At 32.8% G+C, this 144,179-nt stretch overlaps 3 protein-coding genes across 4 annotated transcripts; 2 read left to right on the top strand and 1 right to left on the bottom strand.

The window, feature by feature from the left end:
• Window positions 1–59,025: 59,025 nt before the first annotated feature.
• Window positions 59,026–77,409, bottom strand: LOC115884495. Its single transcript, XM_030903093.1, has 6 exons — window positions 77,155–77,409; window positions 75,072–75,213; window positions 70,146–70,304; window positions 64,197–64,489; window positions 61,594–61,889; window positions 59,026–59,193 (listed from the first exon to the last, which is right to left on the bottom strand). The coding sequence occupies exons 1-6, from the start codon at window positions 77,278–77,280 to the stop codon at window positions 59,091–59,093; spliced, it is 1,119 nt and encodes a 372-aa protein (XP_030758953.1). The 5' UTR covers window positions 77,281–77,409; the 3' UTR covers window positions 59,026–59,090.
• Window positions 70,689–73,925, top strand: LOC115884494. 2 transcript variants are annotated; one of them, XM_030903092.1, is made up of 3 exons: window positions 70,689–70,889; window positions 71,174–72,154; window positions 72,222–73,925. In XM_030903092.1, exons 2-3 carry the CDS (start codon window positions 71,178–71,180, stop codon window positions 73,393–73,395), a joined length of 2,151 nt encoding a protein of 716 aa, XP_030758952.1. In that variant the 5' UTR covers window positions 70,689–70,889; window positions 71,174–71,177; the 3' UTR covers window positions 73,396–73,925. The 2 variants fall into 2 exon arrangements, with proteins under 2 accessions (XP_030758952.1, XP_030758951.1); XM_030903091.1 differs by having other exon boundaries at window positions 70,689–72,154.
• Window positions 77,410–119,045: 41,636 nt separating the features above from the next.
• LOC115884497 (adult-specific cuticular protein ACP-20-like) lies at window positions 119,046–121,914 on the top strand. The gene is made up of 3 exons (XM_030903096.1): window positions 119,046–119,107; window positions 120,517–120,657; window positions 121,425–121,914. Exons 1-3 carry the CDS (start codon window positions 119,099–119,101, stop codon window positions 121,680–121,682), a joined length of 408 nt encoding a protein of 135 aa, XP_030758956.1. The 5' UTR covers window positions 119,046–119,098; the 3' UTR covers window positions 121,683–121,914.
• Window positions 121,915–144,179: the final 22,265 nt, after the last annotated feature.

Here is a 144,179-nt window from a genome sequence, read left to right as displayed (position 1 = left end):
ATAGAAAAATAATATACAGGGTGTTCCATTTAAAAAAAACAAAAAAAAAATATTTTATATTTTAGAAAGTTTGGCGTAGAATTTTGAACATCCTGTATGATTTAAGATTACGATATTTATAGCAAAGTTAAGTACAGACCATCTAAAGTAAATACCTAATATAGATTTCAGGCCAGTTCTTGTATTTGTAATATTTTTTTTTGATGAAGGTTGAATAATCTAATTTTTTTTAATTATTTATTAGTATTTCTAAAACTATCGACATGTATTTACTGATATCTTAGGATTATGTAAAGTGATCTGAAAAGAAGCCAAAAATGCAATAATATACAGGGTGTTCCATTTAAAAAAAATCATCCCGATCCACTCACACTTTTTTGAGCCACCCTATAGAAGTTAAAATATTTTCCTGGAATACATCCTAGAACATAATTTAGATTTGCACTTAAACAAAATTCTTCAGTTTTTTATTCTAGGAGCTACAGATGCCCGACGCACTATTGCCGGACCCTGTAGATCTTAGCTCTGACACACCCTGTACATTTCAAAATAATTTTAGATTATGCACATTAACCGAGGTGAATAGGGTGCGCCACTCTGTATAATGTTATATACCTAAAATTAACAGTTTTTGTCATTATTCCACCTGTTTAAACGAATGTTTTAGATTTTTGTGTGGGAGAAAATTGTCACTGATACCATTGATTCTGAAGAACTACTAAAGTTTGGTAGGAGAGTTTTATAGAGATGATGAAAAATACGTATGTAAAGATATCCTAGTTCGATGCCACGGGTGTTCAAAATTTATTTATGAATTTCAATTTCTTAAAATTAAGGATTCTTAATTTTTTTAAATGGTACACCCTATCTATCATTTTTTGATAGATTTGACAAAACTTTTGAACTTTGATTAAGTATATCATATACCCAAGTAGCATTTGGACGTTATCTAACGTCGGGTATAACATTATCTAACGTCGGGTATAATAAACCCGACGCGACGTCGGGCACCAACGTCGGTTCGACCGCCTGACGACACTTATTTGCACCTAAATGGTGAATACAGATTCGGGTCGCCTCGACGTCGGTATCTGACCTAATAGGGAATGTAATTCTACCAATTACCAACGTCATATTACGTTGGATTTTAGTCACTTAAAATTCGTCGCTAAGCACTTACGTTACGTTTGGTTTCATATTCGCCACCAAGAATACATAAAAACCTAACCAAACTAGGTACCTAATTACAAATGGATTCATAATCACTCCTCGAATATAACTATAAGTGCCTATCTAGTTTCATATTATAATAATTCTGAATCATTAATCCAGACATCAGTTTTGTCAACGGAAGTCACTTTTTTGATATATCTGATTAAAATACTCCGAAAAACAACGAGCGCCTTCAAAATTAGGTAGATTTATGAAATAAAAATATCTATAAAAAAGTAAATCGGAAAATATTTTTTTAATTTTCTAGCTGGTTTAATCATAAAACTGTACTGTGGTTCCCCCCAAACTCAACCTTATCAATATTATTCTACTAGAAATCGAAATGTGAATATAAATTTTAAAAACAAAAAACGATTTTAAAATGGCTGACAATCGGATACTTGTTAAGAATGGCGGATTTCTGTGTCCGACTTAATATGAACTACCAATATACCAATTCCGACCGGGTCTCCAACATTAGTCGCCTCACACGACCGAAGTCATCAAACCGGACGACCGACAATCGTATTATGACGTATATAATTCCAACGTACGCCACGTAACCTCACTTTGCGTATCAGTGATTTGTGCAACTATATTTTAGTTTTTGTTTTCTCCTTAAAAAAAATGGGCAGCCACTTTTTTAAGCCTAATCTCACATGTGGGAGGAAGATCGGGTCTGCTGGTTTCCTAAGCTAACAAATGAAATTAAGATGCACCAGTGTAATGCAGCATCTCTTCCGGATAAAAAGCATTCGTGGGTGGAGGCAAGACATCACTACTACTATTATTATTTTGCAAAAGCCTCGACCTCTTTCTGTAAAATGTAGATGAATGTCTGAATACCTTTTTAGTGTTTTTTAGGCATAATAAAAAAATTAAGTTTGTTTACAAAAACTTTTTATTAGGTTATGTTCATGATGTTCATTATGTCGCAAACAGTGTTGCCAACTTAGCGGAATATCCGCTAGATTTAGGGGAATTTAATTTGATTTGACGGAAAACTATAAGCAGTTGCGGCCAGCGGATTTTTTAGCGGAAAACGCAAGTCCACTTTGATACAATACTTTCGGTAAGATATGGGCTAAAAAGGTTAGATAAGTGTTGCAATGATTATATCTTACCTCTTGATGTCCTTAACAAAATAGGTACCAAAGAATGTTATGATGATAAGGATGACATGATGATTGATTTTAATATAGATCTCACTATAAATACGTGATTTGAATTTGTTATTTTATTTTTTTGAGTTGTTTTTAGATATTATAGGTAATAATGAGAATACCTAAATTTTATTTTTGTATTTCTCCGTTAATAAAGACTTTCAAAACATATCAAGTAGTACCTTGCGTTTATTTATTCAGTTAAAAATTATTTTAAATGATAGCAATAACAAGCAATTTCATCAATATCATTAATGTATAATGTATTTATAAACCCAGTTATTTAGCGGAAAAATATCAAATTTAGCGGATTTTAAGCATCGATCTAGGGGATTTCATTTTTTAGCAGTTGGCAACACTGGTCGCAAATGCTACTTAATGGGTTGTATTTACGGACGTAAATAGAGATACGTAAATTAGGTTATAAATATGAACATAAAATACAACAAAATATAATTGGACGTTACTTTAGGGATTATCAGTGAGACGTATCCTATTCAGACAACGGGTAGACGTCGGGCTAGTTCAAGTTTATGTACGTCGTACAAGCTAACGTGTAAACGACGTTGGGAAATTAATAAAAATGGTACGTTGTTATTGTGTACGTCGACAGATCGTTGGATTTACCGACTCGGATCCAACGACGTCGCTTTTAATAGGAAAGCGACGTCACCGGTCGTATCACCAGCATCCGACCTAAATTTGCACAAAGTCTGACGTCGCTTCAGGTCAGATTTAGTTCAAAGTCAGATACATGCTACTTGGGTACCTATTTCTGATAATTTGAGATTTATTCCGATTTTTCTATTTTTTTTTCTAACAGACAAAAAGTAATAATTATCAAAGTTTGATAAGTCTGTAAAGCCAGTTAGAGTATATTGAAAACTTAGCATTTCATTATTTAGTTTTTAACAAGAGATGAAAAAAATCCGTAATATAAAACTTCAAGAAGTTCAAATGAAATCAACAAATTCAGCAAGGTCCATTATGAAAAACAGTATGAATGAAATTCCTACGTCGATTTTAGTAACGCCCATTAAAGCAAAGCACTCTCTGCTAGTTGACTACTAAAACCAGTAGAGAAATACAGAGAATAACCGGCATCGGCCTCTTTAACTAAACTTCTTACTTCTAGAATCGACATCGTCCAGTTAAAACATAAACTTAATTAGTCTGCCTCTAACTCTATATAACCGAAATAGTGCTCTGTGGCTTAATAGCGTAACTAACTTGGCGTATTTACAGGCGATGGCTGTGGCGAAAAAGTCAACGTTTACGTACTCTTCTTCCGGGAAGGCAGGTGCCTGTGAGACGTAATCTTCGAGCGTGTGTGAGAGAGAGAGACGAAGAGAGCAAAAATTGGTACAATTAAAACATTCCTGGGCAGATCTCTTTCTCAAAGCGGGATATTAACCGATCAATTTATGTAGTTTTAACGTAATTGAAATATTTATCGAAGGATTTTGATGTTAGGTTATTTTTTTACGCGTTTTAGCTTACAGCGTGTCTTGATTGCTTTGGTTAAGTTTGTATTGGTTTGGTTTGTTGGTTCATTTGTGTTTATTTTCGTTTTTTCTCGGTACGGTCAAAGAGTAGATAAGACAAGAGACAACAGTGAACAAAGAAGTCGAATTTCGCGATAGAGACGCAGATATATTAAAATTTAAAGGTCCCATCAAGTTTGCCATCAAGTCCCATTTTGTCTGTTGCCAAGTATATTTCTTTGAAAAATAAACAAGATTTTCTGAAAATAAATTAATAATATAAGAAGGATATAAGTAACGTATGTTAATACGGAAATATAAATTTTTAGTTTAGGTTGGTTTAGGGTCTTTTTTCGGAATGTACTGATAATATCAAAGAAACAGAATGACTAAGTTGATCGATCTCAAAGATAAACAGATAAAATCTGAAAATCTGACAACTGCGTATTTTATTTATTCTAACCTATGATTTTAGGACTCTAATCAGCTGTGCTAATCAATCAGGCTTAAACATAAACAAATACAAATCTGATTAGTTGTTTTCTTATATTTTTGCCTTTTTAAAGTGTGTTTTCAGAGTTTTTCGATATATTATCGTTTTGAGAGTTTTTAAGGTATAATTTTAGTATCGTTTTTTTGCGTACTAATTTGTAATTATGGTTAAATATGAATACTGAACAGGACACGAGTAGCAGGAAAAGACGAGATGGTGGCAATGTGTGTGCTATAACACAGGCTTATAAAGACTGCAAAAATAGGTCATATTCTTTGACAAACATAATATTTCACTCTTTTCCAAAGGATCCTGAAAAGTATTTTTATAGAAATATACTATATAATTATGTTATTAAACTAAATGTAATCCATAGATCGAAGACATGGTTAGAAGCTTGTAATATATTTTTACAAAAAAAATTGAGCAACTCTATTTTTTTGTACATAAACTCCACATTGTGATATTACACTTGTTCAAGTCGATATGTAAAAAAAAATACACGTAAATAAAACATTTCTTACAAATCGACTTGGTCAACGATATACAAAATATTGCTTTTATTATCTTTATTCCCCGACAAATATGTTTCTAATTATAATTTATTTTATATAATATTTAGAAAACTCATTTTTTTTCATTCCTATTTATTTCTTTACCCATACAGTAACTATTTATAAGCTATACAGGCAAGTTCTTGGGCAAGTTTTAATAATACTCTATTTCAAATTTCCCGCCAAAAAATTACGAAAATTTAAAGAGACAAGCGACACGAGGTCACTCTCCCCACCACTCAAACATGAAAGGTACCGCGCGAACTGTCGTCTCTTGTCTTATCTACTCTTTGGTACGGTATTGATGTTTAAATTACAGTATCTACTAGGTTAAGTTCATACCTACACAAGAAAAATGTTTAGAATGTAAATCAGGAACACGTTCTCATCTAACTGATTTCAGTTATTCTAAAGTCGGAAAAAAGAGAATGTCGCATTTCTGCAGAATTTTTTTTATGATTTTGTGTTTGGGGAGGCTATATACTGGATGTTTTGTTGTTTTTTATCAGTGAGTTCAATTAAAAAAAATCTTTACCCTGAAATTTATCTTGACAGCAGTGGCGCATCTCTTAATTTTTTAAAGTACAATATCAGTGTTAACCCAATAATAGGTGTGACAGATGGCGAGTTACGGGTTAGTTAATAAAAAATGTTAATATTTTATTCACAATCAAATATTTTTTTCGAAAACATTTCTTAGAATCTGCCACTAATAATGCTGTATTTAAATTCTTTATTAATATACTCTCCGGCATATCTAGCTAGAAATATCATTGAAACAGAGTTTCTTTTTCTAATTTGACGGTATGATAGGCACGACGGACGTCTGTTAAAAATCACGTTGCGGTTACTGAAATTCTTAGATCAGGTATTTCTTGCGGCATTCGATTCTCGAGATTGTGAACAGCCGTTGAAAAAATGAAGCGTGTCAAATATTTGGAAAATTTAGAGATCTAAAAACATCGCTTTATATGACGATGTTCCTTTTATGCGATGCGTTCAAATAGTTTGTAGGTTTTTAACCTTACTAACGTTAAAAGTGGTGTTACTCGATACAAATGAGTCTTAAAATAAAAATAAATTGAGAAATTTGACCCCATAAATTTTCAATCGAATATTAGTGCTCCATTGACTGGCACCACAAAAAATAACGATTTTTAATTCAGGTAATTCAATAAAACAAACGCTGAAATTGAAAGCGCTTTTCTTCTGAGGATTTCTTTGGGAAATATCGAGGGAAATACATAAATTATATTGAGTAGGTAGTTTGCTTCTTAAGCGACCAGTATCTTTACGGTTTCGTTCAAAAAACAGGCGCTAACTACGCTACGCTTAACACATGATGCTCTTGAGCTGAGCGAATACACAACTCGAGAGAAGATCCTCAGTGTTTGCCATTCAATACCAGAAGTCGGAGAGAATAATACGTGGAACGCCGATACATCTCAATTAGGAATGGAAGGAAATTAGTTCGAAAAAAGTTTATGAATGAGAAGAAATATAAAAAATGTGAAGAAAATAGATTATAGTTCGTATTAATAATTTAATTACTACATTATTTTCTATGACTGCACCCAATTCCCTATATCTGTGTTCGCACTAGTTTTTACAGGTCTTATAATAATAATAATAAAAAACGCTTTATTGTACAAAAAGCCAAAATAGCTTCATCGACAAAGCATTTACAAAACAAACAAAAGCACAAAAAATATACAAATAATAAAAAAAATCAATTCAAAAAAATTTACGTCATTAAAATTACAAATAAAACATATATGGACATTGCAGAACAGAGGCGTATCAATAAAATTTTACAATAGGAAAATTGTAAATGGATATAATCATGTAAGAGTTATAAAATATTAAATAATAGACCTTTAACTAGTGTGTGAGATGATTTTAAAATTCAAAATTGTTCATGATTAAACATCAACAAAAAATCGTTTACCGCATATAGGGCTCTCTCCAGTAAATATGATTTCAGAGCTTTGCGAAATGCGGGAAAGAATGAAAGTGACTTGATATTGAAAGGCAGATGATTGTACATTTTTTGGCATTGTACAGTATTGCGCCTTTAACTAGTTCTGAGCTCGGGGTTGGCAGATTAAAATCGTGCTCCGCATTCCTAAGTGGATAGTTGTGAGATGACCTTTCGGGAATAGCAGATATGTGCTTGCGGATTAAGCAAACGGATTCAAAAATGGATAAGGAAGGAAGAGTCAGTATTTTGAAATTCTTAAAGAAATTCTGGCAGTGAGTTCTACTGTTCAGTCCCAATAAATATCGAACTGCTCTCTTTTGAAGTTTTGTCGCGCAGCAAAAACCCCAGAATGGAAGGGCATAATGAAGATGCGACTCAAAAAGAGCATAATAGACTATTCTAGAGGTTGATAAGTTAAGTTCCTTAGAAACTGATCTTAGCGCAAAACAGGCAGCGCTTAATTTCTTTGATAAAGCTTCGATGTCCACGTCAATAGTGGTGTTATTAAGTACAAAAGGTTGTATAGTAGTTTTATATGACAAAATAGGATCTTTGATAGGGTGGAAGCTTAGTTCCTCCGATTGTAGTCTTTCTTCCTGAAATAGAAAGTGTCGCTTATGATTCAGAGCCCTGCAGTGACATACTATGTGCTCTACTGTTTCATGGTTTTTATCACAGAGTCTAGAGTAAACATTTTCTTGATTCAGGTTGAGCTTGTTCTGGTGGAACTTGACAGCCATTTGTCCTGTCAAGAGAATATTTCTGTAGCCTCCATATAAATATGTTAGATGATGATATTAAAACTTCAAAAGATAAATTTGAATCACTGAATAAAAAGAATAAGGAAGGAGCATATATCGCGGTTGAGCGCGATGGAGACCAAAAATGGTCGACTTTCCGGTTTATCAGTGCCGTTCTAATTTTATTCAAAACGTGTAAAAATATGATCTAGGTAAGATGGGATAAGGATACTAAACTCAATAATTTGTTATTTTGTTTTACGTTGTTACTAATATAACGCTTCTTCGTAATGTGAAACATGATTTCGTTATAACAAAAAGACGTAGTACTTGCATCATGATAAATTTTTCAATATTTTTGTTTTTGTATAACACGAAAGACTTTGCAAATACAGTTATCCACGATTTTCTAGACATTTCAGTCTCATTATCGGATGCATTTACACACATATTAAAATATTGCATTTACCAAAGATGGCTCGGGGAATATTATCTCAAATATTAATGGATGGCCTTTCGGCTAGTGAAACACGAACCTTTTCATTAACAGAATGTTCCGCCAGAGAAATAAGTAAACACAGAGGCTAACATATAAATACTATTCATACTATTTATACTGGTTCTTTGTCGTTTTTTTCAACACGAAATTAAAAAAAACTACAACAGATTTTTAAGGAAAACATTAACAACAATTCGATATTAAGATAGACTGGATTTTTAATTTGTCCAAATCGAACACAGTCGTACCATTCATTTCTCGAAGCCAGTCAAGGCATTTTTGACCACCCTGTAGCTTCGTTGTGAATAAAGCAAGCATCTCATAGTTATATTTGATATCAATTAAACTTTTAGTTACGTAATCGAGGGCGCGATTTTTAAAGTCATTGTTACCAACCATGGACATATTCGGCGCCGGGCTGACTAACTGGAATTTTAATTTCCCGCTGAGAAATCAGATTGTAGCTCTGCTGTAAAAAATGCCAAGTTGTCACATTTATTTATTTATTTCCTGACATTGTTATTCGTTTGGACACTTTTTCGGTCGATCATAAAATACCATTTTATCGTCTTGTATAAAAAATAACTATTAATTAAGATATAAGCTTATATTAACTCTGTAAGAAAAATAAAATATCTTACAACCCCTCTATGTTAACCTATTTCTCTGACAATTGTTCTTTCTATTTCGCCACGTACACATTCAAGCGCAGTCGTAATTTATGACGTAGTCTCGCTTCGAAACAGTGTACGTCACGGACATTTCTTCGCAATAATCATCTTTATGAAGTGATCAATCAATTTGTCAATGGCGGTACTCTATAGAGTCGTTACTCAACGCGCTGAAGTTTATACGCGGTCGTCAAAATTAACAGATCATTATCGCTAACTTGCTAAATGGTAGTTAAGGCAGGCCCTGTATATTTTACTGTGCGTTATTATGTAGTTGTTAAAAACGGGCATATACGTTTACGAGCTTTCAGAGTAAACAAAGCATGAATGAATTATTAAGACATGTTAAGTATATCTAATTTTCTATCAGTCTAAAATATAAAAATAAAATTGTTAAGGAAGATATTTAATAATTATGTATTCTTTCAACAATTTTTGATCTTTTTTTATAAGTTTTTTAAAGCTTTAAAGTTCTTTAAAGCTTTTAAAATCGATGCAAATGAAAGTATGATAAACTAGGAAAAGAAAATAAAGTCCTCCTATTCTGGTTGCCAGCCCACCAAGGGATAGGAGGTAATGAAAAAGCAAACAATGTAGGAAAAAGTCCATTAACTGGACCACAACACTTCTGCTTCCTAAGAGGAACCCTACTTAAGCAGAACTCAAGAACTTGAAATGGGAATCCTCCAACCGTCTAAGACACCCGAAGAAATTTCCCATGACTTAGGACAGAGAAAAATCAAAGATTTTTCTTGATTTAAATAAGAAAAATCTTCGGATGTTCTCCGGGGTGGCACCGGGGATAGGCACCTCTTCCTACGTGGGGTGCCTATCCCGGGGTGTACGGGGTCTCCTCAATGAACACCTTAGTAGATTGCTGCTAAAAACCAAATAAAGAAATACCAGAACACCTCATTACTGCGTACCCAAGTAGCATCTATCTGACTTCGAACTAAATCTGACCTGAAGCGACGTCAGACTTTGTGCAAATTTAGGTCGGATTCTGGTGATACGACCGGTGACGTCGCTTTCCTATTAAAAGCGACGTCGTTGGATCCGACCCGGTAAATCCAACGATCTGTCGACGTACAAAATAACAACGTACCATTTTTATTAATTTCCCAACGTCGTTGCCGCGTTGGCTTGCACGACGTACATATACTTGAACTAGCCCGACGGCAACGTCTACCCGTTGTCCGAATAGGATACGTCCCACTGATAATCCCTAAAGTAACGTCCTATTATATTTTGTTGTATTTTATGTTCATATTTATAACCTAATTTACGTATCTCTAGTAGCATTTGCGGCCTAATAAACATCATAAACATAACCTAATAAATAGTTTTTGTAAACAAACTTAATTTTTTTTTGCCTAAAATTCCAAAAAAACACCAAAAAAGCGTTTAGACATTGATCTACATTTTACAGAAAGAGGTCGAGGCTTTTGCAAAATAATAATAGTAGTAGTGATGTCTTGCCTCCACCCACGAATGCTTTTTATCCGGAAGAGATGCTGCATTACACTGGTTCTTTTTTTAGCTTAGGAAACCAGCAGACCTCATCTTCTCTCACATGTGAGGTACTGGTTCCAATTCTTTTAAATTTTGTATATATACTATCTTAAAAAAGCGGCTGCCCATTTTTTTAAGGAGAAAACAAAAACTAAAATATAATTGCACAAATCCACAAATCACTGATACGCAAAGTGAGGTTACGCCTACGAAACCGTTGAACCGTCAACCGTCAAACATTTTTTGACAACAAACAATTGACCTATTATAGACCAATAGCAGATAACGTCGGTAATCGTTTACCAGGAATACGAAAAATTATATGATGTGTGGCCGACGACGGATGCTCCGACGTATGCCGGCCGATCGCAAATTTTACGTGGCGTACGTTGGAATTATGTACGTCATAATACGATTGCCGGTCGTTCGGTTTGATGTCTTCGGTCGTGTGAGACGACTAATGTTGGAGACCCGGTCGGAATTGGTATATTGGTAGTTCATATTAAGTAGGACACAGAAATCTGCCATTCTTATCAAGTATCCGATTGTCAGCCATTTTAAAATCGTTTGGTGTTTTTAAAATTTATATTCACATTCCGATTTCTAGTTGAATAATATTGATAAGGATGAGTTTGGGGGGGGAACCACAGTACAGTTTTATGATTAAACCAGCTAGAAAATAAAAAAAAATATTTTGCGAGTTACTTTTTTATAGATATTTTTATTTCATAAATCTACCTAATTTTGAAGGTGCTCGTTGTTTTCCGGAGTATTTTAATCAAATATATAAAAAAAGTGACTTCCGTTGACAAAACTGATGTCTGGATTAATGATTCAGAATTATTATAATATGAAATTAGGTAGGCCCTTATAGTTATATTCGAGGAGTGATTATGAATCCATTTGTAATTAGGTAGTTTTCTTTGGGAAACTTTTTATGTATTCTTGGTAGCGAATTTGAAACCAAACATAACGTAAGTGCTTAGCGACGAATTTTAAGTGACTGAAATCCAACGTAATATGACATTGGTAATTGGTAGATTTACATTCCCTATTAGGGCAGATACCGACGTCGAGGCGACCCGAATCTGTATACCGTCTAAATGCTACTTGGGTATCCAGAGACGACAACCAATCATGCCAGAAACTTTGATACGGCTTATATCTGAGATGGAGAACTAACCTCCTTAAAACCGTCTCAGATACTGGCTTTTGCCAAAGCCCCGAGACTGTAGAATGAGTTATAACTCAAGAAAAGGGGACACAATAGATATATTAAGTGTAGATAGTACTATACAATTCACAATCTAGAAGAATGTAGATTTAGAGCACTCTAGAATTGCAAAATTGAAAAATTGTTGTTGTTTTTTACTTGAAAATGTTTTATAATAGTATCACCTTCAAATCTTTTCATATTAATATTGGTTGTGGGTATACATGGTGTTCCATATATAATTTATCAGTTGATGAATTAATAAATATGATTTATTTTGAAATTGTAGCTACTTTTTTTCTTGTACCTTTTGAAATCGCACACCTAAGCCCAGATAAGTAAATCTTCTACAAAAAGCTAAATGTTAAACTATTTATTTATTACAGTTTGTACCTTATAAAAAAGTTCTTTATAGAAAACCATGAATATTATTTTATAAATCGATAAATTCAAGGTTGTGCTACTACACATTTTACAGGAAATCACTTTTCTTGTACCCATTATTCCTATTATTTTCAATTATTATGGAATTTGTTAATATCTATTATGCATTACGCTAAAATATGCACTGCCACCTTTATAATGCTCTTTTTCAATTAAAATGTATAATGGTACGATTTTCTTAGTGCCTTTTTATTGTTATTGATTATTTGCTTTTATTAATATTTACTTTGTCTCGTAGTTGTAGTGCGACAGCCTGGCCAATGTACAGTTCTTTGTATTAGACAATGATAAGCCACGGAGAATATCTTAACCATCTAACATTCGCTGACGACATTACATGTCCTAATTTTCAATAGATTTGAAGAACTACAAGCACAAATTAATAATCTAAATATAGCCAAAAATCTCAAAATGAATATAGCAAAATCTAAAGTAATGTACAACGAACTAGTGAAAAAAGAGACATTCTAATAAATAAAACAACACTGGAAATAGAAGAAGAATATATTTGGGACAACTATTACACAGCTCGGGATCTCTACTACCAGAACTCAACAGAAGAATTAAGTTAGCATGGAGTACTTATGGAAGAAACTGAATCGTATTTAAATCTAGAATACCACTCTATCTAAAGAAGAAAACATTCGACCAATGTGTACTACCAGTCATGACCTATGCATGGACACTTAAAACAGACATTATAAGGAAACTGCAGGTCGCGCAACGCTCAATGGAACGAAATATGCTGGGAATAACCAAGAGATACTGTAAAAGAATAGAGTGGATAGGACAAAAGACGCAGGTAATAGATGTCATCCACAGAGTCAAATCCCTCAAACGGCAATGGGCAGGACACCTGGCAAGAAGAACGGACAACAGATGGACCACAAAAATTACAGCATGGTACCCACGGGGAATTAAGAGACCTAGAAGAAGACCGAACCTGAGATGGGACCATGATATTAGGAAATTAGCAGGGATAACTTGGGTCCGCATAGCCAATAATGGGCCCAACTACAAAGAGAGTATCTAAATATGTGAGGGAGGCTAAATATTAATTGGAAATGGTTGAATAAACTGAAAATGATGATGATGATGATGATGTTGATGAAGCCATTTACAAAAAGCTATATAAGTTCAGTCTCCATGTTATTATATTTTGGGAATGTAGCTTAGATTAGGGTTGTCAACTTTTCAAACTTTCTGCTTTTCTACAAAACTTTTTATTTCAGAACATAAATTAACAGTAATCATAAAAATGCTTCTACAAATACTTCTTGTTCAGAAATATTTATTTTCTGTACGAACAAGTGGGAGAATTTAATTAAGCATTTTGGCTATAGACGAATATTTTTTTTTCAATTTTGAGATTTGTGTAATAAAGAGGACTTTCTCAATACGTGAGAGAAAAGAGTAAGTACGATCAAAAAGAGGACTGTCCTCTGGGACAGGGGAGCATTAGCAACCCTAGCTTAGATATCAGAAGAGAACCACAATTAAATAGATCTGAAAATGTTGCAGTGGAACACCTCAAAAATCTCATCTGATCTAATCTAATTTTAATAAATCATCTGCTGATAATACTAAATTAGTCATCGTCGTCGTATCCCTTTTCGGTTTAGGTTTAAAAACCTGTTCCGCTTCACCATCTCTGTATTGGCCGTCCAATACTTCTCCTTCCTGGAGGTTGATATCGTAACATTTTTTGTGAAATTCTATCATCTGACATTCTTTCTACATGTTCCCTCCATTTGTTTTTATATACTCGCACTTTTTCTTCTAATGGTTGTATTTTTAGTTCATTTCTTATTGTGTCATTTCTTATTCTGTCTTCTCTACTTATTTTTTTAATTTTTCGTAAGAACGTCATCTCCGTTGTTTTGATTGCGTCCAGGCTTCACTTCCGTATAATACTATCAGTACCGCTAATGTATTATATATAATACAGACTATAGTCTTACTTGCGTTTCTAGCCGTGCTTTGTTTTTAAAAGTTTTTGCGATAGTTCCACACACTGGCTGGAATTTTTGTTTTTCATGTAGTCATTATCTTTATCATATTATGTTATGTGGCTTCCCAAGAAGCTGAAGTGCGATATTTGCTGTAGCGGTTTATTTCTTAAAACCTCTTATAATCTGGTCCACAAATATATTAAAAAGTGTAGGGAAAAGAGAACATCCTTGTCTTGTACCTCTATTAACTTCTATTGAATTATCCCCTTTTACCATCTTAATATAAGTACTGTGATAACAGCTCTTGAGCAATGAAAAAACGTTGTCGTAGAGCGACCTTTTCCAGATCCACTTTGTTCTTCGAGTAATATATTTTCTGATATTATTTGTACTCGTTTACAGATTATCTTTGCATAGATTTTATATTCTGAATTGAGGAGACTGATACCTCTATAATTACTGCAAATTTGTCTGTTTCCTTTTTCAAAGATGGATTGAACGATACTAATTTGCCATTTAGACGATGTTTTAGCATGGCACCAGCAATTATTATATAAGTGTAGTAAACGGTGTTTAAGCCCACCATACTTGTAAAGTTCTATATTTAGACCATCTGAGCGTGTTGCTTTTCTATTTTTGCATCTCTCCAAAGAATCGTTCAGTTTTTCCAAGATGAGGGGATCTACATATTATTATCCTCTGTAATTTTTATCGATATCATTTTCTCCTGTTATATTTTTGTCTGTCCATACTTCTGTAAAGTATCTTATTTAAAATATCTTATTTAAGTATCTTATTTAAAATTATGTCAAATTATGTCAAACCGCCTGCACCCATATATAGAAAAAATCCTTCCAGAATCGCAAACGGGTTTTCGTACCAACCGCCGCACCGTCGATTCCATATTTTCCACCCGTCAACTACAGAAAAAAGTAAAAGAGCAGCAGTCTATACTTTATGTTGCATTCATCGATCTAACAAAAGCCTTCGACTCTGTGAACAGAGATGCGCTTTGGGCAATTATGAAAAAGTTCGGACTACCCAACAAATTTCTTACAGTGTGTAAAAGCCTCCATAACAACAACAAGTCCAGAGTGTCACATCATGGATCACTGAGCGATCCATTCCTAACAAATACAGGAGTTAGGCAGGGATGTGTCTTAGCGCCTCTCCTATTCAATATATTCATGGCAACTACAGGAGAGAGGATTGGGCATTAGATACAGATACGACGGCGGTCTGTTCAACATAAAAAGACTCAGGGCAAAAACACGTACAAAATTCATCACAGAACTCCAATACGCTGACGACTGTGCTCTAGTTGCAAACACGGTACAACAATTACAAGAAATGTTGAACACATATACCTGGGCATACGAGGCTTTGAGCCTTAAGCTAAACATCGACAAAACCAAAATCATGTGCACTCCCCCGGAAGATCACAACAATGCTATAAAAATCGGAGAAGAACTATTGGAATATTCCACATATGTGGCGGAATTCAATTACCTTGGCAGTTTGATTTCGAAAAAGGCCAATATTGACTCTGAAATTCAGCACAGGATTAGTAGCACTTCAAGGGCATTCTGGAAATTAAAAGACAGGGTATTCTACAATCATGACTTGAGTACAAAAACAAAACTTGCAGTGTACAGAGCAATTATAATCCCCACCATGTTATATGGGAGTGAAACCTGGGTGCTGTATCGCCGACACATAAACGCATTAAACAAGTTGCAACAGAGACATCTTAGACAACTCTTAAGAATCCGGTGGTACCATCATGTCTCAAACGTATCGCTCCTTGAAAAAGCTAACTGTGAGAGTATATTATTATTATCATGGTTACAAAATCCCGCTTAAGATGGGCTGGTCACGTATGCAGAATGCAAGAAAATCGTATACCAAAATCTCTGCTTTACGGTGAGCTTGTAGACGGTAAGAGGAGGCCGGGTGGACAACTGAAAAGGTACAAGGACATTTTGCACGAGAACTTAAAGGGGATTAACATGCAGAATGAGTGGGAAACAGCAGCTCACAATAGAACTCAATGGAGAAGGGTTGTAAACTCAGTTAACAGCGATAATCAAAAAGTAAAGAGGCAACAAAGCAATGAGATTTTTAAATGTCCGGAGTGCGGTAGGCAGATAACATCAGGTATCGGGCTTTTCAGTCACAGAAAAGCTCGTGAAAGAAAATACCTTGCGTGACCATCTTCTTTATGTGTGTCGAATACTCGTCAGCGAGTAACGGCTGTATGTATGTAAAGTATCTTAACCATTCATCTTCTGTTATATTATCTATTTTAAGTGTGTCTTTCTTATCTGAATTTAGATGTTTTACTATTTTGAATATACATCTTTGTTGGTTGTATAAATCATGTTCAAGGTCTGTTACAAACTTGTCCCACCTCTGTTGGTGTGCTCCCTGAACAGCGCGTTTAGCTGAATTTCTTTTAATCTTATATTCTTCATATGAATCCTGATCTTTGTTTTGAATCCACCTTAGATAAGCGTCTTTTTTATTCTGTATCACTGTTTTCAGTTCGTCATTCCATAGTGTTCCATAGTGTTAACATTAAATTGTAAAAATAATGGTAATACCATTAAGATTAATCTCCATTCAATTCATGTTGACAAATATAGGAAGTAATCCAGTTAAACGTACCGCAATATCATCGTGTGTGGCGCGAGATACGAAAAAACGATCACCGATAAGCAAAATTAAGCATTAAAGTCTCAGAAAACAACCAGCTCCACTTTTCCCTTAACGATTATGTTTATTACACGCCGATTTCCCACTTTTAAACAAGTCGAAATTCCATCTCACTCCCACCCGGTACAACTAAGTGCACTCCTGATATATTTAATTGATTTGCTTAACAGTTAAGAAAAGATTCCGCCCCGAGTTATTACGCCTCCCAGCCAGGTACAATATCTGTACCAATTTAAACCCACCATTATCTATCTGAAAGTACTGCGTACCTCACTTAGCACCTATTTTACAAGACGTCCCGACAATTTCGCCAACAAAACATGACACAAAACGCGGCCTGTTATCTCCGTCGCTCGTATTGTAGTGGTGCGAGTTGGAGAAAGATAGAGAAAGTAAATGAAGCCGTGCAGAAACATTACCGTGAATTACAGAGGAATAAGTGTCTCTTCTAACGTAGTGACAAGGTCCTATGGCAATCTTTAGTTGTGTGCTGTTCCTTAGTTCTATATCTTTTGCGGTTTATATTATGCTGCTGGGTATACAGTGTGACCAAGAGAAGGAAGGAAATATTTTCGATTGTATTACTTGATGGAAATTAATTCAATAAATTTTAAAAATAATACTCTATTATAAGTGAAAAAATGGAAATATAATAGTATATTATTGAACGAGCAATTTATGCTAGCCATTATTCACGCAGGGTGACGTTTGCGTCACGAGCCGTAGACGAGTCAGAAGTCACCCGAGTGAATAATGGCTATAAATTGCGAGTTGAATACTATACTTTGTCCACGGTCATTATAATAATAATGAGGAGTGTTTGAATTTGTATTTTTAATGTTAATCTTACTATTAATAATTATTGTATTCATGTTTTAGGGAAAAATATCGTCTGTAAAACGAATAACTTTGAATTTGACAGTTTCCGCGGGCTTTTCTAATGTTAATTTTATTAGGTTAGCAACTTGAGGCCATGCTGACGCAATGCCGTCTCTAATAGAACAGCCTCAGAGCGAGATTTATGACATCACGCTAGTTAGATAGTACGGATTAATAAATATATTTGTAGAATACATGGAAAACATAATTATTATATATATATATATATATATATATATATATATATATATATATATATATATATATATATATATATATATATATATATATATATATATATATATATTGTATTTATTAACTGTATATTATGCATATTTCATGTAAACTATATCATTTTTAAAATACAAACCAAAAATACGAGGAATAATTATGTTTTCCATGTATTCTACAACATATTTATTAATCCGTACTATCTAACTAGCGTGATGTCATAAATCTCGCTCTGAGGCTGTTCTATTAGAGACGGCATTGCGTCAGCATGGCCTCAAGTTGCTAACCTAATAAAATTAACATTAGAAAAGCCCGCGGAAACTGTCAAATTCAAAGTTATTCGTTTTACAGACGATATTTTCCCTAAAACATGAATACCATAATTATTAATAGTAAGATTAACATTAAAAATACAAATTCAAACACTCCTCATTATTATTATAATGACCGTGGACAAAGTATAGTATTCAACTCGCAATTTATAGCCATTATTCACTCGGGTGACTTCTGACTCGTCTACGGCTCGTGACGCAAACGCGTCAGAATAATGGCATATAAATAATAATATATATATATATATATATATATATATATATATATATATATATATATATATATATATATATATATATATATATATATATATATATATATATATATATATATATATATATATATATATATATATATATATATATATATATATATATATATATATATATATATATATATATATATACCTATTTATAGTAATAAATACTTTGGCAGATAAACTATAAACCATACAAATGCAGCAAATGTTTTACAATATGGCTGAAATCGTACTCCATACTCAATGTAGATAGTTTTTGTGTTAAGAATAATAATTTAAAAAAATATGTGGTCATCATTTGACAAGTTTATATTAGTTTATTAATTGCAGTAAACATTATAATATATAAATAAATTTTGTGAATGCAAATAATAATACATCACTATTAGTAGATATTGAATGTTTTTTGTTAAATTAGATCGATTTTCAAACTCCAAAATTTAAAATATATTTTTAATTTTACCCATTATCTTGTGTACCACCTATTCATTATTTGTATATTGTAAAACATTTGTTGCATTTGTATGGTTCATAGTTTATTTGCCAAAGTATTTATTACTATAAATAGGTATATATTATATTGTATTTTTCATGTAAACTATATCATTTTTAAAATACAAACCAAAAATACGAGGAATAATTATGTTTTCCATGTATTCTACAACATATTTATTAATCCGTAGTATCTAACTAGCGTGACGTCATAAATCTCGCTCCGTGGCTGTTCTTTAGAGACGGCATTGGTCAAATATTTAGAAATGTCAAAAGCTGATGACATTTTACTTTTGTCAATTATGACATTTCATGTTGATTTTTGCAAGAAGAGGAAGAACTGTAACTTGTTTTATTATTTTCCTTTTCTATTTCACGAAAGTAAAAAGAGTTACCTATCTCATTCGTTCAGGCACTCAATTTAAAGAATATCAGTAACTTTTTTGACAGAGGGATTTTATATTTGCCATGTTGGTAAAAAATAACGGTCAAAATTCAAAGTTATTCATTTTATAGACTATACCTATGGTCACTACCTACTTAAAATTTGGCAATTTCAAACGTCAAAATTAACTAAAAGTTAATAAAAACGTCAATATCATCAGTTGCTATGCATCGAGAGTACATGTATATTAGTACTTTTTTCTACCACCTTTAGTAAAATAAATTTGTTAAAAAGTGATAGATCGTACCACCAGCAGCTGAGTTTTTGTTGTTTTGTGTAACTAAAGTTGGTAATTTATGTTGGATTCGGAAAACGAATTTATGCCTTTAGCAATCCTCCAGTCTAGAAAGTTTTTATAGGCAGACACGTAATGATCCTTAAACTTTTGTGGTAGCAATCCAAGACTTGTTAATTTGGCCGCCTCTGCTATCTTTGGTGGTGTACAGGGCTCATTATTACCCTCATAATTCATTTTTTGATTTTAAACGAGTTCTTGATATGTCACTTAATAATCACTACCTACTTAACATTTGACAATTTTAAACGTCAAAATTAATAAAAAGAAAAGATGAAAAGCCTCAAATCATCCACGCCGCGCATCGGGATGTTGTGAGTGTCACGTTGGCATAACAAAAAATGTAAAAATTCACTGTTATCAGCTGTTATATTACACTCTATTACAAATATGGGCACCTAGGAAGTAGAATATTGATTTATTATTAAGTGGTCGTGGACAAAAATATTTATATGGTGCTAAAATGATTTTTTTATTTTTTTTTCATATTTCCATCAATCATTTATCTAGCTACAAAATAAATAAATGGTTAATGGGTAATGGGTATAGAATGGGGGTAATAATAATAGAAATGGTATAAATGGTTATAGGTAAAAGACCGCACCATAACATGGTATACTGATGCTCTCAAAATCAAAGCAGGAACGAGGAAAGGAGTATGTGGGCCGAAAACTAAATACTTTGAATTCAATGGGCACCTACCCTAGCATCCTTCAAGCAGAATACTATGCTATAAAAAGAGGCGTACACATTGTCTTAGATAGGAACTATCGAAAACAGGAAATAGCCAATTTATCCGATAGTCAAGCAGTATTAAAAGCGATCAACTCATTAACCATCAATTCGAAGTTGGTTAAAGAATACCTAGAGAACCTGAACAAATTATATACATATAATAGCTCTAAAGGCCTAAATTGGTTATTACTAAATTAGGTTAAAAGCTTAAATTGTCTAGATTGGTTATCTTTCTCCATTTGTTTCTGTCTTTCGCCTTTATTCTCCACCCATCCACTCTTATCCTTCTCAAGTGCTCTTCAACATCCTTTTTCCATCTGGTTCTGGGTCTACCCCTCCTTCTCTTTCCACCTATTTCACGTTTCATTATGATACTGGGATCTCTTGCTGCAGCCATTCTTTCAATGTGCTATTTTAGTCTCTGTGCTCTTACTACTCCTGTTATACTCGGTACATTTGTTCTTCTGGTCCATATGTTGTCTATCTTCTTTCCTCCAAAAATCTTCCTCAGTATTTTTCTTTCCCAAATCTCTAGCCTCGAAGTTTCCGTTGCATTGAACGTCCACGTTTCACATGCATACAGCACTATTGGTGGTATCATTGTTTGGTACATTCTGTTTTTTAAACTTCTAGAGATGTTCCTACTCTTAATAACATAGAAGATAAACATAGATAGATAGAAGATAATAAAGTCATCCTACTCTGGATGCGCTAATATCTCACCGACACTTTACTACATCGTTTGTTGATATTGAAAAGGTTTTGCATGCCTTATTGGTGAGAACCAGCCCCTGGACATCCCACCTGATAAAGGGTAGGCCCAGAAACCGGTTGTGGAGCTTGGTTCCCCCCTTTACGACAAGCACAGCAATTTTCTTTTTACTTTTTATTTTTCTCTACTTTCGATCTTTCGAAATTAGAAAAAATACACAGCTAAAGGCAAGAAAATATTATTTAATAATAAAAATATAAATATATTGGAATCGCCCTGTTAAGCGGGCATGTTCCACTCAATAAACCAAAGAAATATCTGCTATTGTGTCTTGTTATCGGAACGGGTTGTGCCGTGGCTGAAATTATGCAGGATAACGAGTACTTGGCTGTTTTGTAAGACGGTATAAGAAAGATATATAGGTTATAATTCGAAAGAACCGTCCGCAGTACCGCGTTAGTACTATTTTTAGCCACGGTGTCGGTACGAGGTGTAAAGGAACAACTGAATATACAATCAGCTGGTGCTTTTGATGTTTTCGATACGCTCTTTGATACAATTCTGATACAATCCTTACTTAGAAATTGTTCGGGTTTTACTTATATTATCAATAAATTGGTTATATTTTGGACAATCAATTAGTATTATAATTAGCGATGGGAACTATCGAATGAATTAGACTATCGAATGGTTAATGAATGAATGATTTCAACTATCGAATGGTTTTATTCGAATAGAATCATTCATTCATTTGTATACTAAAGCATATGTGACAACCTCGCCGTGCGACTAAATGGTTATCGTTGAGCCACGACTATCGAATGCTTTTGATAAATAAAATTTAGTATTCGTTTGATTTTTGTATGCGTCAGTGGCATTATTAGTTCTTCCAAATTTTTATAACTTCGCTGTATAAATACTGTGCTATTTTTGCGTTTATTAAAATAGTTAAAATAAATGAAAAAAAATTTGTGTGGTTTTCCGTAGTCCGATCTATCAATTATTTAATTTTATATGGTATATGGTCTATTTTTTAATGGGAAATTTTGAGAAGTAGCAATTTTTAAGAGAGATGAGATGAACTTACAATTAATTTTAAAAATACATATTTGTATTTTAGATGTTTTAATAATATGAATTAGTTGAACTTAATAATCATATTTATAAGTAATGTGGTTAAGTAAATGCGGTTATCGAACTAAAACTATGGGGTGAGAAAATTAAAATGAAATTTTTACACGTGCCAATTTAATTTGGCTAATCCTTTATGCTAATTCTCTTACATGTAGTTTTTTGCGAAGAAATATTTCATTTATTTTTTAAAGTAAATGCCAGTAAAAGTAAATATAATTTTTAAATAGTAATATAAAGAACCTAATATAAATAATTTTGATTTCTAATTTTTTATTTATATTTTCCTATCATTACACTGCATGCTTAGAAAATTAATAAATGTTTATATTTCATGATTTTAAAATTTGTTGTTAATATAACAAATTAGTTCTGTAATTATTATTATTTAATAAACCAACGTTGCCACACACAAAAAATTTAGAGACTATATTATTTTTAAATAGGATCTAATATAATTAATTTTGACATCTAATTTGTTGTTTATATTTTGCTACTGCTTAAAAAAATATTTATATTAAATGATTTTAAATTTTGTTGTTAATAGGTATAACAAATTATTCCTGTTATTATTATTTATTAAACCAGTCTTTGCTTAAAAACATTAAAAATAATTTTCCTACATCCAAAATAACAAGTATTATTGCAGTGTAACAACAGAATATTAATAAAAAAATGCAGAATATATAGACATACTATCCCTAACTAACTAAAGCCAAACAATAATATTCTTTGCTAATATCAACTAATACCAAAATATGGCAACAGCGCCCTTCATAATGTATTTTCTGTGTAAATACTAGCACCTCAATAAAAAAAAATAATGTGTCCTTATCTATATCTGACTCCGCAAAAAATCAAAGATGCCGGCTTCTTTCATAGCACTGCCGAAACCTACGTCGCCGGGCGACAACTAAAATTCAGTTAATATTTTATTATAATCGATCCTGACGAATAAATGAATTTCATAAATGAATGAATTTTATAAATGAATGGTTTTGCTGCCGAATTACTAGAATACAATATTTCAAGGCAGATGACGGATCTATTCGATAATTTTTATTCGAATAGTTTTCAACGAATGTTTTCTTACTAACTATCGAATTATTCGAATGAATTGCAACTATCGAATGTTTCGATAGTATTCATTCGATAGTTCCCACTACTAATTATAATCTTTAATATGGTCGAATAAATCATTAATATCTCAACAGTTTTCAATACACCAAATTTTTGATGCCTATCCCATTCATATCTGAAGTTGTGGTTATTTCATTCATCCCTTGGTATTTTAACTTCAACTTATTTCGAAGAAAATAATTCTCGGTAAAAAAGTGATCTTAGTTTGTTTGCCAGTCAAATATGTATCCGGTGATTATACATTTAGTTAAATTTATTAAATTCTTGGATATTTTTCGAAGAAAAGTTAAATTTAGTTGTAAAAAATTAATAAAACTAAGTAAGTGTCGCAAAGTACAGGGTGACGCGGATGGTCTATAGAGAACGAAAATTTGTATTGAAATGAAATGATGAGTTGTACAGGGTGTCCGCAAAAATATTTACACATCAAATTTGTCTTTTTTTGTTAAGGAATACTCTATATATTAATTGATTTTCAGATTCTAGGAGAAAAGGTGAGTTTCAGTAAAGAAGTATATGACTAAAATGTAAGGATTTTGACATATTTAATATATTCTAACAACGAACAATAAATTTTAAATTTCAAAAAAGGTACCTAATTGAAATTTGCCCGGCATAGTCTAATATGTAGTTAAAATAACCATTGTACCTTTAAAAAGTTATGCAGGATGAGAAAAAATTAATATTGAGCTCTAAAAGCACGTTACTTTTTTATTTTAAATAGAACACACACTATATTATTGCAATATTTAATGGGGAATTCGTCTCTCCAAAGTATGATTAAGGTTGCCTAACCCTGAAACAAATATTTTCCTAGATACTGTCATTTTTATGATTTAGTGTTGTAACGTTTTTAGTTCGTTGCATGTCTTTTTTATATATGATATATGATGTCTGGCGTATCGTCACCTGATTCCGTATCGTTCAGGCCGGATAATTTATTTGACGCGCTTGGCGTAATTTTTACGTTCCCTAGTCAGCAACCCTGCTATCGTTTCACTGTTCTGTGGAGGCGCGCGCTGTCAAGATACTTTCAAGGCGCCTCTCTGCGTTTTAACCTCACTTTGTTTTTGGCCGGTTTGCGGCACGGTTGCAAATCCTGCTTTTAGAAATGGCAATTTAAATCTTGCTGTAAAATCTGAATCAGCTGCCATTTCGAAGCTACAGGTAAAGATGAGTTATTATCTTTTATAGATTCGATATCATTATTGAATATTTTTAAGGTAGAGTTTTGGATTGGCCCACCTTAACTCATATTTGTATTTTGCTGACACATTGGTGTACTTTTGCTGTTGTCCTCCAGAATGTTAAATGGAAGAAAGGACAGTTCTCTTGTTTATTATTCAGCCCTCGGAAGTGTTTCGAGGTAGGGTTATTTTGTTTATTAGATCTTGTTTGGTTTTAAACAAGAGTTTCGTATTTTTAGGGTCTTATGGACGGACTGTGTCCAAGGTTATAGTCCTAGGTTATGGTCCAAGGTACGGGTAGTGTTCCCTTGTACCATTATCCTATGTACGGATGTCCTGTGGACGAGTGTCCCCAGTAGGAATTATTTTTCTTACATATAAAGTGCCCCAGCGTGGATGTAGCTTGAGCCCCATGCTGCTTCGTTCCCATCTATAAGCTAGTTAGTAGTTACGGCTGTATCAATTCATGGTGTCCTCATTCTGGCCCCTTTTGTTGTATTGGATGGCCGAGTACAGAGATGCGAGACCACCTCACGCTGCTACTGTTTGAAGCAAGATTACATAAAGAACAGCTAAGTGTAGATTTAAGTTCTAGTTTTACATTTAACATTTAAAACATTTTCAGTCTTAAACAATAACGTACATCTTAAGTAATGTCGTACAGACTATGTTTAGTGGTTAGATTGTTAAGAACATTCATGTCGATTTAATATTTAAAATATGATTTAGATCTTAGGTTTCATTACATTACGTCTTGTAATGGTATTACTTTCATAGATATTTAGTACAACTCTTAACACCATTTTTTTTTACATATAACCACTATATATATATTTATTAGAATTCTACAATGTCATGTACCAACAAAGAACATCATGAAATATAGTCATTAGTTTTAAGTAATATACAACTGTGTTTTCTTTCTCTGTACATGCCTGGCGCCCAATATCTGTATTTTTTTGTTTATTGTTATTGATTGGTTTTCTCTCTAGTGAAATACCTTATCCACGACTGCTCTCCGATGAAAAGCTGCCGTTCGCAGTGGTAATGTTTTATAAAAAACGCTACAGTGTCAAAAGATCTTTATTATTTGATGGTCTACATTCTACAGTATATCCCCGGATTGTCTTTACAAGGGGAAACACTTTTTTATTATTGACATTTTGAAAAAATACATTCTTTATAAAAAAAGTTTACTTTTTCTAAAATTGTTAATCCGGTTTTTTTCCAAACTTTCATACCCTTTTAGAGAAAATTAAAAAAATATGAAAATAGTTGAACTTTTACCAAGTCCTAAAAATCAAAACGCGTTTCTGTTGTAGTAATATAATTTCGTTTTCATTCTTTGATTGATTGTTATTAATAAAATTTTAATTAACGTCATATTTTTTTCTGTTTTAAAATGTTAAACAGGCATAAAATATATTTAGTTAAATGCTACTGAAAGGGTGATAATAGTTATCGGAAAATGTGATACTTTAACTACAGCAAAAAGTATGACGTTAATCAAAATTAATAATAACAATTAATAGAGTACAGCTGTCGTGAGTTCTGCAGTGTCTGGTATATGGAGGTAAATTATAAATCTTTTATCTACTATAGCCACCTATCAAAGAATTAATTCTAAATTATATAGCGGACTTTTTTTTGGGAAAATATTCAACCAAAATTTCATCCTTTTTGATATTTTTCTAAAACGGTATGAAAATTTGGAAAAGTATAAACAGGATTAACCATTTTAGAACTAGCAAAAATTTGGGGACATACTATAGAACCATAACAATTAACACAAATAAAGTCAGAATTTAACTACTCAAACTAAAACACAAATGTCATTGAAAACTGATTCAGATCTTCTCAAATGATACGCTTACTAACCAATATTTGTTTTTGATCAATGATACAGAATTAATGCTCCCGAACTGGCAACGCAGCCAACGGATCTTACGGTAATTAGGGCCCTTAATACCAACGACCTTTTTTTTCACCGCGGAATGTCCGCGTCTCGCGTAAAGTTTGATGACTCTTTATGGCATCTGGGATGACCGATGCGGTCAGATATGAAATAAACTAGTTCGTGGACGAAGAAATCTCTCTCGCACTCTCTTTCTCTCTCTCTCTGCTGGTCGCTGGTCTATTTTTCGAACGCCGCGGTCATCGAGCTGCCGCGAAGGGTTTCGATTACGTAACGAAAAACAATCGGCTCGAATTCACACCAAAGGAGGGACAAAGATGGAGGTAGTCTTTCATCTAAAGGAAGTCCGGACGTTAGACAAGAATAATGGGATAACTAGAGTATATTATTACTGCATAGAAACAACTATCGCACAGAGTAAAATCATAAACAGTAGCACTGCTCCACTGCCAGGGGAGTGCCACATTGTGCACATGAACCCTAAATTTAATTCTCCTTTTTGGGAAAAAATATTAACCTGGGTGCGTCTCAAAAGTGGCTCACCAATATAACTTTTTTATTTTTTTCAGATAAAAAAAAACGAGATTTGGTATTTTAGTATATGACATAAATTAGGATTGATTGACGTATTCAATTGTTTTTGGTCACTTCCTGTTTCCCCGGAAATGACTACAACTTTTGATTTTTAAATGGCACTCTCGGTATTTTTTTCTTTATTTGATAGAAAATGACATTCTGAGTAGAACGAGGGGTAAACACCTGACCAAAATGTGTACACCAGAAATCCACTTTTGATAAATAAATCCAAGGAAATCCACAGAAATACACAGAAATACAAAGAAATCTAAAGAAATCCACAGAAATCCAAGGAAATCCACAGAAATTCACAGAAATCCAAAGAAATCTAAAGAAATCCACAGAAATCCAAGGAAATCCAAAAAATATTAGATTGCATTTTAATTAGTAATATAATAATATAAAGTCGATATACTATATTTCAGGAGATTTCTATATGACATATGACCAAAGTAATAAAAAAAATTGAGAGTGAGTTTTTTATGTGAATAAACGTCTATTTCACTTACTATTAATATTATGCGGTGACTAGTACTAGTTTAAACGTCAAAATGAAAAAGTAATAGACTTGGGACCATTTAAGCTGCAGTTTGACAGAATTTGTTATATAGTAAGTCATTAATACAAAGGTCTGTTTGAATGAACAAATAGGCAACTTTAATTGGTCCCAATTATACTTTATACTGTATACTGAAATAGTTTTATTTCATATTTAACATACAAGGATATTTTTATAGTATACTAGGAGGACACAACGAATATAATAACAAAAAAAAGAAGAATAAAAACAACAGGACCTTTGTATTAATGACTTACTTACTATATAACAAATTCCGTCAAACTGCAGCTTAAATGGTTTCAAGAATATTACTTTTTATTTCATTTTGACGTTTAAACTAATACTAATCACCGCATAATATTTATAGTAAGTGAAATAGACGTTAATTCACATAAAAAACTCACTCTCAATTTTTTTTATTACTTTGGTCATATATCATATAGAAATCTCCTGAAATATACTATATCGACTTTATATTAATATATTACTATTTAAAATGCAATCTAATATTTTTTGGATTTCGGTGGATTTCTGTGGATTTCTTTAGATTTCTTTGGATTTCTGTGTATTTCCTTGGGTTTCTGTGGATTTCTTTGGATTTCTGTGGAATTCCTTGGATTTCTGTGTATTTCTTTAGATTTCTTTGGATTTCTGTGTATTTCCTTGGATGTCTGTGGATTTCTTTGGATTTCTGTGGAATTCCTTGGATTTCTGTGGATTTCCTTAGATTTATTTATCAAAAGTGGATTTCTGGTATACAAATTTTGGTCAGGAAATCTACTAACGACATCTAGAGAAATCCACAGATATCTAATAGACATCCACAGAAATCCACGTAAATCCATTGAAATCCACAGAAATCTATGGAAATCCACAGACATCCATGGAAATCCACAGAAATCCACAGACATCCATGGAAATACACGGAAATCCATATAGGTGTACACCAGAAATACACAGGTGTTTACCCCTCGGAGTAGAATGACATATCATATGTCAACTTTTGACATTCTTGCTTAATAAAGAAATCGAATTTTAAAAATTTAATCCGGAATGCCATGGCTATGTTAAAAACACTAATTCTTAATCAAGGAGCTTTGGAAAAATAGATTTGACTGTCTAATGTTTTTAGTGTCTCTTGTCCTGGTCAGTTGCTCAAATCGTATTTTTAATCATATCTCAATTTTTTCAAATGGAACGAGGGTGGTATTAACATATTTGGAAAAAGCATTTTTTTGCGAATAATTTGATACCAAACACTTGGTATTTCGAGTCAAATTTTGGTTTTGAATCGCATGTTATAATTTCAGATAAACCATATGCGAAAATGTCAAAAGTCAAAAAAAATCAACCTTTGTTTTTATTGAATTGGGTTAGATTGAATTAGATGAAAAAAATCTCTGATATAAAGATTCTTCCTTTACAAGTACTAACGTAACTTTTAATGCTTATTATAAAAATGATTGACTCTAATTTGACATCGTTGATTGAATAATGAGAGGAAGTGAATTCACTTGGCTTATTTATCATAATACGTAATGGCTGAATAGAGCGAATTAAGCGTTGCAGGTTCATTTAATTTCCATTTATTCATGGTACGAAGCTCGAAGCTCGGCAACTTAGCCTGAAATTATACATAGCGATATTCTAATTACGGCCGCACACTGTTTAATAACGTATCACGAAATGCGTCTGAATAAACCTTATATCGTGGACATTTTTACATAAGGTTTTTATTAAAAAATGGCAAAAAAAATTATAAAGAATTTTCCAAGTATAGTCGGCCTTATTTTTGAAAAATAAATTATTCTATATCAAATAAACTATATTTTTTTGTTTTCACTATTGGCTTTAGGTCGTTGGGGTTGCAAAGATGTTTCTAGATTTTGTTCATTATTTTTTTATTTTGTGACAACGTTTCGACTGTATATGTCTTTTTCAAGCCTCTTGAACGTAGATTCTTACAGAGTTAAAATTTGTTAAACTGGACAACACAATAACACATATTAACTATTGTTTTTAATTGCAAGTTCAAGAGGCTTGAAAAAGACATATACTGTCGAAACGTCGTCACAAAATAAAAAAATAATGAACAAAATCTAGAAACATCTTTGCAACCCCAACGACCTAAAGCCAAGAGTGAAAACAAAAAAATATATAGTATACAGGTCAAAGAAACGAAACAAAAAAAAATAAACTATATTATTATTCATATCAAATAAACTTTTAGTTACGTGATTAAGCTTGACCGGCACAGCGTTGCCCACTTTTACATATTTTCTTTTAATCTAAATATTTTAGAAAACAAAAATAAATTAATTATAAATACACACACCGGAAAAATCTAGGGATATCATTTTATTAATGTTAAAAATAAATGTTTTGAAAAAACAACCACATATTTGTAGGAGCGATTCTCTCTCTACTTCGATTGAAACGAAGTAGTCACACTAGTTATTTCTAAATTTGGGATATTTGCAGAAGTGTTTGTGCATTTTTTGTCAAATGTATAAAAAGCACCTAGCATCAATTGTTCGAATTTAACCTGTACTGGCTATATTTTTATGATAACTGGCCAGAATTCATTCAAATAACTCTGTTTAGTATTAAACGACATTATGGAGCGTAGACATCTTAACAGAGACGAAATGCTAAGGGCCATGGGTATGCTCGAAGCTGGAATGCGCCAAATCGACGTAGCTAGAGCATTAAATGCAACGCAGAGTGTAATATCGCGATTAAGTGCACGCTGGGCGACATCGCATTACTACCCCTCAGCAAGATCATTTTTTACAATTAAATGCTCGACGCCGACCGACTCTTACAGCACCAGAGCTTAGTTTAATTCTCCAGGAAACACTTAAGAAGTCAACTTAAGAAGCAGACGCCCCTGGAGAGCTCAACCCTTAACGAGAGGAAATCGAGAGGTACGATATTTGTGGGCTCAAGATCATGTTCAGTGGTCGAATGAACAATGGGCCAATGTTCTCTTCACGGATGAGTCACGCTTTGGAATTCATCCGGATTCGAGAAGGCTTAGGGTATGGAGAGAACCAGGAAATCTTATTCGGTTGGATCATGTTCAGGAGGTGCACCCTTATCAAGGTGGAACTGTTATAGTCTGGGGAGGAGTCCAGTTAGGCCGAAAAACCGATCTCGTTTTTGAGGTTTCTAACAGGAATCACATATCGTGATTTAATTCTTGAGCCTGTCGTGTTACCATATGCCAATGATTTTGAGAGAAACTTCATTCTCATGCATGACAATGCACGGCCTCATACAGCCAGAGTGGTAAGTGAGTTTATCGATGCTCATCAATTAAACATCTTACCCTGGCCGGCACAATCTCCTGATCTCAACCCCATCGAGCACGTATGGGACGCGGTCCAAAGAAGAATTTTGAGAATGGGTATGCCTCGTGAAACCCGTAGGGATCTGGTTCTGGCCGTGAATGCAGCGTGGCAGGCTGTACCTCAAGAAGAGATCGACAACCTGATCAGGAGCATGGAGAGACGATGCAGGGCTGTAATGAACAGTAGAGGAGGCCATACCCTTTATTAAGTAAAAATTGTTTTATTTTTTTTTAATTCACAGTTTAGAATAAAAAAAAATGTGTGTATTCTTTTGAGTTCAATAAAAATCAAGGTAAATTTGAAAAATTCGGTAAATTTTGCATTTTTATTTCCAACACGTCCTGTAAACTATTTGTTTATTTTAATTTTATTATATCAGAAATGCAAATAATAAAATTACTGACGATGGCTTGATAAAATTGTAATATCCCTAGACTTTTCCGGTGTGTGTATATAAACAGTTATTATTTACATCAACAAAACTCACATTCTTAACAGCACTTAAAGGGTTATTACTACCGCTTTCCCGTTCAAAATATTCTAATAAAGTTGCGATGAGTTTTTTTACGTTTATTAAGCTATCTTGTACATTTCGCACTAAAAAAGGTTCTAAAAAGACTGCTAGGTCTGCTAGTAAAAATGTTTAAACTTAAAGTATCACAACATAATTCATTTTAACCAAAAACTCGTAATACAAAACTAAAACGTCAAAACGAAGGACAATGTCAGGAAATAAATAAATAAATGTGGCGACTTGACATTTTTACAGCAGAGCTACCACCTGAATTTGAACACGAGTTTTTGGTTTACATGATTTATATTGTGGTATTTAAGCTTCAAAATTTTTACTAGCAGACCTTGCGGTCAAATATTGTTCTTTTTCAAGCCTCTTTTGGTTCGAAGTGTACAAGATAACATAATAGCCGTAAAAAAATCATCGCAACTTTATTAGAATATTTTGAACGGGAAAGCGATAGTTATGGCCCTTTATGTCACTTAAGACCGTTAAGTAGGTAAGTTTTGTTGATGTAAACAATAACTGTTTATATATTTATAATCAATTTATTTTTGTTTCCTAAAATACTTTGATTAAAAGAAAATATATGAAAATAGGCAACGCTGTACTGGCCAAACTTAATCAGGTGACTAAAAGTATATTTGATATTAACTATATGTATATGAGTGGAAGAGTTATTCCCAGTTTGGCATCAACGCAAGCCAATTTTCTTACTACAAAATTGAATTTTTCATAAAAAAATTCTTAATTCATTCAAAATAGTTCTTAAATCGTCATGTTAAATCAATACACCTTCTTTATAACAAGCGTTAATAAACTTTTAAGTAATTTTATTCACCCCTGTTGCAGTAATTGGAGCTAATTCAGGTTTAAAAAGGTGGAAATCTTAATAAAACTGCACAAGAACGAAACAGAAAAGAAGAAATATAGACTAAATTTATTCCGAGAGTTACCGGGCGTATATTTTTAATTAAACATAAAACAAATGGAAAAAAAATTAACATTTCGTATTAACTTAATTACGGCGATGCAAATTTTAGTTTTATAGAGTGCGTTTATCAAATTTTAGCGATCTAGAGGTTCGCTACTGTACGATGTTTAATTGTGGCTTAATACAACTAAGCTGTAAAAAAAGTAAAATAAGTAAAATATATATTAGTTTTTTTTTTTTATAAAATAACCATGCACTTAAATATAATATATCTCAGTAAATACCACACGATCGAAAAAAAAACGGCCAGGAATAACAGTCGATGATAATTTTTTTGAGGTTAAGCCTTAGACGTCATTACTTGGTATTTTTAAAAATTTTTGAAATATTTTTAAAAAATATATTCTTTGAAAATGGATTTGTGTGTCTGGAAAAGTTCTATCCTTTTTTAATCTTTCTGTAAACTAGGCGTTAATTTTAGAAAAAATTTTGTCAATTTTTAGTAAATAACGTCTAGAGATTGGCTCGCAAAAATTGTCATCGATTGACATTTCTCAGCCGTCTTTGACGCCGCTTTTTTTCGATCATACGGAGTCTAAGTAAAAATAAGGACCTGACAATAATTTTGGAAAAAAGTCAAAAATAGATATACTAGTTTTCTTCTGTTGCCAACACTATTTTTTTTGTTGAAATATACAAATTAGCTGTTACAGAAAGATACGACAGGAAAACACATATTTGTATATGCTAATTAAACTAAATTAGAGATAATAAAATTCAAATTCAGGTAGAAAAAGATAATAGGAATTTTACAAAATTTATGCTTCTGATTTTTGCAGCCTTTTTTTATTGCCTACTATTTTATTGTACTTTGTTTCTTGTGTTTTTCTATTTTGATTTTATTTTGACTTATGTTTTTATTCTTTATATATTAATTTTATCAATAAAAAAATGTCCGTTGTGTTTACTAAGGGTAATGTTTTAGTCATTACCGAATAAGTCCTATGAGTAAAGTAATGTTAAAATTTAAAGAGGGTTTCTTGTCTATACCACTGTTGATGTCTCCAAAATTTTTATTAAAATATTTATGAAATTGGCGGTATTGAAGATAGAACTTCAATTTTATTCTTAATTTCGTATTAATTTATTGTAAAATAAATATCTGAATAATATATTTTAATAATACAGGGTGAGTCTTAAAAAAGTGCAAATATTTTCAGGGCTGGTAGATCTCGATAAAAGAAATATATTTTCTCTTTACCGTTTCTCAAAACGAGTCCAAAATAACCAAGTTATTTTACATTGAATATTTCCAAAAAAAATATTTTTTTTTGCTTAAATTTTGATAACCACTGGGTTTTCATTCATGTAAATTTAGTCTACTACCTATGTTGTCATATTATCAAGAAATTATGGTTTTTAGTTGTGAGTTTTGCACTTATTTAAAACCCACCCTATAGACATTTTTATATACTTCTGAAAATACAGTATGATCGAAAAAAAATGGCGTTAAGTTCGCCTGGAAATTACGGTCGATGACATTCCCGATATAATTTTACATATAAAATGAGAGCAATCTTCATTTTCAAGCCAACTCTGACGGCACCTTTTTTGATTATACTGTAATGTAATCTTAAAGCATCTGATAATATAAAAAATATATAATACGTGCTATTCATATGTTTGAGTCGATTAACTATGTGGGTTCGTTGTCTATTCGACTGTTGATGTCTCCCCAATTTTCGTTGGATAATATTTTTATAAATATTAGCTAGTGAGTTAGATTTTAAATTTAACATTATTTGCTATTAAAATATATATGTATTATTTAAGAACATATAATAGTTAACTTTTTACATCTCTAATAATTTCCTTGTATTATTATTACATTACAAGGAAACTTACAAACTAGCTTACTAAAATCTCAAACTAGAGCTATTTACTAGCAAGACATCGAGCTTTAATTTTTAAGTATTTTTTTTTTTATTTTTTTTTATATTCTATATTTTTTCTATAAGTATATTCCTCTTTGCATTAAATTAATAAAAGCCACATTTTGTAGTTATCATGTTTTTTCTGTTTTTTTAAAACATTTTACATTACATGATATTATTTTGTTGTAATAAGAAACAAATTAAAAATGTTTTACTTTTATTATTTCAGCTGTACGATAATAAAAATATTTTCTTTATTAATATTTGTTTACTTTGTATTTTTTCTTAATAAATAAATATTATAATTTTAATTAATGAAATAAGGCTTTGAAACTTTAAGTAAACATTTTTTCATCAAACTATTTATCGAAAAATAATTTAAATCTTTTTTAGTTGTACAATGTATTTTGTATTTTATTTTTAACATTTTAGATATATTATATTAAATCAAGTATTTTAGACGAAAAAAGAAAGAATAGTACTTAGCTTAGAACAAGTCAACAGTCTTATGTTTATGTATTTTTCTTTATTAATAATTAATCTTTAATAAAATTATAACTAAATATTTTAATATATTCTTTATATTTTAAACTTCATAATTAAATGATTATTTTACAGAAACTCAGTAAAAAATATGATTAACAAAAAGTGTTTTAATAATAAAAAAAAAATTAATAATAATTTTATTATTTAAATTTCATAAATCAATGATCAACTCAATCAATGGCTTAACTGGCTTAATAATATATGTATATAAAAAGAATGAAGAAAAAAATCAATCAAATAACTGAATTAAATGTGAAACTTTTATTAATTAAAAATATACTTTGCACTTACCTTGAAGGTTAAATTTGGTGCCTTCCTTATCAAAGATCTTCAATTCCGTTCAACACACGTCAAAAATTTCAATAATAGTGTCCAAAAAAACAATATTTATCAAACCGATTTTTAAAAAAATAATCGTAAAAAATCAGATTCAAAAAAATCAATAATTTTCGTTCAATACTTTTGACCGAGCCTCAAACCTGATCGATATACATTTCGCGCGCCTTTCCAAACCACCGCAGAGGACCGCCACGGTACTCCCTACATATACGGGTACCATTTGAACTTCTCCGATCTGGTGCGAGGTGAAGAAACATCGCGAGTGAAGAAACAAACGCCCGTCTGGGCTTCGTGCCTCTCCCGCCACAGCCGCTCGCAGCACTCAGAGATCCGAATATAATTATTCTAATGATGGTCACTAGATCTGGGTAGGGGGTGAGGGGAGTGGCTAGGTTATCTTCGAGGGGGTTAAGAACTGAGAGAGAAAGTCTGAGGAATTTAACGTAAGTGACGAAGAGGGACGATAAAATAGAAAAGATTTGTGAAACGGTTTCCAATGAGGAATGGATGGTGTGTTGTGGAGGTAGAGTGAGCAGTTTTGCGCAATGCGATTTTTGCAAACGTTCGCGCTGGTAGCTGCTGCCGTTGTACGAGTCTATCGTAATTATAGATAATGCTGTTCTATGCTCGATAACTATATTTACGGAGGAATGTCTGAAAAATCGTAAATGGTTGTGCGCTGGAAGGTTTCGACATTTTAGTTGCGCCGGGTAATAATGGGTTGGTGTGGTCTTAAATAAATAACGATATTCGATCCTAGTTGGCGTTATTTGGAGCAGAAATACGTGTAACGCTTATGTTGATAGATGTATCTGTTATTGAAAAAACAAATGATACGCATTTTAAATTAGATCAGGTTCTTGTAAGTTATTGTCTACATTTGGTAAAATATCATTATTAAAACATCATACAAAGTAGAGATGTTTCGGTAATATTGCGGTTTCCTTGTTTGCTATTGGGCTAGCAATATTATCATTTTTAGCATCTTTAAATTTGTTATTTAAAACATATTAAATTGTGTGCAGCTATTTAATTGAATGTTTTGAAGGACATGTTTGAAGAAGTGTCAAAAATATATAAACTGGCACAAAGATATGCTCTATCTTCTTAAAAACATTTTTGAAAAAGTTAACAAATAAGGGACTGGGGAATTTTGGTTGATTTTTCAGACCGTTAAAGCTAATAGATAATATGTAATGATCTATTGTATATGTTACATGTCCGAAATGCGGTAAAATCTAGGATTTACCAAAAGCAAGTGGTAGTAAAAACCAACCAACCCCACCAAATAACCACCTAACCAATGCATTAACACTCCCCAAATAACCGGGCTAACTAATGCATTAACACACTCCAAATGACCAGGCTAACCAATGCATTAACACCCTCCAAATAACCAGGCTAACCTAATTAGTTAATACTTTTGGTAAATCATAGGTTTGGCGCGCTTATCCTACGTTTTACCGCATTTCGAACATTTACAGTAGCATATATACAGGGTGGCCCATCGAAAACGTTCCGCAAGGCATAACGGCCAGAGTAATTTTTTTTTTAGAAAATTCAAAAACACGTCAATTTTGTTTGTGAGGGGGACTACTTTTGCCCCAAAAATGATTGTAAAATCTTCAACCTTCTAACCATCATCCCCCAACTTATTTCAAATGGAAAGGGGGGTCAAGTGGCGCCGAAATGAAAAGAGCTTTCCATTCTCTATATTTTCCCTCTTCGCTTTTGAAAATCGGTGCAGTCAGTGAGAAAATATGAAGGATTGAAATTTATTTAAAAAATTTATTTAAACATTTATCAGAGTAAATAATAAGGATAAATTCCTTCGACCAATTTTCAGTTTTTTTCTTACTATTTCTAGATGTTACACATTTTTTCACTTGCCACAAGATTGAACGATCAGGTGCGGTAGTTGCTAGATAGCTGTTATGTGAATTGTGCGTTGAACTTCTTCTCAATATCGTTAAACTTCTTAACAATTATGGTGTACTCACTTGCAGAAAAAGTGGAAATAATCGAACTTTGTTTTAATAATAATAAATGTATCGGGTTGCGCACATATTCAATGTACGCTATCCTGACAAACACCTTTATGGCAAAATTGTTCGCGAGTTAGTAGCAAAATTTCGCGAAACTGGTTCCGTTATGAATAAAAAGAGGCAGAGCCTGTGGTAAATGAAGCTATAGAGGTATTCGTATTGGGCCAAGTTGCCATGGATAGTACGCTGAGTACAAGAAAATTAGCCAATGAGACTAAATTATTTAATAGTTTTTTTTTTTTTAATTATTAAATTATTTAATAGCTTTTGTCATATTGACAATTATCTAAAAATTGTAACAACGTGCCCCCCGCTCCCCTATACATATAGAACACGAAGTGGAAGATTCCATCCGTAACTTGGAATGGGTGTCCTCCAACGGTCTAAGACACTCGAAAAAGTTCCTCAGAACTTACGACCGAGAAAAATCAAAGGTTTTCCTTGATTTAAGTAAAAACAATCTTCGGATTGTCACGGAGTCACAGGACACTGTCTCCTCGAACACCTCAGTAGGCTGAAACTGAGAAACAACGGCGAATGCAGATTTTGTGGGGAAAATGGGGAAACGCCAGAACACCTTATCACTGAGTGCGCCGAGACGACGACCATTCGTGCCATGAACCTGGGTACGTCTGATGTCGAGGATGGAGAGCTGGCCTCTGTGGAGCCGTCTTAGATACTGGCTTTTGTTAAAGCCCTGACACTGTAAGATGAGTTATAACTCGTTATAACTCAAGAAAGGGGAACACACAATAGATCTATAAGGTCGCGGTGATTAACTCCCCTCCTAAACATTCTACATTCTACATGTAATGTATAAACTGTATGTATCATCCAATGTAAGAAAAATAAAGTAAGTTCATTTTGATTATCTCTGTTAGCTCTCTACTTAAAAATAAGCCCATATCAAGTAAATCAAATTTTGTTCTTCGAGAAGCATCCTATGAGAAATGATCGAAAATATACAGGATATGTTAACGATTTTAGAAAATATCGATATCGAGCTGTAAATTTGGTACACTAAATATATAGAAATAAACGTCACAGATACATTTATTTCTATATTTTTTAATTTTTATCACACCAAATTTGCATAGAAAATGCTTAGACGACAATTATTATCTATATGATACACAGCGAAACAGTGTCACCAATGCTCACTGGTCGAATAATCAACCACTTACGTTAACTTTTCGCGCCAATTCGGCCAACGTATAGATATGGTTGAGTAAATGGCCAAGACGCGCATAGAAATACCCATAACGGGCGATAATACACCTCCACGCGACTGATTAGTTGGTTAAATTAAAGTGGTCGATTTAGCGACCATCAACCTATAAAGGGTTAAAAAATAATAAATAATTTCATTCACTTTTAATTGATTCACACATAATTAAAAAAAGTCCTGATGATTTCGTCCATTTAGAGGCATCGCATCGGTTGAAAACGTTGAGGGCGTCATTCTGTAGCCCGTCCCCAATTATGCCGAAATCGTCCCACATTTTTCTTCAATATCAAATCCTTAGTCCCACCCTGATGAAGATGTAAAAGAAACGTCGTATCCAAATTTACAGGGTGGGACCGTGTCGCTCACATAGCTTACCCACCAAATTTGGTCGAAATCGGATGACATTAATCTTTGATGTTTCTTACGTCAAAACTAACTGTCACAGTGACAGGGGTCGTACACGGTCAAGCTGGCCTTGGCCCAATCTATTGACATACCAAGATTCATTTAAACCTTTTTTTGTCACATTAACTATCCGCAGTCCGAAAGGATTTAAGAAGATCAAACAAATTATAATTAGTTTACGTTTGACTCAAACCTAATGCATAATTCAACGTTCTAAGCTATTTACACCCTTCTAAATGACCGCTTGCCGAAAATAAAAATAAATTCGTTCATCTGTCGACGCCGATCAGCGGGAGAATTTTGCATTTTTAAACAACCACCATCTATTTTTACGTCTATCCAGTTGACCGTTTGTGATGCAAACGAGTCCGAATCTTTACACAAGGTCCTATTTACGCGCACAAAGGGTGAGGGACTTTATGTAGTTAAGGGTGGAAATGTAGGGAGAGGGGTAGATCTTAAGAGAAATCTTTGTTCTTTGTTGGTAAGGTAAGGTTTATTGTCTATGTGACTGTTGATATTTCTTAAGCGTTTGGGCTAAAACTTCATTAAGAACCTCGCCAATTAGTGGTTTCAATTACACTTTGTACATTTTAGTTTACGATCATTCACAATGTTTATACAAAAATTAATAGAATATCCTAGCAACAGCTTGCGTTAGTCAGTTGTATCCATAGAGAAAGCCTAATATGTATCTTATAAAACAATCAACTTTTGATTTATAACCACAATTTCTCTTTATTTTTGTTGAAATTTGTTTTTTGTTGAAGATAATCAAAGGCCAAAATGACATTTCTCGTAAATTTTGAAGTATAATTAGTGGAAAAGTTAAAAGTTTGATAACTTTTTCTACTAACTGAAAATGTCTACCACTAATTTGACGTTCTAAATGCTTACATTGAAATTAAAGGAAACAAACTTCTACGCTAATTAAAACCACTAATTTATTCCACTACAGCGATCTTCATTTCACAGCCATCGCTGACGCCATTTTCTTTCGATTAGATGGTATATAATTACTTAATTCTAAGCGCGAATTTCATAATTAATTACTTTACTACACTTAACGTGTATTATACAGGGTGTCCCAGAAATAAGTGCAAGTATTTTAACTGGGAGTATAGTTCAACCCCAGAAAAACGCCTATGTTTTTTTTGCGAAAAAAACATTTTGAAAATTCGGAATTTTCTGAAAATGTTTTGATTTTTTTTTGGTTTTTAGTTAAAAAACAAAATTTCTTGATAATATGGCATTAAATTAACAAGAAAGAAAATCCAGTGGTTCTCAAAATTTTAGCAAAAATATTTTTTTTTGGAAATTTTCAAATTAAAATAACTCCGTTATTTGGGACTTATTTGAAAAACGGTAAAGAGAAAATATATTTCTTTTATCGAGATCTACCAGCCCTGAAAATTCTTGCACTTATTTCTGGGACACACTGTATAGCCATCAGTGAAAATTATTTTCTTATTTATCTCGATTTTTGACAAACATCTACAGCACGCTGCAAAACTAACTATTTTACAGCCTGTTCCGAGAATCTTTGAATAAGAAGACTAAGGAAGAAGCATATCAAAAATCTTAGGTACACCGCGATGGGCCTCAAATATGGCCGACTTAAATTCCGGTTTATCAGTGTCATTCTAATTTTATTTAAAAAATGTAAAACTATGATGTAGGGTAGACGTGGGGTAGACTCAATAATTTGTTGTTTTATTTTACGTTGTGAATAAATGTTGGTAGTTATTAAAATTGTTATAAAAATATATAATTCTAATAAAAATAGATAAGTTATAATAGGTATTCATTAACACAAACATCCGATACGCTACTGAAGCAGGTAAGTCAAATTAACGTATTTAATTCTTTGACATCTAATCTTTGACAAGTAATAAATAAAAGTTAAAATGCAGTCACTTACTAGCGAAAAGTTGTTCTATTATTTCACTCAATTTTTGCCGAGATCTACCGCACGCTACACAACCAACTATTTTAGAGTCTTTTTCGATAAATCGCGATAGTGTCACTGTTAATTTAGGTTCTGTCACAATTTCCATCTAGATTTACTACCTTTATACATGTATCAGTAGTAGAATAAATAATAAATAACATAAAATAAGCTCCGTAAAGACTGACAAATCCACAAAATTTCAAATCAGATTCAAATGTGTCAAATGAATCGTCAAACAGAACTGTCAAGGATCCCCACCCTAGAGTGCTTTTTCCGCCCACCATGCATGAATACATGGATAGCATTATGCTCCTTCCTTAGTCTTCTTATTCAAAGCCTAGAACTTGCAATAATGTTACTGTTAAGTTTTTACACACTATCCTTCTAGATACTTACCTTCTAGACTACCTCAAAATAAAACCAATTAATTATTGTAGAATAAATAATAAATAAAATAAAATAAGCTCAGAAAAACCCAACAAATCCACAACATTTCAAATTAAATTCAAATCAGTCAATTGCTGTCAAACAGAAATCAATCAAGCTTATTTTAGTGCATACACCGGCCGAACTAGCTGAAAGCCGTACTGATTTCTGTTCGATGAAAAGATTTTTTTTAAAGTAATAAATGTAACTCGGTTGTTTTCAATAATTTATTTTAAAAATTGTACATAGAAAATACGTTTGTTTTGCCCAGATTTACCACCCCTTAAAATATGTACTCTTATTTAAGAAACACCCTGTATTTACACACCTTGGGAAGAGAAATTCTATTGATAAATTTCTTATTCTTCAAGTTTTCTACTTTTTTTCTACATATTCATGCGAGCTGATTGTTTATGAATAGTTACTAAACTGGAATTCTCAAGAAAAAAACTATTCCACTAAAAATCCTAGCAGATATAAAAGGGGTTGCGAAATTTAGGGTGCTTGATTTAATTCAAAATCTTGCTTTACTCTATCAAAAAAAATAATGGGGTAGATGACCCCGCCAAGCAGATGATGATGCCGCTGGACACGCATAGCTCCGCATTTGCATATTCCAGGTGTTTTGTGCGAAATTTATTATATTTCACCCCTACGACAGATACCGAGCTAATCGCGTCTAGTTGAGGGTAGCTGTATCCGTTTTACACGCGAGAAGTACATATCCCTTAATTGAAAACGAAGTAATCAGTAATTAAACCGTTTCTGTAGGTACTCTGTATGCGGTTGTAATGGTTTAGTTAAGATCTAGCGTGCTTGCGTTGCGTTTCGTTAACAAAATCCGAATTTCTGTGAAATCTCGCATCTGGTAGTACCGTTGGATTGTAAATAAATGTAATTGAGAGTACTGTGAAATCGGGTGATTGATTTCAGTTGTGATTTACAGCTGGTTCCACAGAAACTGCTCTGTACCAGTTAACTGAGCTAATACAGGCAAGCCTGGATAGCAAAGAAACAGCACTTTGTGCCTTCTTGGACATTGCAGGGGCGTTTGACAATATACCTCACAAGGTGGTCAAGCGATCTCTTGAAACAAGAGGGGCGAACAGTACGATAATTCGCTGGTTTTGGGAAATGCTCTTAACACGAACAGCAGAGGCTGAGATAGGTACCAAAACTGTAGTTGTTAAAACAACGCAAGGAACTCCACAAGGTGGAGTGACCTCCCCCCTACTGTGGAGCTTGGTAGTGGATGAACTACTGGAAGAATTAACTCTAGCGGGAATACACTGCATAGGGTACGCAGATGACATAGTCATCATTGCACAGGGGAAACATGAAGGCACCCTGTGTGATATTATCCAAAGAGGATTCCGCATCGCTGAGAGATGGTGCAGGACTGTCGGGCTGAGTATTAACTCAGATAAAACCGCAGTAGTGCCATTCACCAGAAAGCGAAGTTTGAAAAACTTGAAAAGAATCCATCTAGATGGAAAGGAAATACTGCCATCACAGGAAGTGAAATATCTGGGAATAACCCTGGATAGTAAACTTCTCTGGAACAGGCATATTAAGAACATTACCAGCAAAGCCACAAAGGCTCTCATGATATGCAGAAGACTGGCGGGAAATAGGTGGGGCTGCGCCCCTAACATTTTGCGCTGGATGTATACCATGATAGTAAGACCCATGATTACTTATGGAGCAGTTGCTTGGTATACAAAACTAGAGCAACGTACAGCAAGGCAAACCCTGTGCAAAGTACAGAGACTGGCATGTATCTGCATCACAGGTGCCATGAGAACATGTCCAACAGCAGCAATGGAGGTCATTCTAGACCTAACACCACTGCATATTGTCGTCGGTAGTTATGCCAATGCGACAATGATTAGAATGGTCATTGACGGAAACAGTACTGGGAGAATTTTCAGGTCAGGGGCTTGGAACACCCTCAAAAAGAAAATTCCACTTCTCCAACTCCCAGTGGATGACATACCAAGAATTTACAACTTTGAGAAACACCTCACTGTAGTATTGAGTAATAAAAAGGATTGGAAGAAAGAAACGCTTACTCAGCATATAAAAGACCATACCATCACGTGGTATACTGATGCTTCCAAAACCAAAGCAGGGACAGGGATAGGAGTATTTGGGCCGAAAACTGAATACTCCGAACCAATGGGCACCTACCCCAGTATCCTTCAGGCAGAAATTTGCGCTATCGAAAGATGCGTACAATTTATCTTGGATAGGAACTATCGAAAACAGGAAATTGCCATCCTATCCGATAGTCAAGCAGCACTTAACGCGATCAACTCAGTAACCATCAATTCGAAGTTGGTCAAAGAATGCCTAGAGAAGCTCAACAAATTAGGCAAAGAAAATAAAGTCCTCCTACTCTGGGTGCCTGCTCACCAAGGGATAGAAGGCAATGAAAAAGCAAATGATCTACTAGGAAAGGAGCGAACACTCCACTAACTGGACCAGAACCGTTCTGTTTTCCAAACGGGAACCAACTGAAAGCGGAACTGAAGAATCTGGAAGACTCCATCCGTAACTTGGAATGGGTGTCCTCCAACGGTCTAAGACACTCGAAAAAGTTCCTTAGAACTTATGACCGAGAAAAATCAAAGGTTTTCCTTGATTTAAGTAAAAACAATCTTCGGATTGTCACGGGGTTTCTAACAGGACACTGTCTCCTCAACGAACACCTCAGTAGGCTGAAACTGAGAAACAACGGCGAATGCAGATTTTGTGGGGAAAATGGGGAAACACCAGAACACCTTATCACTGAGTGCGCCGAGACGACGACCATTCGTGCCATGAACCTTGGCACGTCTGATGTCGAGGATGGAGAGCTGGCCTCTGTGGAGCCGTCTCAGATACTGGCTTTTCTTAAAGCCCTGAGACTGTATGATGAGTTATAACTCGTTATAACTCAAGAAAGGGGAACACACAATAGATCTATAAGGTCGCGGTGATTAACTCCCCTTCTAAACATTCTACATTCTACATTACTTCTAAAAAAAATTGACTGGTTTGGCAAGGCTGTCAGAGACAAAAATAAAAAAAATCAACTAAGTGTTTTTTTATTATAAAATTTTTAGATTTATTTTTCAGTGTTCAATCAGTTCGAAAAGCACACAAATCTACACTCCATTGAAAACATCCGTTAGATGTTGAAGAATTTCCACAATAAAAGGACCGTTTAGAGAACCAGGAACAAACAGTATCTTATTCGGTTATTTCTCCCCACGCCTTCGCCCCCAGGGCTGCGTACTACTACCAATACACCGGCACGCCGCCGCAACCGTCATTTTTCCCGTAGATAGTACGGTACGATAGCGGCGGCGAACCGGCCAACTTAGTTACGAGTCTGCTGGGTGTTCGCGATCCGCTACGAAAAAAGCGAGGAAGGAACGAGGGCCCGACGATCGCCTTCAGTGGTCCAGTATTGTCCGTATGATGGTAGTCGTTTATGAAATGTATTGGATCTACACGGTATATATACGCCGGGAGCCATATACAGGATGACCCAAGCACTTGCTCAAAATTGCAGTTAAAAGAATTATCTGACAAATGGATTTGAAGCAGCGAAAAAAATGAAGGCCAAAAAAATCGTTGATTTCATGGAAAGCACACTTGCTCGATACTACCTCTACATTTAATAAATATATTTTTAGGTTACTCCAGCATACATAATTATATACAGGGTGCTACAAATTCGAGGTACGAGCATTGGTAACTCGGTAACCGTAACAGATACGAACATGGTTAAATTGTGGCAAAGTTGCGCTTTGGGATTTTCACCAAGATGCCATAAAAAAAGTTTAAAAAATTTCAAGGATGGCTGAGATTTTTGAAAAAAAACGGATATTTTTGAAAATCAATTTTATTTTTTCCTGTCGTTATTTTTTAGAAAATCAAAAAACTACTTACATATTCTCATAGCCACTTTATTAGGGCTATCTGATAGTATTTTTAGATTTTCAAATCAGCTGATAATTTGTGAGATACAGAGGCCAACTTAATTTTTTTAAATACGGACCTGCATTTTTTATTCCAGATTTTGAAAGAACTCGCTCTCCTGAGTACAATGGTATGCCACACTTAATATTTTTTTTGTTTTCGTCCGGCTCTGTTTTTTTAATATTTAATATATTCATCGTTACAATATTGATAAGCTTTCAAAGTTAACAGTGACGTGGGTTGAATATGGAAAATCAAATGCAATAAAATAATTTAAAATAATATAAATAAAATGTAATATAATAATAATAATAATAATATATACTTTATTTCAGAGTATGTTCTGGGGAAAGCCTTGCACGGAAGATATCCATCCAACTTATATAACCCAGACGTTGACCGAAATCTGTCATTACGTTTTCTCAGAGATGGAGAGCTCAGAGCTGAGACCGAAGGATTTATTATAGCTATACAAGACCAGCAAATACCAACTAAAAATTTTCTAAAAATAATAGCCAAAAAGGACTTACCTAATGACAGATGCCGACTATGCAATGCCTTTCCGGAAACAATTCAACACATCTGCTCTGGATGTACCTATCTTGCACCGCGGCATTATCTGGACAGGCACAACCGGGTGGCTGGTATTCTACACCAAGAAATCTGCAAAAAAGAAAATCTTTTAAATGAAATTACACCCTACTACCGATACTTACCTGAAAAAATAGTAGAAAACGAAAACGTAAAAGTATACTGGGATACTGACATCATCACAGATCGTACTGTGCAGCATAATAGACCTGATATAGTAGTCTTCTATTAAAAACAAAAACATGCTTACCTGCTGGATATCACAATACCACTAGACGAAAATATTAAAAATGCAAGAAAAGAGAAAAACACAAAATATGAAGCACTGGCGCAAGAACTAAAAGCTATATACGATTTGAGCAAGACTTTTATATTACCAATAATATTTACCTGTAACGGCCTAGTAGACGTAAACCTTGTTCAAAGCCTTAAAAAACTCCAACTTCACAACCCGGAAAGAATCATCTCTACCATGCAGAAGTCCACAATTCTTTCTACCTGTTCTATCGTTCGCACTGTGTTGAACCGCGATTAGGTCGTTGATAAGAATTATCCCGACTTAGTCGCTAAAACCGGCTTTAAGCTGTGAAAAAAAAAATAACTATATTTCATTTTTTGACAAATGCTTATTTATAACAACAGAAACGTTTATTTTCATAACTTATTATTGTATTGAGTCAAATCTACATTTATTTACAATCATTTATTTAATAATTAAAATAATTAAGTATGTAATTAACTAATTTTTGGGCGGAAATAATGGTGGTATATTAATAATTATTAGTAATATAATTGGTATACTCTTTTACAAAGATTTAAATAGTTTTCTTTTTGTAAACAAATGGGCTTGCAATATTATTATTTTTACCACTTGTATATTTTGTAAATATGTTAATTTAAAAGAATCTAAAATGTCAATATTCCATGGGTATAGTGATAAATGAGGTCTCAATTATAAGAAAATGCATTTTCTATGAAAACTTGAAGAGGTAGGTAAAGAATGATATAATACATTTTGATAGACAATTAAATTGTGCATCTGATTTTCATAAACTATATAGGGTGTTCCATTTAAATTAAACAAGTTATTGCCGTTTAAAGCTAGTAATTATTTGATATAAATTTTTGGACACTCTGTATAAGGTAGTATAATTTTTATTTTTGCGACACAATATCTGATCAATAAATAATCTTCAGTAAATATTTAGTATTAAAACCTTTAATAACCTTGGAGAAATGAAGCCTTAAATTTTTTACTGAAATTTCACAAAATTGAAATTATTTCAAAAACGGTAAGGTTTAAGTATGATAAACCTTAATCAAATTTACCTTTATTTCAACTGTAGAATCTAAAAATATATAGGGTGTTTCATTAACTAATAACTTTTTTCTTAAATATTCTGTTGATTTGAATGCATTTAATTTCCCTCGGTAATTTGTTAAAACATTTTATGCACATGTAATATGCACCTTTTTCTGTTAGTGTAAGTCTGTGGACTGGAAAATCAAAATTGAGTGTCCTTGTATTATAGTTATGATTCTGTGAATGTTTTTTAAAAATTGACTTATTGTTAAATAAAAAAAGGATGCACTCGTATATGTACAGACCATACACTGTTAATAGACTATTAATTTTAAACACATTCCTACAAGAATCTTTAGAAGCCATGTTATAAATTAACCTTATTACTCTCTTTTGACAAATAAAGATTTTTTCTAAATTTTCAGTAACAGAACACCCACCCCAGAAAATAATTCCATATCTAATTACAGATTCAAAATTCGCAAAATATATTATCTTTAATGTATTTCTGTTCATGTACTGACTTATGACTCTAATCGCATAGGCAATTTTGTTCAATTTCAATGATAACTTGTTAATATGGTCAGTCCAATCCAAGAACTCGTCAATACAAATTCCTAAGAACTGCGTATTTGTTGCAATTGAAAGATCCAGTTTATCTAGATTTATATTAGTGACTTTTTCTGCTCTATTCTGTTTTGTACTAAAAACTACTACATTGGTTTTTTCTTTGTTTAATAAAAGTTTATTTCCCAAAAACCATTTATTTGCTGCCTCAAACATTTTTATACCCTTACTCAAAATATCTGTATTGTCTTCCCCTCCTATCAGCATGTTAGTGTCATCTGCATAATTTATAATACTTCTGTCTACATTAGGCAGAATGTTACTTAGATCATTGATATATACAATAAAAAGAAAAGGTCCGACTATACTACCTTGAGGAACACCCAAGTTATTTTCCAAAATACTAGACTTAGCAGAATTGATTCCTTTTTGGATTATTACTCTTTGCCTGCGATTACTAAGGTACGACTTAAATAGTTGCAAGGCATTTCCCCTAATCCCATATCTTTCTAATTTGGTTAGAAGAAAACCTATATTTAATGAGTCATATGCCTTGGATAAATCCAAGAACATACCTAAAGCTCTTTTGTTGTCTTCTAATAAGTCCAGTATCCTACCTGTAAACTGAAAGATAGCTGTTTGTGTGGATCTCCCTTTGATGTACCCATGTTGAAATGTATTGAATAGTCCGCAAGAATACATAAAGTCTTTAGCCCTAGAACACATAGCCAACTCAAATATTTTTGAGAAACCCGGAAGCAAACTGATGGGTCTATAATTTGTCAATGACTCTACGTCACCTTTTTTATATAATGGCTTTATTAAAGATAATTTTAACTGCTCTGGAAATATCCCATATTTAAAACTATTATTTATTATGTAACAAAGTATGTCTTTTAAGTAGAAAATACTATTTTTTATTATATTTGTGGGTATTTCATCTTCCCCACTAGTCCATTTATTTTTCAATGATTTTCCTAAATTGATTATTTCATCTGACGTGATCGGATATAAGTACATTGACCTGTCATTTGCTTGGATGTCAAAATTAAATTCAGATTGTGGTAGGTTCTGTAAGAGATCTGGTATTATACCTATCAAATAATTATTATATTCTTCGGCTATAGTGATTGGATTTCCAGCTATCAAGCATTCAGGACTATCCTTTTTATTAGATATTTCATTGCATATAGACCACATGGATTTGCTTTTATTATCGGAGTTCCTTATTCTACTCTCATATACTTGTGATTTAGCCTTGATTAACAAATTATTATATTCTCTCTTTGTGGAGTTGTATATGTATATACTATATACATATATATTGTATAAACAATCAAATCATTTCCACGGAAGATAGATTGGAAATGGTAGAGCACACAGTATAATGGTCAGCGAGGTTCCTGGACCGTCTGATGTCGTGAAGTAATTCGACAGGTCCAAATTTTACAAAAAAGTGAAATCAAAACATCTCAGCAGTTACAATAAAGAGTACAAAATGCATTCGAAGAGTATAAGAAAAAGATCTATTCAAAAGCTATAAATAAAATTGAACGAAAAATAAATTTGTGCAATAGGGGGGGTGGTAACCCTTTCGAACATGCAGACTATGGAGAGCATTAGAAACTAGTTTGTAGAAGTTAATTTATTAATAATAACTACGATTAATATTATGCAAATTATTGGATCGTACACTGAGAATTTCAAATTCACAATAAGAAAAGTTAAAAATAATATCTTTAACTTGCTGATCTGGATATTATTTATTTGAATCTTTCAAATTAGCTTAATTTTTCTTATTCAATGTTAATTAGCACTGATCAATATTGTTGCAATGAGTATAATCAGATTAAATAATTTAAAAAACAGAGTCGGACTTGAGTTTTTTTTAAATAATAATTAAATAGTTTTGTTGCTGTTAAGGTACCCAAAACAAAAAAAAGTATAAAGTGTGGCATACCATTGTACTCAGGAGACTGAATTCTTTCAAAATCTGAAATAAAAAATGCATGTCCGTATTTAAAAAAATGAAGTTGGCCTCTGTATCTTAAAAATTATCAGCTAATTTGAAAATATAAAAATACTATGAGACAGCCCTAATAAAGTCGCTATGAGAATGTGCAATTAGTTTTTCGATTTTCTAAAAAGTAACGACAGGAAAAAATAAAATTAGTTTTCAAAACAATCCGTTTTTTCAAAAAAACTCAGCAACCCTTGAAATTTTTTAAACTTTTTTGATGGCATCTTGGTGAACGGCCCAAGGCGCAACTTTGCTCCAATTTAACCATTTTTGTATGTATTACGGTTTCCGAGATAGGGGAGCGGGGGGCACGTTGTTACATGGGTAAGAAGTTACACGCTTTTTTTACCAAGATTTTAAACTCTTTCAGAGATCAGTGACTCGCCAAGCTCCAAGCTGCTAAGTTGTGTGCATGTGTCTCGATATGAACCAAATAAGTAAACAAATCCTTTACGAAATTTTTGATTCCTGATGTCTATACTTTTTATTTTCTCAAAAATGTTTACCTTGAACGTTTATTATATATCTACCTTTAATTTGCAATGTTGTGTTCTTCTACTATCGATATCCATTAATGCTGACTTCAATTTATATCTAAAAACGTGCCATGGGGCAGATAATTACAATCTTTTTGGGTAAGTTGTTACATGTAACATCTTACCCCAAAAAATTACCATGCCTTTTATTGTACCGTTCGTCTTCATATTTTAAAAATTCTAAATATTCTTTGTTGTAGAGAAACTATAAAAGAAAAACAGAAAGAGGTACAACTAGTCAAGAAGTTAGGTATAAATCACAAGAAGTACTGCAGAATAAATCGAGCATTCGTAAAGCAAGTAAAATGTTTAATTTGTGTCCGACGTCCTTATCCAGGTATGTCAGAAAAAAACAAAACAACGAAAGTTGTTCATTGGGTTACGTTAAACCTAGATTGGTATTCTCACAAGAAACAGAACATAAATTAGCTTCTTATCTACTCAAAAGTTCAGAAATATATTTTGGTTTACTACCAACAGAAGTTTGAAAACTAGCTTACCAATATGCTGTATAACTCGAATTAACAAATACAAAGCTGACTTCCCCCCAGCTGGCTTAGAACTAATATGGCTGGGCCGGACTGGTTTAAAAGTTTTATGGATAGAAATACTCGACTATCAAATCAATCAAATGTATAAATTATTCAATAGCTTTTGTCAAATTGACAATTCTCTAAAATTTGTAACAACATGCCCCCCGCTCCCCTACCAATGCTTGTACCTCGAATTTGTAGCACCCTGTATACTTACTAGTATGCCAAGTTTAAATTCCAAGTAATTCCAAGTTTCAGCCCCCTGCCCTAGCTCACATATGGCCCGTGTTACTTCAAAGACCCATTAAATCGGACGATTTTTTCACATTGATGAGGGGTTTCGTACTGCACGAAACGTCGTCAAAATGTAATTAAAGTATGGGGATCTTCAAGCCCTATCTACATTCTGAGTTTTAGTCCCTGAGCTCACATAGGGCCTAAGTTCCTTTAAAATCAATTTGTGTTTTCCTAAATCTACCGTTAGGTAGATAGACTGCTACTTTTAGAAGGTCGCTACGCTTAAAAAATTCGGTACCATCAAGAACACAACTAACCGTTTGTTCGCAGCATCTAATAAAAACTTACTTTAAATCATTCTTTAGTCAATTTTCGGCCAGCCATTCCAGCTAATTATAAAAATACTACCAAAAATATTTTGAGATCCCAAGCACTATTAATCTGGCCACTCTACGCCACTGGATTGTGCTTAAAAAAGCCTTAAGAACGTTTTTACAGAATTTTATTATTCCGAAAACTAAAAAGGGTATGGGCAATTTTCAAAATGGTAAAAAAATCAAAAAGACCCCGTATGTCAGTTGGCAGTGAAAATAAGCGGTTTACAACAACAAGCGGTTTATGCCATTAAACGTGTCTCAGAAATCAAGCCCATGACATCTACGTCGGTTTTGCTGTATCTAGTCAGGAAATAGGTTTTCCCTGTTAAAACAGACCCATTTCGACCACCCTGTACTGTTAATAATACGATAAAATCATAAAATATATATGTTTTTAATTTCTACGGATAAGTAAGCCAAGTTATACTTCTGTTGTTAAAAATTCCTAAAAAATGCGTTTTACTTTATTTTTGTGTCCGTTCTTATTAATTTGTTGAAAATTAATGAAATTGTTTGTTCATAAGTTTGAATATATTGTAAACAATGTTAAAATAACCAAGCTTTTTATAAAATCTCTTCATAATGTATTTTAAACTGAAAACAAATTAGGGTCCGTCGGACCCCAGCACGCCATAAGCGCTACATAATTTCACCACACCAGTTGAGGGCTATACTAAATAATAATAACCGTTTATAATAAACTCATTAATGAGGGTTTATCTCTAATATCTTTAATTTAAAGAACTTGGAAGCAAAATTACTGTACTTACCAATACTAAATAACCTGCAATAGTTATAATTATAGACAAAACGGTTTTATATTTATAGCGAAATACCACAAATAGCTGACCGCCTTAATACGGCAACTCCAGATATATTTTTAACCATATTTTATAAATGATTAATTAAACATCTCGGCAGCGACTGACCAATAAAAGAATTTTAATGAATAGAGAGATATATTTTAATGCAATGCTACCTGGCAATGGCTACCGGTTTTCGTCACATTTTATATACACTTACTTTAACTCGCATAACGAAGGAAAATCACGAAAAAAAAAGAAGTAAAGTTAACTGTTTACGTGGATTTCTCGATAGCTACACCTGCTCTATTTCCCATTAATTAGAACAAGGGTAACGATATCTGATTAATAATAATAATTAGAGTTGCGTAGTTTTTTTTGTTTTGATGTAAAATCTTGAATTACTCAACTTATTTTCTGATTAGTATGAGTCGATCGTATTTGTTTCTTATTTCATCAAATGATTGGAATGCCTAAGTAATTCAATTTATGTATTTTTGTATGATATGGAATTTAATAATTGAATATTTTATTTAATAACCTGAGAATACTAGTATATAGATTCTTGTTTTATTTTTTTTACAAAAAAATTGATTCTATACTTACTTAAAATATATTTTCTTTAAATGTATATGACTCTTTGGTTGTATTTCGTTGCAAAACCAGGCGAACCAGATCGGTAAACTACGGTAAAGAGCGGTTCCTGAAAAATATCGGTTTGATACGGAACGGTTCGGTAAAATACTGAAAAAGTTAAATGTTGACGTTTTTTAAATTTCACGTTTGCTTCTTCTTTTCAAAGGTGTTTAATATTGAAAAGTACTTTATTAATAAACTGTTAAACTCGTTAGACAGCGCAAGTGAAGATTTGCAGGTCCAATATTAAAACAGATCAATAATAAATAAACCAATCTAATCAATATTTATATTTCTATAGCTCACAAAACATTTACGATTACTTGTCTTGTTTTTCATGTTTTCTTTAAATGTTCCTGACTTTAAGAACCAATGGCTGCATGATAAGTTTAAATGGTCCTAAAAAGTCATTCTATTTAGTTAATGAAATTTGTTTACCTTTACTGCCTACCTCTGTTGCTTTTGGATGTAAATACAAAATACTATTACAAATTTTAGAAATTAAATGAGAATTTCACTTGAACTTCCAATATTTGCTTGATTCTGTCAAATAAATGTCATTGATTGACAAACAAAACCAGAATAACCAGCATTCTCGCGCTGGTTAGTTTAGTGAGAGTTATAACCGAATTTTTCAGGAACCGTGTTCCGTAATAAAAAAACTTTCAGGAAACCAATAAAAACAGGACATAAAACCATAACCAAGGTAAGCAACGGAATACACTCTTGTATGCTATTTTGACGACGTTTCGTGCACTACGAAACCTTATCAGCAGCGAATCAAATAAAAAAATCATTCGATTTAAATGAAATTTAGTATGTTGTGAGATTGGACCAAGGCCAACTTGACCGTGTACGGCACGTGTCACTGTGACAGTTAATTTTAATGTAAAACGTCAAAATTGGATGTCATCCGATCGCGACCAAATTTGATGGGTTAGGTTAGGTCAGGGGCCGGAAAGTGAAATAGCAAAAGCGGTTCCACCGTTTCCACGGAAATTTCAAATAAGATAGTTCCAGCCTCGGGCGCTAGGTGGTAGTGCAATTAATTTTTAGGTTAAGAAGCTGCTACTAGTTATTGCCAGATGGCGTTCAATCAGATTTTTTTTGTAGTTTCCATAGTTTCCAACGGCCATTGTCATACTATTGTCAAATTCTCAAAAAATATTTTCGTTGTCATAGCGCCAATCATAATATTATCAAAAATGATTATCAAAACGTTTTTCAAACTATAATCAGGGGCCGGAAAGTGAAATAGCAAAAGCGGTTCCACCGTTTCCACGGCAATTTCAAATAAAATAGTTCCAGCCTCGGGCGCTAGGTGGTAGTGCAATTAATTTTTAGGTTAAGAAATTGCTACTAGTTATTGCCAGATGGCGTTCAATCAGATTTTTTTTGTAGTTTCCATAGTTTCCAACGGCCATTGTCATACTATTGTCAAATTCTCAAAAAGTATTGTGGTTGTCATAGCGCCAATCATTAAAAATGATTATTAAAACGTTTTTCAAACTATAATTTGTTATATGTGTTTTTATTAGACAATTCCTTTTATTTGTGGCCCTAAAAATATAATGTAAGTCTTTTATTTTTGCCATCATTTAAGTACCTATTTATATTTACTCCATTTACAATGTGTGGGCGTATTACGTTGGTTTTGTTTTATTATAATAAACGATGTTTAAATACCTATTTGACTTATAAATAAAAACTTTAAATAATAAGTAACATTTACACATGTTTGGCTTTAATTTTATTTAATAATTGTATAAATTATACTGTTAAATCTTATTTTTTACACATCACAAAGATACTTGTTATTAGTATTGTTGAATTCGTGTAAAAAATAAGATTTAATAATCAAATTTAATTATTTTAGAGTAAAATTCAATAAATCCTCTCATTTAAAAAGCCCGCGCTTTGATCCATTTAAAACAAGCCCTACTCAATAGATGGCGCCACTTCTTTAGGACCATTTTTCAGTATGGCAGAGTCCATTCTTTTTCTAGCTAGGTATATTCTTTGGGTTAGGTTGTAAGCGACTATGTGAGCGACGGTGTACACGGTCCCACCCTGCAAAGTTGAATACGACGTTTTGTTTACTTCTTCATCAGGGTGGCACTAAGGATGTGATATAGAAGAAAAATGTGGGTCGATTTCGGCATAATTAGGAACGAGCTACAGGATGATGCCCTCGAAATGGACGAAATTGTAAAATAAACTAAACCACTTTGAAATTAAAATGACAGACACATCTATCACTGTCAAGGATTCTGTCTGTCGTTGGACAGACTATATAGAATAGTTTTAAGGTACGCGCACAGTAGCCAGAGCCGCACGAATCGCATCGACGAAAATGCGGTCAGCATTGTTGGGCCAGAATGATTTTCGATAAATGCGGCTAGTGCTGCTGACGTCACACGCAATTTCTTCAACTCTACGTAGCGTAGGTAGCCGAAGAGGAGATTAGAAATTCAATATGCTAAGAAAGTTCGCAAATTTTAAATGGCTCATATTGAAATATTGAAATAATGTGGATTTTGGCCAATATTGTGAACCTATAACTTTCGATTCTTTCTCGTGATTTCTTTTTCTTCTATTAGCAAGGAGCTCATAATTATTTCTTGTTCGTTGTGATTTATTGTCGAGAAATATTTAAAAAATCGGTAAAAAAACTTTTAAGTTAAACGGTTTTATCTTATGTGCACTGAAAACTAGAAAATAATAATAACAATTAGGTATTTTGAACTTCTAGTTCAGAAATATTTTAGAACTAGGCAGAATAGCTTTTAGGCATATTAGACTAAAATAAAAACGTGGGGCCCATTAACTATTGCTGTAATACTTTCTTCTATACTAAGTGTGGATTGCATCGACTCACCCTAATCGTAACTGGAGATTTTGACAATCAATAACTAGCCGCGGCGGCTTCACCAGCGAACGCCGAGCTCACGATCTACCAAAGTATAAAGATATGCTTTGCCATAGGTAGGATTTCAGAGGGGCCCCATGTTTTTATTTTAGTCTAATATGCCTAAAAGCTATTCTGCCTAGTACTAAAATATTTCTGAACTAGAAGTTCAAAATACCTAATTGTTATTATTATTTTCTAGTTTTCAGTGCACATAAGATAAAACCGTTTAACTTGAAAGATTTATTACCGATTTTTTATTTTCTAGTTTTTAGTATTTAACGGAAATGCCTACCGAATATTCCTCATTCTATTTAATTCATTTAGTGCATCATTATTACATGGTTTTTTACCTGATAATTTATTACAATCTGACGCTCAGGTGTTTCTGACGCTAACAACTCTCTCTGTGTGTCGCGTTCTGATGCTAGCCTAGACTCATGACGCTCAGGTGTTTCTGACGCTAACAACTCTCTCTGTCTGTCACGTTGTGATGCTAGCCTGGACTCATGACGCTCAGGTGTTTCTGACTCTACCAGCTGCCTTTGTCTCTCACGTTGTGCTATTAACCTGGCATCATGTTGCTCAGGTGTTTCTGTTGCTAACCGTTCTCTTCTTTTCTGTAGTCGACTATAGGTTTCATTTTCACTTTCTTTTGCACGTTTCGTTCTATACTTTACTTTCGCCTTTTCGAGCCTTCTTTTTCGTTGTGTAGCAGTTTCGTTTTTATTTTTGTTTGTTTTTTTATTTATTGTTTCCATGTTGTTCCCACGAGTAATGGACATTTTAACGGTCGACCCCCACAGAGGTCCAGTAGAGAGGCAAGGTTATAATATACAAGAGGCGCCCAATCTTGAGGGGAAAACGCTAGCGACATTACATTTTTAGCCACCCTAATGCCATACAGTCCTCAGCACGTTTTAACCTATTACCTTAACTTGGGTGGTAAAGCTACCGCTAACTACGTAGGTACATCTAATCACCTATTTTTTTTACCTGTCCTTCTAACGTCACACAATCTTGGACACAACTGTTCTGGACACGACTACTCATGCCCTCACCTAATACGCCATTTTGTAACGACGTCCATCTTGGATTTTAAATTTTGTCATAATCACAGTATTCTACTAGTGTAGCCCTTTCATTTGATACCCATATTGAGGGGGTTGTGGAAAAATATGAAATCCGCCATTTTGTACCGGCGGCCATCTTAGATTTACAATGTTATTGATATTACTATATTGTATTGTCATCGGAACTAAAGGTGTGTACCAAATTTCGGATCAATCTGAGAACAGGAAGGTACTTAAACTTTAATTTCTAATTTTGACCCAAATAAACAAACAAATAAATAAATACCGTACGGGTCGAGCTAAATAAAACCGTTTAAAAAAAACACGCTTATCACCGCAGCCAGAACTCCGGAAGCGACTGATGAGAAATTCGATTGGCAAATACTAGTAGTGGGAACTATCGAATGAATACTATCGAACCATTCGATAGTTGCAATTCATTCGAATAATTCGATAGCTAGTAAAAAAACATTCGTTGAAAACTATTCGAATAAAAATTATCGAATAGATGCGTCATCTGCCTTGAAATATTGTATTCTAGTAATTCGGCAGCAAAAACCATTCATTTATAAAATTCATTCATTTATGAAATTCATTTATTCGTCAGGATCGATTATAATAAAATATTAACTGGATTTTAGTTGTCGCCCGGCGACGTAGGTTTCTTTCCGATAAACCCGACAGCGGTGGCAATGCTATGAAAGAAGCCGGCATCTTTGATTTTTTGCGGAGTCATATAAAAATAAGGACACATTATTTTTTTTATTGAGGTGCTAGTATTTACACAGAAAATACATTATGAAGGGCGCTGTTGCCATATTTTGGTATTAGTTGATATTAGCAAAGAATATTATTGTTTGGCTTTAGTTAGTTAGGGATAGTATGTCTATATATTTTGCATTTTTTTATTAATATTCTGTTGTTATACTGCAATAATACTTGTTATTTTGGATGTAGAAAAATTATTTTTAATGTTTTTAAGCAGAGACTGGTATAATAAAAATAACAATAACAGTAATAATTTGTTATACCTATTAACAACAAAATTTTAAATAATTTAATATAAAAACAGATAAAATATAAACAACAGATTAGATGTCAAAATTATTTATATTAGATCCTATTTAAAAATAATATAGTCTTTAAATTTTTTGGCAACGTTGATTTATTAAATAATAATAATTACAGAACTAATTTATTATATTAACAACAAACTTTAAAATCATGAAATATAAACATTTATTAATTTTCTAAGCATGCAGTGTAATGGAAGGAAAATATAAATAAAAAATTAGAAATCAAAATTATTTATATTAGGTACTGTTATATTACTATTTAAAAATAATATTTACTTTTACTGGCATTTACTTTAAAAAATAAATGAAATATTTCTTCGCAAAAAACTACATGTAAGAGAATTAGCATAAACAAAATACAAACATCGTTATTTTTTTTTTAAATTGGCACGTGTAAAACTTTCAATTTAATTTTCTCACCCCATAGTTTGAGTTCGATAACCATTTACTTAATCACATTACTTAAATATGATTATTAAGTTCAACTAATTCATATTATTAAAACATCTAAAATACAAATATGTATTTTTAAAATTAATTCTAAGTTCATCTCATCTCTCTTAAAAATTGCTACTTCTCAAAATTTCCCATTAAAAATAGACCATATATACCATATAAAATAAAATAATTGAAAGATCGGGCTACGGAAAATCACACAAATTTTCGGAAAAATTTTGACATCTGCACACGCACACAATCGCCAATTAAAAAAACTACTATTTTAGTATTTTAAATATTTTAATAAACGCAAAAATAGCACAGTATTTATAAGGTGAAGTTATAAAAATTTGGAAGAACTAATAATGCACTGACGCCTGACGCACACAAAAATCAAACGAATACTAAATTTCATTTATCAAAAGCATTCGATAGTCGTGGCTCAACGATAACCATTTAGTCGCACGGCGAGGTTGTCACATATGCTTTAGTATACAAATGAATGAATGATTTTATTCGAATAAAACCATTCGATAGTTGAAGTCATTCATTCAGTAACCATTCGATAGTCTAATTCATTCGATAGTTCCCATCGCTAGCAAATACGGGTGTAGTAGGAGCAAAAAGAAACAAAATAGCTCATTGTGCGCGACAAGAAAAAAAAGTGCGATCCGTGCGGCGCGTGCGGCGAGTGTGGCTCTGGTCAATGTGCGCGTACCTTCATTCTCCTTGTCATATAATTAAAAACGTTATTTTATTTTAGAAAGTTTATTTTATACGCGGTACAATGAGTGCTAAGAGTACGAGTTGATTTTCCAGCTTAGTATTAGTATGACGCCATTAAGGTTGTCGAGCTTTCTAAAATGTCAGCAATCTTCTCCTTAATCTCTTCCGTGTAGTCCGGACAGTAAATTATAAACGAAGTCATTCTAAAAAATGTGACAGCATTAGTAAAAGTTTGAAGGATAGATGTGCAATTTTATTATATTCTTTTTGGATAAATCCAAAAATAAGCCTTCTTAATGTTTTCAAAAAATTCTTAGACGTTGAAATTGAGTGTGAAAATTTTGGCGTTTGGTCGCTACCTAAAATTTACGAAAGCGTAGAGCAGCCATCGCAACATTGAAAAATATTTTTAGCAAAATTTACACTTTTTCTGTAAATTTACAAAATTTCTGTAAATTTACAGCTTTTCTGTAAATTTACACTTTTTCTGTAAATTTCTGCGTTAGTGGAAACAGTGGTGCGTTATTCTACGTGTAGTTCCCATCGAACTCTCTAGTTTCTAGTTTATTCACAAAAGTCCTCAATAGTAAAGACAGAATTAGGGAACCACTGAGGCAATTAATTGAAGTATTGGAGACATGCGATCTATATGACAAGATTAAGCAATATCCCAGTATAAATATTCAAAGGTATATTTTGTTCTGAAATCACACTCCCTTTAAAAATACTTGAAGAATTATTCCTCATCGTCTATACTGAACCTGGGACTAAAAAATATTCCGGTGATCTCTTATTTTAGAGATTATGTATTTGATTTGGAATAATGTATGTGATATAACATATATAATATGCTTTTAGGCGACCCGGAAAGTATTTTCACCCGTTCCGATGTATTAGTATTTGCAACAGGACCTGATTGTCCGCCACCTCTGGGATTTCCCTTAATGCCACAGATCATGTTTTTGCATGAAGATCAATCACAATTTCCTATGGCAAATGCTCCCTGCAATTAAAACTGCCAGTCATTCATAAGAGTTATGAATATTTTAAAACAGATATGGATTTTGCTATAGGTAATGCTAAAACATTTGGATTCGCCTAATGTTTTAGCGCTACCCATTTTTTGGTTTATTTTTATTCATAGTAATAATTGATTTTATTTACGTTTTTATATTAAGAGTACTCTATTTTGTTATACAGTTACAATTTGGTTATCTATATTACATTCTAACATTGATGTAGATTTATAATGTTAAATAAAAATATTTTTATGCATACTTATACAGCTATTATTTTAGAGTACTTTAGAATTCGAACTGTTCGAAGTAGAATTTCGATCAACTTCGAAATAAATTAGTTCGTCCCCAATGCCTTCGCAAATGACGTAAACTTAGGACATAACAAAGGACATAACCATCCTCTAATGTCAAAATTTCTTTGTGACTTAATCCGATTTGAAAGTAGTTTTTAATGTATTCATCCATAATATCTGATGAATATCTGTACTTCGTCGGCACAATGGCAACTTAACCAGCAGAGAACAAGGCTCACTTGTAACTACCGAGTAACGAACAGGTCAATGCCGAGAGGTAACGCGTCGTCCTGCTGGGTAGTAAATTTCGCATGCAATTTACAGAAAAAGTGTAAATTTACAGAAAATTTGTAAATTTACAGAAAAAGTGTAAATTTACAGAAAATCTGTAAATTTACAGAAAATGTGTAAATTTATAGAAAAAGTGTAAATTTACAGAAAATCTGTAAATTTACAGAAAATGTGTAAATTTAGAGAAAAGTGTAAATTTTAAATTTACAGAAAAAGTGTAAATTTTGCTAAAATTATTTTTCAGTGTTGCGATGGCAGCTCTACGCTTTCGTAAAAATTATACCAGCAGAAAAAAAAATAATGGTGTATATAAAAATGTTTCCTCTAGGTAAAATGGTAAGTAGCTAAAACGACCAGTGAGGCCTTTACGGATAGAGCTAGTGGAGCTCTATATTCGCCCCTTAGTATTCTAGATCATATTATATACAGTCGCAAACATATCAACGACTTTTCAAGTCATTTTTACGAGTATTTAGAAAGTCCAACGAAAAAAATAGAAATATAGTTGCACAAACTTAAAATTATCTTCTCACTGAACACACTTGGATCCTTGGCTATATAAAAGCGGTCGATAAAACAGTAATTAATACAATTTTTAAAATAAAAAACGCAAAAAACAAGCGTCGTTACACAATGGAAATAAGATTATGATAATATGATGACAATGTAAAGTTGGTTTCCATAACAATGTATAATTTGTACTTTCTAAACTGTATAAAATTGTGATTATTTTGGAAATACGTTTAACTTTTAATGCGCATGTGCAAAGTAAGGTCTTCGAGAAAGACAAACTTATTGAACGTTTGATAAGTGCAATAAAGAAGGTTTGAAAATGGCATGTCGTGATGTTGGAAATATTTTTAATGCTAAACTTGTGACGTTGATTTATCCACGTAAGTATAAATGATCTAGGATAAGTATATATGATCTAGGAACATAACAGATCTAAAAGGTCGCGCGGATTAACTAATATAAAAGATAAAAATATTTGGATTCTTACTTTGTATCTGATTCTGTGCCAGTCACAGTATCATCAAATATTTCAGTTTCAATCTCCGATTCCGAACCGACGTCTTCAAGAGGAATGTCGTCCAGGGACGAAGTACCTTTCGTCCAATGCTCGTACAGGTCAGGATTGTATTTGGTGGGCAGTTCCTTGGCGGCTCGGCAATTTTTCGTTATCCATTCCTCCTGGGCGGAATTGGGAATCCACAGTACCGTTTTCGCTTCGTACTTCTTTTTAGTTTTCAGCAATTGCGCCAGTAATTCGTTACTTTTAGGTAACGAACTGCGTATCTAGAAATACAAAATAATATGAGCTTAGTACATTCAATTCTATCTGTAGCGACCCCTAAACCCTCCAAGACTCGGTTTAGCTACAATACAAACTTATAGTTAGCTACAATACAAACTTATTGTTCATATCAAACAAACTTTTAGTCACGTGATTAAGCTTGGCCGGCACAGCGTTGCCCAATTTTACATATTTTCTTATAATCAAAATATTTTTGAAAACAAAAATAAATTAATTATAAATATACAGGGTCGCTGTAACTGAACATAGCGAAACTAATTAAATCAAATTGTTTCAGTGATATTTTCAAAAACCAATAACTGGGAAACGGTTGGTTTGGGGTACATTGTGTGTATTTATATTTTTGCTTAGAATTGAAATATGCAGTATGATACAGGGGGTTCTATTTCAAAAAAATGAAACTTTTATGTGCCACGACTTTATGACCGACCCTGAATACTTAAATTTACTACTCCCTCATAGATATAATAAAATAAAAATCCTTTTTTTGTATTAAATTTTTTGCCGTACCTCCTATATTTTCTCTAATAATTGACCGTTTACGTAACTAAAAGTTCTTCCCCTAGGAGAAGCAAGACCTTGTCGTTGGTGGGGAAGCTCCTTGTCAGGTGCTGGAGGAATCTCCTCTAGCACTTTAGCTCGGTCTAAGAAGCATCTCATTGTCTTGTCCCGCTGTAGTGTCTTGTCCAGGGAATTGCACCAAGACATATAACGATGCCGGACGGGACTACCCCTGTCCGTCATACCAGGCACCCTCTACTGACTGTGGTCATGTCTCGCGGGTAGAGGGTGGGGGGTCTTGGCTTAACCGCCTGGACCAAGAGGAGACAACCTCACCAAAAACCTAATTCCTACGATAGCGGGACCAGGTCAAAGGCATGCGTAGTTAGATAGAGGACTAGCCATTACTGGCCTCAACCTTGGGGCATCAGGGGGCACCCCATTGTATTTACCCCTTACTTCTGCATGCGGGGCTCTGTAGAAGTGGACCGACTATCCTTAGCGACTCGTGGCAACATTATGAGATCTAGTATTAAAAACACCACCGGTGAAGCTGTGGGAAGCTCCCTAGCGACACTGGGAACATTACAAATGAAAGTTCCAAGGGACCAAATCCAAAGACACTACAGGAGGGGCGGCTAACACTTGCTTGGGATTATCATTATCCTTCACAAGTGGCACACAAGCTACCACCTTCTCCAGCAAGGGTCGCGGGAGCCTACCTCTAGACTCAATAAGCGACATAAGCTACCGTTTCGCCTACCCGGCCTGGGTCAACCAGGCGGGCTAGACTATCCTCTGAGAGTAGGTCTTAGCGGAGCAGAAGCACGGAGAAACCTCCGACTGGTCCACGAAGGACTTGCTCCAGAGGAAGCAAAAGCGAAAACACTCCTCCGAAAAGGGGAGAGTAAAGAAACCAAGAAACAAGTGAAAATTGCGGTGCTGCCAAAGGATTTCCCAGAGATTGCTCTAACCACCGACCAGCAAACGTCTCTAGAAGAGGCTATACTGGACGAAGTAGTGGCGATCGGATCGCAACACAACGGGTGGGCATGATCCTCATAGATTGGTTATCTAAAGAATCGGCGAATTGGTTGGTGGAAATCGCACCTAAGCTTAAAATTTGGCAAGAGCCGGAACTGGTTGCAATGAAGGGAGAAATCATCCCTAAAGGGGCGGCCATAACGGTCTTTCTGCCGAGGAGCAAGGGAAAAGACACCACCTAATTGCTGAGCCTTACCCAGGGTCAGAACTTCAATGTAAGGACATCGAGTTGGCGAGTCATCAACTCGGGGGAGAAGGGCCATGGTCAGGTCCTCACAATAGGAATTGACCTCAAATCCAAGGAGGCAATAGAGAAAGAGGGACATATCCTCTATTATACAACATCGGTATCAGGTCTAAGGAGAGACCAAGTGAAAGAGGTGGAGAAAATGGAGACTCCAGCCTCCACCTCACGGGTTCCTCAGCCAGAGGCAAGCTCTTCGAGTGAAGAGCGGCACGGAGGGGCAAACTCCAACCGTGGAAGGGTGTGTACCCTCGGAGGAAGAACTGTTGTCAGAGAAGGATGGGAAATACCTGGTCCCCTCTAAAACAGGGATATGATGGGTTATAGATTGTGTGATGACCGAGGTGATGACTCAAGGAAGGAGGGCACAATAGACCTTTAAGATCGCACTGATTAACCTCCCGTCTTACTCATTCTACATTCTTTACAACTAGGAGTTTAATTGGTGTCAAATATATTTTTGGTTGATAATATTTAAAAACAACAACAATAAACTCACCTCAGCGAAGAACGACTGCCTCTTAAGATCACCTTCGAATATCTTATCCAATTCCGGAAGTAGTGCGTCCGATACCGTACTACTCTTCCTCGCCGTCGCTGGATATCGTACCACTGTTTTAATATAAGGGTCGTATATGCCCTCGCCTACGTCATAGCACCCGTCCGGAATCTGGCGGGCTCTCTTGTCCTTGGTCAGGTACTCTTGACCGGCGGGCCTTAGGTCGTCCTCCAGCTCCAGTTGGAACCTCCGGTCGGGCATCTTGCAGTATTCCGTGTTCATAACCACGCCACCTGTTCAACCACAAAGAAAAATAAGTATACTAATGGCTGGCAAAGGTTAGTCTTGGGTCGAGATTTCCGTATGTAAGAAGAGTACAATGCGTTTATAATGTACTGAACAAAGAGAGGACAGTAAACACGTTGCCAAACGTATGAAATAAACCGAGAAACTGTGCACATCGCTAAGAGACGTGGAAGGGGATATAGCAGATTTGTCGCAGTTGACCGGTCGACCGGTTCTAGGGAAAGGTGTACGTCATGCGTTCAGCTTCACGATTTAATTACGTCTCGTGATACTTGATTTGTTTATTTATTAACGAGTCGTTGTAATTTTCCCTATAGCTTGAATTTTTTTAAGTGCAAGCTAGAAACACTTGCATTTTTGGTAAAAAATAAGGGAAATTAAGTGGGTGTTCGATAGTGGTCGCGCTATTAGAACTCTGAATTCAAAAATCGATATCTCGAAATCTACTAGAAATAATAGATTGTAATTTTTTCAAGAACTTTGTTAATATTTCTGCTGTATTTTCTTTGTAGACAGTATGTGAAAATCTTTATCAATAAAAAAATTACACGATTGCTGAAAATTGCTATGCTCTAAAAGTAAATGGATGGATTGTTTACAATTTTTGAATGGAAAAAACAACCTTATCGAATTTTTCTTATGTAAACATATTGTAAAATATCAGATCTTGAAAATAAAAAAAGTTTCAATATCTAAAGTGGTTCTTGAGTTATGGCCTGTTAAAAAGTTGAGTTTTTAAATTATCGCGATTACTGACGTTTCCTCGTTATAAAAAAATGACACCATAACAATATCCTTATAATTCCATTTCAGATGCTCAGAAACATTACAAACTTAATGATTTTATCTAGTTATCTCTTGAAAAAAAAAGTCTTTGGCTTATAAAATAAGCGGTTTGCAATCGTGATTTTACTTTACTTGATAAGGAAAGGCGTATCGGCAACGCTGCAACAGCATACCGTCGCGCGTCGCGTCGGTCGGTCGCATTTCTCTCACTCCGACTTAATAAGATCCCTATGCAATTTACTTCGACACATGTAAATTCCGACCCAAAAGTAACAGTTGCCAGCACGGTATATCATTCTCTCATAGTATATGTCTATTTAATTTTTTGATTATGTAACGAGCACTTTGTTTACTCATTTGTTTCGTCGAACTGCTTGAATCCATTTTTGCTATTGATCAAATCGGTGTAAGAAATTATGAAGCTATAAAATATTGTTTCGGAAGAGTTGAATATACGGGAAAGTTAAGTTATTGAATGATATTGCACCCAACAACGCCCTAATTACGCTCTCCTTTAGGCGTTAACATTTTATTGGCAATTTTATTAACATTTGAAATTGTCACAACACAACAAGACACCTAGTTCGAATTCTTTTTCACTTATTTTTCACTACCCGAAACAGCGTTACATCACACAAACCTCGTACCTGAGTGTTTTATAGTCTCAATAACTGCACTAGCAAAAAACTAAAATACTTAAATATTATGATGAAACCCCGATTTCAATATTATTTTAATGCGATCAACATGACGGCGGCGTGAACTATACTCGTATATTGATAATTTCTGATTTCTGCCGTAGAGTGCGCTGCGGTCGGAATTTGTTGAAATCAACTGAAATGCACCAAGCCTATAGAGGTAAATTGTGTTGTTCAATGTAATAAATACTTAATTACTTTTAACAAAATACATTAGGAATCATCTCCTTCTGTCTAGTTTTGGCAGTAGTTTTTGCGTATGGATACCAAAAATTAAAGAAGTCTTTGGAGAGGAAAATAAGATCCGAAATTAGAAGAAGTCAAGAGCTGGTTTAGTTTAGTAAGTAGTAATACGGGGTTTAAAGTTAGTTATTATGAGTTGATTTCAGATTTTTATGAGTAGTTTAAACTTATAAGTAGTTAAGGGATTGTACGTGATCGTTAAAAAGTTTCTTGAAAAAGTTACTAACGAACCGGAAGAGTTTAAGACAGAGAAATTTAGAAAGAAATAATAAAATATTACCTGAATTAGAATTGTTAGAAAAGCAATTTAGTAAATTAAATGAAGGATGCAGTTCAAAAAATATTGACAAAAAATTTAAAGAATATTTTGATGCAACAAATCAAACTTTTTTTCGAGCCCGTGCAATCCTAACTAGTAGAATAAAAAATTGTGTAGATATTAAGAATAGTAGTGTTAAATATGGGTGAAAATTTTGATTTACGCACAGCAGCGCCCTTGTTACCCTCTATGGATGGGTCTGACGAGGCTACTAAACAATTAATTGATGCCATCGAATTATATAGCGATCTTTTAGATCAACCCAGTAAACAATTTTGATGCAACAAATCAAACTTTTTTTCGAGCCCGTGCAATCCTGACTAGTAGAATAAAAAATTGTGTAGATATTAAGAATAGTAGTGTTAAATATGGGTGAAAATTTTGATTTACGCACAGCAGCGCCCTTGTTACCCTCTATGGATGGGTCTGACGAGGCTACTAAACAATTAATTGATGCCATCGAATTATATAGCGATCTTTTAGATCAACCCAGTAAACCTTTGCTAGTTAATAATTAGTAAAACTTAAGTATTTTAACAAAATCAATTAAGTATTTAACTAGTAAATACTTAATAGTTTTTTTCGATTCCAAAAATACGTAGTATACAGAAAAGTCCACAGACTTCGAGACAGAAAAATCAAGTCCATTTAGCGTGTGTCCAAATTTTGACAAGTTTTCAAAAATGACAGTTTTGTTTAGACCATGTTTAGACTGACGTTTAATTTCGCCTGGCCTCTCGGTGAATGATTTCTTTTTATGGAGGTACATAAAATCTAAAATTTACTGCCATGAAGAAATTCAAAACTTGAAGCAGTTAAGGTAGAAAATATTTAATGCCTTTGACACTGTCACCCCTGATATGTTATCCAATGTAAGGAGGGGATTTTATGATCGTTTGGGTTATTGTTTAATGCAAGAGGGAGGGATTTTTAAACAATTTTTGTAATTTTTTAAATTTCATTATCCCGTTTTTTTTACCGTTTGCCCATTACCTACCTTGACGAACATGGGAAAATAAAGGTCCTTTTCAGTACCACAAATATTTTGATTGAGAAATTTGTTACTTTAATTTTTTTTGATTAAAAAAAACAAAAGTTGTTAATATAATATCAATTTAAAAGTGGTTTAGTAGTTTTAATACACACTATGATATAAAATTTATTATTATTATAATGTACATTATTAATTACTAGTGTGTACCCGCGACTTCGTTCGCGTCGGATTAATCATTTGTAATGGTGATGATCAAGCAAAGCAAGAATTTCCATTAACATACAAACTAAGATAAAATTTTCTTACATTTATGTCAGCATGAGAAAAAACAATATGGCGATATTATTATATAACTTGGTATAATGTTTGAGGGGTAGTTTCATCTCGTTGGAATTTGACTTTCGAAAATCCCTTTGCCAAAAAATAAGCTTTTTACGTCAAGCAGTTTAAGCAGAATCGTGATTAATCAATTACCCAACTTTTGGAACACCCTGTATGATTTTTAAAAAATTTCAAAATATGTAAAAAAACAAAATCAATTATGCGTGTCCAAGTGTTTTCCCGAAAGGCTCGCCGTATTTAAAAAACAAATATTGTAATATTTGTGGGTCGTTTTCACCCACTTGGAATTTGAAATTCGAAAACCCCCTCTTTATCGAACCTCTACACCCCCCAGTCAATCCGTTTGCCAAAAATCAGCTTTAAACGTCAAGCAGTTTAAGTAGAATCGTGATTACTCAATGGTTATATTTTATGAAACACCCTGTATAAATTTTTAAAAAACCTTATAATATGTAAAACAACAAAATAAAATATACATGTTTAAGAGTTTTTCCGAAAAACTCACCGGTTTTTAAATAAAAAATATTCTAATATTTGAGGGGTGGTTTCACCCCTTAGAATTCGAGTTTCGAAAATCCCTTCTTATCGAACCTCTACACCCTAAAGTCAATCCGTTTTCCAAAAAAATCAGCTTTTTACGTCAAGCGCTTTAAGCAGGATCGTGATTAATCAATGACCAATTAATCAATTTTTCGAAACACCCTGTATACATTTTTAAAAAATCTTAAAATATGTAAAAAAGAAAATAAAATATACGTGTTCAAGCGTTTTTCGGAAACTTGACCGTTTTTAAATAAAAATATTCTAATATTTGAGGGGCGGTTTCACCCTCTTTAGAATTCGAGTTTCGAAAATCCTTCTTATCGAACCTCTACACCCTAAAGTCAATCCGTTTTCCAAAAATCAGCTTTTACGTCAAGCGCTTTAAGCAGGATCGTGATTAATCAATGACCAGATTTTTCGAAACACCCTGTATACATTTTTAAAAAGATCTTAAAATATGTAAAAAAGAAAATAAAATATACGTGTTTCAGCGTTTTTTCGGAAACTTGACCGTTTTTAAATAAAAAATATTCTAATATTTGAGGGGCGGTTTCACCCCCTTTAGATTTCGAGTTTCGAAAAATCCCTTCTTATCGAACCTCTACACCCTAAAGTCAATCCGTTTTCCAAAAATCAGCTTTTTACGTCAAGCGCTTTAAGCAGGATCGTGATTAATCAATGACCAGATTTTTCGAAACACCCTGTATACATTTTTAAAAAATCTGAAAATATGTAAAAAAAGAAAATAAAATATACGTGTTTCAGCGTTTTTTCGGAAACTTGACCGTTTTTTAAATAAAAAATATTCTAATATTTGAGGGGCGGTTTCACCCCCTTAGAATTCGAGTTTCGAAAAATCCCTTCTTATCGAACCTCTACACCCTAAAGTCAATCCGTTTTCCAAAAATCAGCTTTTTACGTCAAGCGCTTTAAAGCAGGATCGTGATTAATCAATGACCAGATTTTTCGAAACACCCTGTATACATTTTTTAAAAAATCTGAAAATATGTAAAAAGAGAAAATAAAATATACGTGTTTCAGAGTTTTTTCGGAAACTTGACCGTTTTTTAAATAAAAAATATTGTAATATTCCACCCCCCTTTTTACCCCCTTAGGGGATGAATTTTTAAAAATCCTTTCTTATCTTACGTAAACATCATAAAAGGAATCCCTGTGCAAAATTTCAGCTTTCTAGGGTCAAGGGTTTGGTCTGGGCGTTGATGAGTCAGTATCAGTCAGGACAGTCAGATTTATATATATAGATTATTCATTTGATATGGCATTCAGGCCCAATTGCACTAATGATTTAAATGTTTCTTAAAGATAAGTGCAGCTTAGAATGAGCTGTATTTATATTTACTTTAATATTCACCTTGAATGAGGGAATTTGACTGATACAATTTTTGAATTTCAATTGTTTTTAATGATACTAACAATTCTAGTTCAATTTTTAATAAAATTTATTTAATATTAATAGAAATCCAAGAGATTTGAAATTTCTTTAAGCGATTTATAACATTCTCAAATGAATTACAGGTACCCTTATTTTCTATGAAAACCACACAGCTTTTTTCATAGTCGCTGCAGTTACCATAGCTATAAAAAAACTATTTTTTAAGGTGTTAAAATTGCGACACACGCTAAATGGACTTGATCTTTCCTATGTCTCGAAGTCTGTGGACTTTTCTGTATAGAAGAAATTAATAAATAACTCAAACCTTCGGTTATGAAAGAACAATCTGACTGAAGTCTGCCATTCTTCCATATTCCTTCGATTCTCTGTCCGCTGGGATAAATCAAAATTCCGCTCCCATGGAATTCGCCATTCCTGTTGAAGTACCCGTCGTAGATCGTTCCATGAGGATACCGGTACACTCCTTTAGAATATTTCTCATATATTTAATTGCTTTTTTTGTTTATAATGTGTAAAATATTATGGTACCTACAGGAAACTAGTAAAAAGAAACTGTGTATGTCAGTTATTAAAAAAAAACTATTTAACTAATTTTATTGTAACGCATCGTGATGCCCCACTATACTGCCGTCCTAAAAACACATGCCGTATCTACAAAAAAAACGGATTTTGAGATTTTTACATCAATGGATCAGTAACAAGCTAAATTAACTTTTTACCAAGCCTATATGCCGTATATGCCTTCGAAATATTTGAAATCGCACGTAATAAATGGCCGTATCTACCAAATTATTATTCTGTTTTAAGAAATAACGCGGTATATGCTTGTTACCAGTAATAAATGCCGTATCTACTTCCACAACTGTGTAGATACCGCCTTTCGAGTTAGAACCTGTCAGATACGGCAATTTGCTATTAGTTACGTCGGTTATGCGCCATAATCAATTAATCGCCGAATTCTGTCACAGTGTATTTCTTCAAGCGTCAAGGGTTAGTTTTCTGTGTTACATTTTTCAAGTTTTTCGCATTTTTGGATAATATAGGGCAGGTATGTATACTTTCCGTAATTTAGTAAGCGAATTACCCAAAAAAACTATTCTAAAATACTACGATGCGACGTATTGTTAAGTAAGAATACTTCTTAAGGTTACTAAATAAGTTATATTCTGTTTATAAAGAATACTTCAGTTTAAATTCGTAGGCTTGTTTGTTTTTTTTTTCAAAAAAACAATAATTATATTAAAATGTGTTGTCGGCCTTTAAGTAAGCTGTCGTCCGATGGCTGTTTAATTTCAGCTTTTATTGTTAGTAACTCTCGTTTCATATTTTCAGGAAAATGTTAAGTAGAACTCAGAAAATTCTTTCTTTGGTTTCGAAAGAACCCCCCGTTCCCGATAACAACACTTGGGCTACAACACCTAATCAGCAGAATATAGAAGTTTTAACTGAAGATGGTTGTCTTCTGACTACTTTAAATTGTGCGATCAAAGATGTTTTGCCAGAAATAATACCGAACCCAGAGCCAAGCCTTTATCCTACGGAAATTTTAAATAAAGAGCCCCTAGTGCTAACTAACTTAACAAATGTAGTACTATTAGAAAATAATGTGGAAAATTTACCTCAGGAACCTACCATTCAAAGTATTAGTTTGGACCAAGGAAAAACTGCAAATGACACAGGATCCCAATTTATTAAAGTTGATGTGCCATGCCAGATAGTAAATAACCAAGTGATTTTAAATAATGAATCGCAAACAGAAGAATTGGAAAACATCGGTTATACAAAAGATGGCAATTTAAGGAAAAGAAGAAAAATAGATAAAATTTCTAAGCAAGAAGAACTTATAAAAAAACGAGAAAAACTAATTAAAGATCACCAGGTGTTGCCTGGTTGTAACGTGAATAGATGCAAAAAAAAGTGTGTGAAGCTAATACCAGAAGATCAACGAACAATTTTAAACGCTAGTTTTTGGAAATTATCTAGCAAGGAGAGAAAAGGGTTTATTTTAAATACATGCAGTCGATTGAATGTAAAACGGCGAACTACTGAAAGCGAAAGAAAACAAAACACCTTTAAATACAAATTAAAAGCTGCAAATGGTGAAATCATAGAAGTCTGTAAAAAAATTTTCCTCACAACGCTTGGGTACAAAAAAACGAACGACAGGGTTTTACACGATACTCTCACGAAAATCCCAAGAAACCAGTTAAATGCTAGACCAGATCAACGGACAAGATCAGCCAAGAAAAAAATAAACTATGAATTGGTAGATGCGCACATAGAATCTTTTGAACCATCTATATCACATTATAGGTATGTAGATTATTAGAAAAGAAATTATTATCCTCAAAGTTAAAAAAAACTTTATTTTTCATTTTAGGAGAGAACACGCTCCAAATCGAAGATATCTGCCGAGCGACATTTCCGTTTCTGTAATGTTTGAGTTATTTAAATCCCAATACCCAACCATGAAAGTTAGCTACGAAGCTTATCGTTTACGTGTTAAGGTCAAAAATATTTCATTTGCTTCATTAGGACACGAGGAATGTGAACGCTGTGAAGAATTCAAATTGCATGATCACACGAAGGATGATTTGCAAGAAAATTGTGAAAAGTGCTGCTCTTGGAAGAAGCACATTGATCACGCCAAAGACTCCAGAGAATTATACCAGACGCATGCCAAAACTAAGTTTGAAGATGGTACTGTTTGTTTCTCCGTGGACTTGCAGAAGGTGATCATGTTGCCCAGGGTCGATACTTTTAAAACAGTTCTGTTTATTAAAAGACTTACAACTTATAACGAAAGCTTTGTCCCAGTAGGAATTATGTCAAAACAAAAACCGTTTGCAGTGCTTTGGAATGAAGCTATATCAGGTAGGGACAAAGAAGACATTGTAAGCTGTTTTTATGCATTTTTTCTAAAGCATCGAGACGCACCAAAAATTATTCTTTGGCTGGATAATTGTTCCAGCCAAAATAAAAATTGGTGTCTTCTTTCTTTCTTTGTTAGGATAATAAACTCCTCTGAAATATTGGCTAGCGAAATATTAATCAATTTTTTTGAGCCCGGGCATACTTTCATGTCCGCCGATAGCTTCCACCACCAGGTGGAGCTATCACTAAAAAGGAAAGGCAAGGTATACGATTTTAATGATTTTGTAGAAGCTGTACAAAAGGCACAAAAATCGAGAACTGAAGTAAAAATAATGTCTCATCACGATTTTTACCAATGGAAAGACCTTAAATCTGAGGCAAAAATGAAACAACAAAAAAAAAGAATTTATTTAAGCGATATTGTACAAATAAAAGCTACTCGTGGGTCATTTTTTTTACATTATAAATCTTCTTTAAACAACGAATTTGAAAAATTAGATTTCCTATACAAAAAGGCAATGACAAAGGGTGGTATTTTTTCACAATTTGTGCCACTTCGTCGTACTGCACCTAGAGGTTTTCCGAAAACAAAAAAAGATGCCATCATTAAAAATCTTGGTAACATAATGCCAGAGAACCGAAAAGAGTTTTGGATAAATTTGCCCGAAACTGATAACTAATGAACTTTTGAAATTTTTTGCAATTTGTTATTGTGTGCCTTTTTGTATAAGCGTTAAAGTTTAAGTTAGTGTGTTATGTTTTAGTAAGAAATTAGAAATTATTTGTCGAATTTTTTAACTGTTTGTATTTGTAATTTCTAACTGTTTATATTTGCGATTATTTCATATTATTATAACCTAATAAAGCACCTAATAAAGCACATTAAAAAATTAATCTATAGTCTTATTCAAAGTAAAAATAAATATTTATACATTTTTGTCAATCTATTGAGAGTTTTGCGCACATACGGCATTTTTGTTTTGCATAAAGGCCATAAAATTTTAGTTCAAAACGCCGTAAATGATTTTTTAAATTAATGTTAATAAATACGATTATTTTTGAGTACTTAACTTATTTTTATACTTATTTTGTTCAATAATTCACGATTGTTATCTTCTAAATTTTCCTAATAGTCAAGGACTAATCAAATAATTTTAACCTCATTTTTCTCCGCTTGGCGCTCGTTGTAGATACGGCATGTGTTTTTAGGACGGCAGTATACAGGGTGGTCCGAACTGTATTCCGGAAACTTCGGCAGCATATTCTGCAGATAAAAATAAGTAAAAAAGTTCGTATAAATGTATGCCTTAAAATGCTTAGTTTCAGAGATACAGGGCGTAGAAGGTTCATTTTTATTTCGATTTTTTCCGAAGTAATTAATTTATGAAGTAACGTAAATATTTGGATGAAAGTTGGTGTCTGGGAGTTTTTTGACATGATATATTTGATTTTGATGTTATACCGTTTGATAGAGAGTTATCCCGTGGTCTAAAAGGAATTTTTAAGAATGTCAATTATAAACTTGTGTATAGTGCTAATAATAAATTACAACAATTATTAGGTAATTCAAAGGATAAAACACCTCCACTGGAAAGGTCGGATATTTATGAAATTTCTTGTAAAGATTGTAATCAGAAATATGTTGGACAAACTAGAAGATCAATACTAACTAGATTTAAAGAACATTTAGCTCAGATAAGATATGGTAGGCCGGATAAATCTTGCGTTGCCGAACATATTGTTGATAAAGAACATTGTATAGATCTTAATAATTTAAAATTAATTAAACAAGTCTCAAATTACAGGCAATTAGATGCATATGAAAGCATCAGCATTAATAAATGTAAAGATAGTATGAACAGCGACAACGGTCCAATTCCTTCAAGTTCTTTGTTCCTACTATAGTGGCGGAAATCAAACTGTTACGCTCAGTGAGCTCTGACTCGGTTAGCTAAAGTAAGTAAAAGTGTTTTGGTGTATTGTGGTGATTTAATGTTTTTATTTTGCTGTGTAACACCAAAGGTTACAACCCTCAACTGTAATATATAGAGTTTGCTAAAAAAAATCAATAAATTAGGGTTAAAAATAAAAAATATAACACTTTAAACTTGACCATAAATGTTTTCCGTTGCGTTTTTTTGCATCTCAGTGTATTCGCTGCAATAATGAACAGTTAGTTAATCGAAATATTATTTACTTTTGATTTATGATTAGTTAATCCAAATAAAGAACATTTGGATTAAGTTATGGATCAAATAACAAATCTTCTAAGTATGCAGTATTAATAATAAAAAAACCATCTACCTGGTTTACATCAGGTGTAATGAGCATCATGATAACTTTACCCTTAACATACCTTTGCCAGCTATTCCTAGTCTGTTCCACTGTCCCAGATATTTGCTATTCGTACAAAAAGTTTCTAGAGGTTTGGTTATATGGGCTGTTGGGGGCTCTATATATAAAAACGTGTCGTCATCGTCATCTTGTAGTTCTATTACCTACGGTAATAAAAATATTGATACACTCCAAAAAGTCAAATCGATTAATCTTAATCATTACAGATCATTTAGTCAATCAGTTGTCCGTATTGTAAGATTGACAAATAGTTATTTATGGTACTACTGTGTTATCTTACATATAAGTCACGCTGGGAAATGTTTAGCACTCAAGTGACTTATATGTTATAACACGCGAGTGCCATACAAAATTTTATCCAACAGCAGATGTGTTTCATGTCCAATTTCTAAAGAATAATTGATTTAAAAGGATCTATCAGTTCTACTTTCATTGTTGCGAATTAATAAATTATCAGGGTGCGTTTAAGTTACTATGCAATATAGATGTGCGTCATAGACAAACAAATAAAAAGAGACTGACAAATCTCATGGTAAAGAGTGGGATCGCGTTCCCGTAGCGCAACTCAGAATAACAATTTTGAAACCAATTAGCAGGACGATGGCAGGACGTACGTCTTTATTGCTATCTTTCTTTATTATGTGTGCTTTATATGAAAAAGAAAGAGATAGGTATAAAACGTATCGTAAGACATTATCGCACATTCTGGCTGGCGGAAAATTTAAATTAGCCTTTATTAGTAGTATTCTTTCATTCTGAAACTGAAAATTTTCACTTAAATTGATTTATTCTCTATACCACGTAAAGGGAACGTGGTGTAGGGAATAAATCAGTTTAAGTGAAAATTTGCAGTTTCTTTCAGAACGAAAGAATACTACTATTATAAAGGAAATTATAAAAAACAAAATTGTACTGTTTTATAAACATATTTATTTATACATAAAAAAATAAACTTTTTATAATATAATAACAAAAAATAACAGTGTTTATTCCACCCACCTACCAATTTTAAATGCAGAAGAACTGACTGTTGCAGGAAACGATCGGCCAATTTTTTTAAAGGGCATTAAAAATCTCATTTTTGAAAAAACTGCCTAATTGCAATAACAAAGTGAATATCCAAGCAGAGAAGACTTTACGAGAATCATGATCCTGAACCATTTTCAAGTCCAATTTTAATCCTAAAACAAAAGTAAAATAGGTATATTAATGAAGTTTCTGGTTACTATAAACCAGCTATAAACTACCTACCCAAAAAATTAAAAAAAATAATTGTATTAATTTGTTATGTTAAGAGAGGTTCGAAATATTTTTGACACTACTACTTCCACTTTTTTCTTAATAAGATGATAAATATAACTACTTACTTTTATTTTACCGGGTGTCTTTAACATATCTATCAGAGAAAGGGGGCACCAATACATATAAAAAATAGATGATACTGGCTCCTGCAGCAAATAAAATAACAAATAGTATAATCGAAAATTATAAGTAACAAAATATAAATACCTATATGGAACAAAGGAATTTGTTCCCTATCCATATTCATAAGTCAATAAAATGGAGAGTTTAGAAAAAAAGGTAAATCACCAAAAGGAAAATTAACAAACATGACGAATTGTCATGATGTTGTCATCTTGGTTGTCATGATGACGAAAACGAAAGGCGATTGTTTTAATTTCTGTTTAGAAATTACGTTTTATATGGTTGCTTCTTTCTCTCTTGTTATACTAGAATGAGATAGTGGGCCCAATAGACGCAATGCGCAGATCAACATAAATAGAACGAAATTTTGCATACTGAGTTGCGCTACGGGAACGTTGTCCCTCTCTTTGCCATTTGATTTGCCAGTCTCTTTTTATTTGTTTGTCTATGATGTGCGTTTTGTTTTTTATAAATAATAAATAGAACTAACATTAACGCCCACTTGCACCGTTTGTATAAACTTTGTTTAAAGGCTAAACAGTGATTAATTAATTAGCCGTCAACTAGTACTATTATAAAGAAAAACATATTTTAATATATAGAAAATATGGTTATTTTGTAAAAGATTGGTAGGTATATAAAAGAATATAGGGACGTACTTTGATATTTTTGGTATTGTCTTGCCTATCCTCATTCCACTGGCTGGGCAAAAAACTTTGTTTTCTCGTATTGCTGAAATCGATATTGATCTTCTTCTCTTGGGGATTTTCAGTTTTCAGGGACATCGTATATTCTATTCAAAAAAAAAGGAAACAAAAAAGCGCGAGTTTTAAGAAATCTCAAAATACAACAAAAAAAACGCATAACAAAATGACAAAAAATATTATTTTCTTATGACATACGTATCTGTCAAAAATGATTATTTATCATTATAACTGGTTGTTTCATTTTTAGGGTTTTGTCTTGAAAATATCTAAAATATAGTTGTTAATATACACCATATACAGGGTGTCGCAAGCTGAGCGAGCATTTGTAGTTTCTGGTGAACAGCCATATCTAGATCGGAGATTTTTTACATATCTCCGAGATCTATAGATAACTTTTAATATGGCGGCACTTCCGGAAATATCGGAAGTTGTCAGCAACTTTCTTATTTTAAATGGCTATCTTAATTTTTTTATAAACATATTGAAATGATCTATAAAATTTTATGAATTTTGATATCAAACACTCTATACCAAACATTAACCGTTTTTAAGAAAAAAACATATTTAAAATTTTTGGAGGAAAAACTGCCTGTTAAAAAAATTGTATAGCCTAAACGTCAAATTTAGTGATTACCACAGCCACTGTGACATAAAGTCTGTAAATAACTGTCCTGAAATCAAAATTATATTAGCTACTTACTTTAGATGGTGTATACTTACTTTGCTATAAATATCTTAATCTTAAATCATACAGGATGTTCAAAATTCTAGGCGAAACTTTCTAAAATATAAAATAATTTTTCTTTGTTTTTTCAACACCCTGTATATTATTTTTTATTAGACGGAGAGTTGAAAAATGAATATTTTTTAGTATTTAAAGTATTTCATAGTTTTTAATGGTTTCGCAGATACCAATAACCAGTAACCAGTTATTTCATATGGCACATTCAACGGTAAAATACGAGAGAAAAATCATTGGGTGGCTTTGACAAAACCATAGTATAAGAAAACTAGTAGCTTTACTCCTTTGTCAAATCTTTTGTTCTTTTCTGCCACTTTATATGACCTTGTTCTGCTCTCCCGTGACCACTGACGTAGCTGTATAGTCGTGGCCTATTAACTAGTCGTGATCTATTAACAAAGTATAGTCGTGGCACTGGCCATAGTTTCACAGATATGTATTTAGGGAAAATATGAGTTACCAAAAAATAAAATAAAATAAAAATTGATCATGGAGTAAAAACTGCTTGAAAACAGAATATTTTCACATTTCGTGTAGGTAACAATTCTTCTGTACCTGTAAATCTTTTTTGATGGGAAGAATGCGGAAAAATATATAATGACATATTTTTATATTATTATCTATTTCAGAGATTTTCTACAACTTTTTTTGATTTTAAAAACAAGTTTAATCTCTTTATTTAAAGCACACTGCGGTGTTGCCATTCTATTTCTTATTTACTAAAACTTTGGTTAAAAACATTATATACGAAAAGTGGTAAAAAACTAGAGTGAATATAACTTTATTAATACTTAGCTATGTTTTCTTAAACATGAAGGATACCAGAATAAATTTGTGTAGAAAAATTCACTTTATCTTATACAGGGTATTTTTTATGGCGTCACCAAAATCGTAATATTTAAAATGTTGTATCTCATTTTTTTTTAAATGCAACACCTTGTATATTATTTTTCTTTCAGATGTAGAATTAAAAGGTGAACATTTTTTGTGTCTAAAGTGTTCTTAAATTTTTAGCCGTTTTGCAAATATTTTCATAATTTCATTACATATGGGATTTTCAACGATAAAATATCAGACAAAGATCATATTAGGTGGCTTTGATAAAAATTTACTGTTGAAACAGCCATAATACTGCGAATATCTGCGAAACCGTTAAAAATTTAGAAACACTTTAAATAAAAAAATGTTCACTTTTTAATTCTGCATCTGACAGAAAAATAATATACAGAATGTTGCATTTAAAAAAATTGAGATATACCACTTTAAATATTCCGATTTTGGGACGCCATAAAAAATACCCTATATAGAATAATGTATATAGAATGATGTAAAATAATTACATTTTAATAATAATTTTTTGTGACACTCTGTATATACCAAAATATTTTTGGATACGCCCCTTTATAAACCTTGAAACATATGAATAAAACTTTTTTCACATCTTCGACAATGACGACGATATTGGACTTACTCGCACTAATGGGCCACCCTGTATATTTACGGTGGTTTAAATCTAGGTGTGGCACTTTTCTTCCCTCAAATATAAACTCAATATTTTGTCTATAATATTTTGAATATTGTTATATTACGACCACTTATAATAAAAAATAAATAAAAAAAAATATAAATAAATACAGTTCACTAAATTTATAAGAGATTATGCTATTATAAAATTCTTTCAATTAAAAAATATGAATAATTTGCGGAGACTTTAGATGTACAAAATATTTACTCTAAAATTGTTTCAAAAACCAATCTATATAAATTATCTCGTAAATTATTATTGGAATGAAAATTTTATGGCAAATCCCCTGACCAAAAAATATTTTCATGTGCATATTTGAGACAACCTGTATATCTAAAAAACTATTTTTAAAATCTGCCCACATGCTAAAAAAATAATAACATTTAATTAATTACATACTATCTCAGCTTCTAAAATAAACAAATATAATTAAATGTTTATTGATAATTACTATCACCTTGCCGATTTATATCCGATGGAAATCTAAAAAAAACTCAAAGAATAATTTTTTGAATTATTACTACAATTAATAGCAGCACACAGTAAGGCACTCATTTTTTGTCAATCCGTCTCTGTGCTGGGAAGCAACGCTCGAACCTCGCAGCTCGACGGACGCAATTCAACTGAAACCCTTTGCAATCTGCCGATATTCTACAGATTGCAAAAACTGCCAGAAAATATTTGCGAGAGTGCAACAACTCTTTTTCTTAAACTATGATAAAACTTTACTTTGAAAAATGCCATATGAAATAAAAACGGCGAATATCTACGAAATCGTTAAAAATTTTGAAATACTCTAAATACAAAAAATGTTCATTTTTTATTCTGCATATATTGAAAAAATAATATACAGGGTGTTCCATTAAAGAAATGAAGAAAAATTATTTTATATTTTAGAAAGTTTGGCGTAGAATTTTGAACATCCTGTATGATTTACGTTTACCATATTTAGAGCAAAGAAAATACAGACCATCTAAAGTAAATACCTAATATAGTTTCGATTTCAGGACAGCTCTTGTATTTTTAATAATTTTATAAAAAAGGCTGAAAAATATATATTTTTGATTTATTTATTAATATCTCTAAAACTATCAAAATATATTTACTCATATCTTTGGACTAGCAATTATTGGAGTACAGTGATCAAAAAAGAAGTCAAATATGCAATAATATACAGAGTGTACCTTGTAAAAAATCATCCCGCTCCACTCACACTTTTTTGAGCCAACCTATAGAAGTTAAAATATTTTCCTGAAATAATCCTATTACATACTTTAGGTAAGCACTTAAACAAAATTCCCAAGATTTTTATTCTAGGAGCTACAGACATCTACAGATGCCCGACGCACTATTGCTGAACCCTTTTTTAATATTAGATGATTTCAAAGTTTCGAAGACTCAAGGAAGTAATTTACTATATCTCTTTCTACTTTTCGGCATTTATATCGACGCAAACCATCTAGAAGCGTGCCCAATTACACACAAAGCCGTATCTCCGACTCCTAAACGATTCTATTCCTTTGTATATTCTTTCGCAAGCCCTATTGCAGGACCGATAGATACAGCAATGCACGCCGGTCTATCTGATGCTATTTGCTCTACATTCCGCGCATATCCACGGCATCGGCAGCCGCAGCAGTGACATTTTTTAGCGAGTGGGCCGCTGGCAGGAAAACAATGCTGCCAACAAAGGTCGGCGTAATAATAGCCTCGATTTTTTTCACTCCGGTTTCTGGTGGCTGTATTGGGTGGATAAAACAGCAGCCAATTACCGCGCCAAGCGATAAAAGTTAGGCTATTAGTAGGTACGATTCTGATCGGTACGCATTTAGGTTTAATACCTGGGTAATGGGCTGGTATAAGTACACATTAGTGGTGAAGAAAAGAAAAGTAACGTCACCCCATCAAAAAAAAATACTTTTTGGGCTACCAATTTGTTAATCTAAGGCTGCAAATGAAAGGATCTTATTTTAATCAAAAAATGAAAAAGGCTTTTTTTTACAGGCTTCGAGAGACCAATGTTGAGCATCGAAATTGTCACAATCCAGTCTAGCTAACCGTAATAGTACAGGGTGGCGCCTCTCAAGGAAAGCAGTATAGTTTATATTGAAGTGAAATTTTGAGAGCATATGTATAATAAATATGTATGAAACACCCTATATATTAATTGATGTTTTGATTTTACGAAAAAAATCAAGGTGAGTTTCATTAAAGAAGCATATGCCTAAAATGTAAGGTACTTGCGATATTTTACATTTTGTGAAAATGAAGAGTAAATTTTAAATTTCAATAAAAGCTACCTATATAGTAATTTACCCTGTATAGCCTGATATTTAGTTAAAATATCCATTGTATATTAAACTAAATTAAAATTTAATCAGAAAAGTTATACAGGGTAAGACAAAATTAAAATTGAACAATGGTCGCTTTTAAAAGCAATTTACTCCTTTATTTTAAATGGAACATCCAGTATATTATTCCTATATTCAATGGAGAATTATTGACATATCTTCAAAATACTATTAAGGTTGCCTGCCCTCTAATCTAGGTAAAGATTTTCCTAGATATTTTTATTTTTATAATTTTACAGTAGTAGATCTTTATTATTTGGTAAATACTAGGTGGCTGTGATTCGTTAATTTAACAAAAATTAATGGATGTAAAGTAAAATATTCAATGATAATAAGGAGATTGGTTAGGCTTGTACATATTAGGCTATACCGGGTAAATTCCAATTTAGGTACCTTCTATTGAAATTCGTTTACTAAAAATTAACATTAAACTTGTCAAAAATTCACCCTAATTATAGAAAGATTAAAAAAGAATAGAACGAAAAATATTTTTTCTGGAATTTTAAACTAAACACACCGGAAAAGTCTAGGGATATTACAATTTTATCCAGCCATCGTCAGTAATTTTATTATTTGTGCATTTCTGATATAATAAGGGTGTCGCAATATTCAGCGAACATAGAACTACTACGTATTTTTGCAATCAAAATAAGTTCAATCGACATAATTTACCTCTATACAAAAGTGCTTCGTTGCAGAGGGCAAAAATCAAAAATAAATCCGAACGTTAATTAAAATAAATAATTAAAAAAATAAGCATTAATTAAAATTAAAATAAAGTAATCTCGAAATTAATTAAATTTAATTTTTTATTTTTAGTTCAAAAATTTTAAAAATAAATTAAAACTTTATAATTAAAGTTAATTAAAAAAGAGCAAACTTCGTCAGGACCTTTGTGTCCTTCGCCTTCGTGGTAGGAGTAAAACGTTGCTTTTTCAGTAGTAAATTTATGAACGCAAAATTCCTTCCTCCACAACTGCCGAAAGTAAAAGACCTCTTGTACGGGTAAAAAGGGGAGTGGTAGGTTTTGCATATAATCAAAACATAAAGCCGTGACCTTTTCATTTTCTTTTCACAATTTTTTAATTTCGTCAATTTTTGTAAAATATTTTTTTGCTCTCCTCGTATGTACTATAAGATCAGCAGCCACAACTTGCTAAACATGTCTAAACAATTACTAACGGCCTACTGGATATATTGCATCAGAATTAATAAAACGGCGCGGAGGAACAAAGCACAATTCAATTTGAGAAGGAGTTAACTCCAGCATATATCCCGTTTTCGAAATAAACTTATTATCATTGAATATCGTTGTATACGTGTGGCGTGTATAGCGGGTTAGAATTGCGAAACATGACCCGTTTTCATCTGGAATGAATGCTTCTAAGCATGCTGAATGTAAAATCGCCAAAACGTCAAAAATTGGATGTGACCACTTTTCAAAATGACCGATTAAATAGTTTTTTTTTTCGTTGTTTGTGTTTTTTGATTTCCGACGACGGGAAGAGATATACTTTTGGGTCGCTCTCAGGGGTCTGGTAAAGCGGGTGTGTGGCAGAAGGAAATATATATTATATTTTAGAAATCTGCCCAAGGCTTAGCCCGATTCTGTCATTTTAAGTCCCATCCAAAATTCCAAACACACGTGCTTTGATTAAGGCTTGATTAAGATTTGCATTGAGCTTCAGCATTTGCCATAAAATTTCGAGCAATTTGTTACAAAACCGTATAAATTATATATCACTGTAATCACAAAACTTCAATCTATTTCCGTATTGTAACGGAATTTTAAATTATGTCTTATTTCCGAGGAAATTTAGTTTAATAAAAATCTTAAAAATAAAGAAGTTGTCTAAAAATGTCCTACAATACGGATAGAGTTTAATCATTTATCTTTAATTTCCTTCTTCATTTATGTAAAAATACCTAGCCAGTTTTACTTAAAACGTTAAATGCCGAACGCTTATTTTGCTACTTTTTCTGACTAGTGAATTTTGTAGATTTCCTTACAGTACAAGTGGCGAAATACCCACTGTTTTTTTTGAAGAGTTAAATAAATTTGAATTTTATCATTCTAACGAATAGGACACTGACCAGGACATTGGACATTATTTTTGACACACCCTGTATCCCCACACACGAGAAAACCCGCTACCGACTCCCAGGCTCGCCCCGGCCTCGTATTTTATCCGCCGCGCTCAGATCTGGCATATTGGGAGGATACCAAGACGTCATAAAATACGTCCCGTGCCGGGGCATAGATCTTGCTGCCGCGGAAATTTGCAAATTGATGTTCTAATGAGAAGCCTCGCGTGTTTAACTAGATTACGCTATTGGCGTTGCTACAGATTTTTTTTTCGAAGAACAACTCCTCTTCTGCGGAAACTGGTTTAGTTACTACTAGGTTTTTTACGGTGAGATGGCCTGGGCACTGGCCACGTAATACTGATGCATCCGCGGTTCGAAATTACAGCGTTATTGGTAGAGAGAGTACTTAATGTAATAAGAAATTGATGTAAGGGCTTCTAGAATAATTTCTGTATCATGTGATGCATGGATTGAAGTTTCGTTGAAATTATTAAATTTTGTGTTGGTCAATCAATATACTACAGTATTATTATACTACTGTAAAATCGCTTATTTCTGGGGCTTACTCAACCGGGTCTCACAATGGAAATTCACAAAACAAACATTTACTGATCTGGATAAAATTGATATTTAAATAGTAAGTACTCCGCCCCCTAGCCACTGATATATTCTATACAATATATCCCATTCCATATTTTCCATCTAATTCAAATATCATTCGGATCTATTGGTTAATAATCTTCAACAACTAGCTAGTGTCACCTGAAATAGTATAGGGGCTTCCCCCGGCCGCAATTCTGCCGCTAAACAGATTCGCATCCCAATCGAATAAGCTAATTGGGGTACCTCACTAGTCTCTCTACCCCAACGCTGCATCGTGTCAATCGAGAAGCCAAGGGAGACCTCAAACTCTCAAGACCATCCTCCAAGGAAAGACGTCACCAGAGGTTTTCTTCCGGTCAAACGACCCGTTGCCTTACAGTATTTGCAACGTTTATAGTCAAAAGACTCTCAACCCCCAAATATCAGCTCTATGACAAAACACAACACAACAGCCGGCTGGCTCACAATCACAATTTACCGGATCGCAAATGTTTACATTACTTGCCAATGAATCATACTATTTTCTCTAATCGACTTTAAAATAGAGTCTTTTAGCATTACTAGATAAATAGATAGAGAGTTTCCGAATTATAAAACCATTATTATAACCAACTTATTTTCCAAGTTTTACACTACCTAATTTATGTGAGTTCTTAATAAAAAAAAAGAAAAAAGTTCTGGATACAGTGTAATGCACTAATAGGATACTATCATCCACGTCCGAAGATGACTTCTTATAGTACATGACGTAATAATTATTTATTACGTAATCGCACCCTAGATTATGTAACTTCAATTTAATAGCCGTTAGTAAAAATTTTCATTTCAAATATGCGCACATAGTGCACAAACAATTTTTTATTATTTATTATTGTTTACAGCTAAAATAATTATTGTTTTCACCTCTTCAAATTAAACCAAATTTAATAACAAATTTCTGAGGCACAACACAAGACAATTATAGTGTTTATGTATGAAATTATTATAATTATATAAATATCTTGTATTAAAAATAACTAACGATGGAAAACTCGATGAGGGTATGATCGAATGATGCAAGGTAGGAGGGCAATATCTATGTTGAATGGTGTACTGTGGGATCAAAGGAATTTCTAAAGCTAATAAGAAGAACAAAGAACATATATAATACCGTAGTAGCATAATAACTTACGGAAGCGAAGTATGGCAGTTGAAAAGCAGAACGGAGAACATGCTATTATAAAATATGTGCTACGGCACTGTTTGGTGATATCGTCACAATTTGCTCTCAGGTGTTATTTGTCCTTGGATACTTTAGTCATTGGTTCACGACACGTGTCACTGTGACAGTTAGTTCAGACGTAAGAAACGTTAAAAGTTGATGCCGTCCGATCGCGACCATATTTGGCGAGTAGGCTATGTGAGCGACGGTGAACGCGGTCCCACCCTGCAACGTTTTGTTTACATCTTCATGAGGGTGGGACTAACGATTCGATATTAAAGAAAAATGTGAGGCGATTTCTCTAAATGAACGATATTATCAGATTTTTTCTTAATTCTGAGGGCTTACGACCAAGAAAAATCAAAGATCTTCCTGGATTTAAGTAAGACAATCTACGGATTGTCACGGGGTTTTTAACAGGACACTGTCTCCTCAATGAACACCTCAGTAGATTGAAACTAAGAAGAAACGGCGAATGCAGATTCTGTGGGGAAGATGGTGAAACACCAGTACACCTCATCACTGAGTGCGCCGAGACGACAACCATTCGTGCCATGAATTTTGGTACGACTGATATTGGAGATGGAGAACTACCCTCTATAAAACCGTCCCAGATACTGGCTTTTGTCAAAGCCCTGGGACTGTATGATGAGTTATGATTCAAGAAAGGGGGACACAATGGATCTGTAAGGTCGAAGTGATTAACCCCCCTCGCACTCATTCTAAATTCTAAACATGCTATTAGCGACCGAAATGGATTACTGGAGGAGATCTGCTGGAAAATCGAAAAGAGAAAAAATAACCAACAACAGAGTAAGAGAGATTATGGAAGCAGAAGACACAATAAAACGTGACGACATAAGAACAAAACAACCCATATGGTTTGGTCATGTGCAAAGAATGGACACCGCGAGGCACAAATAAAAGAGAAGGCCACGACGAAGCTGGAGGGAAGGTGTGGATAAAGAACTAGAAAATAGAGAAATACCTGATGATCTCTGGCTAAATAGAGAAGAGTGGGGGTTAGGTGTCGGAAAACGTCGTAGAACGTTCTCAATCGACTTATATATACATATATATATGAAATTATTTCTGTGAAATATTGAGGCGGTTGGAGAGCCTTTAGGCCTGGTCCTCAGTCCGCCGCTGGCCGCACCGATATAATTCCGTGTCACGGATCGCTTCCTATATCTAATAGGAATCCGAGGCGAAATTAAAAGCTGTTTTTATGAAGCTGGTGCCGTTTTGCTTCGATTTTGTATGGGCATTTGTAAGGCGTCGATTTAGATCTGGTCATTGTCAGGCCGGGCTTATCTCGCAACGGTCCGGAATCGCACACTCCGCCGCTTTCCTGACGATGTTTACGAGGAAACCGTCGAAACGATGCGATTTTATTCTAAAATGTGTTCTAATGGCGATAAAGAGGGAAAAAAATAAGGCGAGAAAATAGTCCATGAAAGTGTACTGTTAAGAGCATAGAAGTTGTAACCAATGCAAACAAAACTCTTTCGTGCCACTTCGTGGTTATAAATAGTCAGAGCTCGTTGGTAAAATAGCAGTTATGGGAAGAGGCCGTTCCTCAGGCGACCGCCTTTCGTAATCCCAGTATGAGCGAAAAAAACACGCTAAAGTTACGTTCAACATTGGCAACGTTGCTTTAAATGCCAGAAACACATAACCCAACATTTTCAGATTGTTTACAAATTTATTTTAGTAAATTTTCCTCTATTATGCATAGAATTGGTTAAAAAAGTAACAGAAAATAGCAAAAACCTCATTGTTTATTGAATGCCTAACAAAATATGTGCTAGAAAATCTTAAAAATATGAGAAATTAAGTAAAATTCTATGTTGAAACTATTTTCCGTTTTTCTCTTTGGCACGACCGATTTTAACAAATTTGGTGTTTTTTAAAAGTGCTTAATTTGTCCTTTAAAATAATTATCTTTTTATTTGGTACCACTGATTTTTTTTATTTTCATTATTGACAGCAATATCTGAATATCGGTATAAATAGGTATCTGTTTCTATAATACTATTTGCAAAAATGCAATGATGTAAACGTTTTTACATAATTTAAAAGACCAATTGCATTATAACATAATTTAATACATTTTAGTTGACAAAAAAAGCACTTAGTTTTAACTTGCTTTCGTAGCCTGCTGTATTATCCGTTTTAAAGTATAACGACATTTTTTTTGAAAAACTAGTCAAATAAAAACTTCTATTGTTAAACATAACATTTATTAACATTAGATTTACAAAATTTATAATTTTATTAACATTTACAAAATAATAATTCTATATAAAATATATAACTTTTGACTTTTTGTAGTAGGTACGTGTGTACTAATTGTAAAAATATTTTGTGCAAACATAAATATTATTTTCTCTATTTGTAACTTGTAACTTGTACGAAGTGACCAACAATTATTATTGAAATAGTTGACCGTTCTGATGTTACTCGCTTGGTTGGGAATAAATTTAAAAAGCATTTTTATTTTATCAAACAGTATTCCTTAACGCGCTATGCAAGCCGACCCTGTAAAAAAATATCAACCGCCTACCTCAACGGCTCTATGGCTGGCCGGCCAATCAGGGTAGATTTCGACGCTGGCTCTCACCTGACACGTGCTGATCACGCACTGTGCATTTGTTTATACTGGTGCATTTTGAATTTGAATACAGTTTAGGTATTTTTACACAAATGAAGAAGGAAATTAAAGATAAAGGATTATACTATATCCGTTTTGTAGCAGATTTTTAGACAACTTCTTTATCTTTAAGATGTTGATGGTCAAACATCAACGAAATATTCCTTATGTTTGGATTAAATTTCCTCGAAAATGACGACAAAATTTAAATTTCCGTTACAATATGGAAATAGACTGAAGTTTTGTGATTGACTGATATATAAGTTATATGGTTTTGTAACAAATTTCTCGCTATTTTATGGCAAATGCTGAAGCTCTGCAAACCTTAATCAAGTCTTAATCAAAGCAAGTGTGTTTGGAATTTTGGGTGTGACTTAACATGACAGAATTTCTGAAATAAAATATACATTTCTTTCGGCCACACATCCGTTTGACCCAACCCCTGAGAGCGACCCGAACAGTACAGCGTAATAGGCTCTTAATGTTTCACTAAAGCTAAAGATGATTACAAATTTTTATTTTTAAATGGGACCCTCGGTATTTTGTCAAATTTGACGGTATTTTGTCAAAATGACGACAAAATTTAAATTTCCGTTACAATATGGAAATAGACTGAAGTTTTGTGATTGACTGATATATAAGTTATATGGTTTTGTAACAAATTTCTCGCTATTCTATGGCAAATGCTGAAGCTCTGCAAACCTTAATCAAGTCTTAATCAAAGCAAGTGTGTTTGGAATTTTGGGTGTGACTTAACATGACAGAATTTCTGAAATAAAATATATATTTCTTTCGGCCACACATCCGTTTGACCCAACCCCTGAGAGCGACCCGAACAGTACAGCGTAATAGGCTCTTAATGTTTCACTAAAGCTAAAGATGATTACAAATTTTTATTTTTAAATGGGACCCTCGGTATTTTGTCAAATTTTGATATTTTTGCTTAAAAAATCGTATTTTAAATTTCAATCAAGAGTGCCATGGTTAAAAACACCATTTTTTAATTCAGGAACCTTGGAAAAATAGATTTGATCGTTTAAAGTTTTTCGTGTCTTGTCCTGGCCTGTTAAAAAATATCCAAATCATAATTTTTATCCCAATTTTTTAAAATTCAAATGAAAAGAGAGTGACTCATTATAGAGTATTTCGAAAATGCATTTTTACGAATAATTTGTTACCACACACATGGTATTTTGAGTCAAATTGTCGTGATGAACCGCATGTTACAATTTCAAATAAACCATCATTAAACAAATCAAAATTTTCTTTGACACAGGAAATGACAAACAATTGAATACGTCCAAATACGTCAATCAATCCTGATTTATGTCATATACTACCGTTCCAAATATCGTTTTTTTATCTAAAAAAATAAAAAAGTTATTGGGGTAAGCCACTTTTGAGAAACACCCTGTATGTGCAGCAAACATTTTTTACCTTACACCCTATATAGTTTTAAAAACCAAAGAAATATTGAAAAAATCATCTTTTACCAAACACAACATTCTAATAAAAGTTTAAAGAATAAAATTATGTAATGAGAGTAGAGAAGACTTTCAAATCTAATGACTAAATATCAAATTTCTTTCAGTATCGTTATAATCAAATCTCTATTACCATTATAAACAAAAGATGCTACTTGCTGCAGTCTTTCTAACATTATATTTTAATTAATATTAAATTTTACAACGGAAAATTGCAAAGAGAAATGCGATACCTTCCCACCTTAGAGCATGTGATATATAGACACATAATTTTTCATTTTTATTTAACTCAGGTCATTTTTTGAAAAAGTCACTTTAAGATGCATCGTTTATGATTCATTAAAACATTAAAAAAATGCAGTATATTGTTTTAGAGATTTTAGCAGGAAACTTATATTAATTTAGTGAATAGACGGTATGCAACTGCATAGGTACTTGAATGAAATTGATGAACTTCTCTTGGGGTACATACACCAAAAAAGTTTTTGCTCCTCAGTATCATAAAAAATAGTATACTACATACCGAGGAGGGGACTGTTTCATTACTGTCGAGAGATTAACTAAATCTCGAGACGATAATGAAAACTTTCCTCCAAGGTTTGTATACTATTTTATTTACAACCACATCATTAATTAATAAATAGGGACAGCATTTTATTCTAAAAAAAAATATGCGAAAATTTGTTGTTTTCTGTTTTGGCATTTCCATATCTATAGTTACCGGTACCAGTGGTTGTTATGGCGCAAACCTTCAACAGCAAAACAAACAACTAAGTAGAAGTTTTGAATTCTGAGTTGGTTAATTTTGATGTCTTCTGATATTCGGTGTTTAACGCCCATGATGTTCTGAATTCTTTCACTTCTAACTCTATCCAGTTTCGATTTTCTGGCCGCGCGCCTCCAAAAGTCCATTTCTGTAGCTTCGAGTAACTTAAGGTTTCTTTCTTTCAAAGGCCATACTTCACTACCATAACTAATGACACTTTTAACTATGCTGTTATAAATTTTGTGTTTGTTTTTTTTTGATACGGCCTTTTCCCTTAAAATACTGTTGAGTTGTCTAATTGCTTGTCTTCCCTGGTTGTTTCTGCACTTCATTTATTCATCAAGGCTACCATCGTTGGTAATGTGCATGCCAAGATATTTATATTTTTGGCAGTGTTTTATTTCTTGCTGTTGCTGTTCTAGGATTATGTTCTGTTGTTCGCCGCCGATACACAATATTCCGTCTTCTTAAGGTTTACCTCCAGCCCCCACTTGTTATACTTTTCAATTAGTTTGCGGGTCATATATTCCAGATCCTCGTAGTCTTGAGCTAGTATTATTTGATCATCAGCGAAACAAAGAGTGTAAAGTATCGAGTCGTTTAATAGTATCCCCATCTGTTCACACTTCCTTTTCCACGTTTTCAGAGCTTGTTCCAAATAGATTTTAAACAGTGTGGGCGATAGACAGCAGCCCTGTTTAAGACCTTTGTTTATGCTGAATCCCTTTGATATTGTTTTTCCTTTCTTTACTTGGCTAATGTTGTTCTTATAAAGTTCTTGGACAGCCTTAATTAATGTTATGCTGATATTCGTTTTCTCGAGGGCTTCCCGCAATTTAGACTGGGGTACACATCATATGCTTTCTTGAGGTCTATGCAGAGGAGATGTATTTCTTGATTTCTTGCCATCTTTTTCTCAATTATCTGTGTTAGTGTAAATAAATGGTCGACCGTGGATCTACCAGCTCTAAATCCCGCTTGTTCTTCAGCCTCCATATCCCGGTATTCTTCCTCAATTCTCTTTTTGACCAATTTTCCTTAGACTGAGAAGACTAGAAACAGAGCTCAGCACGGAGATTCCTCGATAGTTATCGCAATCGTCTTTACTTCCTTTCTTGTGTATTGTTGTTATATATGATGTCTTCCATTCTTTCGGTATATTTTCACCATTAAGGCACTTTTGGAAAATACTAGCGAGCTGCTTATATAATTTATCCGTGCCGTACTTGAGTAATTCTGGAGGAATTTCACCTGGACCAGGCGATTTTCTATTTTTCACTGACATATCAAAATATCACAAACTCGTCGCTTTTTTAAAACGCCAGAATGTAGGTTTTAAGCCAAAGTCATTTTTACCAGGCAAAACTTGGAGGATTTTCTCACGAAAGCACCTCAAGAATTCCTTCCTATTAAAGTAAGGCTTTTTTTTAAATGTTTTGGTTGCGCTTATAGTAGGTGTGCCTGGAGCATGTCGAAATGATGAGCTACTGAAGATGAAGACTACGCATATAGAAATTTTAGAAAACAAAATTTGCAGAGAAATTCCCGATACAAAAACTTATAAGAGCAGATCATTTATGATAACTAACACAAGTTGGATAGAAATTGTGAAAGAATTTATACAGTTACGAAATCATATTGAAAAAGAGAAATTTTTTGTTCAATATCGATTAGGTAAAGCTCGAAATCAACTCTTTGGGTACAATTCTATATCTAAATTTCCGTACAAAATTGCTAGCTTTTTGAAACTTCCAAATACGAAAACCTACACAGGTCATGCTTTTAGACGAACAGCGGCTACGTTGCTGATAAATGGCGGAGCTGATATTTTACAGCTGAAGCGTCTAGGGGGACGGAAATCCAGTACTGTGGCTGAGGGTTATGTGGATGCAAATATAGCCAACCAAACTAAAACCGCAAATATGATATCTTCAACGACATCGTTGCCATCGTCTTTCTGTAGGTATTCAAACTCTCTACCTTCTTTCGTTGACATTAGAAGACCTGGCACAGGAGTTAAGTTTTTGTAGCAGTGAAACCTCAATGAGTGAAACACATCATCAGGGCGGTCCCTTAACAATATCGATTAACGCGTACAATAAGTTAAATTTGACCATTAATTTCAAAAAATAAATGTATTAAAATCTTCAATTATTATTGTTAATCTTCTTGTTTATTTTTGTTGATGTTAGATAAGTATTTAATAAAGATATTACAAAAATATTTTGCTTAATTAAATGAGGCGAGAAATAAGAAAAACCGAGTGAGATGGATGAGGGAAATTGAAGAGGGAAGAAATGTAGATAAATTTGACACTTTCAAATTTTTTAAAAGTCAGTAATGTCAGTATTACATATGTGGCATAGACAAACAAATAAAAAGAGACTGACAAATCTCATGGTAAAGAGTGGGACCGCGTTCCCGTAGCGCAACTCAGAATAATAATTTTGAAACCAATTAGCAGGACCATGGCAGGACGTACGTCTTTATTGCTATATTTCTTTATTATGTGTGCTTTATATAAAAAAGAAAGAGATAGGTATAAACCGTATCGTAAGACATTATCGCACATTCTGGCTGGCGGGAAATTTAAATTAGCCATTATTAGTAGTATTATTTCATTCTGAAACTGAAAATTTTCACTTAAACTGATTTATTGTGGTGTAGGGAATAAATCAGTTTATGTGAAAATTTGCAGTTTCTTTCAGAACGAAAGAATACTACTATTATAAGGGAAATTATAAAAAAGCAAAAATTGTACTGTTTTATAAACATATTTATTTATACATAAAAATAAATAAACTTTTTATAATATAATAACAAAAAATGTGTTTATTCCACCCACCTACCAATTTTAAATGTAGAAGAACTGACTGTTGCAGGAAACGATGGACCAATTTTTTTAAAGGAAATTAAAAATCTCATTTTCGAAAAAACTGCCTAATTGCAATAACAAAGTGAATATCCAAGCAAAGAAGACTTTACGAGAATCATGATCCTGAACCGTTTTCAAGTCCAGTTTTAATCGTAAAACAAAAGTAAAATAGGTATATTAATAAAGTTTCTGGTTACTATAAACCAGCTATAAACTACCGACCCAAAAAATGAAAAAAATTAATTGTATTAATTTGTTATGTTAAGAGAGGTTTGAAATATTTTTGACATTACTAATTCTACTTTTTTCTTAATAAGATGATAAATATAACTACTTACTTTTATTTTACCGGGTATCTTTAACATATCTATCAGAGAAAGGGGGCACCAATACATATAAAAAATAGATGACACTGGCTCCTGCAGCAAATAAAATAACAAATAGTATAACCTAAAATTATAAGTAACAAAATATAAATACCTATATGGAACAAAGGAATTTGTTCCCTATCCATATTCATAAGTCAATAAAATGGAGAGTTTAGAAAATAAAGTAAATCACCAAAAGAAAAATTAACAAACATGACGAATTGTTATAATGTTGTCATCTTGGTTGTCATGATGACGAAAACGAAAGGCAATTGTTCTAATTTCTATTTAGAAATTACGTTTTATATGGCTGCTTCTTTCTCTCTTGTTATATTAAAATGAGATAGTGGGCCCAATAGACGCAATGCGCAGATCAACATAAATAGAACCAAATTTTGCGTTCTGAGTTGCGCTACGGGAACGTGCGCTACGTGTCCCTCTCTTTGCCATTTAATTTGCCAGTCTCTTTTTATTTGTTGGTCTATGATATGTGGTTATAAATAAAGACATTTACATCAGCTTCACGTAATGCTCGTGTTACAAAGTGTTACATTACAAAGTCAACTAACGCCTTAAGTGTGAAATTGAGCCGCAATACCACTGTTCCAGGGCCTTTTTCTTTAGCACCTTCAACAATATATTAACTCGGCTTCCTACAAAGTCAATATTATACGGACTTAGTCTAGCGTAATACATATGATCCAAGCTCCACAGCTACCCGCAGTAATCTTTATTTAAACTGGCGCTCGTGACGTATAATTATGTCCGGCTCTATCGCATTCTATAGACGCGTTCCCGGCAAAAAACGCACGGTCTGTGGTACGGAGGCGCCTTTTGCCTATGAGTAAAAGCGGTAGAATAGGTTATTAGGTGCTCTTAGTTCCGCAGATCCGATCTCACTACAAATAAGTAACGTGTATAACACACATGTTTAAATGTGGGAAGGCAGTTAAGATCGGCCGGTGCGATAAGGGCAGGGCAGTCGCGGTCCTGCAAGGTTGCCAACTCCTGTTATATGCCGATATATTTCGGAGGCTTCCGATGGGTTAGTTTCCACCATAACGGTACCTTAGTCATTTTTTATTTCATTAATTAACTCATTTTAAAATACTAATAAAACACGACCGAGAAAAAACGGCGTCAAAGATCATACGGCTGGATCATAGCCCAATCGATGAATATTTTGGGCGTACTCTTCTTTATTTTTTAATGGTGATTAATGCCTTTGAAGATTGATGACCGTCGTAAACTTTGAAGACTGGTGATGACCTATGCATGCGAAACCTGAAGGTCACTGAGGTTGCACAACGCTCAATAGAACGAAATTATGCTGGAAATAACCAAGAAAGACCGAAAAAGAATAAAGTGGACACGACAAAAAAGCCAGGTAATAGATGTCATCCACAGAATCAAATTCCTCAAATGGGAATGGCAGGACACCTGGCACAAATAACGGACATCAGATGGGCCATAAAATAAATAAATAAATAAATGCCTTATTATAATTGTCAAAAAAAAATACAATTTGTAGACAAAGATAAAGTAAACAAACAAAAGAGAATAAAAAACAAGTATACAAATTACATTGTCAGTCTTAGACAAATTACATTGTCAGTCAAATTACATATGTCAGTAAATAAGATTTCAATGCTTTGCGAAATGAAGAAAATGATGTTATGTATTTTGTTGGATACTATCCCTTCCTCCCATCCTTTACCCGAAAAAACCTAAATGGGTACGTACTCAGCTAGAAGCAGTGAGACAAGATCGGCCGAGTACGCAGTGTGTACACCACGAGCGCGCGCTATTCTACAGTGTTTTTTATTACCAAAATCACCAAGTACGAGTCCAGAACGGGAATAAAGGAGTGCCCACTATCCTTATACAATAACTCACCCTATTGAACCGAGCCCCTATATTTCTCGCCCGTAACAGATTTGATTTCAAATGGCAGGTGATTGTGCATGTTTTTCGAGTTGTATAATATTGAACTTTTAACTAACTCTGAGCGTGGGGTAGGTAGATAAAGATTTTGCTCCGCGTTCCTGAGTGGATAAGTATGAGATGGCCTTTCTTGAGAAGCTGATACATGCTTACGTATTAGGCAAACGGATTCAAATATAAATAAGAAAGGAGAGTTAAGATTAAGTTAGTTAATAACTGGCAATGAGTTCTGCTGTTTAATCTCAGTAAATATCGCACAGCTCTCTTCTGAAGCTTGATAATGCGATCAAATTGAGTCGCACAACACGTACCCCAGAATGGAAGGGCATATCTGAGGTGCGACTCAAAAAGTGCATAATAAACAGTTCTAGCCACTGACAAGTTAAGCTCCTTATAAACAGATCTTAATGCAAAACAGGCAGAGCTTAATTGCATGTCCCATTTCAGAGAATTGTTTGCAACAAGCCCTAAGAATTTTACAGATTTTACGACGTCAATGGTGGTGTTGTTAAGTACAAAAGGCTTCAGTGAGTTTTTATACGACAAAGCTTTAGTTTTAGAAATCTGGAGACTCAGGACGTTAGAATGGCACCAAGATTTAATGGTGATTAAGTCATTTGATATGAAGTGCCGTGACGTCCTTGTTGTTCCAAGTGAAGCTAGTGTCGTCCGCAGACATATTTTACCACTGATGTTTATGTTAGCAATGTAAAAATTACAGTATGTGGGGGAGGCTATACCATAATTGGAAATGGTTGAATAAGCTGATGGTGATGATGATGACTGCCTTAAGAAGGGTGTAATTTACTTTTATGATGATGATGATGATTAGTATTTCGAATAACTAATAATCAAGAAATGTTAGTCTATCGTTGTTCTTAATTTCACAGGTAAATTTGCTGGAAGGTTCCAACCCCCAACTGTATTCACTTAGAACCATGAATATTAAAATTTGGTGTAAAAAATTAAACGTCTCTTGGCTCTTTTTGAAAAAAATCAAAGAAAAAAAACTGTAATATTTGTCCTTGTCGATGGTGCGTGGAATGACAAAGTGCGGTACATCAATTTCACTCCTACACGTGTTCGTTCGTCCGAACGTCAGTAGATGGCGTTATCGGCACGTAGGAACACGAAGGCCGTTTTATATTATAGGGGTACAAGGAGCCACGCTGCGCGACAAATGTATTTTTATCTGATCTGTAGCACCATTCGACACCGAACCAAATAAGAAAACCTTTAATCGGCGACGCTATATCAAGTTCTAGGAACGGGGATTCGGATCGCAATGAGGACGAGAGACAGAAGTAGATGAAGAAACGTCGAAACGTCACGATAGTGACATGAGTCGCACGGTGGTTCAATGGTTGAAGTAACGCCACTCGATATCTACATACCGGGTGTTGCATCGTCGAGCGGGACATAGGAAATCACATGTAAATTTTAACGGGGTCAATTATTGGCTTACCTAATTATTTTGGAGAATAATTCTATTTAGGTTTATTGAAGAGCACTAAAACCCACATACAAAAGAATAACTTTAGATATTTTTGATTAGCCCGTTTACGAATTATCGCCGATTTCTTTTTAAATATTTCTCCTTTCTTATGGCCCTGTATTTACTTATGAGCACCAGTCAAGGTAAAAGAAAACTGTCAAATGAAGTTGTCATTTCAGAAATTTATCTATTTAGTGTTTTATTGTTATTATTAAAAACTCATACCTACATCGAAAATATTACCTATGAATTACACTACCGAAGAAAAAGAATTGATGATTAAATGGTATTATCAAGGAAATAGTTATCAAAAGGTGTCGAACATGTTTGCTGCTCTGTATCCGAATAGACCGATACCTGGAAAATCTACAATCGCAAGGAATATCCAGAGATTTGAGACCAAAGGTACCCTCCTAAATAACTGCAGATGTGAAGGCAGGCAGGAACAAGAGAAGATACAAGAAATGATACCGACTTGAGTTTTTATTGTGCGTGGAAGAAAACGATGGAAAGATCAACATAAAGGAAACTTGAGGATGAAATAAGAATAGATCACACTACAGCATTTAGAATTTTAAAACGGCATAAAATACTATTCCTTCAAATATAAGAAAAGCACCAAGAGCTACGAGATGAGGACGAGAAATACGGCGGCAGGCGTTTTGTTTTGATATGATGGAAGAGAGCAACCACGGATAGGGGAATTTTAAAACACATATGTTTCACTGACGAATGCACGTTTACCTTAAATAATGAACCCAATGTTCAAAATTATCGATATTGGAACAAAGAAACCAACACAGGTTTGTCGAAACAAGGACGCAATATTCACAGAGAAAGTAAATGTTTGGGCAGGGATATTCGGACAATATTATCAGGCCATTATTTCTTACACTTGAAATAAAAAATGCAGAATATTATTTGGAACTACTCGAAAATCATATTTTACCTGCTTTACATGATGCCGCTAGGGAAAATCAGGTAGTTTGGTACCAAATGGATGGCTGCCCGGCACATAGTACCCTGGCTGTTCGGGAATATTTAGACCATAGTTTTAACGGAAACGTTATTGACCTAAATCATACAGTAAATTGGCCAGCAAGGTCTCCTGATATTTCGCCAAATGATTTCTTTCTCTGGGGCCATTTAAAAAACAGGATATACAAAGGATAAAAAATACCCAAATCTAGACGAGTTAAAAGTACTATTTCTGCCAGATGCAATGGGAATTTCAGTTTACCAACTAGCGAATGTAAGAAGAGAATTTTATCATCGCCTGGAGTTATTTAATTCAACTTGCATCAATGGAGGAATATTTGAACGTCTTCTTAAATCCTAAAGTTCTAACAATTTAATAGTACCTAAATTAATAAGTTATTGAATATTGTAATAATACTATAATTAAGCTTGTAATTGATTACTTTATTTTACTTTAATTCATATTAATTTGTATTTATAAATACCTACATCTTTAAGATTTCCGATGTAGGAATTTAGAATTTTTGAAAATTAGTTTTCAATAATAATAAAGCACTAAATAGGTAAATTTCTGAAAGGACAACTTCATTTGACAGTTATCTTTTACCTTGACTGGTGCTCATAAGTAAATACAGGGCCATAAGAAAGGAGAAATATTTAAAAAGAAATCGGCGATAACTCGTAAACGAGCTAATCAAAAATATCTAAAGTTATTCTTTGAATGTGGGTTTTAGTGCTCTTCAATAAACCTAAATAGAATTATTCTCTAAAATAATTATGGAAGCCAATAATTGACCCCGTTAAAATTTACATGGGATTTCCTATGTCCCGTCCGACGATGCAACACCCGGTATATGGTACAGGGTTTTCAGAAGTATTTAGTGCGATACCTAGAAGAAAGAACCACAGAAAGTTAAAAAAACTTTTTTTGACGAAACGCCTTGTAGGTATATATATTTTTAAAAGATCTTTTTTTTTTAAATTCTTTTTCCAAGATTTATATACAGGGTGGTCCGAACTGTATTCCGAAAACTTCTATTTTTATTTCGATTTTTTTCAAATAATTTCTGAAGCAATATCGCTTATTCAATGCATTAAAATTTTTTAACTGGTTTGAAGAGTAGGTAATAACCTTTCTTTCATACCTATATAAAACTACCGAGTAATGATTCTCGAGATATTTGGAATTGAAATTATCAATACCTGTCATCATTGACATAAATTAAATATGTTGACTAAGTAGTTATTACACTGAAATCATAAATTTCAAATGCTTTTGTGCCAAAAGTTCAACAGAGACTGTTTTATTATCATTTTTCAGAGAAAAAATTACGATTAATTAAAAAAAAATAAAAATTTACTAAATTTGTGTGATTTCAGTCATATAACTATCTATACAAGGTGTTTAGTTTTTGTCAATAATGACATGCATTGACATTGACCATAGATAAAAGAAAATAATCTACTATTAAGATAGATATGAAACTTAATAGTAAAATTTTGGGTCAAAGCGCCCCTCCGTGTTTTTAGTGGAGACTACGTTTAACCCAGCGCCTTCGCCTTTTCTGCTGTAAATGTTTTTTATGTTTATATTTGAATTCAAAGGATTTATTTTTAAAGTTACACTGATATATTAGTATATCAGAGTAACGTTAATAAAACATAAGAATATTTATATTTTACAATTTATTTTTCTATTTATTTTACAGAGTTTCATGTAAATGATCGTAAGTCGACTGGCTGTCTAATGAATAGACCGAGATTTATAGATATTAAAGCGAACGAAAAAAAATCAAACAACGAATACATACCATATATTTTTCTTTTATCTAAGATACATACCTTATCGTCTTTTGGAAACACGTACATTTTTGCAGTTTTGTTAGTTTCTTTGCAAGATGCAACACAACAAGAAAACACCATTTTTACAGTTAATAAATAATAAAATTATTTCTGACTATGATATTTAAAATTTAGATAGATAGAAAATTAAAAAACAAACCAGTATTTGCAAACGCAGGCCCAAATTCAATAAAAATCAAAATTTTTCCTGCGAAAATCAGGCTTTTTTCACTTAAAATGTATTTTTTGATTTATCAGCAGTCATTGTCAAGTTGACAATATACAGGGTGTTTTCGAATTAGTCTAAAAAAATTATGGTGTGATTCCTCATGTGTTCTTAAAACAATTTTTATATAACCATTGGGTCTAAAGTACTTCCTTTCTGATCTACAGGGTGTTAAAATTTAAAAAAATCGATTTTTTTGCTTAACATAAATGGTACACCACTGCTTTTTTAAAGAAAATATATTTTTTTCTTGACTGGCCATCCTTTTTCAACAAAATTGATCTTTTGAGTTTTTCTTGTTCATCAATTAAGAGCCCGCCTTAATTCATTTTCTAACGATTTTTTATTTTTTAGATTAATTAGGAAACACCCTGTATATGCATATCACAGGCAACCAAATAAACTAGTAACCTCTAAAAATTATTTTTCCTACCACTAGCGACATACCGTGTTTTTAGTGTGTACTAAATTATTTTATCAAAATTTCACCATATAAGTTTCAAGGCAATGACATTGACTAATTCCATTCTAAATATTTTGAGAACGGTTGCTCGTAGCGATTTTCACCAAGAGACATTTTTTACGTAAAAAGTCACAGAAATGTATATTTTTTCACTCGGTAATTTTATACAGGTACGAACAAAAAGTTATTACTGTTCAAAACAGTTAAAACACATGTAAGTGGCGCCCCCTACAAATAGGAGTCATATTGACATCAAAATCAAATTTCTCATATCAAAAAAATCCCAGATACCAATTTTCATTCAAATATTGAACTTACTTCAGAAATGATTTGGAAAAAAGTCAGATAAAAATGAAACTTCTACACCCTGTATTTCCGAAACTAAGCATTTTAAAACATACATTTATACGATCTTTTTACTTATTTTTATCTGCAAAATATGCTGCCAAAGTTTCCGGAATACAGTTCGGACCACCCTGTATATGGTTCATTTGGTGACAATAATGAGAGAAACCTTTTAACTCTTTCTAAATGACTCAGTCTCGAAATTTTTTAATTTTCTGAAAATGATAGGATGGAAGCATGTAACCTAGAGATCTATGAAGAGGACCAAAATTCTAATATAATCAAAAATTCGAAGCAAAGCAACTGTCCTGAAGTTCTCTTAAACTTGCCAAAAAATATATGCTATTAGAAAACTACATATACTCTGTTTTTTTTCCTCAGGTAAGATTTCGAAGGACGATGACAGAAGAAAAGCAGATGACATCCCATACCAATCTATTTATTTTACTAAAAAAAGTTTCTAATAATTTTTAAGTTAACTATGGATGGGTTTAAATATAAATCCGTCATACGTCGTCTCTTGTTGTTTTTAACCAGTTTTATTGGTTTATTTCAAAAATGACAGATCGTATTTCAATTTTATTGGTTTGACGGAGCGATGAACGATAAACGGACGCCGCTCCGATGCGTATGAACTCGCCTTTGATTTTTAGATTTTGACGCTTGTCAAAGTCTTGCCAAATTATAGGTTATAATTTTGTGTCAACTTTTGTCAAATACCCTGTGTTTTGGAAGATGATGCATGTTGATTCGATGTTATTACGTGTGTTTTGTGTCTTTTGAAGTCAAGTAGAGGGACAAATCAGTGAAAATTAACTGTACACCCAGAGCACAGTTTATGGTTAATACTCGCTGCCCAGACAGAAAGTCTTATACACCAATAAAGTTACCATCAATAAAGTTCGTATACCATCTCGCCGTAGATAAGTGCATCTCGAATATGGTAGAAGGACCATACTAAAGACATACTAAAAACTGGAGTAGCTGTAAAATATCGACATCCCACGATAGGTAAATAATAGATTTTAGTACTGCAGAAAAATAATGTCAAAAGGTACTGGTTTAAAATTTAGATTGAAGTTAATCAACCTTTAAGGTATAAAATTTGGTGTTATTATTAATAAAATAGTTTGTTTTATTTATGTTGTTTTATTTATTCCTGTGGAATATTACAAATTTGTATTTGTACATAAGTTATATTAATAAATAATATAATCGTAAATGCGGAAAGTTTCCTAAAGCTTGAAAGTAAGAAATAGTTTTTTTTATATTTTTTTGGTATGTGGTATCTTGTTCCTGTTTGTTTTGTATTAACACATACCATTTTTTATTAAATAAAATAACTCGATTACATTTTTTCAGTTTTATACAGTTTTTTTTCACAATATATTGAAGTAATCACTTGTCAGTTAAATATCAAAAGTCAGTTTAAATATATTAATTTCCTGCTATGCGTTCCAGTTGTACCAACTTATTTCTTTGTAAAATAAAATAAACTACTTTGAAATTAAAATGACAGACACATCTATCACTGTCAAAGATCTTCTCGTTGGACAGACTATACTTCTCATTCAAAAAAAAATAATTTTACTAATTAATTTTATAGTTTACTATCTACGAAGTCAACTAATACATTTTTCACACTTTTTTTACTAGATAAAACAAATAAATAAAATATATTAGAACGAGTGAACGTGTTATTTAAGTCATTAATATGTTCAAATTAAGTTTTCACTCAATTAGTTTGAAAACATTGGTTCATAGACATTTAATATTAATTATTCAACCTACTTAAACCTGACCAAAACGACAGAAAAAAATCAATCGACTCAAATCGAAAGTAATTGCCCATTTTCTTTCTACTACCAAACTTTAGCTTTTATTCTAACGCATTTCAAAAATAACGACCTGTCTCCTTTACATTTAAAGAATAACAGAATAAAAAAAATCTACCATCGCAAGTGGTACCGTTTTGTTTCTGGGTACTACCGAACTCTTCTAGCTTCTATTCTACTGTCTCTTAGATCTGAAACAAGAGGAAAAAATGATCTGTCACTTCTTTTCTTCTCTTTGTATCTCACGAAGATCGAAAGATAACGTAAGGAATTTAGTGCGTTTAGAGAGAGGCGAAGCTTAGATGGGCACCTAGTACCGGCGTCAGTACCGAGAGCAAGTCAATCAAGATGGCTAGGTAGATTGGTTAATTTAGTTTGGTTTTAGATTGGACGCGGACTTGAATAACTGGTCCCGTATTAATAATTTTCAAATACACTGAGAAAAATATGGCTTTTACTAGTTATTTGTCGGCCAGTAGCTTAAATGATCACCTATTAATTTTTTTCCCATAACAAGGGGCCGTCCTTTGCCGGAAACACTGCGACCTGTGAGGCCTATTGTGTTTGTCTCCTTTCTATATCTGCACCCATTCTCCTATCCCTGTGCCCTGCACTAGCTTATGCAGGTCCTTGATAGGATGGGAGCATAGTTCCTCCGGTTCTAGCCTAGCTTTCCCAAATAAAAAGTGGCGCTAGCGATCCAGAGCCTCGCAATGACATATTATGTGCTCCGCTGCTTCAGGATCTTTATCGCAGAGTCTGCAGCAAATACTTCTTTGATACAGGTTGTTCAGGTAACACTTGACAGCCATGTGTCCTGTCAAGAGGCCTGTTATAATCCGCACTTTATTCCTGCTAAGCATTAGCAGTTCTTTTGCGGTTTTAGAGCTAGGTCCTTGGATAAAAGCCTTGCAGTGCCTGTGCCCCTGTCTGTTTCTCCAATGGGCATTCTGCTTTTTCCTGATCCAGAGTTTTAGTGCATTACGGGCCATACATTCGGGTATTTCCAGTACTGGCTCTGGACCAAGATAGGATGCCGATGATCCCTGCCTAGCTAGCTCATCGGCTTTTTCGTTGCCTTCGATGCCGCTATGGCCCGGCATCATTAATTATTGATCTAGCTAGAAAAGAAGCGAACACTCTACTAACTGGACCAGGATTGGAAGACTACATCCTTAACCTGGAATGGGAATCCTAGGAATGTAATAACAACTTCCCCTCCAAAAAAAGATAACAAAAAACAGAGCAACGGCCATGTCAGGATGTCTGGGGCCAATAGTATGGACAAACCCCTTCCTCATGAACTCGACTAGATCTCAAATAAGTAAAAGAAGGAGAAGAAGGAAACTTCCCTTTTTTTCGATCGCATTGTATTATATTACTTGTAAAAATTGTTTAGTTTTTACAGTGTAGAAAATTGTTTAGTGAGCACGGTTATATGAGATTTCAAAGATTAATAATTAAACGGTATTGATTAAATCGAAAGTCAAATGAAAAAGCCATAAAAAATTAAATTAAAATGATCCACAACAAAGCCCAACCGCTTTTTGGAGATTATATTAAAAATATCGTATATCAGATTATTTTGTAATCATTTATATTTTTTATCAACATGCAGTTTAAACATAACAACAAATTATGATATGGTATGCTAGTTTGGCTACAAATTGCAAATACCAAATTGAAAATAATATACAGGGTGGTCCGAATTGTATTCGGGAAACTTTGGCAGCATATCCTGCAGATAAAAATAAGTAAGAAAGTTCTTATAAATGCATGTCTTTATATGATTCGTTTCGGAGATACAGAGTGTAGAAGTTTCATTTTTATTTCGATTTTTTCTAAATAATTTATGAAGTAACGCCAATATTTGGATGAAAATTGGTGTCTGGGGGTTTTGTGACACCAGAAATTTAATTTTGATGTTAAAATGACTCCTATTTGTAGAGGGCGCCACCTACATGTGTTTTAACGATTTTAAAGAGTAATAACTTCTCGTCTGTACTTGTAAAAAACTACCGAGTGAAAAAATATACATTTCCATGACTTTCCAGGTAAAAAATGTCTCTTGGTAAAAGTCGCTACGAGCAACCGTTCTCAAGGTTATATATACAATACGTCATTTTTTACGTTAGAAATGTATCTTGATAAAAAACTCTACAAGCAACCGTTCTCGAGATATTTAGAATAGGAACAGTCAATACCTACATGTCATTATTGACAAAAAATAAACATGTTGAGTAGATAGTTGTTATTAGGGAATGCAATCCCGCAAATGCTGGATCCCGCAAATGCGGGATCCCTCTGTGATTCCGCGGAGTCCGATTTGCGGGATTTACCGTGGGGTATCTGCGGGGATCGACACCAGGGGATTCCCCTTACGGCTGGGCCCTTAAAAATAAGTGAAACAAACAGGTTAGTTGTTAGATTTCTTTCTAGCGTGCGTAAGTGAAGAAAAGCGTTTAACTAGTATTTGTGGACAACTTCGTCAAATAAACTGCCGGACATGATTATCGGGACAAGCAAAATTTTAGGGTAAATTTAAAGTTGAATATCTCTTGAACTAAAATAGATTTTGGAATGCGGTTTGGACCAGGTTTTAGATGCATCTATTGTGATTAAGATACTATGTGATTTTCGAAAATATATTTAGCGAATTCTCGTATACAGGGTGTTTTATAAGAGTGTGAAAATTTGGTCAAGAATCTTTTTTACCGCAAATTTACAGGTTTAAAAAAATCGAAATTTTTACCAAGTACGACTAATCTGTATTGAAAAAAATTTGATCGTTTTTTCATTTTTTTTGTTTTAAAGAAAATGCGACGTTTTTCGAAAAATATGCATTTTTAGTCATACGATGGTCCTAAATGGTACAAAAAGCTTTGTACATTCTGCATATTATGCAAAAAATTATTGATATAGAGTGTATCTAAAAGCACATAACTAACACAAATTGAAAAAAAAACCTTCAACATCAGAATAATATTTTTATTTATAAAATAAGTAGATAAATTATAATAAAATTTAAGTGTATTTAATATTAAATATATTTTTTGAACACCCTGTATTCATCGGTCCAAATTTCTGTTCAGCTAGTTTAAGATACGCGCTATATCAGTATATTGTGGGCCTATGCAAAATATACTATGCCTTTTGTACCATTTAGGACCAAATGTATGACAATGCATATTTTTCGAAAAAAACTCGTATTTTCCTTAAAACATAAAATTAAAAAAAAATTTATATTTAAAAAAAGAATTATTATAGTTAAAATTTCGATTTTTCAAAAATTGTAAATTTTCGGTAAAAAAAAATCTTGGCCAAAAAAACCACATAGCATCTTAATCACAATAGATGCGTCTAAAACCTGGTCCAAACCGCATCCCAAAATCGGAGAGAGAAAAGAAGAGCATTTATTGTTTACAATCCCGCAATTTTGCGGATACGCGGGATTGATTGCTTTAATCCCGCGGGTTTGCGGTATTGAGATTTTGGTGCGGGATTGCATTCCCTAGTTGTTATTGATGACTAACTTGGTAACTTTTTATTTTTTTCCTCCAAAAAAATAGGATAAAACTCATAAAAATTCTTTCGGTCTATTAACTCAACATGCTCAATTTATGGCAACGATGACAGGTATTGATAATTTCGATTCCAAATATCTCTAGAACCATTAGTCGTAGCAATTTTTACCAAAAAACATTTTTTATGTAAAAAATCGTCGTAAATGTATATTTTTTACTCAGTAGTATTATACAGGTATGGATACAAAGTTATTAATCTTCAAACCAGTTAAAAATATATAGGTGGAGATATAGATTTATACGAACTTTTTTACTTATTTTAATCTGCATACAATTCTGACCACCCTGTATATTTTAATACACTTATTGATTTTTGTTGTAATTTAATAAAGATAAATATAGAAAACCTCAATATTAAATCCATTTATATCTTATTTAGTTTAATCAGTGTCGCATCCCATACAGCACATCAAATCACATATACGATGTGTTTACATTATTTGATGTAGACACAGGGTGACACAATTCCCCCGATGTAAATATGCTACGTTTACACATTGTAGTTCAACACGTATGCACAAAGGTTAAACGTCCGCCTCACAATGTAGCCACAGTATAGTATTTACGTATACACAAAGTAAGGGATACACAGTGTGCCGTAGGATACACAGTGCTTGTGTATTACGTTTAAACTCTGTTTACAAATTGCAGTTGTGACTACCGCGTGTATATGTACGTATTTTGCTTCGTATATATATCTTGTGCTAGATAAAACCACTTCTTGTGAACGAATTTAGGAAATAATACAAGTTTTGATGCCTAAATTTTCGTTCTTTTTAAGAAATATTTATTCAATGATACCAATTATATCTTTTTATAACGAAAATTAGGAAGGCAAAACTTTGTATTTTCCAAAAGTATCTCGATCGTTTCAAGAGAAGTAGCCTTAAATTGTTCCATTTTTGTTTTGTATTAAATGTACCATTTTTCTTCCATAAAATGGAAATAAGTGGTTAAAAAATAAAATTCTTATATTTCTTTATATCATAGAACGCAATAGCACAAATAACACAATAATAATCAAAACACTGTAAAAGAACAGAATTTGTATCAAAATGTATTAAAAATATAAGTACCTAGTATAACAACATATTAAAATGGTAAACACTGGTATATCGCCACGATTTAGTGGACCTCGTTTAGTCATTTTTTTTTTTCTCCTATTTTCCCTCCAAGTAGTTGGTTTGTTAGCATACTCATTCATCGAGCACTCTGTTGGACTTTGTTATATTTTATTTTCAGATTAACCTCACCCTTAAATTTTATATGAAACTGGTTATTGAAAATTAAACATATCTGTATATTGATCCATTCAATCCAAGTTCTTTGAAGTATTTAAATCTTTCTTTCTCTGGTCCATTTAGATTTTTATTATTTCCAAATTAAAAAAAAATATATTGCAGAGCTAACCTCTTTATCATACGAGAATATTTGGAGTTTTCATTAATTGGAGTCAAAATTTGGTAAATTGGGTATCGAGCAAGGGAAGAGTCGCTGCTATAATATTAATTATACTTTTAGGAAGGTGTAACAAGGTAATTAAAAACTTGTGCTTACCTTAAAATCTCTTTTAAACTACACACAATCAGAACATTTATATAGAGCTTCTGAATGATAAAACAACAATGGCTGCTAACACATACCACTCCTAGAAAGGAGAAAGGAGAGAGGACACATAAGATACACTTGGTCGGTGTATCTACGCTGAGGCTATCCGCGCGTGCGCACACCTTCATTTCATGCTAGAATGTAGACACAACAGTACACTATTACAAAGTGTCTATATAGATATTTATATTGTGTATACGTCACATTTTTATAAGGTGTGTACTATAGGCACAACTATGATACGAAGTATCACATATACATATGACTTATACATTGTATGTCTCATATACCGACGTCAGATTTCATCATTTTAATAATTATCTGTTACGTTACAAAAAACTCTTTAGAATCTTGAGTGCATACGGTATACAACTAGTAAACACTGTATCACACAATTCTATCAATATAAACCTGCGTGTATCTCATATATGTATATGTTAGATAGATGAACACTTAGGTTCACTTTAACATATTTTGTTTCTCATGTGTTTCCCTTGTAGAAACGTAATTTCATTTGGACGTGCTGTATGGGATTATAATGGAGAACTTATTTAAATGTCAAGAAATATTAATCATATTATTTAATTTTTGGTTTGTTTTGACACTAATGATAACAGCTGATTAACATTCGACTTTCTTAAATTTATTGCCAATCAAAGGAGCAAAATTACAACAACCATTTCGTCATTGTTGATCGCTCCGTACATGCAAAATTAAAAAATGAAAACTATTTTAAAATACTTTTCTATGTTTGTTCGTATTCTTAAATACAGAATTGTGTGAATTGACCAATAAACTTTGGTATTTTACTCGATAGAAATGGATAGTTTGACTTTTGCCCATTTGCAACGCAAAACAGCTAAATTTTGCGAAACAACTCGTTTCCAATAACAGCGCCAATCCAGAACCTATATTTGGCACCCAAAGTGAAATCTGTTTTGAATAATTTAAAATGCAGAAAAGTTCGCAGAAATATGCAAACTAACGAGAATATCGCACTTAGAATAAGCATACGCGTATGCAATTTGAACCTGTGCTGTGTGTAGTAATAACAATTAAAATAATTATGGCTGCCCACGTCAAACTGAGACTAGGAACGGGGTTAGTGTATCTCAAAACAAGTGTTTTAGAATTGCTAAAATATTTAAAACGGCCCGCGAGGTGAAACGAATACCGTAAGCAGAGTTTTTTTTGAAAGGCGATTAGAAAATGGAACGTTGTTGTAGAAAAGCGATGAAGAAGATTTATATTTAGGGAATCTCGACAAAAATATACGTATAAAGTAGTTTTTGAGGTATTGATTATAATCTTGCAATATATCTTTTTATTTACAACCATATCTGTAATGTTGATATTACAAAATATTACTAAAATCTGGAAGCTCTCGAAGGCATTAGCAGCACTTTTGACCACCCTGTAACTTCATTGTGGATAAAGCAAGAATATTAATCTTCACTACACATGAGGACATACTCTAGCTGGCCATAGTGTTTAACATAAAATGGCTAGTTTACATTTCTTAGTTCATAGATTACTTAGTTTTCCACTTACCAACGAAAGATATGAAATAGACAGAGATTACATTAGGAATGTAGCTGAGTGTAATGGATATTTTCCTTCACTATTTGATAAAATAATTAGAAAACGAATAGGGTAATGATTTCTGAAAATTCGACTTTTCAAGTGGAGAAAGATACGTCAAAATATTTTTCAATACCGTTTGATAGAGAGTTATCCCGTGGTCTAAAAGGAATTATTAAGAATGTCAATTATAAACTTGTGTATAATGCTAATAATAAATTACAACAATTATTAGGTAATCCTAAAGATAAAACACCTCCACTAGAAAGGTCGGGTATTTATGAAATTTCATGTAAAGATTGTAATCAGAAATATGTTGGGCAAACTAGAAGATCAATATTAACTAGATTTAAAGAACATATAGCTCAGATAAGTTATGGTAGACCGGATAAATCTTGCATTGCTTAACATATTGTTTATATATTAATAATTTAAAATTAGTTAAACAAGTCTCAGACTCCAGGCAATTAATAGCGTCAAAATTAATAAATATAAAGATAATATGAACAGAGACAATAGCCCAATTCCTTCCAGTGCTCTGTTCCTACTGTTTTAGTTTCGTTAACTAATTGTTAGTGCTGTGTTGGACTGGTACAAAGTAGCGACAACAAACAAGATAGGTACTTAATAGGAAAATCATTGGTAAACACCGACAAGAATATAACGATCAGAATTACGAATGTTTTCCCGAATTGTGTCAAGATTCAAAAGGTGACAAGATAGCCATCTGCGAACCTGTAAGAAGTGCCACCAAATGTGATGAAATGTCATTTATCACACAAATGACATCCAAAGAAACACTTAAACATCTATCCCGAAAGTCGTCTGCAAATAGTTTGTTAATGTAGTCAGTCCACACTTGCTTCCTGCTTTCCTCCTCTACTATGATTTCATTTTTTTCATTGACTAGATTTGCCGTTTTACGTGTCATATATACCTGAGGCTTCTTTCAATTTTTTATGTTCCCCTAGAGAGTCATGTGCTTGTTGTAGAGCTTCAATTTCTTCGCATTCTCTCTGTATCCATTTTCTTTTAGCTTTTCTTATCTCTTGTCGTATCAGTGATTGTAGCCGTTTTTTATCTGAAAAGAAATAAATAAGTTATAGGGGTGAGCTACTTTTGAGACGCACCCGGTATACAAAATATTACAAAAAGTAGCAAAAGAATGACAATCACAGTGAAAGAGGACAATGACAATAGCTTTACAACTATTGCTTTTTTGGGCAAGTTTCTGGTTCGGTAAAATGTTCTTACAAGAATTATCTTTTCGGGTACTTTTAGATTAAAACAATCTTCATTTCGGTGATTTGCTTTCGGTCAATTTTCCTTCGGCTATTTTCCTGATCATACATGTCATCATCATGTCATGTCTACAATTATTTTGGTTAATATTACCCTGATTACCCCCCGGACTCCTTCGCATATCAACCTCAACAATACTTCTAAATCCCGCAACTACTTTATTGAAATAGCTTCGAAGAAAAGAATCACAATCGATAGATCGAGTCGCGTTGGATTGCATCACGTAAAGCCTTCTATCGATATTGGATCATAAATAGCCCGGTTTTTTCTCAAAAATCCAGTAAAACAATTTGCGGCACCGCGATGTGGGCGTTGCTCATAGCTCTCTCTTGCTCGCGACTATTTACAGCAACACTTTATTATGGCTTTAGTGCGCTAGACGCGGTACGAATAATAATTTGTTGGTAATGGCCATCTATCCACGAACAAACAATGGCGGGCTAGAGTTATGCCTTATTGACAGAGTGACCCCTTTCCGAGTTCGAAGCTCGCAGTATATTGGTCATATTTAATATAGTAGTCAGGCCATAGACGGTTAGAATATATAAATTATCGATGTAGCTGTAGGCTTGGTGCATTCTCAGTCGGTGCTGCCACCATCGGAGTATATCGTAAAAAACTGATATACAGGGTTGTTCACCACATACGACACGGAGTATTGTAGCTAAATGATTAGATTTTTAGAAATTGTAAATTTTGAGTTCGTTGAAGAACTATTACAGTTACAATTTAAAAATATTTTTACAAGATACTGAGTGTCCCAAATAAATAAAAAATATCAAAATTGTATTTTTTTAAATGGAGCACCCTGTATATTATTACATTTTTAGTTTCTACGATTAAAATAAAGGTAAATTTGATTAAGGTTTATTATACTTAAACGTTACCGTTTTTGAAATATTTTCAATTTTGTGAAATTGCAGTAAAATTTTTAAGGCTTCATTTCTCCAAGGGTATCAAAGTTTTTAATACTAAATATTTACTGAAGTCTACTTATTGATCAGTTATTGTGTTGCAATAATAAAAATAATACTACCTCATACAGAGTGTCTAAAATTTATTTTAAATTATTTCTAGCTTTAAACGGTAATAACTTGTTTAATTTATATGAAACGCCCTGTATATTTTAGGAGAGTGAGATGCACAATTTAATTGTCTATCAAATTGTATTATGCCACTTTTTACCTATCCCTTCAAGTTTTCGTAGAAAATGCATTTTCTTATAATTTAGACCTCATTTATTAATATACCCATGGAATATTGACATTTTAGATTGTTTTTAAAGCAATAAATGTACAAAATGTACAGGCTAGTAATATTATCGTTTTTAGCAAAATAATAATATTACCAAACCAAACCAAACCAAACCAAACCAGCCCATTTGTATGCAAAAAGAAAACTATTTAAATCTTTATAAAAAAGTATACCATTAATTAAATATACCACCATTATTTCCGCCCAAATACTAATTAATTACATACTTAATTGTGTTCGTTAATAAATTATTCCAAATAAATGTGGATTTGAATCAGAAATCAATATAATAATTTATGAAAATGAATTTTTCTGTTGTTTTTTTTATAAGCATTTGTCAAAAAATGAAATATCATTTTCAAGGTGTTACTTTTTACCACACTGTCTAATACACATACAAAATTCAGTTTTTTAGTATTTGGAACAATTATTATTAATCAACGCAAACGGTCAATTAATGTAGTTTGAATACTGGAATCATATTAATTGGTCCTCTTTAACAAATATTTAAACAGTTTTTTTTTATTTCTTAATGAAATAAACAAACTATATCGACAATATTAGTATCTGTACTCTTTAAAAATTTGGTATATCCTTAAAAATAATCTATAATGTCAGTATTCCATGGGTATATTGATAAATGAGTTTTAAATTACAAGAAAATGCATCTTCTACGGAAACTTGAAGAGATAGGTAAAAAATGGTATAATACAATTTGATAGACTATTAAATGGTGCATCTAATTCTCATAAAATATACAGGGTGTTCCATTTAAAAATATATAACTTTGATATTTTTTATTTATTTGGGACACTCTGCATCTTGTAAAAATATTTTTAAATTGTAGCTCTAATAGTCCTTCAACGAACCCAAAACTTACAATTTGTAAAAATCTAATAGTTTAGCTACAATACTCCGTGTCGCATGTGGTGAACAACCCTGTATACAAATTATGGAGTGTAGAGTAGGGTGTCCGTTATTTCCCAAGTTGATTTTTTTTGCTGGCGCCCTCTGAAATTTTAGACCTTTTGCATTTAATTTTTTATCTCTAAGTCAGAGTCTTCTGGACAGTTGCCCATATCCCTGTAGAATGTAAATATTTGTCACAATTTAGAACTATGTAGGTAGTCTTTATCTCAATAGCTCGCTAACTAATATTTTTTCAACACGACTTCAACCTAAAATTCTTCATCCTCTCCTTGGTCTGACAACTAAATTTATTTTACGTTTTAACCACTTCTTCGATAGAAATAAGGGTTAAAATAGATATCTATGTTTTCACATATAGATAAAACATGCCATAAGCGCCAAAACTAAGTTAAAATACCAATGAATGTACAAGAGTCATCCATGTCTTCATATTTATGTAGATGAAGAATTTACAAATTGATGCTAAACCGTATCAATTACATAAATGTTTAAATTAGGGATAATTTAAAAGAAATTGCAACAGATACTATCTAGGAGGCTTGTAAATTCGCACTTAAATTACTTATTTAAACCGTACGATAAGAACTGGTCATATAAGCAGGAAGTTCCACACTAAGTTCACATAATTGACTTGAAGGTACTGAAAAACTTGCCTCGTTATGGTCATTTTTGGTCAAGTTAAATGCCCTACTAACGTAGCGCATTATCATATTAATAAACATCAATATCCTGTAAAGTTATTTGACATTTATGAAACTAGAAATTGTATCTCGTTTGCATAAATAAATTATGCTTTACATGTTCTTCGTCAGTTATAATTTTTGATAATATAATATTGCTTCTTTACTGTACTTTTTTTCTTAATGCATCATCATCATCATCATTCTCAGCTTATTCAACCATTTCCAATTGTGGTGTAGCCTCCCTCACATATTTAGGTACTCTCTTTATAGTTGGGCCTATTGATTGTTGTCTATAGTTGACTATGTGGGCCCAAGTTATCCCTGCTAATTTCCTAATATCAAGGTCCCATCTTAGTGTTACGTTTTTCGTCGGTTCCGTGTGGATAAAAAGTTACAATTTATTTAAACACTATTTATTTAACACTAATTAACAAAAACAATAACTTTAAAAGACTTATAGAACTATTTACAAACGATTTATAACTAAGAATTTATTTTGAATTTTAGCGCGTCAACTGCACTCGTCGATTTATAACTGCCCTCTTTAGGCCACAGCCGCCGACATTTATACCTACAGCTAAAGGTCTCTAGAATAGTCCATAGATCGTTAGGTGCATAGAGAAGGTTTCGATTGTTCTCGTATGTACTACTCCATTCCAGTAGAACTCGATACTTCTCGAATCTTCGAATGAATCATTACGGTGTCTATGCGATGTTAAGGTCATCCGAGGACGGGCCATATTGTTAGGTTAGGTCGAGTCCACACCGGTCCGCAACATTAGGTTCGGTCTTCTTCTAGGTCTCTTAATTCCTTGTGTGTACCATACTCTAATTTTTGTGGTCAATCTGTTATCCGTCTTTCTTGCCAGATGTCCTGCCCATTACCAAATGAGGGATTTGATTCTGTGGATGACATCTATTACATGTTTTTTTTGTCGTATCGATTCTATTATTTTACGGTCTTTCTTGGTTATTTGCAGCATATTTCGCTCCATTGAGCGTTGTGCAACCTCAGTGACCTTCAGGTTTCGCATGCATAGGTCATTACCAGTAGTACACATTGGTCAAATGTTTTCTTCTTTAGATAAAGTGACATTATAGATTTGAATATGATTGAGTTTCTTCCATAAGTACTCCATGCTAACTTAATTCTTCTGTTGATTTCTGTAGTATTTCTGGTATTATTAAAATAAAAAATAGTTTGGGTACCTAGGTCGACTCAGCCTTAAATGAGTACTTGGGATTCACAATCCTGAGGTAATAATAGGCGGTTGAAGCGTAATAAAATAATAATAATAAATAATGTTTATTCAAACTGATCCAATTACAAAGTATATACAAGATTTATACATAACTGAAGGCAGCCTGTGTGATATTATCCAAAGAGGACTCCGCATCGCTGAGAGATGGCGCAGGACTGTCGGGCTGAGTATTAACTCAGATAAAACCGCAGTAGTACCATTCACCAGAAAGCGAAGTTTGAAAAACTTGAAAAGAATTGCCATCACATGAAGTGAAATATCTGGGAATAACCCTGGATAGTAAACTTCTCTGGAATAGGCATATTTAGAACATTACCAGCAAAGCCACAAAGGCTCTCATGATATGCAGAAGACTGGCGGGAAATAGGTGGGGCTGCGCCCCTAACATTTTGCGCAGGATGTATACCATAATAGTAAGACCCATGATTACTTATGGAGCAGTTGCTTGGTATACAAAACTAGAGCAACGTACAGCAAGGCAAAACCTGTGCAAAGTACAGAGACTGGCATGTGCCAGTCTCATCAGAGCATCACAGGTGCCATGAGAACATGTCCAACAGCAGCAATGGAGGTCATTCTAGACCTAACACCACTGCATATTGTCGTCGGTAGTTATGCCAATGCGACAATGATTAGAATGGTCACTGACGGAAACAGTACTGGGAGAATTTTCAGGTCAGGGGCTTGGAACACCCTCAAAAAGAAAATTCCACTTCTCCAACCCCCAGTGGATGACATACCAAGAATTTACAACTTTGAGAAACACCTGACTGTAGTATTGAGTAATAAAAAGGATTGGAAGAAAGAAACGCTTACTCAGCATATAAAAGACCATACCATCACGTGGTATACTGATGCTTCCAAAACCAAAGCAGGGACAGGGAGTATTTGGGCCAAAAACTGAATACTCCGAACCAATGGGCACCTACCCCAATATCCTTCAGGCAGAAATTTGCGCTATCGAAAGATGCGTACAATTTATCTTAGATAGAATATCGAAAACAGGAAATTGCCATCCTATCCGATAGTAACCATCAATTCGAAGTTGGTCAAAGAATGCCTAGAGAAGCTCAACAAATTAGGCAAAGAAAATAAAGTCCTCCTACTCTGGGTGTCTGCTCACCTAGGGATAGAAGGCAATGAAAAAGCAAATGATCTAGCTAGAAAAGGAGCGAATACTCCACTAACTGGACCAGAACCGTTCTGTTTTCCAAACGGGAACCAACTGAAAGCGGAACTGTAGAATCTGGAAGACTCCATCCGTAACTTGGAATGTGTGTCCTCCAACGGTCTAAGACACTCGAAAAAGTTCCTCAGAACTTATGACCGAGAAAAATCAAAGGTTTTCCTTGATTTAAGTAGAAACAATCTTCGGATTATCACGGGGTTTCTAACAGGACACTGTCTCCTCAACGAACACCTCAGTAGGCTGAAACTGAGAAAAAACGGCGAATGCAGATTTTGTGGGGAAAATGGGGAAACACCAGAACATCTTATCACCGAGTGCGCCGAGACGACGACCATTCGTGCCATGAACCTTGGTACGTCTGATGTCGAGGATGGAGAGCTGGCTTCTGTGGAGCCGTCTCAGATACTGGCTTTTGTTAAAGCCCTGAGACTGTATGATGGGTTATAACTCGTTATAACTCAAGAAAGGGGAACACACAATAGATCTATAAGGTCGCGGTGATTAACTCCCCTCCTAAACATTCTACATACAAAACTTACGAATAAAAAATAGTGAATAAACATAATATCCTCTTAAGGTAGAACCTTGTCTGAGGAGTTTCATTTCTACAATAATAACTACAATATTTTATTCTAAATTCTTAAACTATATCTAAATGGATCAAATTAATTTATTTCATTGTCCAATACTTAAGCACGCTAAAAAACAAGTTAATACACAGCGGTCAGATATTGACATAGGGTAGATTGCAAGTTCTAAGGCATATAAGATTAAATTTTTTTTTTCAAATATTATATTTTTGTGAATGGTTTTTAATATTTCACATTTTGCTGAGTATAAATGTATGCATTTCGGTTATTGTTCTAACAAGTATCCATTCTTTTAATCTTTTTTAAAAATATTAATGTTTTGACAATTAACAATTTCTTTAGGTAAAACATTAAATATTTAAGTCCTACATATAAATGACTTTTTTGTCCGATAATTTTATGCATCCGAGGTACATTAATAGTTAATTCGCGTCGACGTAGTGAGTATGAAAGTGGGATTAGATTATTTTTTCTTCTATTGCTGAATGTTATATATAATGTATTAAACCAAAATAATTGTTTAGTATATTATTTTCAGCAACCATTTCTGAACTAAATATATTTACACTTGATAATTGATTTTTGCTTGCTGAGCCCCAAGCCACAATACCGTATTATAAATGGATCTGAGCTAAAGCAAAATACACATTTCTTAGTAATTCTATAGGAATTATACCTTTTAAAAACTTAAATATTACAATAATTGATCTTAACTTTTTAGTCGCAAACTGAATATGATAATTCCATTTCATGTGGTTATCAAATATTTCTCCAAGATACTTAAATTTGTTTCTTGAGCTTATTGTCACTAGCTTATTGTTATAAGTTATATCTAATTTTGGAAGAGTATCTGAATAGCAGGCAAAAGGCAACAAGAAAGTTTTCTTAAAGTTAACAGTAAGAAGATTATTATTAAAGAAATTGCACATTATTTCCGTTGATTTTTCTACTTTTGCTTTCAATTGATTCCAACACGTTGATCTGAAGAAAATTACTGCATCATCAGCATAACTCAAAATGTGTGCTTGGAGTTTCAAGTTTAGTAACTCATTAATGTATATACAAAAAAGTACAGGGCCCAGTACAGTGCCCTGAGGTACACCATAGTTGACCACCCTTTTCTCGCTTTTAACACCCTGAATGGACACGCTTTGCTGTCAGTTATTTAGATAGCTTCTAAATAGATCGTTGGTCCTTCCTCTAAAACCCATATTACTAAGTGTATATAACAGGATTTCATGGTGAACTATATCGAAAGCTTTTGCTAAATCTACAAAAACACACAAAGAAACCTCGGAGGCATCAAGTGCCTCTGAAGCCAATTCTGATAATTTTATAATAGCATCACTTGCGGATTTGGACTCCACGAATCCTTATTGATTTTCTGAAGGAGTTTAAATTGTTTCAGATACAAACAGTAATGCTAGCCACATTATCTTTCTTGTATACCAAACGGCTCTAGTATGGCAAGCTGTACCTTGCTACTCCTAAGGCGTTAAACGCATATACGGGAGCTATTATTATTACCTTAGAAATAGTATTTATGGTTTTGTAAATATTGTATAATATTGTTATTGAAAAGTCATATTATTATGATTTGTTGACAGTTGTTACTTTAATAGAGACGATTTTAAGTCTATTTTTTGATATATCACGACCTCCCATTTAGAACGGAACACAGAGGTTTTAATTTATCTAAAATTATGCTTTATAACTCTGTCTTTCTTGATTTTATCTCTATAGCAGATTTTGTTATTATTTAATTAAAATTAGTACCATAAAATATACAATATATTTGCATACTCTCTTTCTCTATGTTAATTATTGGACTTACTTTAGTTTTAAGTCATACAATATTTTCGTACATTCATTACCTTTCGAATTAAATTTAAATAACAAAATTAAGAGAATTTTTTCGCGAATTATTATTAATAACTGGGGCCTGTGCGGCCGTATTTCGTGCGAATAAATTAACAATATTAATTTTTATTATGTATATTTGGTGACAGTGTTTCTGTTTGTCATGTATATATAAAGCTGGTCAAAATATGGTTGATATATCAGTTCCAAAAGTAGTATTCATACAGTAGTTTCGTGGAGTCAGTGGTATATAGTTTAACAAAACCAAAATGTTCAAGGTATGAGAGACTCATTTGTTTGATTATAAGGGATTTTGCGTTTTTCGAAATTCTGGAGAAGATTATACCTTTCCCATTTCAACATTATAAATTTTAAAAAGTTCAAATTTTGCATTTGTATCCAATATACAGGGTGGTTCGAACTGTATTCCGGAAACTTCGGCAGCATATTCCTCAGATTAAAATAAGTAATAAAGCTCTTATAAATGTATGTCCTAAAATGCTTACTTTCGGACATACAGGGTGTATAAGTTTCATTTTTATTTCGCGATTTTTTCCAAATAATTTATGAAGTAACGTCAATATTTCGATGAAAATTGGCGTCTGGGAGTTTTTTGACATGAGAAATTTGATTTTATGTCAATAAGACTCCTACTTGTAGAGGCCGCAACCTACATATTTTATAACTGTGACACACATTGTGTAACTGTTAAACTAGTGAGTAAAAAAATATACATTTACGATTTTTTTTACATAAAAAACGTCTCTTGGTAAAAATCGCTACGAGTAATGGTTCTCGAGATATTTGGAATCAAAATTATCTATACCTGTCATCATTGACATAAATTAAATATGTTGACTAAATAGTTATTAGACTGAAATCATAAATTTGAAATATTTTTGTGCCAAAAGTTCAACAGAAACTGTTTAATCATCATTTATTCGCAGAAAAATTCCCGTATGGTTGAAAAAAACGGTGCCCAGTTGGCTTGGAAATGGCAATCGATGACATTCCCCATATAATTTTACATAAAAAATGACAGCGAAATGACATCTTTATATCATAGCCATCGCTGACGCCGTTTTTTTCTATTATATGGTACTATTTAGTTTTTTAGATGGTTTTAATATATCTGGATATAGTATACAGGGTGTTTTAAATGCTCCTGTTTCGAAAGAATATTTCAGTTACTTACAAAGCAAGAAGTTTGAATTCTTCATGATGACAAACATGTATTGAAACCTCTGTTTATACAGGGTGAGTCTTAAATAAGTGAAAATATCTTCAGGGCTGGTAGATCTCGATAAAAGAAACGTATTTTCTCTTTACCGTTTCTCAAATAAGTCCAAAATAACCGAGTTGTTTTATTTTGAAAATTAAAAAAATATATATATTTTGCTTAAATTTAGAGACCACTGGATCTTTTCTGTGTTTTCTTTCTTATGAATTTATTCTACTACCTATGTTCCCATATTATCAAGGTATTATATTTTTCAACTAAACATTTAAAAAATATATACAACCCTTAAAAATGTTACACTTATCCAACACTCTCCTTGTATAATATTAACTATTACTAACTTGTCTACTCTAATTAATATTTATACAGAATGAAATAGATTAACCTGAGTCAGAGAATATAATGTAAAGGTACTAGTTTAACTAATTTAGTTATTATTCTTTTCAGATCATAGTTTTGTTAAGTTTGGTGGTTTATGCCAGCGCTGGATACTCCTACTACTCCTTTGGAGGAGGTGGAGGTGGCGGTGGAAGAAAATATGAAGAAGTAAAAGAATATAAAGGAACTGGACACACTTTTGATTACTACGTAAGTAACTCACCCCCAGGTAGCTTAAAATTACACAGTTCTACCGAAACACTTTTAGTCTGAGAGCTAGCCCATATACAAGTGGAAATATTGAAACACTTTTGTAAGTTTCGGTGCTGCTTAATTATGGCAAGTTTACGTCGTATTATCAGCATTTTTTTTCTTTAAAATGTTATGCACTAGTCGGAAAGTTTTGAGCCACTGGCTCCAATTCAATCAGCCATCGACACGAAAGAGAATTAAAAAATATTGACTCAAAACTGACAACTAAAGAGACAGCTTTATTTATTTGTCAAATTACATAGAAACCAACGCCAACCCAGCACAATATTTTTTCTACTCCTTTTTCTAATAAATACTTCCTCTTTCTAATAAATTCCTTGAAATAATAATTTGTGAATATTTTTTAAAACGTAACTCGCTATGGAAAAAAATATTGTTTTATACACGACGATAAAATTGCATTATCGTCTCCCGGATACGATAAAATACCATTTTATCGTCTTGTATAAAAAATAACTATTATATCACAGCAAGACTCTTGCTTCTAAGATTCTTATATAGCAGCTATCTTCTAAGACTTTCTATTCTTATTCTTCTAAGATCGCGAGCTTGATCTTTGTCTTGCAGATTAAACACTAGCTTTGGTCTTTTTGTTTCCAAGACCAGAAACCAAGACCAGCTTGCACAGAACAGTACTATACAATATCTACTGAATACAATGTCAATTGAATATCAGTATTTCAATAACATTTCATTTATTTCAGACTGTCCCCCACTACGAGTACAAATACGGAGTCCACGACCCCAAACACCACGACGTTCACGAACAAAAAGAAGAGCGTTACGGAGACAAAGTCAAGGGAGAGTACTCCCTCCACGAACCTGACGGTACCATCAGGTACGTCAAGTACGAAGCCGACAAAGAAAACGGTTTCAACGCAGAGGTAAGAAGAGAAGGGCACGCAGTCCATCCTCAACATTACAGGGTGTCCAAAGGAAAGGAAATCCCTCATCACTATTAGATCCAACGTGCCATACAAGATCTAGGAGCATAAACTTGCTATAATCAATATAGTACCACATTTTACCACTGACTGCTGTATTCTTATGTTAAAGGAAGTGTCTGAAAAATACTCAGATATTATTGTATTCTTAAGTATGTGGGTGTGTTACATGAAGTCTGTAAAATTCATATTGAATTTTATATGAGTTTCGTGTGTTATGTTGTTATATTTACGCATCAGCTTGTACATGCGAAAGTTGTAGATATGTTAATAAACAATTTTTAATAAAACATGTTTCATTTTTATTTATACTGTCTTTAGTGGTACCATGCAAAAAAAGACATGCAAGCATTCCTCTAATTACAGAATCAAAACAGAAAACAAATACCGTAATATGGGGTGGATAGGGACACTTTTTGAGCTTTTACATATCGCTACTACTAGGGATTATAACTTTTTAGATTTTTTTTTACTGGAAAAGTCCTATCTGGGTCTGCACTGTAAGCACACAAAAATATATTTTTTAAGAAAATTCAAACTTCGTTTTTTTTTAAACTGTGGTGTCCCTATTTACCCTTCATTCTGTGAAATAGGAACATCCATTTAATTTTCACTTTGTTCCTGCTTAGCATATCGTTGGACCAATAGGGACAACTTTAAATAAAAAAAAATATGTTTTATACAGGGTTGTTCACCACATACGACACGGAGTATTGTAGCTAAACGATGAGATTTTTACAAATTGTAAGTTTGGAGTTCGTTGAAGGACTATTAGAGCTACAATTTAAAAATATTTTTTCAAGATACAGAGTGTCCCAAATAAATAAAAAATATCAAAGTTGTATTTTTTTAAATGGAACACCCTGTATATTATTGCATTTTTAGTTTCTACGATTAAAATAAAGGTAAATTTGATTAAGGTTTATTATACTTAAACCTTACCGTTTTTGAAATATTTTCAATTTTGTGAAATTGCAGTAAAAATTTTAAGGCTTCATTTCTCCAAGGGTATCAAAGTTTTTAATACTAAATATTTACTTACTACTTAAGTTTATTTACTGATCAGTTATTATGTTGCAATAATAAAAATAATACTACCTTATACAGAGTGTCTAAAAATTTATTTTAAATAATTATTAGCTTCAAACGGCAATAACTTGTTTAATTTAAATGGAACACCCTGTATATTTTACGAGAATCAGATGCACAATTTAATTGTCTATCAAATTATATTATACCATTTTTTACCTATCTCTTTCAGTTTCCGTAGAAAATGCATTTTCTTGTAATTTAGAACTTATTTATCAATATACCCATGGACTATTGACATTCAGCAGTGGAAAAATATGTTTTCGAGTTCCATTAAGAGCATATCATCAATAAGGGGTCCAAAGCCTACTAGTTAAAAGTGGCAAACTTTTAAAAATTCTGTATTTCGAATAACAAAATATCAAGTGTGCTATATTTTTGGAAAGGTAATTTTAAATTATTTTCAGTTAATTAAAAATATAGAGGGTGTCCCAAATAAAAAATCAATTTTTCTGTTGATAACTCTTAAATTCTTAATTTTAAAAAAATTATACTTAAACCATAAAATTCTACGTAAAAAGGTGCTTTGGAAATGTTTTTATAGAAATACAAAATTTTCCATAGCAAAAAAGTTACAGCAATTTGTTAAAAATGCACATTTTTGAAAAACACCCCGTAACTCCGAAACGATAACAGATATTGATGTGCGGTTTTCACCATCATGTTTTTGATAAAAATTGAGCTCCAGACACGGATATTAGTTTTCGTCTATCTCCTATAGAAAATGGTGTTTCCATTTAAAAGCGTCGAATTTGACCCACCCTGTACATGACAAGTGTAGTTTTTCAAGCAATAATAATAGTTTCTTAGTTATACTAAAATCTGAAATAAATTGTCAATGCACATTTGCCAATTTTGACGCACATTTCTTGTATGAAAATAAATAATTTAATGACAAAATGGCGAAGGAACTTTAATAACTAACTAAATTTTTGGTAAAATATATTATTTGTTTATTCTCTAACGGATCCACTTTCTTTCACCACAGACTAGCTTTGCAAATAAAATTTGAAAATATACATTTAAAAATGAACTTCTTTAAATTTAAATTAATATACCATACGATCGAAAAAAAAACGGCGTCAAAGACGGCTGGGGAATGAGTAAAAAATATTTTTAAATGGTGTAGTTTAAAATTCGACAAATATATTTTTTTTGGTAATAGATTTGTGTTTTTGGAAACGTTCTATCCTTTTTAATCATTCTACAATAATTAGAGTTAGTTTAAATGACGCTTAGAGATTGACCTCGCTTAAATTATCAGCGACTGTCATTCCCCAGCGGTCTTTGACGCCGTTCTCTCTCTCTTTTCGATCATACGGTACTAATGCATATTTAACTGAGTTAAATATGCAAGATCAGATTTCTCAGTGACAATCTATACTAATTCATAAAATCCTTAAGTGACTCACTGATTAATCACGATCCTGCTCAAACCACTCAACGTAAGAAGCTCAATTTTGGCATACAGGTTGATTCTGGGGTAAGAGGTTCGATAAGAAGGGATTTTTTGAAATTCCAGTTCCAAGGGGGTGAAACCACCCCTCAAATATTACAATATTTTTTATTTAAAAACGATCAGGTTTCCGAAAAACGCTTAAACACGTATATTTCATTTTGTTTTTTTACATATTTTAAGATTTTTTAAAAATGTATACAGGGTGTTTCAAAAATCTGGTCATTGATTAATCGCGATCCCGCTTAAAGCGCTTGACGTAAAAAGCTGATTTTTGGAAAACGGATTGACTTTAGGGTGTAGAGTTTCGATAAGAAGGGATTTTTCGAAACTCGAATACTAAGGGGGTAACACCACCCCTCAAATATTAGAATATTTTTTATCTAAAAATCGGCGAGTTTTTCGGAAAAACTCTTAAACGCTTATATTTTATTTTGTTGTTTTACATATTTTAATATTTTTTTAAAAATATACACAGGGTGTTTCATAAAATATAACCATCGAGTAATCACGATTCTGCTTAAACTACTTGACGCTGATTTTTGGCAAACGGACTGACTGTGGGGTGTAGAGGTTCGATAAGGAGGGATTTCTCGAATCTCAAATTCCAAGAGGGTAAAAACGCCAAGAGGGTGAAAACGCCAAGAGGGTGAATATTCCAAGAGGGTGAATATTTGTTATTTAAAAAACGGTTAGTCTTTCGGGAAAACGCTTCGACGCGCATAATTTATTTTGTTTTTTTACATATTTTGAAATTTTTAAAAAAATCAAACAGGGTGTTCCAAAAAGTTGGGTAATTGATTAACCACGATTCTGCTTAAACTGCTTGACTTAAAAAGCTTATTTTTGGCGAACGGATTTTTCTAAAGTAAAATTCCAATAAGATGATACTACCCCTCAAATATTACCAAGTTATATAATAATATCGCCATATTGTTTTTTCTCATGGTGACATAAATGTGAGAAAATTTTATCCAGTTTGTATGTTAATGGAAATTCTTGCTTTGCTTTATCATCAACATTACAAATGATTAATTCGACGCGAACGAAGTCGCGGGTACATGCTAGTGTTGATATAAAAAAATAAATCTTTATTTTTACATGAGGAATCCCACAAGAGATGACACACATTTTTTAAAACATCCTGTATGTCCCACTGGTTACGGCCATATTCTATCGCAATCCCTTTTTTTAACCTTCCCAACAACCCGTTAGTATTAGCGATGACGAATAATTTTCGTTCAAACTCTCCACGAGCAACGCGCATCAAATTTAAATTTATATTGAGGCTCAGGTGGTAGGAAAGGCTGGTAAGAGATTATCTCATCCCCGTTGTAACGAAGTGGCGCGTATAAATATCGGAATGTGGAAGAATGGAAAATTGCGGGGGACGAAACACACACATGCTCAAACATGTATGTTAAATTTGGCTTAGGTTAATGCGCACGTTAGTTTTTCGATGCCATATATGTTTCAAGATAAAATGAATAAAAAGAAATTATAGATGAAACAATTAATAATATACTTATTAATTGTGTTTTTTTTGGTTTTAACAAAACAAAATAAAAACAAAATTCATGTACCTAACTATTATTTTGTCAAAGGGAGAGTCATCAAGATATGTTGATGTATGGATATAATAAATAAAGTATTTTGAGTTAAAAGTCCATTTCACTATTCTGAAAGAGTAGCAATATAAGCGTTCGGCATTTAACGATTTATGTAAACCTGGCTAGGTATTTTTACACAAATGAAGCAGGAAATTAAAGATAAAAGATTATACTATATCCGTATTGTAGCACAGTTTTAGACAACCTCTTTATTTTTAAGATTTTAATGGTCAAACAGTCAAACATCAACAAAATATTCGTTATTTTTGGACTAAATTTTCTCGAAAATAAAGACATAATTTAAAATTCCGTTACAATACGGAAATAGATTGAAGCTTTGTGATTATAGTGATATATAATTTATATGGTTTTGTCACAAATTGCTCGCTATTTTATGGCAAATACTGAAGCTCTGCAAACCTTAATCAAGCCTTAATCAAAGCACGTGTGTTTGGAATTTTGGGTGTGACTTAACATGACAGGATCGGGTTAGGATAAATATAATATAATTTCCTTCGGCCACACACCCGCTTCACCCGACCCCTGAGAGTACAGCGTAATAGAATCGCCAGACCTACCTATTAGTTTATTAATTTTTCATGTTTTCAAGATGACGTGAATTCGCTTAAGAAAAACTTCCAAAGGGGACAGATTAACTTGTCGAAGTATAAAGACGCATGGAAGTAAAAGCTGAAGATACCCTGCAAAAAACGGCGAAGAGGCATGGAAAGTGGCCTTAAGTATGTTTGTTACCCTTCCCAAGTAGCATTTTCACGACTTGCGACCACATGTTTACTAAACACAACGTTGGATTAGTTACAAAAAATAGTTAGCTCCCTACCTTGGGTATTAAAATAAATTTAAACGTTTTTATAACGTTGTGCCGACGTTGGACTAGTACTACATCAAAGTAGGAAGCTTCTGCGACGTCGAATAAACGTTGTCTTGTAACCTTTTTTGCTTAAGTGATCTTTAGGTGATTCGGACAACGTAGTTACAAAGTTGGACAATATAGAGTTTTCCGACGTCAGTTTCAGGACCTATTCCAACGTTATGCAAACGTCGTCTGTTTTACTAATTCCAACCTTGTTTAGATTTCCTTATTCTTACGTTGGTAGGACGTCGAGTCACTACCTTTTTGCAACTGTATTGAACCATAACCTTAAATCTTAAATTTTCACTTCATTGTTCTGTTCAGTCAGACAGTTCAGTGCTGTTTTTGTTTTTATAAAAAAAAACTTAATTAAAATGGGACATAAGAAAGGTACATATAAAACTAAATTTAAATATACATCGACATATATTACCGATAGTTTATCCACTCCCTCGTTTATTTAGATTATAGAGGGCGGCACAAGCTAGACTCTAGGATGACTAAATTAGGCAATCTTGCGACTAGTATACTACCTGTTAAGGCCGAACTGCGACTTTATTAGTCCAGTATGCGACTACTCGAACCAGAGACAACTACGAAGTTATCTCTGCTCGAACTACTCCATCTTAACAACAAAGTGAAAGCCGCCATGTTGTTAAATAAGAAAATGTTTCGTTCCTAAAATAGCAATTCCTGCTTTTTGAATACATTAACTTGAAATATTTGACCCTAAAAAACACGCGGAAACAATTTTTTCGACTGCGAATAAATTATTCTCATTTTACTAAAAAAAAAAATCAAGAAAATTTTTAAAACTTCTTTAATGTTAAGGCCCATTAGTATTTTTCAAAGTAGAAACAATACATTTATCAATAAAGTTGTTTGCGTTTAACTTTTTTGCCTTGGGTAACGAGTTACAGAGTGGGTTAAAGTGTTTCAATATTTATGATCTTCAAACATCCTCCACACTTAAATACTTTTGTTTTGTTTTCCTTCACTGCCATCTGACATATGTCTCTAACTAAATCATCAAAAAATAATTTTTTTACTATAATTATCCCAATTTAGGATAAAACGCGACTTAGACGCCATATTAGTTTTGTATTTCTGTGAATTAGGATTTTAAACAACGTTGCAGTTTGTACTAAATTAGGCTTCTAGACAACATCGGTATCCAACGTCGTTTCGACCCAAAAATTATTCTCCAAACTAGTGCAGACTAGAGTTGGCACGAGGTTGTGCCGACATTGCGCCCCGACGTTTGGTCGCGTGACACAACGTTGTCCCGACGTCCAAATGCTGCTTGGGTTTGTTACCTTTTTTTCTCATGAACAATGAATAATTTCTCATGAAACTTATAAATTAGCTCGGCTATCTATGCTTATGAACCTTTCCTGCATCGCCAACGCAGAACGATTTCATAAGAAAACATAACGTCGCGTGTAAAATGCTTGAAACCAATTAATGTTAGAATAATAATTATTCTTACAATTATAATTGAGGTGGAATAAAATGTGTTTCAATATTATATTTTGTATAACTTGCATGCGGTTCAATTGACCTCAATCACTGTTTCAACTGCCCCTGGCATAAATAGCTTTTTAAATATTGTAAACTTCTCAAAATAGCAACATAGGAACTAAAATGGTACAGACCTTTCGAAGATAGAAAGGTGCTCTTGAATTTAAAATATCATCACCACCGATCGGTTAATAAACAACAATATACTATAAACAATAAAAGCAAAATGGTTTCAACCCATACATATTTTTCATTTTATTGATTTTATGTAAAGCACTATTCATTAAAATGTTGCATTCTATGTTATAGGGCTTGGTTCTTTCTACAATTTCCTGTCTCACATTGTACCGTTTGTGTCCGGGAAGGGTTCATAGTCTCATAGTTGTCGATTTTCGAAAGAAATCAGTACATGTATTTTATTTCGTATATTTTTCATTTTATTGATTTTATGGAAAGCGCTGTTCATTAAAATGTTGCATCCTATGTTATAGGGCTTGGTTCTCTCTACAATTTCCTGTCTCACATTGTACCGTTTGTGTCCGGGAAGGGTTCATAGTCTCATAGTTGTCGATTTTCGAAAGAAATCAGTACATGTATTTTATTTCGTATATTTTTCATTTTATTGATTTTATGGAAAGCGCTGTTCATTAAAATGTTGTATCCTATGCTATAGGGCTTGTTTCTCTCTACAATTTCCTGTCTCACAATGTACCATTTGTGTCCGGGAAGGGTTCATAGTTTCATAGTTGTCGATTTTCGAAAGAAATCAGTACATGTATTTTATTTCGTATATTTTGCATTTCATTGATTTTATGGAAAGCGCTGTTCATTAAAATGTTGTATCCTATGCTATAGGGCTTGTTTCTCTCTACAATTTCCTGTCTCACAATGTACCGTTTGTGTCCGGGAAGGGTTTATAGTTTCATAGTTGTCGATTTTCGAAAGAAATCAGTACATGTATTTTATTTCGTATATTTTTCATTTTATTGATTTTATGGAAAGCACTGTTCATTAAAATGTTGTATCCTATGCTATAGGGCTTGTTTCTCTCTAAAATTTCCTGTCTCACAATGTACCGTTTGTGTCCGGGAAGGGTTCATAGTTTCATAGTTGTCGATTTTCGAAAGAAATCAGTACATGTATTTTATTTCGTATATTTTTCATTTTATTGATTTTATGGAAAGCACTGTTCATTAAAATGTTGTATCCTATGCTATAGGGCTTGTTTCTCTCTACAATTTCCTGTCTCACAATGTACCGTTTGTGTCCGGGAAGGGTTCATAGTTTCATAGTTGTCGATTTTCGAAAGAAATCAGTACATGTATTTTATTTCGTATATTTTTCATTTTATTGATTTTATGGAAAGCACTGTTCATTAAAATGTTGCATCCTATGTTATAGGGCTTGGTTCTCTCTACAATTTCCTGTCTCACATTGTACCGTTTGTGTCAGGGAAGGGTTCATAGTTTCATAGTTGTCGATTTTCGAAAGAAATCAGTACATGTATTTTATTTCGTATATTTTTCATTTTATTGATTTTATGAAAAGCACTGTTCATTAAAATGTTGTATCCTATGCTATAGGGCTTGTTTCTCTCTACAATTTCCTGTCTCACAATGTACCGTTTGTGTCCGGGAAGGGTTCATAGTTGTCGATTTTCGAAAGAAATCAGTACATGTATATTATTTCGTATATTTTTCATTTTATTGATTTTATGGAAAGCACTGTTCATTAATATCCTACTAATTGACATAGTATTAAATCATAGACTTGAAAAATAATTTTTAATCAGAAAAATAGAGCGTGCCAATTGCATCACCGGCTCCGGCGCAATTCCTCGCGTGACTTTGACCACGGCTCCTTGTTGTGTGATCGTGATCGCCGGCGGGCTCACGGCAGGCCAATTTTGAGTCGCACCTCCTCGTCCATCATAATAAACATTGGATTTTGCAAGCCGGTCGCCATTATTCAGGAGGCCGAAAAAGAAACGCGATCATAATGGCCGAACGGGACGGGAATGAACATAATTTCAAATAGGTTCCACGAACCACTTCCTCGTACAGCTTAGAGCTCGAGTAATGTATGAGCGTAATAGAAAATACGTTGGTATTACAAATTGTGCGAGTTATGTAATAGAGGAATGCGCTAAATAATGTTAAAGTATTGAACTTTCAGGTTATTTTTTTGTAAACATTAAAAATACATTGAAAAAGTTATTTTTTGTGAAAGCGTTTCGAAATTAACATTCTTTTAGGCACTAGTATCTAAAAGTAAAAAATGAAACGTTAAAAACAATGAAAATATTTATTTATTATAAATCTTAAAAAGGTACAATTATTTAAATTATTAAAGTGAATATAAGATGTATCCAACTTTTCGTCTCTAAGAGAAATGCAAGTTGTAGGAGTCGGAATAAGTAAATTTCTGGCAATGCTGGTAGCTTCTGCTTCTACGTGAACTGCTTTTAATTTTTTATTTGGCGTATTGTAGCGTTTTTTATAAACATTACCACTGCGAACGGCAGCTTTTCGTTGGTAGAGCAGTCGTGGATAAGGTATTTCATTGGAAAGAACTAATTAACAATAATAACTCGAAATTATAAATATTGGGCGCCAGGCATGAACAGAGAAAGAAAACACAGTTGTTTATTACTTAAAACTAGTGACTATATTCATTCATGATGTTCTTTGCTGGTACATGACATTGTAAAGTTCTAGTAAATATATAGTAGTTATATGTCAAAGAAAGTGGTGTTAAGAGTTGTACTAAATCTTGAAAACAACTATGATAAAATACAAGACATGTAAAGTTTAAGAGAATGTATGAAATGTAGTATTACTTTAATTAATTTGATATATTTTATGTGATGTTAAATCGAAGATGTTGCAACCTTTAGATTCTAGAATCTATGTTTGGTTATTCATCTGTTAAAATAGTGCAATAATAATATCTATAAAAGTAATACCATTACAAGACGTAATGCAATGAAACCTAAGATCTAAATTATATTTTAAACATTAAATCGAGATGAATGTTCTTAACAATCTAACCACTAAACATAGTCTGTACGATATTACTTAAGATGTACGTTATTGTTTAAGACTGAAAATGTGTTAAATGTTAAATATAAGCTAAAACTTAAATCTAAACTTAGCTGTTCTTTATATAATCTTGCTTCAAACAGTAACAGCGTGAGGTGGGCTCGCATCTCTGTACTCGGCCATCCAATACAACAAAAGGGGCCAGAATGAGGACACCATGAATTGGAACAGCCGTAACTACTAACTAGCTTATGGATGGGAACGAAGCAGCATGGGGCTCAAGCTACATCCACGCTGGGGCACTTTATATGCAAGAAAAATCATTCCTACTGGGGACACTCGTTCACAGGACATCCGTACATAGGATAATGGTACAAGGGAACACTACCCGTACCTTGGACCATAACTTAGGACTATAACCTTGGAAATAGTCCGTACCTTGGACCCTAAAAATACGAAACTCTTGTTTAGAATCAAACAAGGTCTAATAAACTATAAAAATAAAAAAAAAATATATATATAAAAATGTTCTATAAAAATGAAGGAAATATTAAAAAAGCTGAAGTAGCACGATAAGCATTACTTCCACCTTAAAAGTGAATCCATTTACTAAAAAAAATATAAAAAATACCTTCAGTAGTTGGGACAGAAAAATATTGTAGCAAGGGTTGTCGATGAAACTGTTCTCTAGTGAAGTTATCTATTTCATTGTATTCAAATGGCTCTAATTGAAATTCCTATTTGGTTTCTTTTCGAATGAAACTAAACAATACTAAGTTGATTCTAATACGTTTGACTCCTGCTTTATTCATCTCAGCATCATTTATCAATATTAGCTCTGATTTGAACAAATCGTCTTTAGAGCAATTTTCGTATAGCTTTAGTCCTGAAATCCATTATTTCTTTTTTGTAGAAACGACACAGAAAGTACGAATAATATAAAAAAAGAAGATTTTTTATTATACCGGGTGTTCTCAAAAGCGGCTCATCCCTTTAACTGTTTTATTTTTTTCAGATAAAAAATAGAGATTTGGTATGTTTGTATGTGACATAAATTAGGATTGATGAACATATTCAACTTCCTGTTTCACCGGAAATGACTACAACTTTTGATTTTTAAATGACACCCTCGGTATTTTTTTACTTTATTTGACAGAAAATGACATTCTGAATAGAAAGACATATCATATGTCAACTTTTTACAATTTCGCATATTATGGTTTATTTGAAATTGTAACATGCGGTTTATGACGATAATTTGACCAGAAATACGAAGTGGGTGGTACCAAATTGTTCGTAAAAAAATGCTTCTTCGAAATATGCTAATGACTCACCCTCGTTCTGTTTGAAAAAATAGAGATATGCTTAAAAATACGATTTGGGTATCTTTCAACCGACCTGGACAAGACACTAAAAACATTAGACGATCAATTATTTTTCCAAGGCATTTCATTTTTTTTCCTTCATTTAAAATTAGTGTTTTTAACACAGTCATGACGTTTTAGATTAAAATTTAATCAATCATTTTTTGCAAGCGAGAATGCCAAAAGTTAACGTGTCATTTTCTAGCACTTCTAAAGTAACAAAAGCCGAGGATGCCATTTAAAAATTAAAACTTGTAGTCATTTCCGGTGAAAGAGAAAGTGACATTTCATATCACATATTTAGGTATCAAGTCTCTTTTATTTATCTGAAAAAAAAATAAAAAAAAAATAGTGGTGAGCCATTTTCGAGAAACACACGGTATATCTACGTTTTTAAAGAATATTTAGAAAATTTAAAAAAAAAACACATCAGTATGTGCTGAAATTTAATTTAGTTTATATATTATATAGGTGTAAAACACTTTATTAAAGCCAAGATATTTACTGACATATTTTGTTACATTATTCTGTTATATTTATATTTTATATTAACAAAAAATACCTTCGCCATATTGTCATTAAAATGAACAGTCAGATTAGCTGTAATGGTTGGTGTTGTTTTGATTTACTAACATTTATTTGAATTTTTATAATAAAATAATACAACTCTTAAAAAACGTCTATATATTTAACTCTATTTAAACTCTATCACTATATCATAATATATTTTTTCTCCTCTCATGCGTTACATTTATGTACCTGTGATTAAAACAACAAATAAATAAAATTCCAGTCATCAAAATGTCAAGTAATATTATTTGTATTTACAACACAGGTAAAACATATTCTATGATATCTGGGTTTATAATTATATATTTGTTATAGTGACTTGGGGGTATGCATATGTCTCTGTATTTCAAATTAAATTTAAGTATTTTATGACTGCAATTTTTTATTTCAGAAGTTTTTTATTCTCAAATATTAATTTTACTAAAAAATATAGAAAATAAAAAAAAATATATTTTACCCAGATAGATTCCAGACTAATGAAGTTAGATATTTATTACACCCGGCTTCCACTAAATCAAATAAAATCTAGAATTACCCCCCTCTTAAGGGTCTAAATCCTGCCGCCTACGATCCATCGATTCAGCTTCTTACGTCATAGAAATTTAACTGGACCAAAAGCAGCAGGATCGTTGCACAAAAAGGTGAATAAGAATAAAAAGGGGAATATGATGTTTCTGTGGCAGACTGGGGCAACACAGATTCATTTACCTGGATCTTTTAAAAGGATATACATAGTTGGTTTTCAGATGTTTTTAATTTAAAAAAAAACTCGCTGTAATTGTATTCGATAAGATGTTATGTACATTTGTATTATGTATGTTATTGTTCATTTAAAATATTATATATTTCGATTATGTATTTTTAGATACCTATACCGCGTCTCAAAAGTGGCTCATGTAACTTTTTTCAGATAAAAAAAACGAGATTTTTGACATTCTCAAGTGACCAAAAACAATTGAACACGTCAACCAATCCTAATTTATGTCATATACTAACAAACCAAATCTCGTTTTTTTATTAGAAATAATTATAAGGTTGAGCCACTTTTGAGACGCACCCGGTCTACCTAGTACGGTTTTTGTAATTATAAAAAACAGTGTTTAACAAAACGGTTCAATTTTCAAATATTTTTATGTTGCTCTATTTTCTGTTTGCATTAAAAATAATATCAGTGTAATTAAAGTCTTACCAGCTTACATCATAATATACAATCCATCGACAATCTAATTTTTATTGCACCAAGCTCTGTCAAACTATATCTATGATAATCCGGTTTTATTAAAATTCTGAGCAGCTTTATAGCAACTTCACAGTTTTAAATCTGTATTACTACGAAGATTTTATAACCGAAAAAGTTGAGATTAGTAATTAAATTAAAAAGTTTGAAGTAGTTAAACTTACCGAAGAAACGACATGAATGATTACAATATTTAAAAAGTTGGCAAGTGATTTAATTTTCTATATTTTTTGAAATTTTTTCGTGGCTTTGCTCAATAAATTTTTATATTTTTATGGGTACTAACGAATAGGCATAGATAAAAGAAACAAATTTAGATTAGAATGTGTCCATAGCTTTTTTCGGGTTCTTGTTATTACCGATTCTGAACCGACCTAGAGCTCTGCAGCGCATGCGCGAATGAAATAATGTCTTCATATTTCCTTCTGCGCATACGCATTACAGTTCTAGGATGGTTCAAATTAGTTATTAGTTCTTACAACGGTCGCTCTCCAAAGCTTTTGATAATTTCGGAGCGGTTCGGCTTTTTCCGGTATTATGTCGCCAAATATTATTTATTCAAATTTGTTATTATTATCTTTTAATTTTTTAAATAAAATACAGTGTGTTGCATATAAGAAACTTTATTTTATATAAGGACAAGTATTAAATACCTATTAAACATTGGAAACCGACGTTATGTCACGATCCAAGTATAGACAAACAAATAAAAAGAGACTGGCAAATTAAATGGTAAAGAGAGGGACAACGTTCCCGTAGCGCAACTCAGAACGCAAAATTTCGTTCTATTTATGTTGATCTGCGCATTGCGTCTATTGGGCCCACTATCTCATTCTAATATAACCAGAGAGAAAGAAGCAGCCATATAAAACGTAATTTCTAAATAGAAATTAGAACAATCGCCTTTCGTTTTCGTCATCATGACAACCAAGATGACAACATCATGACAATTCGTCATGTTTCGATGACAATTCGTCATGTTTGTTAATTTTTCTTTATTTCTAAACTCTCCATTTTATTGACTTATGAATATGGATAGGGAACAAATTCCTTTGTTCCATATAGGTATTTATATTTTGTTCCTTATAATTTTAGGTTATACTATTTGTTATTTTATTTGCTGCAGGAGCCAGTATCATCTATTTTTTATATGTATTGGTACCCCCGTTCTCTGATAGATATGTTAAAGACATCCGGTAAAATAAAAGTAAGTAGTTAAATTTATCATCTTATTAAGAAATAAGTAGAAGTAGTAGTGTCAAAAATATTTCAAACCTCTCTTAACATAACAAATTAATACAATTATTTTTTTTCATTTTTTGGGTAGGTAGTTTATAGCTGGTTTATAGTAACCAGAAACTTTATTAATATACCTATTTTACTTTTGTTTTAGGATTAAAACTGGACTTGAACATGGTTCAGGGTCACGATTCTCGTAAAGTCTTCTTTGCTTGGATATTCACTTTGTTATTGCAATTAGGCAGTTTTTTCGAAAATGAGATTTTTAATGCCCTTTAAAAAAATTGGCCGATCGTTTCCTGCAACAGTCAGCTCTCCTGCATTTAAAATTGGTAGGTGGGTGGAACAAACACTGTTATTTTTTGTTATTATATTATAAAAAGTTTATTTTTATGTCTAAATAAATATGTTTATAAAACAGTACAATTTTTGTTTTGTTTATAATTTCTCTTATAATAGTAGTATTCTTTCGTTCTGAAAGAAACTGCAAATTTTCACTCAAACTGATTTATTCCCTACACCACGTTCCCTTTACATAGTATAAGAAATAAATCAGTTTAAGTGAAAATTTTCAATTTCAGAATGAAAGAATACTACTAATAATGGCTAATTTAAATTTCCCGCCAGCCAAAATGTGTGATAATGTCTTACGATTAATTACGACGTTTTATACCTATCTCTTTCTTTTTCATATAAAGCACACATAATAAAGAAAGATAGCAATAAAGACGTACGTCCTGCCATGGTCCTGCTAATTGGTTTCAAAATTGTTATTCTTTTGATGTTACCATGGGATTTGTCAGTCTCTTTTTATTTGTTTGTCTATGGATCCAAGATGGTTTTTCAAGTTCACACAGCTTTTTAAGTTTTTAATGCAAATTTTTCACTATTATTACGGGTTTGAGTAAATAAAATTTAAATTAAACTTACAAGAAAGCTATATTTACTTTGAAAATGAACGCTTTAAACATTTTTCGGTGTTTTTTCAATGGAGGCGGTTTAAATTTTAAAAGATTTTATAATTTTTAAAGATTCTGACTTTGACAAGAGAAAATTATTTCTGTTTTTATTTGCTATTGTTCTTAGCAACCGCTATAGCAGCGCCTTACAACGTATGCGCTCCGAAACAATTATAAGTTTTAGAGGCAAGCCGAGCATTCCAATCTAAACTTACTTCCTTTATCTATGCGAATAGTAAATTAAATGGTAAAAATACTTAGTGAAAATTGACATTGACAGAAAAATTATTTCCTTCTCTTATTAACCTTCAAATAGGGAAATAAAAAACTACAAAACATCAACAATTTTATGCTTTCCGAAAATATGTATCGTTTTTTTATGAAAAATACCACTAAAAGTTATACCTTGTTATAAATTTCACCCTATATCACCCAATTTGTCACGTGGGCGTCACGGGTCAACGTATAAATCACCACTTCCAGCTTTCCACGCCTTCGAACACTTTCTTCTCTGGACTTATTTTTTCCTTGGCAGCCATATTTAGGTCGTCAGCCACCTCATATAATATCTTTTTATACAAGCCTTATCTCGGTTTTGCAGGGTTGAAGGTTGAAGTGGCCTGAAAATTACGTTTGGAGTAGGGTGTCGTTGCGTTTAAAAGATAGATTCCAGTGGGGTACGTGAAGAGGATGGTCCAGAGCAGAAAAATAAACTAAAATAGACATAAAATCTATAAAAAAGAAATAAAAAAAATAAACAGATATTTACGGCATAAGCCCGGTAAATCTAGTTTTACAGTATAGTTTTATAATAATATACAGGGTGAGTTTTAAATAGGTGCAAATATTTTCAGGGCTGATAGATTTCGAAAAAAGAAACATACTTCCTCTTTGCCGTTTTTCAAATAAGTTACAAATAACCAAGTTAATCACCTAACTTAACTTGTACTGTGAGTCCTCCGAAACACAGTCTGAAAGAATAAATAATACTTGAGATATGTTGATATAGAGAGATCATGGAACAATTATCTTTACATAAAAAATCGCTAAAATTAAAATGCAAAAATAATTATAATAAATGGAGACTTATAGAAGATTATAAAGGACTTATAGAGGATTATAAAAATACCTACTAATCACCCACGTTCTGAGACTTTCTCCTGAACTTAGGGGTCGTCATTTTCTTGACAACTTCTTGATCTTGTCTTGATTTCAAGACAAGATCAAGACAAGAAATGATTTTTGATTTTCAAGACAAGACAAGAAATTACTTCTCAAGATCAAGATTTTTTGACAAGAAATCAAGAAAATCTTGAAATTTCTTGAAAATAAAAAAGAAATACTCATTTACTTAGGTATTTATATATTATATTAATATCCATTAATTGATAGATAAAAAAATTATTAAGCAAAAAATATTTGCACGACGCGGCACTTTGTCGGATGTCCAATGTCCAAAGTTGACATAAGTACGTCCAAAGTCGGACGTCCAAAATTGGCATACTGTGGGCCAAATTAAATTGGAACCTTTTTTAATGCCTAATAATATTTTAATGTTTAAATGCTTTTTTTATAATTTTTTGGATATGTTATGGCCTACGATATTAGAATAAAAAAAGACTTTGGAAAGAGGGTCTACTTTAGTGGCATAAGGACTTTTTGAATTAACGTAAAACTTATAAAATAAAAAAATATAACATTTTACTGTGCGCTACTGAAGTAGAGTAGCTTTTATCATTATTTTGACTGTTTTTATCTGTAGTAGTATTATCCATAGATAAAAGAAAATAATCTACTATTAAGATAGATATGAAACTTAATAGTAAAATTTTGGGTCAAAGCGCCCCTCCGTGTTTTTAGTGGAGACCACGTTTAACCCAGCGCCTTCGCCTTTTCTGCTGTAAATGTTTTTTATGTTTATATAATGAATTCAAAGGATTTATTTTTAAAGTTACACTGATATATTAGTATATCAGAGTAACTTTAATAAAACATAAGAATATCTATATTTTACAATTTATTTTTCTATTTATTTTACAGAGTTTCATGTAAATGATCGTAAGTCGACTGGCTGTCTAATGAATAGACCGAGATTTATAGATTTTAAAGCGAACGAAAAAAAATCAAACAACGAATACATACCATATATTTTTCTTTTATCTAAGAGACATACCTTATCGTCTTTTCGAAACACGTTCATTTTTGCAGTTTTGTTAGTTTCTTTGCAATATGCAACACAACAAGAAAACACCATTTTTACAGTTAATAAATAATAAAACTATTTCTGACTATGATATTTAAAATTTAGATAGATAGAAAATTAAAAAACAAACGAGTATTTGCAAACGCAGGCCCAACTTCAATAAAAATCAAAATTTTTCCTGCGAAAATCAAGCTTTTTTCACTGAAAAAGTATTTTTTGATTTATCAGCAGTCATTGTCAAGTTGACAATATACAGGGTGTTTTCGAATTAGTCTAAAAATATTATGGTGTGATTCCTCATGTGTTCTTAAAACAATTTTTATATAACCATTGGGTCTAAAGTACTTCCTTTCTGATCTACAGGGTGTTAAGAATTAAAAAAATCGATTTTTTTGCTTAACATAAATGGTACACCACTGCTTTTTTAAAGAAAAAATATTTTTTTCTTGACTAAAATTGATCTTTTGAGTTTTTCTTGTTCATCAAACGGTTGTCGAGAAAAAAATAAATATACTTATTAAGAGCCCGCCCTAATTCGTTTTCTAACGATTTTTTATTTTTTAGATTAATTAGGAAACACCCTGTATATGCATATCACAGGCAACCAAATAAACTAGTAACCTCTAAAAATTATTCTTCCTACCACTAGCGACATACCGTGTTTTTAGTGTGTACTAAATTATTTTATCAAAATTTCACCATATAAGTTTCAAGGCAATGGTATTATCACCGTCACTACTGTCAAAGTCACTAATTAAACTTCTACGTCCAGGTGTCTGAGGTGGTAGGTATTCTGAACCAGATTCAATTACGAATGGCTCAGATTTGCTGCTGAACGAACCCTCACAATCACTCATTTTAATGTTAGATAATAATAATAATAATTAACAAACTTATGTAAATCTGATGATTTTGGCTACTGTAGTATAATGAGCCCAAAGTTTTTGAATTTTTTGAAAATTAGATGCCTGACCCTCGATTTTACGCATAAAGCACAAACATCACTCAAAACGTAGTTATGAGGAAAGACGAAGACCAGTTCAGGTAGGGATCGACAAGACAAGAAATCTTGTCATGACAAGAAATTTCTTGTCTTGTCTTGAAATATTTTCAAGAATTAAAAAAAATCTTGTCTTGATCATTTCTTGAGAGTTGATTTCTTGTCTTGGCACGTCACGTGACTTCTTGTACAGCTCATGCGCATTAAGTATTCGATTCAAAACGTAGTTATGAGGAAAGACGAAGACCAGTTCAGGTAGGGATCGACAAGACAAGAAATCTTGTCTTGACAAGAAATTTCTTGTCTTGTCTTGAAATATTTTCAAGAATTAAAAAAAATCTTGTCTTGACCATTTCTTGAGAGTTGATTTCTTGTCTTGATTCAAGAAATCTTGATATCTTGACAAAAGGGGAACCCCCGTTTAAAATTCGTTTATTAAAGGGGAACCCCCTGTTTAAAAGTCACGGTGAGATTGGTTAATAATCTCACATAAACAGGGGGTTCCCCTTTAATAAACGAATTTTAAACGGGGGTTCCCCTTTTGTCAAGATATCAAGATTTCTTGAATCAAGACAAGAAATCAACTCTCAAGAAATGGTCAAGACAAGATTTTTTTTAATTCTTGAAAATATTTCAAGACAAGACAAGAAATTTCTTGTCAAGACAAGATTTCTTGTCTTGTCGATCCCTACCTGAACTGGTCTTCGTCTTTCCTCATAACTACGTTTTGAATCGAATACTTAATGCGCATGAGCTGTACAAGAAGTCACGTGACGTGCCATCATTTTTTACTAAATATATTATGGTAAATTTACAAATTTTGTGAATATGTCTAGATACATGCAATTTTATTCCAAGATTGTATTTCTGATTTAAATTTAATTTTTAAACACACAAAACTCATTGTGAAAATAATATCGTTTTGTAATAATCATTTAATATTAATAAACTGGTTTTGCAAAATTACATTTTTTTGTGAAACTATGTAAAAATATCTTATTTTTACAAGTTTCTTATTGTTACTACAATGTATACATATTTTTTTTTTTGTAAAATTACTTCTATTTTTTTCAGTGCATAGGGTAAAGTCGAGTAAAGTCGTAACCATGGTAATATCAGAGATTAAGAAATTACAAGCAGTTCTAAAAAGTTTCCTAAAATATACAGGGAAATTTAAAAGAGAATGCAGGAAATTCAACATATTTTCTTACCTTGCGAAAATAACCTCATAGCCGTTGTCCTGGAGTCGAAACACACCACCCTAAAAATATTTGCACTTATAATATGAAAAAAAAAACTCACCCTGTATATGTTTATATATTTCTCCGAGTCAACTGCGCTACTGACTGAAGAAAAGTGTGGTCATATTTTTAGCTAGTACATTATATATGTTTTGTCGCCATCGGGTTATAAACAACACAGAAGCCCATATGAAATTATCCGACATCCGAGTTTTCAAAATGAAAGCTGAGCAACAAGGCCTGGTAACAACGTTAAGATATTACCAGCATTTCCGTGTCATGTTGGATGAGGTTTTCATCAGCCCTTCCAGTTTTCACAGGCGTGAAACACAGTGAAGGAAAATAAGTTTGTAAAAGAGTGGGAAGGATAATAATAGTGCTGTGGAGAGATTGGAAAAAGTTTGCTATAAATGAGAAATTTTCTGTATTATTTTAGTTTTGTTTTTTAAGCTTCATTCAGAACCTCGCTATTAGTAGAATAAATTTGTGGTTTCAATTTAGCGTAGAAGTTTTTTCCTTTAATTTTAATGTATGCATTCAGAATGTCAAAATTAGTGGTAGACATTTTCAATTAGTAGAAAAAGTTATCAAACCAATGCCCTCTATAAAAGATCAGCCCACGGGCGGACTTTTGTTTACTTCATCAGCTGTACATACTTAGATATTGGGTTAGATTCTGTATTCATATTTTGTCGGTTGATTTTTGGTATTATTTGTTATTGTAGTGCAAAAAACTAATTATTTTGGTGTTTAAGTGACATAAAGTACTACCAGATATATGGTTACTATGATGGTCAATCTGTTTCTCATAAAAAACACGAAATATTACACGTTTTGTTAAGTGCTTTAACCTAAAAGTGCCCATAAATTTTTTATTCATCGTGATTTTTGTGTGTGTTTTTTAAGACTCAACAATTCATCAATAAAGCTTAAGTGGAGTGTGTTTTCGGTGCTATGCCTGATCTTTGTTGTGTTCCTGGTGGAAAGGATAGTTATACTAGGCAGCTTAGAGTATCCGGAAGAGCAAGAAAAGTGGGTACGAGTTATAAATCAAGACAATTCTATTGAAAATATCTTTAATAAATTTAAAAGTAGTATTCTCCCAGAATGGTATTAAAGAAAATTGGACAATTATGTTTATTTTATTCATATTGTGGAATCTCCACTCCAATGTTGTTGGTTCAGCTTCGATAGATTCAAACACGTAAGTAGGTATTATGATCTAGGGAAAAATAAAGAATATGTGTATTAAAGATCATGAAAAAGATTATTATTTTGAGTTCAAAATTAAAAAAGATTTTTGTAAAGATAAGAATGATAAAGTTTAAAAGAAGAATGTGTTTTTGTTTGATAATATAATGAATGTAAGACAATTCTATTGAAAATATCTTTAATAAATTTAAAAATAATATTCTCCCAGGATGGTATTAAAGAAAACTGGACAATTATGTTTATTTTATTCATATTGTGGAATCTCCACTCCAAGTGTTGTTGGTTCAGCTTCGATAGATTCAAACACGTAAGATAAACACGTAAGTAGGTATTATGATCGAGGGAAAAATAAAGAATATGTGTATTAAAGATCATGAAAAAGATTATTATTTTGAGTTCAAAATTAAAAAAAGATTTTTGTAAAGACAAGAATGATAAAGTTTAAAAGAAGAATGTGTTTTTGTTTGATAATATAATGTATGTAAAGCATAACATATACCTATTTGTTCAGTAATTTTTACTGAATAGTGTCGATTATTTATAATACCAAATTAATATCAAATATTTAAGTGATGGCTGAATACAATATGAATAAAATAACAATAAAATTGGTATATTTGCAATACACAATTAAGTTTTAAGAATAAAGGTGTTACTAAAAATACTAAGAAATTCATATTTCTTTGTTTTAATTGGTCGAATGTTATTTACATTTTATTTAAGAATTATACCGTATCATCGAAAAAAAATCGGCGTCTAGTTGGCTTGGAAATGAACATCGATGACATTCCCTAATTGTACACATAAAAAAATTAACTAGAATTTTATAATCTTGGAAAATTTGATATTCTTGAACCTTGTTTCTAAATATTCTAAATTTTTTGATTTTCTTATGATTTAGGTTCGGGAAAAACGCTGATTAAATTTTCATTTGATTTTTCATTATTTTTATTTGGTTTAAAAAAAACGTTTCGGCTAACATTATAGCCTTCATCAGTGTTGTGCCATATGAAAAAAATAGTGTCGAATATAATCCAAAAAATTACATATAAAATATTCACACCACGCACCACATAATGTTTACTGCGTACTCCATAGTCTCCATAGTCAATGTAGATAGTTTTACTGTTAAGAATAATAATTCTAAAAAATATGTGGTCATCTTTTGATAAGTTTATATTAGTTTATTAATTGCAGTAAACATTATGTGGTGTGAATATTTCATATGTAATTTTTGGATTATATTCGACACTATTTTTCATATGACACAACACTGATGAAGGCTATAGTTAGCCAAAACGTTTTTTTAAACCAAATAAAAATAATGAAAACCCAAATGAAAACTTAAATCAGCGTTTTTCCCGAACCTAAAATCCCAAGAAAATCAAAAATTTTAGAATAATTTTACATATAAAATGCCAGCGATCTTCATTTCATAGCCATCGCTGACGCCTTTTTAGATGATATTGTATTATTTGTAAATATAATTTTTCGAACATTGATACTTGCAAAATATACATATAAATTTTGTGAATGCAAATAATAATACATCACTATTAGTAGATATTGAATGTTTTTTGTTAAATTAGATCGATTTTCAAACCCCAAAATTTAAAATATATTTACATTTTACCCAATATCTTATGTAATACATTATTTGTATATTGTAAAACATTTGCTGCATTTGTATGGTTCATAGTTTATTTGCCAAAGTATTTATTACTATAAATAGGTATATGTTGTAGTTATTAATTGTATATTATGTATATTTCATGTGAACTATATAATTTTTAAAATACAAACCAAAAATCTGAGGAATAATTATGTTTTCCATGTATTCTACAACATATTTATTAATCCGTAGTATCTAACTAGCGTGACGTCATAAATCTCGCCCCA

This window comes from Sitophilus oryzae, unplaced genomic scaffold, assembly GCF_002938485.1.
Source record: "Sitophilus oryzae breed Bouriz unplaced genomic scaffold, Soryzae_2.0 scaffold_285_pilon_pilon, whole genome shotgun sequence".
Lineage (NCBI taxonomy): Eukaryota > Metazoa > Arthropoda > Insecta > Coleoptera > Curculionidae > Sitophilus > Sitophilus oryzae.
This window is presented reverse-complemented; position numbering and strand designations above follow the sequence as displayed.

Coding starts and splice junctions, on each gene's coding strand:
- LOC115884495 (XM_030903093.1), bottom strand. CDS start 77,280: ATGTCCCTGAAAACTGAAAATCCCCAAGAGAAGAAGATCAATATCGAT. Junction 75,214..77,154: donor ACAATACCAAAAATATCAAA/GTACGTCCCTAT, acceptor TTATTACCGTAG/GTAATAGAACTACAAGATGA. Junction 64,490..70,145: donor TTGTTCTTTCATAACCGAAG/GTTTGAGTTATT, acceptor GTGGTTGAACAG/GTGGCGTGGTTATGAACACG.
- LOC115884494 (XM_030903092.1), top strand. CDS start 71,178: ATGTTAAGTAGAACTCAGAAAATTCTTTCTTTGGTTTCGAAAGAACCC. Junction 72,155..72,221: donor CCATCTATATCACATTATAG/GTATGTAGATTA, acceptor TTTTCATTTTAG/GAGAGAACACGCTCCAAATC.
- LOC115884497 (XM_030903096.1), top strand. Junction 120,658..121,424: donor GACACACTTTTGATTACTAC/GTAAGTAACTCA, acceptor CATTTATTTCAG/ACTGTCCCCCACTACGAGTA.